General features: G+C 41.2%; 1 protein-coding gene across 12 annotated transcripts; it reads left to right on the forward strand.

Annotated features, from left to right (window-relative positions):
- The first annotated feature begins 24,631 nt into the window (after nucleotides 1–24,631).
- On the forward strand, nucleotides 24,632–100,163 carry IL1R1 (interleukin 1 receptor type 1). Of its 12 annotated transcripts, XM_030921108.1 has the most exons (14): nucleotides 63,613–63,849; nucleotides 71,356–71,720; nucleotides 74,408–74,484; nucleotides 76,590–76,697; nucleotides 78,174–78,240; nucleotides 85,241–85,475; nucleotides 85,582–85,771; nucleotides 86,591–86,759; nucleotides 88,776–88,841; nucleotides 91,969–92,086; nucleotides 92,848–92,999; nucleotides 94,765–94,908; nucleotides 95,648–95,815; nucleotides 96,533–100,163. In XM_030921108.1, the coding sequence occupies exons 5-14, from the start codon at nucleotides 78,180–78,182 to the stop codon at nucleotides 96,937–96,939; spliced, it is 1,710 nt and encodes a 569-aa protein (XP_030776968.1). In that variant the 5' UTR covers nucleotides 63,613–63,849; nucleotides 71,356–71,720; nucleotides 74,408–74,484; nucleotides 76,590–76,697; nucleotides 78,174–78,179; the 3' UTR covers nucleotides 96,940–100,163. The 12 variants fall into 12 exon arrangements, with proteins under 12 accessions (XP_010384525.2, XP_030776969.1, XP_030776972.1 ...); XM_010386223.2 differs by lacking the exons at nucleotides 63,613–63,849; nucleotides 71,356–71,720 and adding an exon at nucleotides 24,632–24,898; XM_030921109.1 differs by lacking the exons at nucleotides 63,613–63,849; nucleotides 71,356–71,720 and adding an exon at nucleotides 62,442–62,463.
- The last annotated feature ends 2,977 nt before the right edge of the window (nucleotides 100,164–103,140 follow it).

Genomic DNA, 103,140 nt, shown 5'->3' on the forward strand with positions numbered 1-103,140 from the left:
GTATATTACAAAAAAAGATCTTAAATGACTTAGCATTCCACTCTAATAAACTAAAAAAGAAGAGAATACTAAATGCCAGATATCAGAAGGAAGTACATAATTAAGATCAGAGTAGAAATAGATAAAATAGGGAACAGAAAAAAATAGAGAAAATCAACAAACCAAATGTAGGTTCTCTTCTCTCAAAAGATAAGCAAAACTGGCAAAGCAGTCACTAGACTGATCAAAAATTGAAAGATGACTCAAGTAACTAAAATCAGGAATTAAAGAGGGGATCTTACAGAAATAAGAAGGATTCTAAGGGTACACTATGAAAAAATTGTATGCTAACTAATTAAATAGCCTAGTTGAAAGGGACAGATTCCTAGAAAGACAACCAAAACTGGATCAAGAAGAAGTAGATAATCTGAATGGGATTGTAATGAAGAAAGACACTGAAATAGTAGTCGAAAAACTTCCCACAAAACAGCAACAACAACAACAACAACAACAACAACAACAACAACAACAAAAAAGCCCATGCCCAGATGGTTTTGCTGGTGAATTCCACCAAACATTTAAAAAAGATGAGCAGCAATCCTTCAAAAAACTATTTCAAAAAGTAGAAAAGGAAGGGACAGTTGCCAATTCATCCTAGGAAGCCAGTATTACCCTGGTACCAACACCAGATGAAAACATCATGTGAAAAGTAAAATAAAGACCAATATCCCTGATGAATATAGATATACAAATCCTCAGCAAAACACTGGACATGAAACAGAGCAGCTTTAAAATAATTATACACCATGACCAAGTTGGAATTATCCTAAGAATGCAACATTGTATCAACATCCAAAAATCAATCAATGTAATGCAACATATTAATAAAGGATCGAATCTGCATCATCTCGATAGATGCAGACAAAATGTCTGATAAAATCTGACACCCTTTCAAGATAAAAAAAAAACAAAACCCAACAACAATCAACAGAGTAGGAATAGAAGAGAACTTTCTTAACCTGATAATGGGCATCCAAAAAACCCCACAGTTAACATTAATGATCAAAGACCAATAGCTTTCCCTCTATGATCAGGAAGAAAGAAGGATGTTTACTCCCACCACTTCTATTCAACATTGTACTGGGAATGCAAGCTAGGGAAATTCAGCCAAAAGAAATGAAAGGGATTCATATTGGAAAAAACTAGCTCTTTTCTTAAATGACCTGGTCTTGTATATGGAAAATTCTAAGGAATTCACTTAAAACTTAGACTACTAAACAAGTTTAGTAAGTTTGCATGATACAAGATCCATACATGAAAATTAATTGTATTTTTGTACATTAGCAATGAAAAATTTGAAAAAAAATTAAGAAAACAATTCTACTTACAATAGCTTCAAAAAGAATAAAATAGTATAAACTTAGGAAGCGCAAGACTTGTACACTAAAAGTATGAAATGTTATTGAAAATAATTTTAAAATCGCTAAGTTAATTGAAAGACATCCCATGTTCATGAATCAGAGGACTTAATATTTTTAAAGATGGCAGTACTCCCCAAATGTATGCCAGATCTATCACAATCCTTATGAATTTCCAAATTGTCTTTATTGCAGAAATTGAAAAGCTACTCATAAAATCCACAAGGAAATGCCGAGGATGGAGAATATCTAAAACAATCTTGAAAAAAAACAAAGTTCAATGACTTACACTCCCACTTTAAAACTTACTACAAAGCAACAGTATTCAAGACAGTAGGATGTTCTCAGAGTATAAATATAAAAATCAATAAAAATAGAATTACGAGTTCAGAAACATCCCCTTACATTTATGGTCAATTGATTTCAGCAAGGATGTCAGCAATTCAGTGGGGGAAAGAATAGTCTTCTTAGCGAAAGGTGCTGGGACATCTGGATATCCACATGTGAAGAAAAAATTTGCATCTCTATCTTGTACTATACACAAAAAATAACTCAAAAAAGCCATCATAGAACTAAATGTATGATCTAGAACTGCAAAACTCCTAGAAGGAAACATAAACATAAATCTTTGTGACCTTGAATTGGACAATGATTCCTTAACTATACAGCACCAGAGCACAAGCAACAACAAAATAGATAATTGCACTTCACCAAAATTTAATCCTTTCACGTTTTAAAGTACTCTCTTAGGAAAGTGAAAATATAGCTCATGGAATGGGATAAAATATTCGCAAATTATCTGATAATGAACTTCTATCCGTAATATACACACAGCTCTGATAAATGAACAGTAAAAAGGCAACACAATTAAAAAGTGGGCAAAAGATTTGAATGGACAGTTCTCCAAAGAAGACAGGTAAGTGGCTGCTAAGCACATTAAAAGATGCTTGACATTACTGGTCATTAGGAAACGCAAAGCAAAACACACTAAGATACCTTCCCCTAGAATGATGGGATGAAAGAGGCCAGAAATAATGTTAGTGAGGACACAGAGAAATTGGTACACTCATTTATTACTGGAAGGAATGTAAGATGGTGCAGCTACTTTTAAAATAGTTTGTGGTTCTCTGAAATGTTCAACATAGAGTTGCCGTATGACTCAGCAATTCCACTCCTAGGTGTCTATGTGACATAATTAACACAAAAATTTGTACACCAATTTTCATAGCAACATTATTCAAAATAACCAAAACATAGAAACAACCCAAATGTCCATTAATGAATGAATGGACGAACAATATGTGGTATATCCACACAACGGAATATTATTCAGCCACAGAAAGGAGTGAAGTACTACCTATACGTAGTATGACACAGATGAACCTTGAAATCATTATGCTAAGTGAGAGGAGCCAGTTACAGAAGCCCACACATTGTATAATTCCATTTATATGGAATGTTTAGAATAAGCAAATTTATAGAATCAGAAAGTAGTATAGAGATTGCCAGGGGCTGGAAGAAAGGGGAATTAAGAGTGATTGCTAATGGGTGTGAAGTTTCTTTTGGGGGTGATGAAAATGCTCTGAAATAGGATAGTGGTGATGGGTGCACAACTCTACGAATACACAGAAACCCTTTGAATTGTACACTTTTAAAAGGGTAATTTTATGGTGTGTGAATGACATCTCAATAAAATTCTCATTAAAATAAGAATATATGAGAATATCTCAGAATATCTCTGAGTGTAGAGATTTTTGAAAATCCTGCAGAAATATGCTGAATTAGTTGAAACCAGCCAAGGGAGCCTGGGATGGGAGAGTTTGAATCACACCCAATGGCCTGCATCTGGTGCTCTCCCAAGATCTGTGGAAATAATCTTCCAGCCTGCAATGTACCAGGGCATCTACTGGCCTGGCTCCACAGTGGTTTCAGGCATTGCTCTACAGATGATCAAGTTTTCATCCTAGAGTAGGAATGAGGATTGAGTTACACTAACTGTAAAAGGGACAGGAAATAACAGCTCCTTCCCTGTCCTGGGGTCAGGGGTTTGAAAAGCACCTCATCTATCAGTGAATATCCAGCTTCCTGACAAAGGAAAGGGCTAGGGGATTTGCTCACCGCCACTCCCTGCTCCCCCCTCCCCGCCCCGCCCCGTTTAGAAGCCCAAGGCGAATTAGGCCTGAATGGCAACTTGATTCTCATGTGAATATCAGAGAAACACAAATGTTGCAGGCTACACTGGAAGTCATGATGACTTCAGTCTGATAGTGGATTTGGGCTTAATGGTTGAGCAGCTCCAGTGGCTTCCTCTCTTGATTACATTGGTGGCTGTGAGCTGAACTACTCAGTGTCATCAGTCATCAGTATCAATGGCCCTTTTGCCTGGGATACTTTGGAAGAATGAAAAAGAGTAAAGGCAGTTCTACTTTTAAAGAAGTTAAAACATGGGTTACAGAGCATTTTCATGTATTGTTTATCAAATGTTATCCTGCCTCAGAATACCTGGAGGGCACAGATTCCTAGGTCCCACCTCTGGAGCTACTAAGTCAGTCTATGTGGTCTAATAACCTAACACCTTGGCATTCACTTCCAGCTTTTCTTCATTTTCTCCTCTTGCCTTTCCTTCTTCAAATGTTCTCCTGTTTCTTCTTGGCTTTATAACTATCTTTGTTGCTGCTTCCTGTTTGGACGAACGGAGGCAAGATGGTGCACTTCCAGGTTCTTCATCACCATCTTTTCCGCGCGTGCGAAAATGCAGCCGGCGCCTGGGAAGGTGCAGACCAACCGGGCATGCGCCAGGTGACGTCAATCCGAAGAGACCAAGATTTACCTGGTCGCACCTGCAGAACGCCCCCGACACGCCCGTGCCCCGCCTATTGCCCTCCCACTCCCAGAAAAGCCGCTCCCGGCCTGCGTCCAGCGCGGACTTCCCAGCCCCCAGTCGGGACTGTATCAGGAACTCCGCCCGAGAGCTCACCGGGGGACTCTCTTGGCCTCCTTTGCCGGAGGCCGACAGACCTCTCCCTACCCAACTCCTTCCCTGAAGCTAGGTGACCAAAAATAAATTTGCACTTTTGCTCCTACCCTTGCCTACTTGCTGGTTCTTTTGTGCCCTCTCTGGTGGTCTTAGGAAAACAAATCACTTCCCTTCCTATACATTGCCTTAACTACATTTTAAAATCTAATCCTTTAATTTAAACATTATTTCTGGAGACATGTTTGCCATGTGGTCCATTTTGTTAGAAAAACACAAGAGAAAAAAATTGCTGATAATCTTCTCAAAAGGGATTATCTTGTTTGTTCTAAAGCCAAGGATGTATAGTGCATCTTGGAATGTTTTGGATTGAGGTGGGACATTTGCTTTCTTTTTGTTTTCAAACATCTTTAATTTACTTGGTATAAGAACTTCAGAATCAGCATAAAGTAAACGTAGTTTCTTAGGAATAGTGTCATGATAATTCCATGCACTCAACATGAGGTAGGTGATAACAAAAGTGGTGGTTTTCCTGATTTTTCTTATTCAGCCTCCATTACACAAAACAAAACAAAACAAACACCCTGGAGACAGAGATTCCTATTATGCCATAGTATTTCTCTTTCTCTCTCTTTTTTAAATACTTCAAGTGAGCATGCCATCAGCAGGGCTGTCCTCACTGAGCTATTTGGTGCTGGGAGAGGTTGTAGACAGTTGTTTGGTCAGTGCGAATGAGAGCTGATAGCCTCGCTGTAAGGCTGTCTGGCTGGGTACTCTCAGAGATTGTTAACAGTTTTAAAAAGTTTTCTAATCACTAACCATGTTAGGAAACCGGGGCTTTGTGTATGAAGAACAACTTCCTCTCAGGGACTGTACTCAAGCCTGAGGTTTGGACCTCAGCCAGTTCTATGAGCGAACAGGAGCAATGTCAAAAACATCAGGATTCCTGGTCATGAGGACCAGAGGGGGCCACTCCCAGGGATGGTAAGCGTCTGTAGGGCCGTCACGTGACTTTGCACCCCTGATGCTCCACAGAAAGGGATTTTCTGCACCCAGCAAGTGCTGACTGATTTCCTGAGGACACCTAGTTCTACTCTAAACTCTAAGAAGTTCTAGGGCCACATCAGGAAAGTGAGATTCATGCCCTGACTCATTTCCACACTTCAGAGGACACTTTCTTTGAGTGGGTGTTTGGGAAAAAAATGCAAGGTAGATGTAATTCTCCTACCCATCAGCTGATGACTTCTACCGACAGTGTCTAGAATAGAACATTTTTTTTCCTTTTGGGTAGCTACCTTCTCCCCAGATGGATGGTGTGTTCCGTAAAGCATGGAGGCATTTCTGGGTGAAATCATAATATTCCCTTGTGTGTAATCCTACTAGCTCCCTTTCATAAAGTAGCTGGAAGGTCTGAGTGGTCAAGAGTAATCCCTGAGCTGGTCTTGACACAAGCAGATACGGGCTCTTCCATCCTTGGGTCCCTCTGGTCTGACACCTGATGACACACTTAGGCGTTTTCCTCAAGTACCTAAAACTATAGTCAGTAGGTACTTAGAAGCAATTACAAGCTGTGCTAATGCTTTTTAAAGGTGGAAATATTGGCCAGGCATGGTGGCTCACACCTGTAATCCCAGCACTTTTGGAGGCCAAGGCAGGCAGATCACGAGGTCAGGAGTTCAAGACCAGCCTGACCAACATGGTGAAACACTGTCTCTACTAAAGATACAAGAAATTTGCCAGGCGTGGTGGCGGGTGCCTGTAGTCCCAGCTACTCAGGAGGCTGAGGCAGGAGAATGGCATGAACCTGGGAGGCGAAGCTTGCAGTGAGCCGAGATCACACCACTGCACTCCAGCCTGGGCGACAGAGCAAGACTCCATCTCAAAAAAGAAAAAAAAAAAAAGTTAGCTGGGTGTGGTGGCACGCACCTGTAATCCCAGCTACTCGGGAGGCTGAGGCAGGAGAATTGCTAGAACCTGGGAGGCAGAGGTTGCAGTGAGCCGAAGTCATGCTGCTGTACTCCAGGTTAAGTGACAGAGTGAGACTCCATCTAAAAAAAAAAAAAAAAAAAAAAAAAAGGTGTAAATAGCAATATGTGCTTTAGCTGAATATTAATTTTGTTGTTTTTGCCCTACCATTTAGCTCTGTGGTCTTGATCAAGGTCTCATCGCGAATCTGAATCTCTCACAACTCTGAATCTCAATTTTCTGGTTTGCAGAACTAAGACATAGCAGTTACAATGTGACGAGGAAATGGGAAAGGTCATACAAAAACCCTAACTGAAAAATCAATTAATATGAAGCTCAGTTAAACTAAAGACAGCCTATTGACATCGTTCGCGCATTTCCTCCTTGGTTCCCAGGAACTCTGGAAAAAGAGGCATTTGTTCTAAACATGGAAATGCAGCAAAATGATGATTCTCTTGGTACCATGCTAGAGCATTTTCTAATAAGCTGGCCTGGTGGTCTGGTTTGACACAATCAATAACTTAAATAAATACACACAGGGTACAGCCCTGCAATATTAGAAGTTACTCAGAATCAACTGATAGTAGTAAAAATTCTAGTTGAGAAATTATCCCCAAAGATGATATGATTTTATCACCCTGTACAAAGTTAACCAGTCTTACACATAATATGGATCCTTTCAAACTTTTAAATGAAGTATAATGTACATACAGAACAGTGAACGCATCATGGGCAACTAAATTAATTTTCACAAAGTCACATTTTGTGAATATGCTATGATTTATTAATACATTGTACTGCTGATGAACATTTGGGTAGTTTCTAGTTTTTGGCTAATAAATATAGGGCTGCTATGAGTATTATTGCATACATACTTTGGTTGACATTTTGACTATTTTCTGTTGGTCTTGTACTTGTGAGTGAAATTACTGAGTCATAAGATATGTATTTGTTCCTCAGCAGTAGTTACTGCCACACAGCATGGTTCTACTCATATATACTTCCAGTGGGATTGTTTGACAGTTCCAGCTGATGGAAATCTTTACCAACATTGAATATTTTCTCTTTTTCATTTTCACCATTCTGGTAAGAGTGTCCTGAAATTTCATTCTGGCTTTAATTGAATTTCCCCAATGGCTAATGAAGTTGAACACTTTTTCAAAACTTTTTTGGCCATTTAAATATTTTCTTTCATTAAGGATTGGTTCAGTCTTTTGTTTACATTTCTATTGGATGACCTAGATTTTTCTTACTGATTTGCAGCGGTTTTTAATGCATTCTGGGTAAGAACACTTTGTCAGCAATATCTATTGCAAATACCTACTTCAACTCTGTGGACTGCATTTCATTTCCTTAATGGTGTCTTTGGATGAACACACCTTGAGTTATCAATAGTCTTTCTCTGATTATTAGAATATTTTGTGTCTGTTTTACAACTATTTGCCTACTCCAAAGTCACAAAAATTTTCTCCTGTGCGTTTCTTTAAAGGCTTTATTGTTTTACTTTTCACATTCAGATCTGCAGACCAACAATTAAGATTTGGATATGGTATTAAGTAGTGGCTCAAGGTTCAATTTTCATTTCTCCATTTGACTATCCAGATGATTCAGTGCCATTTAGAGAAATGAATACTCTTTTCTCTCTTCACGTCAGTGTTGTGTTGGGCATAAATCAGGTAACTATGTATGTGTGTGTGAGTCCTTTTCTGGACTGTTTACTCTATTGTATCGGTCAGTTTGTATAAATTTTCACTGAAATGCTGTCCTAATTACTATAGCCCTAATATAAGATGATATCTGGTAGGATAAGTCTTTACTATTCCTCAAGATTACCATAGCAATTCTTTGCATTTAATATTTTCATATGAATTTTAAAATCACCTGTCAATTCCCACCAAATACCAACAGCAATTTTGATTGGGATTACAATTAATTTGCAAATCAATTTGGGAAGAACTGACATCTTTGCAACATCAAATCTTTCAATTATTGAACATGCTACAGTATATATCTCCGTGTATGTATTTTTAAACTTCTCTTGGCCATTTTTATAATTTTTCAGTGTAGAAAACTTACTTTTTCATATTTTCAGAAGAATCACTGTTTGTGGCAGCAATAGCTTTATTTTTAGGTGGTTACTATTTTTAGTGAGATTGTACACGATGTAATTTTTGAAACATTTCATTTATGATTTGTTTGTTGATAGAAATAAAGGTGATTTTCATATTGACCTTTTATCCACAGACACTGCTAAACTCGTTTATTGATTTTAATAATCTGTACATGCTTGTGAATATTCCAGAAAAACAATCATGCCATCTGCAAATAATGGCATTAATTTTTGAAGGGTGGTTTCACTGGGTAAGATTTCTTAATTGACAGGTTAGTTTTCTTTAGGTGCTCAGAGTGTGTCATTCCAATGCCTTTTGGCCTCCATACTTTCTCATGAGAATTCAGTTGCTAATCACATCTTTGTATTTCCTGTATGTGATGGGTCATTTTTCTTTAGTTGCTGTCAGGATATTTTCTTTATCATTGGCTTTTAACACTTTGATTATTATGTGCTTTCTTTGTGATTATTCTTTGTTAGGTTGTGTTGAGCTTGTTGAATATGTAAATTAATATTTTTCACTGTTTGAAAAGTTGTCAGTCATTATTCCTTTAAATATTTTCTACCCCCTTCTCCCCCTCCTTTCTGGGATTTTAATTACATATATTTTGGTAGCTTAATATTATTTCACAAGTCTCCAGGGGCTCTGTTTATTTTTCTACAGTCTTTTTGTCTTTGTGATCTTTTAACTGTGTAAAAAACTCACTAGTTCTTTTTCTATCACTAATCTGCTCTGGGAACTACCTCATAAATTTAAAAATTCCAGCAACTGTTCTTTCCAGCTGTTTTTAAACGTTATAGAGCTTCCCTTTCTCTGTCAAAGATTTTATATTTGTTCACTCATCAATATTTTATTTAAAAAATTATTTGAACGTGTTTCTCTTTACTTTTTGAGCATATTGATGTACAACATCTGGACCTACTCAGAGTCACCTACATTTTTGAAGCCCATATTTTTTAAGACGTAGAATTCTAGTTTTGCAATTATTTTCCACTCACACATTAAATATATTATAGGTGTATCTCAGAGATATTGTGGATTTGCTTCCAAACCACAGAAAAGTGAATATTGCAACAAAGCAAGTCACAATTTTTTTTTTGGTTACACATTGCATGTAAAAGTTACGTTTACACTATATTGTAGTCTATTAAATGTATGGTAGCTTTATGTCTAAAAAACAATGTACATATCTTAATTAAAAATACTTTTTCACTTAAAAATGCTAACAATTATCTGGGCTTCAGTAAGTTGTCATCTTTTTGCTAGTGGGAGATCTGCCCTTGATGCTGATGGCTGCTGACTGACCAGAGTGGTGGTTGCAGAAGGTTGGGGTAGCTGTGGAAATTTCTTAAAATAAGACAACAATTAATCATGCTACAGTGATAAACTCTTCTCTTGTTGAAAGATTTCTCTGTAGCATGTGATGCTGTTTGATAGCATTTTGCCCAAATTAGAACTTCTTTCAAGATTGGAGTCAGTCCTCTCAAACACTGACATTACTTTGTCAGTTCAGTTGAGGTAATATTCAGAATCCTTCTGATATGGTTTGGCTCTGTGCCCCCACCCAAATCTAATGTCAGATTGTAATTCTCATACATCAGGGGAGGGACCGGGTGGGAGGTATTCGGATCATGGGAGCTGTTCTTATGATAGTGAGTGTGAGTTCTCATGAGTTTTGGTGGTTTAAAAGTGTGGCATGTTCCCCCTTGCTCTCTCTCTTTCTCTCCTGCCACCATGTAAGATGTGCCTTGCTTCCTCTTCACCTTCTGCCATGATTGCAAGCTTCCTGAGGCTGCTCCAGCCATGCAGAACTGTGGGTCAATTAAACCTCTTTTCTTCATAAATTACTCAGTTATTTATAGCAGAGTGAAAATGAACTAATGTACCTGTGTTGTCATTTCAACAATGTTCACAGCATCTTCACCAGGAGTGGATTCCGTGTCAAGAAATCACTTTCTTTGCTCAATCATAAGAAACAACTCCTCATTCATCCAAATTTAGTCGTGAGACTGCAGCAATTGATTCCACCTTCAAGCTCCACTTTAAATTCTAGTTCTCTTGCTATTTTCACCACATCTGCAGTGACTTCCTCTACTGAAGTCTTGAACCCCTTAAAGTCATCCATGAGGGTTGGAGTCAACTTCTCTCAAACTCCTGTTAATGTTGATATGTTGACCTCCTCTCATTAACCATGAATGTCCTTAATGACATCTAGAATGGTGAATCCTTTCCAGAAAGTTTTCCATTTACTTTGCCAGTTCCATCAGATAAATCACTATCCATGGCAGCTATAGCCTTACAAAATGTATTTCCTAAATAATAAGAATTGAAAGTCAGAATTACCTCTGGATCCAATGGAAATTGTGTTAGCAAGCATGAAAAAACATTAATCTTTTTTTTTTACATCTTCATCAGAGCCCTTGGATGACGAGTTCCATTGCCAATGAATAGTAATATTTTTACAGGATTTTTTTTTTTTTTTCCTGAGCACTAGCTCTCAACAGTGGGCTTAAAATATTCAGTAAAGCATGCCGCAAACAGATGTGCTGTCATTCAGGCTGTGTTGTTAAGTTTGTAGTGCATAGGTAGAGTAGATTTAGCATAAGTTTTGAAATGAGAAATGGACATTGGCTTCCACTTAAAGTCACCAGCCGTATTAGCTCCTAATAAGAAAGTCAGCTTGTCCTTTGAAGCTTTGAAACCAGACATTGACTTCTTTTCTCCACTATAAAAGTCCTAGATGACATATTCTTCCAACAGAAGACTGTTTTGTCTACATTGCAAATCTGTTGTTTAGTGTAGCCACCTTCGTCAATGACCTTACCTAGATCTGTGTAACTTGCCGAAGCTTCTACATTAGCATTTGCTGCTTCATCTTGCACTTTTATGTTATAGAGATGGCGTCTTTCCTTCATCCTCATGAACTAACCTCTGTTAGCTTCCAACATTTCTTTTGCAGCTTCCTCACCTCTCTTAGCCTTCCTAAAATTGAAGAGAGTTAGGGCCTTGCTCTGTGTTAGACTTTGGTTTAAGAGAATGTTGGGTCTGTTTTGATCTATTATTGACACTACTGAAACTTTCTCCATATCAACAATAAGTCTATTTTGCTTTCTGATCATTTGTGTGTTGACTGGAGTAGCACTTTTAATGTCCTTCAAATATTTTTACTTTGCAGTCACAACTTTTCTAACCATTTGGTGCAAGAGGCCTAGCTTTCATCCCATGTTGGCTTTCAACATGCCTAACTAAGCTTCATCATTTCTTGTTTTTTATGTAAAGTGAGAGAATTGTGACTCTTCTTTGAACACTTAGAGGTCATTTTAGGGCTATTAATTGACCTAATTTCAATACTGTTGCAGCTGAGAGAATAGAACGGAGAAGAGAGATGGGGGAGTAGCTGGTCCGTGGGACAGTCAGAACACATACAACATTTATTAAGTTTGTTGTCTTATGAGTGTGGTTTGTGTCACCTCAAAACAATTACAATAGTAACATCAGAGATTGCTGATTGCAGATCCCCATAACATATAATAATAATAATAAAGTTTGAAATAGTTTGGGAATTACCAAAGTGTGACACAGAGATATAAAGTTAGCACATGCTGTTGGAAAAATGGAGGTGATAGACCTGCCAGGTGCAGTGTTGCCACAAACCTTCAATTTGTAAAACAAAACCAAACTCCCACAATATCTGTGAGGCACAATAAAACAAAATGAAATAAAATGAGGTCTGTTTGTACCTTGTTGTGTTCTAGTGTTTACTGTTTCTATCAAGGAGACAGCTGTAAGTCTTCCGCTGAATGACATATGCCTTTGTTTCCCTGACTGTTCTTAAATTGTTATGTTGTCTTTGGTTTTCAAGTGTTTTATTAAGATGGGTCAAGGTATAGTTATCTTTGGTTTATCTTTTTTTTTTTTTTGAGACGGAGTCTCGCTCTGCCCCCCAGGCTGGAGTGCAGTGGCGTGATCTCGGCTCCCTGCAAGCTCTGCCTCCCAGGTTCTTACCATTCTCCTGCCTCACCCTCCCGAGTAGCTGGGACTACAGGCGCCCACCATCATGCCTGGCTAATTTTTTTTTATTTCTAGTAGAGACAGGGTTTCACCGTGTTAGCCAGGATGGTCTCGATCTCCTGACTTCGTGACCCGCCCACCTCGGCCTGCCAAAGTGCTGGGATTACAGGTGTGAACCACTGCGTCCAGCCTATACCTTTTTTTTTTTTTTTTTTTTGTAATTTGGCCTTCTAGTCCTTTGTTCCCTCCTTCATCACCACCACCACCTACCATGGGGAGTTTTGAGTACAGGAACCTAAATCCCCACAAAGGTTCTATGTTGGGGGTATGTAATAACACATAAGTCCATCAGATCAAATATTATTTTCCAACCAAGTTGGAATTTGCTAAGTCCCATGAAAATGTGGTTCACCAGTTTTGAAAAATGTTTGGCCACTATCTCTTCAACTGTTGCTTCTGATTTGCTCTTTCTATCTTCTTCTAAGATTAATTATACATATATTAGACATCTTGAGTATATCACACACATCTCTTACGCTCTTTTTATTATTTTTTCTCTCTATGCATTGGTTTAGATATTGTCTGTTAATCTACTTCCACATTCACTAACCCTGTGGTCTGCTGTGTTTAATCAGCTCTTAACCCGTCAGCTGAATTTTCACTTCAGCTATTATATTTTTCAGTTCTAGATTGTCTATTAGATTCTTTTTTGTAGATTTCAATTCATTGCTGGTATTTTTTGTCCTTTTACCTATTTAGTTCATGTTTTTCCCCATCTTCTTGAGGGTATTAATCACAGTTATTTTACAGTCTTAATTTGCTAACTATAATTTCTTAATTATATGTGAGTTGTTTCCATATTCTGCTTTTTTCCCACTAATTATTAGCCATATTCTGTTGTCTCTTTGGTAAGTTTTTAATTTTGCCAGACAATGTGTATGAGAGGACAATAGAGGCTTCAGCTAATGTTATTATTGAGCAGGGAGTCTCTTCTTTTCTGTTCAGCAGATGGAATGAGGTATTGGTAAACTCAATCTGACCAGAATTTTCCATTTTACAAAAACAGACTAGATCTTGGTTTACTTGTGTTTCTCAGTCGAGGCTTTTCTGGGCTTTTCATAGAGAGAATGAAAATTCTCTCTTGTGAATCTCTCTTGCCTTAGTTCCAAGAAATTTGTGGGAGAACCAGATATGCCCTCCAGAGATTCACAGTCCAGATCTCAAGTGATCAGTCTCATAGAGATGAAAAATCTGGCAAATGTTTTGATGGAAAACAGGTTATGTGCTTGAGGCAGGGCTTCTTCTTCTAGTAGATTTTTTGTTTTTTAATTATCAATCTTTAACAGCATCTTGGATAGCCTATGAGTGTATGAACTTGACAAGCATTGCCTCTATGGTTCACAGTAATTTCTAAAATACATTCACTTTTTTGGCCATTATCCTCTGAAAGCTGATTTTGTAATCTCAATAAAGTGGAAGTGGATTTTATAATCTTGATAAAGTGGAAATTAACAAGGCAGTTTCATGAATAATGTATCCTTTTTTCTCTTTTTGAAAATTATACATACTATTTTGCATATTTATGGAGTACCTGTGATACTTTGTTGCATTCATAGAATATATAATAATCAAGTCAGAGTATGTGGAGTATCTATCACCTTGAGTATTTACCATTTTTATGTGTTTGGAACATTTCAATTTCTCTCTTGTAACTACTTTGAAATAGACAATATACTGTTGCTAACTATAGTCACCCTACCTTGCTATCGAATAGAATTTATGCTATCTAACTGTAGGTTTGTACCCATTGACCAAGCTCTCTTTATCCCCGCCTTTTACCCACACAGCCTTCCCAGCCTCTAGTATCTATTATTCTACTCTCTACCTTCATGGGATTAACTTTTTAAGCTCCTATATATGAAGAAGAACATGCAAAATTTGTCTTTCTGTGTCTGCCTTATTCCACTAAATGTAATGACTTCCAGTTCCACTCATGTTGCTGCAAATGACATAAAATCATTACTTTTTAATGGCCGAATAGAAGGTTTTTGATTTGTAATAGCTTAAAGCTTCATGAGATTTTACTCTGCCGTTTCCAGAGCTTCCACGTCCTTCTCCAGCTACCTACACTACCCCAGAGCTCAGGAAATCCCTATTTCGCAAACTCATCATTTGTTTGAGATCCCTCGATCGAGTTTTTGATTGTCAGCGTTGCCCCACATAACCATTAAAAACTTTCCTGGTTTCTCTTTTTCCAGCAGAGGTCCTCTGTCTGGGTTAAGCCAAGTCTTCAGCTTGCAGCCAAAATTGGTAATGTTGGCAGGGGGGCGGGAGGCTGGCAATCATCAGTTCTTATCTTAATCAGTGTCATTGCCTCTTCTCTGAAAAAATTTTTTCCCACTCCTAGTAGTTTCTTAGCTCTTTGATTCTTAAAAAAATACAGCTTCTTCAATGTATCCATGTACTTATCAATGAAATCCTCCCAAGAAGCAGAAGCTCTTGAAAATCTTATTTTGATATTCATTTCCTGACTATATAATCTATGTTTCTTAAGTGCTCTTTAAACTAACTCTTTTTGGGATGTTTCCCTATTCATTTCCTCATTAATGAGCTAAATAACACTTTGGCCTGTTCTAAACATAACATTGAAAATTCTATTTTGCACACCTCATATAAACTCCGAGAACAGGGCAAAGGGAATCACGTTTATGACACTAATTCTTCTAGCAGTGAACTCTTGCTGAAGAGGTTTGGAATTTACTGGCAAAACAGGGGTGGTAGGAGGGCAGCAAGAGAAGAAAGGATGGGGCTGGAGCCATGTCCAAAGGAAGATGCTTTTCCACTATCTAGTTTCATGACTATGATTTTTTTTTTTTTTTTCCCAGCCAGAGGAAGTGCATCTTGTCTATAGAGGTTTACTCAGGATTAAGTGAAATTTTACCACTCACACAGTGTCCTTTCTCATTGCCACATCATAAACCAGTCTTTCCCCTGAGTCACACACATACAATCCTTGCCCAGCAAGTCATGATGGTGCCGTGTGTGTATGTGATAGTGATGGGAAAAGGATAAAACATAACACTCAACTGTGTTATGGCAAAAAGAGATTGCAGTGATGGTAAAGAATGCAGGAAAGGAAGCCAATTTATCTGTTAGGAAAAAACTTCCACTTGCTTATAAATTCTGTTTCCTCTGATGAAGTTTCACTATAAAATGTTTTCTTTTTCTTTAAATACAAGAAGATGAGAGGACATTGATGAATGAAAAATCTTTACGTTAAAGGATACTGGAAACTTACGAAGAATAAATGTAATGTATAAGACCCCTATAAGGCCTTAGGTTGAAAACAACATGCACCCATGAGCTTGCTAAGTAATTTGAGAAACAGAACATAATCGGCATCTTTGAAGTTTTCTCTATACTTCTCAGTCTATCTCCCTGCTTCCCCCCAGAGATAGCTACTCCCCTGAACGTTAGTGTTTTTATAGTGTTAGCATTTATGTTTGCATGCAAAAAACATATTATTTTGTTTCATTTAAAAATTTTTATAAAAATAATGCACTGTTCTTCCTTTTTTCATTTTGTGTTTTGTTTTTAAGCTACATTCATGTTGATGTATGTAGCACAACTTAGTTTTCACACCGTGTCCTATTCAGTGGTGTGATATGTACTGTAATTGACGCATTCATTTTCCAGTCAATGGATTTGGGCGCTTTCACTGGATTTTTGCTTTTATGAAAAATGTTTCTCTGAGGGTTCTTGTACTGGCCTTATAGGGTGTGTACTCATGGTATTCTTTAGACAAAGTATAAGCTGAATCTTGAGACAGGCTCATGTTCATATTGTTTTCCAAAGTGGTTGCAACGGTTTCTATCACATCAAACAGTTTCTACTTGTTGCCAACATCTAGTTTGTTAGACTTGAAAGTTTTTTGCCTACCTGGGAAATGTAAAATAGTTTCTCATTTGTGTTTCTAATTTCCTTGGGTTTTTAAGTTAAGTATCTTTCCATTTAGTTATTGGCTTTTCAAGTTTTCTCTTCTGTGAAATGCCTGTTTTTGTCTTTTTTGTCTATTTAATAGTTATTTTTTCTCTTCTTAACTGATTCTAGGCATTCTACATTTTTGTGTTACTAATTCTCTGTAAGTTATTTGTGTTACAAATATTTTCCTCTTCTGGCTTGTCTTTTATTTTTTTAAATGATGTCTTTTGGTGAGTAGAAGTTTTTAATAATAATGTGGGCAAATTTATTAATCTTTATATATTTTTAAAACCTTTGAGTCTTTTAAAAGCTTTCAATTTTTACCATCCTGATATTCCCTTATTTTAGATAAATATATTCTTTTGTATTTTATTCTTAAAGATGGGAAGTTTTGCCTTAGTATATGATTCATCTGAAGTGGATCTTTTTGTTTTTTCTTTTCTGCAAGGGATGAAATAAGGAACTAATTCTGTTTCCTCAGCGTGTGCTTTGCCAGTTGTCCCCAAAATTGTTATTGAACAATGTGCATTGCCACCTCTGTCATGTGCTAACTTTCCATACGTATTTGTCAGGAGAGGAAGCTTTACAATGGAGTAGCAAAGCTTGAAATCTCAGTGACTTTGCACAACACAAGTTTATTTCTCACACTTGTTAAGTCTGAAGTTGGTCATTGGCTCTTTTTGGTGGTTCTCTTAGAATGGTGACTTTATCGGGGATCTGGGCTGTTTCCTTCCTGCAACCCTATAAGCTGGGAATTATTTCCTTCCATAGCTTCACATATAAGAGAAAGATAGGGATGATGGAAAGTCACATGAGCTCTTAACTCTCCTGGAGCTTGTGGCTGGCCCCAACCATAAGCAAGGGAGGCTGTCAAATTTGGGGAGCATGTATACATATTTAATGACCATTTATTGTCTCTGCCATATAAGTGTGGGCCTCTTTCTGGTTTCTTTATTCTGTTCCTGGTCTATTTGTATATCCTTGCAACAATTCCTTAATTGCTAAAGCTTTGTAATAAGTTTTGATATCTGCTTGTACAAGTCCCTCATCTAGAAATATTGGTGAAAGAAAAAAGACTATAAAATATTAGGAATGAACAGGGATATATAACTATGGACATGGCAACATTTAAAGATAAGAGAATACCAAGAGTGACTATAAGCCAAAACATTTGAAATTTTAGATCAAAGAACAAATTCCAAGGAAGACATAATGTATCAAAATTGACTAAAGAAAAAATAAAAAATCTGAATAGTCTCATATAATATTAAACATTTGATTCATATTATAACTATCCTACAAAGAATAGTTTGTATAAAGAAAATAGAATAGATTCTACAAAGAAAGTATTTTACCTAAATGATATTTGAGTGAGTTCTACCAAATATTCAAGCAACAGGTAATGTCAATCTTATACAAAATTTTTAGAGGATAAAAATTTCAAAGAAACACATTCTAATATATTATATGAAGCTGGAATATCATTAACACCAAAACTAGAAAATCCCAGTATAAGAAAATAATATTGTATTTCAACCTAGAGGTACAAATCTTAAAATAAAATACAATTATCAGTGTATAACCTGTGGTGATTTTAGAAAGATGAGAATCCATGACCATGTTATGATTATCCTAGAAATATAAGGATGGTTTAATCTCAGGCCATTTATTAATATTGTATAACATATATAGAGTAAGGGAAAAACTGATATTAATAGATGCAAAAATAGTTTTTTCATAGTATCCAATATCTATTCTTGATACTCTCTTGGGAAACCAGAAAGAGAGGATGTCATTCTTAATCCGATAAATGATGTCTACTGAAAACCTAGAAGTAAATCTCATACTCTATAAAACACTGGTTCTCTTTAAATCAGGAGCAATATAAGAATTACTATTATCAATTATTTTATTTAATGTTTTGCTGGAGTTGCTGGCCAATGCAGCAAGATAAGAAAATAACAAAAGTAAAAAACACTGTAATAAAATGAACAGAGCTATTATTATTTGAAGATAATATGACCTATCTACATGGTAAACCCACCAAAAAATGCTTGTTTTTTACTGTTGAGAAGCTGGGTCATATTCGACAGTCAAGAATTCTGGAATAAGTTTTCATCAAATCCCTATTGAACTGCATAGTATACACTGCACTGAAAAGTATGATTATGAGAGCCAGGTAATAGCGTAAAAACTATTTGTTAAGTCAAAAGAGATTACAAAGATATATGTGCATAGAAAAAAAGAGTAGATGGGAATATTGCTTAGTGCTAAAGGGGGTTAGGTGGCAAGATCATGAATTAATTTTCCATATATTCTTTATGTCCCATATCTTCTGTGTTGTGGCTATATTTTTTATAACAAAAGTATTTTTAAAATTTGTGCTAATGAGAACCTTTGGACTCTTCCTGCAGATTTAGTGATGCTTGTTGACTTGTGTCAGAGAGTCGTTGAAGACAATACAGTTCCAACCTGACCTTTAACTGCACAGTAAGTCAGCCACATTTATTGGGTTGTGACTCATATTTGGAACCTGACATATAATGAATACCGATAAGACATCATTTTACCTTATGAAACACAATAACTTCCTTATTCACTAAAATAACTGAAAATGGCACTGCACCCAAACTTCACAGAAATGTACATTGAGGCATTGTGATAGAGTAAAACAGAAGAAAAAGGAGTTAAACACAGTCTGTAGATCCAAATCCTAGTCTTGGCTTTCCCATACTAGGCTTGGTTTCCTATTTCAAAATGTGAATAGTGAGAAAGTGCCCTGTTTATAACATTGATTTGTCATGAGGGCAAAACAAAGAACCCCAACACTGAACCCCAAATTAGAGGGCCTAGAAGAGATGGTAGAAGCAGTTTCCACTGGATGTTCATACTCGTCCAAGTGGCCTTTGTTTGAGTTCTTCCAGGGATGGGGCAAACACTGTCTCTGCATTGCTGAGTGCTCAATGTATTGTTACGAAGACCTTTTTCACATTGGCCTCCTGGACGTCTACCCCATTGCCTTCGTTCTGTCTCTGGGTTAGGGTACCGTGATTCCTGGCATGGCCTGGTGGCTTCCAGGTGTACGGATATCAATCTTCTTAGCCTAAGGGCCCGTGGGAGAGCCTAGCTGGTCTTCTTTGGCCATGAACAGCCTTTGTTATTGTTTTCTCTGCATGCCATGACAGGAGCGTGTCTGAGGGCTTTCTCCAGTGTGACCCTCCTTCGTATCAGAAGGTACACTCCCACTGGGGCAGCTAAGCACACAGCCTCCTACCACACATGATTCACTGTGGACGTCTTGGTCAGTCAAGACTCTGGCATTTGTTTGGTTTTGTTTTCCACCAGTGCTTTGCTTTTTCATGTGCCTTGTCCTGTACTTAACAATATGAGGTTAGGGAAATAGGAATGGGATTTTAGATTTGTCTGTGATAAATCTCACGATGTTAGATTTAGCCTATGGTTCTATCTTAATGGCATCTTTTGGGATCCTGGTTTGCTCTCTCAGTGAATTCGCAGTCCATTTTAACTCCAGGATTCCCAGGATGTGGTAAGCTGCCTGCTCTGCCCTTCAGCTGTAGAAACCTGTTCTGCGCTTCCTAGCTCCCTCCCCAGCCCCTGGCTTGGCCTCGAGGCATTCTCCTTTCCTGCATTCATGGCCTCCAGGAATATTACCACACACCATCTGCACATCATCTGGTTCTTTTGGCCAATGCTCACTTGATCATGTTTTTTTGGCTTCAGTTTCCAGTTCTGCTTTCTAAATTTGTATTTGCTTTCTTTGGAAAGTGTATTCCTTCTTCCCTACCCTCCCTCCTTTCCTGCATTCCTCTGCTCTGTACTCTCCACAACTGAAGAGTGCCATGACCATGTCCATGCCCAACCTGGCTGCCTCTTTTCTGGGAGGAGAGGTCAGCTCCACACCTGAGAGCTAGGATGGAACCGAATACCTGGAACTGAGCCTGAGGCTTTCCAGTAGAGCACACTTTTCAGATTGACTCATTTACCATTGAGTATGGGTGTTTATACATGTATCCAACTCTACTAACCATATTCTTCATTTTGCTCACAAGACAGTTGTTTGCAGATACTTACATGAAATTCTGATTCACTAAGTTTACAGCATTTAACTGTGGTAATCTCACCATCTAACAACACCATCAAACAAAAGATTGCGTGAGCTTCACCAGACCTGGCTTGTTTTTAGTCAGTTCATGCTTTTCCCTTGGCGATCGTGGCTTCATTAAGTGCTGAAAGACTATCCCTGTAATCATTCATCTAGAATATTTCCCATTCCCTCATCTGTGCTTGCAAAATCCCTTAAACTTGGTAATGGATGTGGAAGCTGTCTGTCTGGAGGTATGAAGAATTAAGGGATGGCATTCTCCCCAGAGGTTTGATAGAAAGCTGAAGACACTGTGCGGTCTGGAAGAGTCATAGGGATGATATGAATTGTTCATGTATCATTGCCTGCAACAGGAGTATGATAAGAAGCCAGGCACTCAAGCCAGATCCTTAGGGCCTGACCACAAAGGTTGCCAGTGGCCATCGGGGATGGCATGGTTACTTTTCTAGTGTAAAGAGACAACGGTTAAACTAACAGAATGTGTCACTGGAAAGCATTTTGAAGATCAGGTCAATTAGTGCTCCCCGTGTTAATGTGCACACAGGTCACCCAGGAAGCTTACTCAAATATAGATTTGAATTCAGTAGTTCTGGGGTGGGTCCTAATGTTCTGCATTTCCATTGTGCTCCTTGGTGATGCTCTTGGCTCATGGGCCACACTTTGGGTCCCAAGAGTTTAGACTATACTGTTTTATTTTGTTCTGTTTTATTTAGTTTTTTGTCAGATGTAGAAACTGAGATCCAGTGAGGTGAGGTGACTTTCCCAAAGATAAATAGATGAAGTTAAAGCTAACTCTTTAACCCAGGTCTGCTGGTGTCCAGGTTGGTGTCTCTCTAATTACAGAACTGCTGGACTTAGGAAAGCAGAAGTCTCCTGTGCTCTCTTAATGATCTGTAGCATGTTGAGGGGGAGCCAAGGTTAGATTCTAAGGATGCACGTACTTGCACACACATGCACACACACACACATGCTCATGCACACACGTGCACACATATACTGAACGTGCTTCTTCCTATTCTCCTTTTTCAGTTGGGAGGTATAAGAAACACATAGATTACAGCCACATTGGAGACATTTATAAATACAAATCAATTCTGAATGTGTAAACTTTTCCATAAGAATGTTATGGGAAAATACTGAGTTATTTCTGACCTTTTATGTATAAACACAGACATTCTAGAGTTCGACAAAGACCACGTTACTGATAAAATTGTATTAGAATGACGCCTTCTGATACTTTAAATGTTAAAAGCTCTGGGCTTGGCTCAGGGAATTCTAGACTCTAGCTTTCATAAAGGACCCTAGAGTTTGGGAGATTATCCATTAACTTGTGGTATTGAAATTTTGTTGCCAAATATGACTATTTGTTTTCCCTGAACTCTGTAGGGGAATAATACAGCTGAGAAAACCCAGGCAAAAGTGCGTGTGTGGGTGCATATGTGTGGCGTGTATGTTCACACATGTTAACTAAACAGTGCAGATTCCTCCAATTTTTCTCCTTTTTGAGAAGTGGGAAGGAGGAAGAGAGAAGAAATTGTCTGGAGTGGAAAAGAGGGCCGGAAAAATCCTTGAACTAATAATTTGCCAATTAATCCAGCTGCTTGGTAATAGCCTGGAATTGGAAGGTCTTTGGGGTGCTCTCTGGAAAGGGTGCCAGGAAGTATGAGACAATGGCTGCTAGGGACTTGCACTGTTCCTGAGAAGACCTGTTGTCAAGTAAATTGCGGTGGATCCCTGGTAACACTTGAAGAGTAATGCAAGCCTGGGCTCCACCTGGGCTCCACCCCTGCCTGACTAAGGGAGCTTGGGGAAAGTACTTACGTAATCTCAATCACTTTCCTCACCTGTAAAATGGGCCTAAAGAATTTAAATTTCCATGCAAGTCAAAACCATAACGAGATATCATCTCACACCGGTCAAAATGGCTATCACTAAAAAGTCAAAAAATAAGAGATGCCAACAAGGTTGCAGAGAAGAGGGAAAGCTTATATCCTGCTTGTGGGAATGTAAATTAGTTCAGCCACTGTGAAAAGCAGTTTGGTGATTTCTCAAAGAACTTAAAACACAACTACCATTTGACTCAGCCATCCCATTATTGGGTATATTCCCACAGGAATATAAATCATTCTACCATAAGAACATGATGTTCATTACATCACTATTCTCAATAGCAAAGACATGGAATCAACCTAAATGTTCATCAGTGGTAGACTGGATAAAGAAAATGTGGTACATATACACTATGGAATATTATGCAGCCGTGAAAAAGAACAAGATCATGTATTTTGCAGCAACATGGATACAACTGGAGGTCATTATTCTGAGAACTAACACAGAAACAGAAAATCAAATACTGAATGGTCTCGCTTATAAGTGAGAGGTAAACACTGAGTTCATATGGACACACAGAAAGGAACAACAGACACTAGGACCTAATTGAGGGTGGAGTGTGGGGGGAGGGTGAGGATTGAAACTACCTCTAGGGTACCATCCTTATTGCCTGGGTTACAAAACAATCTGTAGACCAAGCCCCCTGAATACACAATTTCCCTATGTAACAAACCTGCACAAGTACCCCTGAACCTGAAATAAAATTAAAAATAAATAAGTAAATGAATACATAATTTAAATTTCCTTGAAGAATGCCTGGCACCTATAAGTGCTCACTTTTGCTATCTCCGTTATCATCACAGAGAGAAGGCACAGGTTCAGAGTCGGGAAAATCACCCCAGGATGCTTGAGTAGGGGTCTGCTTGAGCAAATGGTGATGAAAACTGGAAAGAAGGGGAAGGAGCAAAGAGGAGGTGGGCTGTGTCGTGCTGGGTGGTGTCACATTGACTAGGGTAAGGAGCGGCAGTGGCAGAATTGAGGCTGCAGAGCATTGACGCAGAGGTTTGAGCAGTGCCTCTCAGGGTCAGCAGGCGGCCCATCCAGGTGAGCACAAAGGGTTCTTGGAAAAGGTAATGGAACAATGACAGGAAAGTGTGTGAGACCAGATGTCTGTGGGCTTTGAATGCTGGAATTGGAGGCGTGACTCTTCCTCCCTACACTGCAGATTTTTGAGTAGCATTGTGATAGGCTGGACTCGGTATCATGTTGAGAATGTTCATCTGAATGCAGGGGACAGGAGGGGGTATGAGAGAAATAAAAGAAGAGTCAGGCCAGGCGCAGTGGCTCATGCCTGTAACCCCAGCACTTTGGGAGGCCAAGGGGAGTGGATCATCTGAGGTCAGGAGTTTGAGACCAGCCTGATCAACATGGTGAAACCCCATCTCTACTAAAAATACAAAAATTAGCCAGACGTGGTGGCGGGCGTCTGTATTCCCAGCTACTCGGGAGGCTGAGGCAGGAGAATCGCTTGAACCTGGGAGGCAGAGGTTGCAGTGAGCCAAGATTGTGACATTGCACTCCATCCTGGGAGACAGAGCAAGACTCAGTCTCAGAAAAAAAAAAAAAAAAGAGGAGGCTTGGCAGCACCAGCTCTCCTAGGTGGATCTGGTTGCGTTTGTGGAAGCCGGAGGCTCCGGCTTTCATCTCCATGAGCTGAGGGGTGATCAGTGGTCACCTTCCCTTCAGGGTGTGGTGAAGGGAGACTTCCAGAGTTCTCAGCGCACATGGCAGGGGCGGTGGGCACCATGAGAAGTGGCCGGGATCTAGGACACGAGCCGACCTGAATCAAGAGTCCTGCAGCATGGCCTGGGCTGCCTCTAGGGCGACTGCTCTCAGGATTGGGAGGTAGGCAGAAGGGGAAAGCTTATGCCACTACAGGCCTGGGACTGACTGGTCAATACTCTGATGATGGGAACATGATAACGAGCTGGATTCAGCCAGCAGAACTTGTCCAGGTTCAACACAAAGTCATGAGAGGAAAGCACCAGCTTCGGGAAGCGTGAGAGGTTACTGTGCAGTAGTGGGTGTTTGTGCAGTAGTGGGTGTTAGTGTTTCTTAAGGATCTGGCACGTTTGCTGAGTGATTCTGGCTGTCTGCCTGGCTCTGAGCTTCCTGTTCATCATTCCCCAGATGTGTCATGGCCGAGGGATTAAAGGCCTCAGAGGCTGTGACACAGCCATCTCCAAAACCCCACTTTCTCCTTCCTTTGAGCCTCCGCACCAGCTGGGGCGTCTGGCAAGATGTGAGCTGTCACTCTGCTGCAGCACAGACCTGAATTAACAACTCTAGCCAGGGCTGACTTCAAAACGCACTTTCGTTTTTAATAACCAACATCAGCTCGGCAGGCTTCAGTTGGGAAAAGAGACCTTGTCAGATTACCCCGACATTCTCCACCTCCTGGGAGGCCAGCCATTCCCAAATGCCCCAAGGATGAAGAACGGAGACGGTAAGATGATTAATTGCACTGCAGGTTTTTTGTTTCTGCATTTTTTTCCCTCTTTTTTTGGGGTTTACTTACACGTTAATGAGGTATTTAGGAAAGACAAACGGAATCTGATAAAAGGTAATGTTATGTTGTGTTATGTTATGTTGTTTGTTGAAACAACATTTTAAGGATTTCTTGAAGTTATATGTGTATGTTATACAGAGCGTATGTGTTATCTGTATGTGTTATACAGAGCGTAGACGTGTTTAAGATGTGTTTATGAGCCACATTAAGAGATCAACTGTGATTACCTATGGAAGACTAACTATGAAATATATGGGAAATATGCTTTATAACTGTATATTACTTATAAACCACAAATAGTTACCTGACTTTTGGTATGTGGTGAGAGATGTGAAGTGAAAGGCGTTGTAAGTGAAGTCGTTTTATAAGACTGTTATTACTGTAAGAATTGAGACTTGTTTTATCACTTTCCATTAAGCTTCTACAATGTTAGAGAGGCATAATCTCACCCAATGTTTGGCTGAAGGTGCTATTTTTTATTTATTTATTTATTTATTTATTTATTTATTTATTTATTTATTTTTGAGATGGAGTCTCACTCTGTCACCCAGGCTGGAGTACAATGGCACGATCTTGGCTCACTGCAACCTCCGCCTCCCAGGTTCAGGCGATTCTCCTGCCTCAGCCTCCAGAGTAGGTGGGACTACAGGTGCGTGCCACCATGCCAAGCTAACTTCTTGTATTTTTAGTAGAGACGGGGTTTCACCATGCTAGCCAGGATGGTCTCAGTCTCCTGACCTTGTGATCCACCTGCCTCGGCCTGCCAAGTGCTGGGATTACAGGCGTGAGCCATCGCGCCCGGCCTGAAGGTGTTATATTATTAACAGCAGCCTCTATTTGTTTCATTTAAAGGTATAATGCATTGTATTGGCAAAACTTGTATACGCTTTCTTCCATAAGGACTTCAAAGGTAATCTTAAAAGCCTGATCATGTTTTATTCCCCCCTCAGAAGCTTTGCCAATGTTGCACCTACAGCTGTAGAGAAGACCGTGCACTCTCAGAGGGGATTATAAACATTGTCTTGCATTTTTATCCTTGATCTCCATAATTTATCCTTGATCTCCATTTATCTTTGATCCCCATAATTCCTACTGATAGTGTTGTTGTGCATAAGAATGAGAAAATGGGACTGAACCTGAAGGATTAAGGAAAGAAAATAACAAAACAAAAAGGAGAACCAAATGAAGCTTATTCAATTCAATTTATAACTCCTTATTGCTTATGTAAAATGTGAATTTTTTGTTGTGTTGGTGAGGGTGTGAGGAGTGGATGGTGGGGAAGGATGCTTCAAAAAATACAGCTAAGGACCAACTGGTTTGGTGAGTCATGGCATTCACCTGTGAGACAGCTGGAGAACAGTGACGTCTGTGTGTGTGTCTGTGAGTGTGTCTGTGTGTGTGCATTCGATGCAGGAGATTGGTGTTTACTGTAAATGTGTTGATCCGTTAGTTTAGTTTGGGTGAGTCTCAGTTTCTACTGAGTAAATCTTTAAAGCTCTGAAATGATATTAAACAAATGAATGCAAGCCAAGGATAGGACCAGGAAAATGGAGAACACTGTCTTTATAGGTACAAGTGTCATGGACTTGGCATGAATATCAAAAGTTGTCCAGAAAGAACCAAGAAAACTGCTTGAGATGAATTTGATCTGCCTAGTGGTAGTGATGAGTTTAAAAAGATTCTTATGACCTTTACTAATGCTACATGCTGTTGTTAATCATTGAACTGATAAACCCAGTTGGGCACAAGACTGTTAGTTTACTTAGGAGGAGAACTTGACACGAGTGCTCAAAGAATAGTGAAGGTATACTTCTAAAATACGTCCTTGAAACATTTGCACAAACAGCACAAGCTCATTGTCAAGAATAAAATTTTAAAAAATACATAGAGATAATAGTAAAAGACGAGAAGTAAAAACACACCACTGTGAGATAAACACTGTTCACATTTTGGTAGGTACATTTGTCTCTGAGTCCATTTACAGTTTGAAGAAATATACTTGTACTCTACATGCTATTCGGTTGTCTGCTTTTACCTCACAGCAATGTATTACGAGCATCTTGTCATGAGAATGAATTTTCGTTTACAAAAGCTTTTCCATTTCATTGCATAGATAGTTTATTAAACCCTGTTGGCAGGTGGTTGATTGTTTTTCTCTTATTAACAGTACTAACACCCTTGCAGCTAAATCTTTGCATCTCCTCATGAGTTTTCCTTGAGATAAATCCTCAGAGGCAGAATTGTAGGGGTCAAAGAGCATGGGCATTTTAGAAACTCTAGATCCCTGCCGCTAAATTAATCCTAGGAAAGTTTTATTAATTTACATGCCCACCAGCACTGTGTGAACATTTTCTAACACTCTCATCGGCATCGGGTTTTATAATTTGTTGAAAAGTGTACTACTCTGATAATAGGCAAAGGTATATTTTGTTGTCTTAATCTGCCTTAAGGAAACCCTTTGCAAAATCTGCTGGCTTCCAATTCTGCCCCTTTGGGTTCAGCCTCTCGTCTTTTTTGGTTACTCATTGCCAAGGCAGTCACCTCTTACAATAACTTCTGCCAACCTAATTTCTGAGGACTTTGACTTCATTTGATGTCTCTCAGAAAGTCTGCTGAGAGAGCGAGAGAACAGGATGCTTCTGCTCTGAATTTTTACTGATTGAGTAACCTGGGGCAAACCTCAGTCTTTGTGATTTTGTCTCCTTTTTAGCTATAAAATGTAGAGAGAAGGCCTGTGCTAGGCACCTCACAAGATTGTACTGGGATTATAAAGAGGCAAGATAGAGGCAAGCTTTTTGAATAGTAGAAAAGTAAAAATGCAAAATGGCATTATTATTATTGTTGTTACTGTAAAGTTTAGTGATAAGTCTTGCCTTCTAAAATATATAGTTTCTGGAGAGCTGCATGCCGAAATTTTGACGTCTTCTAATTCTAAACTTGGGAAGTGTGTGTGTGTGTATGTGGTGTGAATAACATATTTCTATGTTTCTTGGTTCTTAGATTCAGTAGCAGTGTTTGGTGGGTTCCAGCAGTGCATGGATACATTTTAGATTAAAAAGGTTTCTATTTTGTTGCTTATCTATTCCATTCGCTTGCAGGAAAACCAGCCATCCCCCTCCTGTAAGATTCTCATCATCCATGGGCTTTGCTCAACTCCCCAGTGGACTGAGAGCTCCTGAAAGACAGGGGCCGGTTTCATGTGTATACCTCTCTCCAGGGTCTGCTTTGGGGTCTGACACCCACAGGGGGGATCAATCAATGTTTCTCAAATGAGTCAATGTAAGGGAGGTAGAAACATATTAACCCAGTTCTGTGGAGAAAGGAATATTCCAAAAAAGAATCCCAGAAGATTAAAAAACACAACCTAAATAGAGCTTTTCTAGGGGCAACTGGTTATTTATTTAGTTTAGTATGGGTGAGTCTCAGTTTCTACTGAGTAAATCTTTAAAGCTCTGAAATGATATTAAACAAATGAATGCAAGCCAAGGATAGGACCAGGAAAATGGAGAACACTGTCTTTATAGGTACAAGTGTCATGGACTTGGCATGAATATCAAAAACTTTAAGGAGGCGTCGATTTTCACTCTGACTTCCCAGCTCAGTGCTGGGCTGCAAAAATCAGGACCACACTGACATTTAGTCATGGTTTGAACTCGGCACTGAATAATAACAATAAAAACTAATATGTAATACAGCACTTAGTAGGTAGGAGACCTGGTTTTAAGTACTTCTCGTATGAAATAATCAGTACTATTATTTTATTTTACAGATTAAGAAACAGAGACACAGAGAAGTGATTTGCTAGGGTTATACCAGTAGTTAGTGCAGAGTTGGAATTACGATGCAGACAGGCTCACTCTGGAGCCCATGGGTCAGTGAGGGTAGATTGGACCGAACTTTAGAGACAATGTCACATGGGTTGAGGCCACTGGTGATGTTTGTGCTGTTTATTTGCACATGACTACCGTTTATTGAGTCACCTACTAAAGGAACATGCACTCTTCTGGGTTCTTTAAGTATATTATCTTGAATCTTTCTCACAACCTTGAAACATTATTCCAACTCTAGGTCCAGACAAGCTAAGACCCTGAGAAGTTCAGTGAGTTTCCCAAAGCCGCGGGCTAGTGAGGAGAGATCCATCAGCTTGCACCAAGTCTCTCTGCCTTCTGAGCCCCTGAGCCACGCTGGCCTGGACAACGGAGTGCTGGTTTACTCGGTTCTTCCATCCCAAGGTGCTGAGAGTCCAGTTCTACTGCATTTGGATGTGTTGAACCTGAAAACTCAGCCACAACAACCCCTCAACTTGGGGATCAGGCAGGGCTCAGCCTCAGCTTCTCTGAACCCACATGGGCCAATGTGAAATGGATTTGATTTTTCAGAGCAGATCCTCCCTGGCAGGACCATCCAATTTATCACACCAAACCAGACATGATGGACGTTTAGAATATTGAGAGATATTTCTTTATATTTCCTGTCTATTGACCCTCCATATCTGCAGCAAGGAACTCCAGAGAATGTCTCCAAGGAGGCTGGGATGGAGTATGGTGAGTGCTAGCTTGGGAGCCAAGGACAGCTTCATTTCTCCTGGGTAACTTATCTCCCTTTTCTTTGCTTAGTGTTTCCAGTTATAAAACGGGGAAAGGACTATAATATAAAATGGAATTTTACTTTTTTTGGTTCAACTTTTCCATATGATTTTGAAACTCTTTAATGTTTTTGAGCAGATGACATGTGGTTTATTTGCTTTTGAAGGGGTAACACAGTTTAAAAGGTTCTTCAGGGACGTGTCCTTCTCTTCCCTTTCTGCAGACGCTTCTTTCCCTCTTCCTCACCAATAGGTGAGTCTGGTTAATAGTTTCTAGTTTTTTCTTCCACCTCTTTCATACTCATAGTGTGCACCTTCTGTACCTTGATCCATGACTGTATCAAAGGAGGTGCATTTTCAGCCTCTCAGTGGACATTTAGGTTGTTTGTAATCTTTTGTTATTTCAGCCAATGTCGCAACCAGTAACAGCCTGCCCTTGTAATTTTGCAGAAGTGTTTACAAGTTGTTGGTTAAATTCCTGGAAGCAGAATTGTGGGGTCAGAGGCTGTGTACACTTGTGATTTCGATACATATTTCAGAATTACCCACCCCCACCCTACCAGGTTACACCAATTAACATTCCCACCAGGAATGTTTGAAAGAATGCTTCTCCATGTTAGCAGGCTTCTCAACAGTGCCTGCTAACAAAATGGTTTTTATTAGACTTTGGCAGTCTCAAAGGAAAAAGCTGCAAACTTAGTAAGTTTTCTGAATTTTCCTATCTCATATCATGACCCACGCAGTGTCAGCCCCATTGTGATCTCTTGTGGCAAATACAACCACGTTTGACATGTACTTTGTTGACTCAGGTTGGGCATCTATTCAATTAGTTTAAAACCATTTGCAATCACAACTTTTTTCATTTGATGATTGTGTTTTGAGACTTTGCTGTGGGTCCAGTCATGGGATGGCACACGGGTGAGTGGACCCCACCAGGGTTGCACGAAACAGCTAGGCAGCCGCAGGAGTTGGCACCCGTGTGCTGAGCACTGTGAAACACAGAGATGACAGGCTGCAGAGACAACGACTAGGGAGCCGTGATCCACATTAGCCCGGTGATTGGGACTGTTCGAGGTGAAGCGATAAGGTCTGAGGCATGAGAAGGAACCAGCCAGACAGAGGGCAGAAGAAGCAGATCATAGAAGCCCAGCATGAGGAGCAGAAAGCAGCTCTATGTATGGCCAGTGAAGAGAGTGGAAGGGAGACCAAGGTGAGCCGGAGACACAGGCAGAGGCCAGAGGATGGGGGGCATTTAGGGCCATAGTAAGGAGTTTGGCTTTTATTGTGAGTTTCAGGTTGACTTTAGTCATGGGCTGGGAAGATGGTGCCAAGGTCTGTAAACTCTTACCTTATAGATGTAAATGCCCACCTGAATGACACCAGGGAGGTGTGGTTCTATACACAAGCACCTGTCAGACTATGTTGTATTTGCCACAAGAGGTCACGATGCGGCTGACATTGCATATAGGGCTGGCGACCAGAACACTGTATCTCTTGGCCAGCCTTGTCCTCCGTGTGAGACAAGTGGAGACATTTTACGAAAATACATTCTACGTCTCTCCGAAATAAAACTCAGTTTATAAAGGCCTTTCTCATTCATTATCTCATGCATTAATAAACTGACTGATAATTTTGACAGATTATTATTGCATGTCCAACCTGTGCTAAGCCCTGTGCTAAGTGCTGGGGATGGTGAGAGGAAGAAGGAGTGGAAGGGGAAATAGAAAGATGAAGAAAATTCAGAGCAGCTTATAGGCCATTTGCGAGATAGAATCAAATGTCAGCAATGAGAAGGAAAGCAGGAAGGGGATGGTGAAGAGCACCTAGCCACCTCTAGGTTCTGGACCAGAGCACGGGTAAATCTGCCCCAGGGGCCTGCTTGGTGCCAGGGAGTCCTTCAGGGATGGGGTCTCAGGAGAGAGCTGCAAGTAGGGCTTCTCTGACATCCTTTTCTCCAGGTGTACGTGGGGTTATCTTTCTAACTTGAGAGGTAACCAACTAAGAGCTTTCCTCAGGACCACTGAGTGGGCAAAGAGTAGAACTGGAACTTTTCCTCCCAACCCTGAAATCTGAGGCCGTGGCTCTCTGTGCTCAGAATAGAACAAAATTCCTGAAGCCCCACCACCCGGGGAAGGCATTGAGGAGAGTGTCTCTACTATGCATCATCTTTCATGCTGGCCACCCTGGTTCCATGATGATGAGGCTGCTTTGCTTATGAGTCTGGAGTGTTGTCACGGCTCTGGGGAAGGGGTGTGTATCTACCAGTCTTAGGGTCTTGGAGACTCTAAGCCCAGAGGTGCTTCCATTGTGTGAAGAAACACAGGAGACTGAGACAAAATATTGTTGATAAGACACTCAGGCCCGTTTTGGAGGCAAAACTGTCATAAACAGTCATTTGTGGCCAGCACAGGGTGGGGATTAATGTGTGTGTGTGTGTGTGTGTGTGTGCAAGTGTGAGTGTGTGTGTTGTGGGAGGTGTTTGAGGGAGGTCTCAGGAACTGCTGGCCCTGAGGAGGTACTGATGGATCAGGTTTCCACGGACACAGGAACATCTGGGCAGGAAGTGGGAAGACTGCAAAGTCAGCTCACCCTCTTCAGTGAGCTTCACCTCCCAGTCCAGGGAAAGGAGGGCAGGGCTTGCTTCTGAGAAGGGACTTCTGGTGAATTCCAGGTGCTCAACGCAGACAGAGTTGCCCCAATCAGATGTAACATGGGATGGGGGTTGTCAAGTGCTCATGCCAGGTAAAAGAGGCAGCAAAAAGTGTGTTTACCATAGAAAAGTCTAGAAATGTAGTTATAAAACTTGAAATGTGTCTGTGTTAATTGTAATGGAAATAAATACTTTAAGATTAATAGATTTTCTTTTTAGGCTTTGGGTTTTCCTTTATCTGTGTACAATAGATTGAATATCTGTGTGTCCCCCAAGCCACCACTAAATTCCTATGTCGAAACCCTAATCCCAGTGATGGAGTTAGGAGGTGGGATGCTTGGGAGATGATTAGGTCATAAGGGTGGAGCCCTCATAAATGGGATTAGTGCCCCTATAAGAAGAGGTCAGAGAACTAGCTAGCTCTATTTCTACCATGTGTGGATACAATGAGAAGTCAGCTGTCTGCAAACCAGAAAGTGGGCCCTCACCAGACACTGGATCTGTCAGAACCTTGATCTTACACTTCCAGAACAGTAAGACACAAATATTTGTTGCTTAAGTCATCCAATCTGTGATCATTTGTTACAGCAGCCCAGGCTAAGACACTGTGTTCAAGCAGCCGGTGACAATGGTATGACTAAGGTTTTTACTAAGTTTCAGGCCTGTTTCCTGAATCAATGAACAAGGGAATGAGCCATGGCTATAGAATAGGCTCAAAGCACATTTGTGTCTTTTGTGGAAGTTTGCCTTCTTTTATCCTTTGGGGAGAAATTGTTAGCGGTGAATGTGCTTATAAATTACCCATCTTTTCTCCAAAAATGCTGAACGTCTTAACCATGAGTCTCTTCTTGTCTGAGGGAGGCGGTGTTGCTTTTGGTGACCAGAGCCGTTCGGTCATGTACACCAATAACATATTCCAACATGGGCCACAAAACCAAAACATTCCAAAGCCATGATTATGCTCCCTGAATATTGATGTGGCTTCCCTCATTCTATTCCTGGAGTTAGTGAGAAGGTAGAACTTGACTGGAAATCCTGGAACATTTTTTCTAGACTTTTCATTGCCTGCGATTTTATTTGCTGTCTCCTTGGTCTCGCTTGCCCTGCTCTAGGCTGATTGGCAGCCAGTCTTGGAGGGTGCACCAATGACGCTCAGCCTCCTCGTCCTGGAGCCCAGGTACCCACCTCATCTGCTATTTTAGAACCAGCCAGGATCAGCAGCCATCCGTCTCCTCCCCACGATGTCTGGGAGCTTTACACATTGCCTGTGTTCCTTACACAGGCTTTATGATTTTTGATTTGTCTCTAAGGAAATTGAGGCTTAAAAATAGCAGGTGAGTTTCTTCAGGTCACGGCAGATCAAAAACAGAGTCAGAATTTGAACATGGATCTGTTGGACTCTCTCAGCTCTGTACACATCATTGTGCTGAAATAGTAAGGAACATGAGGAAGGGAAACACCAGTTTATGGAGGAGCTCTTTCTCAGATGTCCTTCAAGCAGTCATATTTGTTCGGGCACTGGCTTTTGAGTTCATTCATATCAAGCATGCCATTCAGGCTCTCTTCTGCCACTTCTATGAGTTATCCAAATTGGTGCATGGTACCCATAAACTAGTTTTTAAAAGAGATATGATTACTGAAATGATCAGTATATAATATTGAAGCCCAAATTAATACAAATGAAATGCATATCACAACTTCAAATAAACTAGGGACTTTGTAGGTGGTTCTCTGGAATGGTTAAACACACCGCGTGCAGTGCGTGGGGAAACTTGGTTTCACAAATAGTGTCAGCTGTCTGCTAAAGAATCTGGAAAACCACACGCGAGGTTCACAGGGGTTCTTTCCTGGAGGGAAAATATGTGATGATTGTCAACAGTGAGGGAATGTGTACTGGAACTTACTTGATTTAAAAAGTCTCATGTGAACCTGCCATGACAACCTCTTTGAATAAGTTTCCCTCAAGGTTTAAGCATTTCTCGAGATTAACACAGTGGGTTTCTGGACTGACTCACAGGGAGAAGGGGGGGGTTACATTTTTGCTATTTTGATAATGTGGGAAATTACACTTGGTATCACTCACTGTGCTTGAATCTTTATCATCAACCTCAAACTCTGGGATTTATGTAACTGCAAGATCAGAACTCTAAGCTGCTTTTTTTCTCCAGCTGAAATTTATTTTAAGTTGGTAAGGAAATGTGATATATATATATTTTTATATATAATATATATGTATATATATAAAATAAATATATGTGTGTGTATATATATATATAATATATATGTGTGTGTGTGTGTATATACATATATAGAACCTAGGCTCATAGGAAGGTAAAAAATGCTTTGGATTGGAGGTAGAGGCAGACATTTATTTCAGTCTGGAACTGATGTCCAGATTGTAAACTATTGTTCTAGGGAAACCTAGTGTGTGTGAACATAAGCCTCTGGAGTTGAACTCTCTTTCTTGGCTGGGCCCCAATCCACCATGTCAGTGTTGAAAGTGGACATTGCTGCTGCCTCAGTGACATACAAATAGGGGAAATGTCTGCTGAATGGAATTACTCTTTGTCATCTAGGCCAGTAGTTGTCAACCTGGCTGCATATTGGAATCACCTGGGAGCCTTTTAAACACTGGTGCCTGGATCCTAACCCCAGAGGTTCTAATGTGATGGGACTGCATGTGGCCTGGCTTTTTAAACTCCTTAGGTAATCATACTGTGCAGTTAGTGTAATGTGGGTTGAGAACCACTGACCCGAGAAGTAGACAGTCACCGAGTCAGTAAATTACCCAAGTAAACAAGAAGCTGGTTAGACCAAACCTGTCCATAGTGATTGCCAAATCTGCCTGGTGGGGGAATTTAGGACTATTTCCCCAGAAACCTTTGTACTGGAAGTTATCAAGGGCTCTCTACCTAGTAAGTGTGCTTTCGATTTTTTAAGGCACTGTGAATATAAGTTGTATAAACATGGCCACTTTCATTTATTTGGCAAATATTTAAACATCTTCTCTGTTCAAGCTGTACTCAATCTCAGCCTACTTTTAAGCATATTAACCAAGCAGCATGGGAGAGAACTCAAGCAATAGAGAGTAGGGGCTGCAGAGTGCCATCGGAGACGGGGAGATGAAAAACCTCAAGGTTTCAGAGCAGGGAGAGATAGTTGCCTGTTTCTCCTTGTTGGAGGGGTGGGAAAACCGTAAAGAAGTGGTGCAGTATTTAGGATAGGTGTTGGAGGGGAAGAAGGAGGAAGAAGAGGGCTTGAGCTGGAGGAGAAAGAAGGATTGTATTCTGGGCAGAGGAAACTGCATGAGCAAGAAAAGAGGTAGAGATTAGGGAAACTTGCAAGGAAACTGATACATAGTAAACATGGGCCCATCAAAGGCAAGGAGAGGGACATGTTCCAAAAGGTAGGATCAAGGGAGATTGAGGAGCATCTGGAATGCTAAACTGAGTGGTCTGGGCTTTGTTTGGGAGGCAGTGGAGTCCTGCATGGCAGGTTTTGACATCCAAGCTTGCAGCAAACAGCAAGTAGGAGCTTGCTCAGGAGTATTTATATGGCGAATCTGGATTATTTCGAAGGAAATTGTGTTTTTATCTCACTGTGTGGCCCATGTAGGTTGCATAGTTGCAGTATCCTCAGCTTTGCATTGACGAGGTGGGTGAGTTGCCCTGAGTTGGGATGGTTCAGATGTCCCCCAATGCATTGCTGCCTTCGACATCTCTCTGTTTCTCTAGCTTCCAACACTTTCTTTGTCTCTCTTCAACCACCATGCTGAGAAAAAAGTTTAAGAGCTTTTCTTGTTCCCCCGCATAATCTTGGCAAGTAATAACAGTGAACCCTGAAGACAGAAAGAAGTGTGGATGTTCGGAGACTGGATTGCTTAGCATGGCATTAAAAATTTTTGGCTGTGTTGACTCTCAAGTAAATATGGTAACTGCTTTTGCTTTTCCTTTTCAAAATACGAAGACAAAATTTAAAGGAAGCCAGATTTTGGCATAAATGGCTGACTCTTCTGCAAATAGCATTTCTGGATTAATTTTATTACATCTAATTGCTCTTGCATGTATTCTGATAATTTTATTTGTAATAAAGTTCAGAAGTGCTGTTAGTGATTAGCCAAAAAGAAGAGTAGAGGGAGGTCAGCTTTCGCATAGTTGAGATCACTTTTTCCAAGTCTGATTTTAAACTGGGTGGTTTGTACTGTGTTAGCAACGTTAGAGGATACAAACAACCATAACAACAAAACAACAACAGCAGCAGAAAGGTCATCCACCCGTGCTGAAAACCTCCTTCCTCTTGGGTTCATTTTTCCTTCTAGTGGGGGAAATGGTGAAATTACATTAGCACTTTCTACTCTTGGTCCTACTGTCTTCTTTATGACCTGGTAACATTTTCCTAGATAAAATTTGCATGTCTCTAACTTCTCAGTTCCACTTCTTACCGTTCTCATGTTTATTCATAATTCCATTGTGACGTGTTTGGCTGAGTTTGAAAGACTCTCATGATAAGTGGGGAAGGAAAAGATGACTTTTGTAATAAAAGGTAATGCTTAATGACATGAATCTGAGACACATGACTAAGTAAGAAAATAAAATATTGACGTCTTTGTTTTAAATATTGGGTAACACCATCTCATGTTTATCCCTTTTCTCATCAAACCGCATGTCCAGTTTTGGATTAGGAAGACATTCTTACTGTACTTAATGGTACGCCTGCAATCATGGTGCCTCCTCTGTCTGTTTTTGGCTTGACCAAACAACAACGCAAAGCCCTGAGTGCCAACCACCACAACAAGGACTTGGTTTGTATTCATCCATATGCTTGCACTTCCCCCAAGGTGGACAATGTCATCCCCATGAACAGATGAGGGAAGAGAAGCTGATGAAACACAGCTGGAAAGAGCAGGGTAGGGGGTCACTGTGGGCCTCTCCCGTCAGTGATTTGTTGCTGTTTGTGGCCTCTGCAGGCATGGACGTGTCCTGTTGACATTACAAAATAAAATGGATGCAAATATTATTGTTTAGTGTCTTCCAACTTCTTGGATCCTTAAATAGCTGCCAACCTTTCCCTTCAGTTATTTCTGTACACAAAGAGCTATTTCTGAATATCCGTCCTAACTTTCTTCTGGCCTGTTCCCTGCATATTTATTTATTCCAGTGAATCTCACCCGTTCCAAAGAGAACTGGAGCAGGCTTGTGGCTTGTTTAGATGTGGTCTGAGTCTGTGCGGTCCCCTCGGGGAGGTGTACTAAGGATTTCTCAGAAATGGTGTTTGCGTGTGAGGGAACCCTGCCGAGCAGAGAGCGTTTACATTGCCCAGTGTTCCAAGTGCTTGAGTTTCCATAGTTACCTTCGTTTATTAGGACCTTGGAAGAGTACCAACACTGTGACTTCCTGGGAGTTTTCCGTCAAAATCAGCCCTCTGGCATGGTGAAGAATATGTTTGTAAAGGAATAAGAAAAAATATATATGATTTTTCTAAATATATATATATAGGAAATATATATAGGAAATATACATCTATATACATGTTATATATAGATACATAATCAAAATATATATTTGATTTCTGGCCCTGGTTCCCAGCACAGAGCTCCTAACTTCTCGGAATTTCCTGGGTGATGGGAGTCTTTTGTTCTAATGAGGCTCCTGGGTGGAGACTGGTTACTAGAAAGAACAGATTAGAAGCTTGGGAATTTCAGGCCTACTCCCATCCTCTGGGAAGGCCTGGAGGCTGGAGATTGAGTTAATGATCAGTGATGCTCAAGTAACAAAGTCTTGTAAGAATCCTTGGACTCTGGGGTTTGGGGAGCTCCAGGGCTGCTGAACACGTGAAGGGTAGCCCACCCGGAGAGGGCAAGGAAGCGCACATCCCCTCCCGTACACCCCACCCTGCGTAGCTTTTCATCTGGCTGTCTTCTGTATCCTTGATCATATTCTTTAGCACATAATAAGCTGGGAAATGTGTTTCCCTGAGGTCTGTGAGCCATCCCAGCAAATTATCAAACCCAAGGAGGGCATTGTAGGAACCCTGGTTTGCAGCCAGTCAATCAGACGTTTAGGTGACAACCTGGCTCTTGTATTTGGTGTCTGAAATGGGGGGCAGTCTTGGGGGGACTGAACCCTCAACCTGAGGTCTGTGCTAACTCCAGTTAGTATCAGAATTGAATTGAATTGTAGGACACTCAGCTGGTGTCATTCAGCTGGTGTCAGAGTATTCGTTGACATCCCTTCAATCCCTGGTCACAGAAGTGTGTGGAGTGCAGGTATAGAAAAGGAAAAATAGTTGGTTTTTATTCATCTCACATTTATTTTAGATTACTCAAAATAAGCATATCTGAGGTTATATCTGCTGTGTAGAGCAATGAAAACATTTATGGGAGGGTAATGGTGGTAAACACTGTAACTTCATGCTGACGTTGGGTGGTAACTTCTCTTCGATAATTCAAGCATATCTAGTGATACTGTAAGTTCTTTATTGCACTTCAGAAATACTCCTCTGTCCGTGGAGGGCATTTCTTCTCAAAACGCTTTGTACTCCCTCATGAAATTGGAATATTTGCTATGGAAACCAAATTGTATTTCCTTTGGTCTGCTGAAAATTAGAAAAGAAATTTTGTATGGTCAGTAGGTTATTGTTTTAAACTTAACTACATGAGATTAAGTTCTGGAACTGCGATGCCATTGATGCAATTTCAGAATGCAATTGTTGCACTCATTAAACACCACAGCTTGGGAAGGATCCCTGATCCACTTGGGGCTCAGTGGCTTTCTCAGCCTAATAGGGACATAGTTTGAAGAGTCTTAAACAAAAGTTACATAAGAACCCCAGACTATTAGCTGTGTTTCCATAGGTGGATTTTCTTTTATTATCTTAGTTTTCAGCTTTATTGAGGTACAACTGACCAACAATAATTGTGTATATTTAAGGTATACAACATGAGGAGTTGTTGTATGTATACATTATGGAATGATCACCACAATCAGGCTAACACATTCATCACCTTACATAGTTACCTGTTTTGTGTGTGCATGGTGAGAACAGCTAAAATGAACTCTCTTAGCAAACTTCAAGTGTACGATACAGTATTACTCACTATAGTCACCACGTTGTCCGTTAGGCCCTCAGAAGTTATTCATCTCATGATGAAAAATGTATACTTTTTGATACCATTTCCCCCTTCCCTCCTTGGCAGCCACCACTCTACTCTCTGTAAATCATTCTTGTGGTCATTAGTCCCCTCTCGGAACTCTGTCATGGCCCCTTTGGGAACTCAGGTGGACAAGTGGTGATCTCCTGAAATGGCTCAGTCTGCAAACTTCCCCCTGAGGTATCAAAGCTTTCATTTACTGCCTCAGTATAATTAACTTTCAGTGCTTCTTTGGCTAGATTGACCTACAGCCCTCAGTGGTCTTTAAAGTGAAAAAAGTGAAAAGTCTTTAGCGTGAAACCTTTGATGTGTGCGTTGTGTAAGTGTACGTGTTTGAGTGTGTGGGTGTTCATGTGTAGTTTTATGAATGTGCGTGTGGGTTTTCATGTGTATTGAGTCAGTGTATATCATATGTTGTATATGAGTGTTGTATGTATGGAGTGAATGTACATGTTTGTTGTGTGTGTTTTGTGTGTGTTTCATGTGCTATGTGGGTGTGGGTTGCATGAATGTGTGTCATGTGTGCATTGTGTGCATGTGCCAAGTACCTGGCATGTATTTTAGTAGGTGCTTAGTAAACATTTGTGACGTGCAGGAAAGGCAGAATTCCTGCCTCCATGAAGCTCATTGTGTAAACTCACTGGTGAATTGTCAATTCCTTAGGCACAGGGCCTGTGTTGTGTTCATTTTTCATCCTTCAGTGTCACACAGACGCAGGCAACTCCAGCATAAAATGTGGGGCTTAGATGGGAAACGTGTATTGTATAACTAAACACAAATTTGCTCTCAATTCAGGTTTCCTGAAGCAGAAGCTTGTTTTCTTCAATTCACCTTTGCACACACTACACAATCCCCTTTGCTGTTATGTTTGCCATGTATTATCCCTCCACGGTCTGCAGGTGGGTAGGGATCTGTTGGATTTGTTCCCAGGTACACCTCAAGTACCTGGAACACTGCCTGGTACATGGTGTGCACACAATAAAATTGGTTTAATGATCAAATGCAAGAGTAAATGAGCTCCAGCACATTTGGTCCACATCCAGGTTTTTAGTGGAACATAGGAACATATGACATCTGTCACAACTCACTTTAAATCTCAGCAGGTCTTGGCAAGCAGCTTCCTGGGGGCTCTTCCTCTTGCTCTGTCAGGCCCTAGTGTCAATCTGCGTCCTGCAGGGTTTGCCTCTTAGGCTGTCGTCGTGGACCTGGCCCCAGGGAGATGACTCATTCTGCTTGGTCAATAGCCATGCTGTGCCCTTGGGTCCTTGCTGCAGGCTGTGCCCTCTATGTCATTGACCCAGGGGTCTGGGACATCCAGCCACCCGGTGCTGACCACCATGGACTTTGCTGTTGCCTGCAGATGTGCCTCCGCCAACCCCTTGGTTTCTTTCCAGGCCTCTTCTGTTCCTCTGGTTTCTCTAGCAACTTCTGTTCCCCTCCTCGGCACCTAGGAATTCTTGTCAGCTTCCTCCACTTTGCCAGAGGCAGCCCCTGCAGCCATGGAGCCAGGTGTCACTGAGCACTGCTTTCTGGAAGGGGACTGCCGTTTCCAGGCTGCTCCTCTGCCAGCCCGGTGACTCAGCTTCTACTCCTTCTTCCAGAGTTGACCATCAGAGCTGAACTCTTGCCTTCCTTCTTTCTCCTTCTGCAGATCTTCCCTCTAGCTCTACAAGAAGGGCCTCCCTGGCTGTGTGGTCAAAAGGTCTCCACTATCCAAGTCCAGCCTGGCTCACGCTAGTATTTATGGGTCCAGTCTTCCTCCATGACTCTTGAGATGTCAAGCCTAGTTTGGGGAGTTCAAAAAAATACCCTTTTCTCTCTCTCAACAAAGCCTAGCACATTTTTTCAAACCACATTTTAATATTTCTGAAATTAGAATGCATCTTGCAGTGGATAGTAGGTCCTAGTTATTTGGCAGCATTTTTTTTTCTTATTGTACATATTACAGCTAATGATATTTTTGCTTAGGCTATTATCTTGCTATGGACTTAAACTCTATCCTGGAGTTTAAAGCCATGTAACACCTTTTTTGTTCTCAGCCTTCATCTTCTTCACCTCAAGGTAATAGATGCCCCTCCTTTAAAGTTGTCAAGCTGCCAGGCAACCAGAATCAAGAAAAGGGCAGCCCTGGAAGATATATGTTTGTTTCATACATTCAAAAATAGGATTCCCGGTACCTAAGATCACCCTTTGAATCAATACACATGGGGTTGGGCCACCTTAAGGCCATGGACTGGTTTCCATGCTATACTTTGAAATAAGGCCAAAGAAAAGATGTGTCCATCTCATAGGGACCTGGCCTTCCTGGAAGAAGAAAACATATTGGTCAGTAAATAAGAATAGCTTGGCCCTTTGGCAGTTATAGATGTAATTTTCCACGAATAAGGCAGAATTCCATTCCATGCCTCTGTCTCATGAGAACATATGAGTGTGAGACATGGAGGGCCTGCATTTCTGGGTCAGGCCTGCTGAGATCCAGGCCTAAAACTTTTATAGTGAAGTCAGAGTTTTCTGTGTCAGTTCTCTCTCTCTCCCTCTCTCTTGTGCACGCATGTGCACAGACAATCATGAATGAGTGGACATGAAATAGAGAAGTGCTGTACCTGGCAATAGCAACTGAATCTAAAAAAACAATTTACTAACAGGCATGAGTGAGGGGCGCTCAGTTATGAGTTGGTGATTTTAAGCACCAGGATCAGGTATGGGCCAGGTTTGTTCAAGTGAAAAATCATAGTTAATATTCAGAAGGGCCTCGTGAAACCCAAGAGCAAAGACATAGCCACATTTCTGGAAGAACTGGGACCAGCCCGGGAGGTTGTCTGCCAGGGTCTGAAGGAATCATTCTTCATTTCTTGTCTGCATTCCTTGCCTTTTTCTCTCTCTCTCTGAAAACCAGCTTTCCTTGTTTTCAGAAAACAGCCACTCTGCGTCTCCCAAGTGATGTTCAGTGCTAAACACTTTGTTTTGACTCCATCTATAACACATAGGCATTAACTCCATGTATTTCAGTTTCAATGTAAAATTCTTGGGGAGAGCATGTGAATTCTGTAGCTTTGGGTCTAGCGAATACTCCTGGCCCCATCCGTCATGGCCAAGGTGTCTTTTAGGCCTATGCCTGTAGACTGAAGGCAGGGATCAGGGAAATTGCTTTACTTTACTACGAAATACAGGCATGCTGAGCAGATATCAACTGAGTAAACATCAACCCAAAGACATGGAAATCGTGAAAGATTGAATGCAGGATACTCACTCTATTTCCTTAAGGTACTTCTGCATTCCGAGGCAATGTTTATTGCATTATATTACATCAGATGATGTAGTATAATGCCAAAGTTTTATCAATCAGAGACATATTACTGCACATGTAATAATACCATGCTATCTTTATTATCTGTGAAATTGTGTTTGTATCTTATGGGAAAAGTGTCATGAAACTCATTTTGAGAAGCAAGCTGAGATTTTTTAATAAATACATTCAGCTTTTTTATGGAATGAGGTATACCCAGAGGTCTGTAATTAAAACAAATTAGAGTAAATCAAAGCAGAATTTAGCATAAATATTAATGATAAATGAAAAGGCTAGGGGAAATCTTTTTAAATTGTATCAAAATAATACTTCGTATATACATTGGCCAGTCAGTGGCTCACGCTTGTAATTCCAGCACTTTGGGAGACCAAGGCAGGCAGATCACCTGAGGTCAGGAGTTCCAGACCAGCCTGGCCAACATGGCGAAACCCCATCTCTACTAAAAATACAAAAAAATTAGCTGGGCGTGGTGGTGTGCACCTATAATCCCAGCTACTTGGGAGCCTGAGGCAGGAGAATCACTTGAGCCCTAGAGGTGGAGTTTACAGTTAGCTGAGATCACACCACTGCACTCCAGCCTGGGTGACAGAGTGAGACTCTGTCTCAACAAAAAAATAAAATAAAATAAAATAATATAATAAATAAATAATTAAATAAATAAACAAAATAAATTAAAAAAAGTAACATGAATTCAATTGTAAAAAAATATAGAAATATGCCTACAGCGCCTCATATGAGTCTTTCTTGGTTGATAGAAAGGAATGAGGCTTGGCAGAGATTAGGAAGGAGATGATGAACAAGAGAAAGAAGGAGAGAGGTGAAAGGGATGGAAAGGGGAAGAGGGAAAGAAAAAGGGGTTTATCTTTTTGAGATCACCTAAGTAAAGTACTCACATACTACCTCCTCTGTTCTTGAGGCAGGGAAAAGTTAGACATGCGTAGTGTGGGAGCTGGCAAGGTAGCCACCTGTATTCGTCTGTTTTTGCACTGCTGTAAAGAAATACCCGAGACTGGGCGAGGTGGCTCATGCCTGTGGCCCCAGCATTTTGGGAGGCTGAGGTGGGCAGATTGCCTGAGGTCAGGAGTTCAAGACCAGCCTGGGCAACATGGTGAAACTCCAGCTCTACTAAAAATAGAAAAATTAGCCGGGCATGGTGGCACACCTGTAATTCCAGCTACTCAGGAGGCTGAGGCAGGAGAGTTGCTTGAACCCAGGAGGTGGAGGATGCAGTGAGCTGAGATTGCACCACTGCACTCCAGCCTGGGTGACAGAGCAAGACTCCATCTCAAAAAAAAAAAAAAAAAAAAAAAAAAAAAAGAAGAAGAAGGAGGGGGAGGAGGAGGAGGAAGAAGAAGAAGAAGAAATAATATCCGAGACTGGGTAATTTATAAGGAAAAGAGGTATAATTGGCTCACAGTTCCACATGGCTGGGGAAGACTCAGGAAACTTATAATCATTTTGGAAGGGGAAGCAAGTGCATCTAACATGGTGGCAGGTGGGAGAAGTGAAGTGAGAGCACAGGAAAAACTGCCACTTTTAAAACCATCAGATCTGGCCGGGCGCGGTAGCTCATGCCTGTAATCCCAGCACTTTGAGGGCCAAGGCAGGTGGATCACTTAAGGTCAGGAGTTCGAGACCAGCCTGGCCAACATGGCGAAACCCCGTCTCTACTAAATACAAAAATTAACTGGGTGTGGTGGCGGGCGCCTGTAATCCCAGCTACTTAGGAGGCTGAGGCGGGAGAATCGCTTGAACCCGGGAGGCGGAGGTTGCAGTGAGCCAAGATTGTGCCGTTGTACTCCAGCCTGGGTGACAGAGCAAGACCCTATCTCAAAAAAAAAAAAAAAAAAAAAAAAAAGATCTCCTGAGACTCACCCACTATCACGAGAACAGCATGGGGAAACCACCCCCATAATTCAATCACCTCCCATCAGGTTCCTCCCTTGACACATGGAGATTACAATCCAAGATGAGATTTGGGTGGGGACACAGAGCCAAACCATATCTTCACCCTTGTGGCTTGCTAGGCTGACTGCTGGGAGCCTCTCATGGTGGCTCTTCCTCAGTTACCACACAACTGTCTAGAACTCATTGATTGTTTAACACGTGCTGCCTTTACTCTGTAGAGTGTCTGGCTAGGAAAACCACAAGAGAGAGCATATTCTTGCAACTCCCTTCATCATCTTTGCATCAAGAATAATTCTTGTCTCAACAACAAACACACAAACAAAAGAAACCAACAAAGAAAATTCTTCATCATATTTGCATCAAGAATAATTCTAGCTTGGATTTAGACTGGCACAAACAATGTCTCCTGTTCTTCTTGGTCTTCTGTTCTTCTTGATAAACTTCTTATTGTTTCATGGACTGGGAGCTTCCTGAGGAAGTGAAGGGGAGAGTTTCTGGCATGGGTTGAGGACAATCATGAAGGTATGTTCAGAATGAAGTCATATGTAGCAGTCAGGATAGACAGGGTGGCACCCAGACAAGATACAAGGAAGAAGTGGGGAATCTAAAAGGGAGAAAGAAATACAGAATGTTAGGCCTTGTTAGGCCCTTCCAGCCCCATTGTGGCACTCACTGCTGGGGTGTCAGCTGACATGGTCAGGTGCAGTCCTCCTGGTGGTCTTGGGGGTAATATTTCAAAGCAGGGCTCACATGAATAAAAACAAGGTCTAATTAGTCATCTGTGCTTCTAAAGGAAAACTGAGGAATGTGAAGAGGGTCTGTAATGCACAGTTTCCCAGGGATCCATCCATGAACAAAACTCTTTTGTGATGCCTGGGATGCAATAAGGCACAGAATTGGAAATGGTTCTCCCCAGAAGACTTATTGCTGAGTAGGTCACAAACCGTGGATGAGGAGTGGAATACAGTCAAGAGTGAATGAGTAGACAGTCAGGAAAAATCAAAGAAAATATGTCTTCAGCTCCAACCATTAGCTTTTTTGAGGGACCGATTAGAAGGTTTAGATCAGTGGTTCTTAACTTCAACAGACTTACAATGTTCTTTTTCTTAACAACTATTTCATAATATCCTCTAAGTGAAATTCATTGACAACATAACCTACTTATACATGATATTAAAAATTTAAATATATTACCTTAGCTATAATGTAAGGAAGATATAAAAGCTAGTCCGTATTCAGTTTCGTACATACACGTGTAGACACGACTGAGCTAGAAGACAGAAAGAAGTTGTCAGATGCTTGAGCTATACACAGAGAAGTCTTTAATGCAAGCAGCTGCAAATGTAGACTGAAACAGCCTGTGCCTCGCTGGAGAGCCAAATAGAACGAGTGGCATTCCTGTTGGGGATGTGATTTTTTCCCCCTCATGGTGAAAGATCTTTTATAAACTTTCAGAAGAAAATCAAGTTCAGCCTGTCCTCAATTGACACAGTAGATGCTTTTCTGGAAAATTTAATACATATTAAAACTGTGCAAAAAATACTTTGTGTTTATATGACAAACAGAGCTAGGCTTCAGACTCAGATTTTACCTCCATTGAGGTCTGGTGAGATGTTTGAAAGGTTTTATTTTTTTTAGGATAGAGGACAATTTGTTGTGCTGCGCTGTCCTAGGTATTGCAAAATGTCTGGTAGCCCCAACTTCTGCCTGGTAGATGCACACCCAACCAAAAATGCTCCTGCTTGTATTTAAAACTCCCTTAGGTTATAGCTAATTCCCAGGCACTGTCTGTAGAGAGTCTGCTCAGGTAGGGCTCTAGAATGTCCAAGAGGCTTCACAGCTAGGCATGGGAACCACTGATTCAAGCCATGCCTCTCTCTGACTCACCGGATCCCTCTGACATATCTTGGGCCAATGGCTGTCCAGTCAGGGTTTGAAGGAGCTGGGTTTCAGTGAAGAATGTTAGTAGGTTCAGTTCTCTTCCCAGCCCTTTTAATGCAGAGGCCCCCTTGTCAGCCTAGAAGGTTGTTCTAAGCTCCTGTGCAAACCCCTCTTGTGAGCCCTTGGGTGTGACCGTCCTGGAGGTGGTTGACTGGTGATCCAGATTTCAGCCTCTTCCTTCTCTGCTTTGCCCAGTGTCATGTTCAGGCCCCCTGCTTTGTCAAAAGTGAGGAACAGTTTGCCTTGGGTCTCAACACTTTGAAGTCCCATTGGGTGAGTCAGCTCCCCACTTAGCTTCAGAAGGATCCAGGACAGGTTGTCCTAAAATTAATACCTGCATATTCATGGACAGTGCATGGTGAGAGGAGGCAAAGATGGCAGAGACAGCTATAATGGGTTATGGAAAAGAGTTGGGGAAGAGAAGAAAAAACATTATTAAATGGAAGAGATTGAAAAATATTGAAATCAAGTGCAAGAACCTTTAATGGGCAGAGTTAAATGACACATTTATCCATCCAATGGGACTTGGATATATAAAATGCATCTACCACCTACTAGGCTTCATTCAAGACAATGATAATACAACAGTGTATAAAACAGACCAAAACCTACCCTCATGGAGCTTACATTCTAGAGGGGATAGACAGTTAATTAACAAGATCAAGAAGTAATATATACAGTAAGTCAGATGGTGACACATGATAGGAAGCCCCAGTAGGGACTTCAGGTAAGACAGAGATGTGTGTGTGTATGTGTGTGTGTGTGTGTGTGTGTGTGTGTGTGTGTCCATGCAACATCCAATGATCTGGGATACCTATTTGGCAACAAGAGAGGAAAATCTCTTTGGCAATAGTGATTTGGATATTAGTCGTGTAGGAGGAATGAGAAAGCCCTACTGCAATTATCAGGACAGGAAATGATTCAAGTTTGGATAGAACTTTTTAACAATGAAAATGAAGAGAAACAAAACCACTTTGACATGGCAATAATTAGATTTCTGAGTTCACGTAAAGAATGTTGTGAAACTTCTCATTGCAAGCCAACTTTTTGTTTCCTTTAAGTTCTTCATTATCTTTGAGTGTTTAGATTTCAATTCTCCATAGTTCTTCACATATTGACGGAGTTTGCTGTCCTATCACGCAGAGATCAAGTTATTTATGCATTTTACACTTGGTTACTTTAGACTTGAGTATTTGTGTCGAAATACCCTCCTTTTTAAATGTGGTTTCGGTTGGTGCTTTTGGAATGAGGAATTTATCGGCGGTGACTCGTATATACTCTGTTAGCCAGAAATATTAGCTTGCTCTTTACCCGAAAACTCCCTATTCCAAAATGACATCACACTATGAGTTTATGCCCTAGTGAAGCTCCAGTAACATTTGCTTATTTGCATAGTAGAAATACTATCAGATACATGAATTTTCTGTAATTTTCTCAATACCTCTATGGTATTACTGAATGGGTATATTACGCTCATTGTAAAGTTTCAAAGAGGCTGAGTATATAAGTACCCAAATATAATGAATGTTTGGCAGGTAATGATCATCTCTATCATTGACTATGTTTAAATACTTTTTTTTGTGTGTTAACTTATTTGGTTCTCCCAACAACCCAATAAGGTGGGGACTATTGATAACATTATTTTGCCATCAAGGGAATTGAGGCATAAGAGAAGTTAAGTGACTTGCTTAGTGCCACACAGACAGTATATAGTAGAGCTAGGATACATTTGGGGCAGTTGGGCTCCATTGCCTATGCTAGTAACCATCATTCTGCACTTCCTCTAGTTCTAGAGAGCAAATCTCAAACTCCTACGTGTTTTAGGGTCATTTTTAACTTTAAAAACAATGGCAGTGGTCAATGGTAGAACAGTAAAAGGCGGCAATGTGAAGGGGGAAAACCGTCAGTTTTGGAGGGTGTGTTGGATCCTAGTTCAGTTATTTTACTCACTGGGTAATCTTGGACAAGTTCTTTCACTTCTCTCTAGGATGTCTGTTGCTGTCTACAAAACAAGAGTAGTAGCCGGTGTGGTGGCTCACTCTTGTAATCCCAGAGTTTTGGGAGGCTGATACAGGAAGATCACTGGAGGCTGGGAGTTTGTTACCAGCTTGGGCGACATAGCAAGACACTGTCTCTACAAAAATAAAAAAGTAAACAATAAATAAGCTGGGTGTGGTGGTCCAGGCCTGTAGTCCCAGCTACTTGGGAGGCTGAGATGGGAGGAACACCTGAGCCCAGGAGATTGAGGCTGCAGTGAGCCAAGATGGTGCCATTGCACTCCAGCCTGGGTGACAGAGTGAGACCTTGTCTCAAAAACAAACAAACAAACGAACAAACAAACAAATAAACTAACAATGAAACCCCCAAAAACCTACAAAAAAACCTCCCTCCCAAACAAAAGTAGTAATACCATTCATACTTATGAGCATTAAATATGATGCCCTATTGAAGTGTCTAAATCATGGTCAGGAACCCGATAGGTGCTTGAAATCTAGATATTTCATTCCTACATAAGGGCCAATTATTGAGCATAGGTCAGATAAACAGTTAAGAAAGCTGTGGTGCAGCACATTGGAAAGAGAATTGGTGATTTTGGGGAATTCAGGGCAGGATTTGGGCCCCCTAAAGAGCAGTTCATATCTCAATGATGACTTAGGATGTAGGTCCTTATGGTGAACCTGACAGGGGCTGCTGTGCTGTGAAGTATTGCTTTGAAATAAGGGTCAGGGGTGAAGCAGCTGTTCACGAGGGTGCCCCTCTCTTCTGACCTCTTGGCCCCTCTCTTCTGACCTCTTAGGTCTGTCCTTCTTCTTGCTCCTAGGTAGACACTTTCATGAACTACACAGTGGTCTCAGAGGGCTGCAGAAGCTTTATGTACAGCAGACGTTCTCAAACTTTCGGTCTAAAGACCCCTTCATACTCTTAAAACTCTCCAGAACTTTAAAGAGCTTCTGTCTACCTGGTTAATTCTGTTGGTATTAACCACATTCGATATTAAAACTGAGAAATTAAAAAAATAAGTTTTTTTAATTTATAAAAATACATTTATTATTCATTAAGTGGAAGTGGATTATCATAAAGATCTTCATCCTTGTTGCCTTCGCATCGAGTAAGCTGAGGAGGAGGAAGACAAGGCGTTGGTCTTGTTGTCTCAGGGGTGATAGAGGTAGAAGATAGGGAGGAGGTGGAAGAGTAGTCAGAAGAAGCAGGCACACTTGGTGTAACTTTACAGAAATACACCATAATTTCTATCTGAATTCCTGTCTTCTCATTTCTCTAAAAATGTTTTTATACAGTATGAATATTTCTTTATCATTTGCTTTAATCTTATTGCCTGTATCATAGAAGGGCCCATGTCATAAAAGAAGTCAAAAGCATTCTTGAATAACTGGAACCCTCCTCCTAGAGTGTCTAACGTCAACTTGTTTCCTGGCCCTGCATCTTCTATGACTTCTTCCTCATCATCTGGCACTGGTTCAAAAGCACTCATCTCCATCAAGTCACCTACTGTGAATTTCTCTGGTGTAGCATTTATTAGGTCCTGAATTAATCCAAGACCCATATCTTGAAACCTTTTACCCCTATTTTTTTTTTTTTTTTTTTTGCCATATGCACAACCTCTTTTACGATTTCATTGATTGGCTCAGTCATAAATCCTGTGAAGCCAGTGCACTTCTAGACACAGTATTCTCCAGCAGGATTTTGTTGTTTCAGGCTTGATGGCTTTCATGGCTTTCCTATAACAATGACGGCATTGCCAATAATGTAGTCATTCCAAGCTCTCATGATGTTCTCTCCATCGGGGTTGTTTTCCATAGCATTGACACTTCCTTCCATAGAGTACCACGTGTAATGAGCTTTAAATATCTTTATAGACCTTGCCTCCTGGTCACCTGGTGGTCCTGAGGTTCACTGGCGTTTCACTTTGAATCCTCACTTTTAACACCAGATCTGGGTGGTGCAGGCCACAGATGCCCATGGACAGTGCGCCCTCCCATTCCACACATGCACCCACGCCCAAAGTAAAAAAAATAATTTTTTAGCAATTATTTAAAAACGCTGATACACTCATTGCCTGTTAACATAAATCTCTTTTATAAAAACAATTATTTTTAAAAAACAAAAGTATCAAAAAGAATTACTTTTTTTTTTTTTTAACTTTGTTTACATTGTTCTGTGAATCTCTTTAATGCTTAGCTCAATAGAATACAGATAAGTTCTCATATCTGCTTCTGCATTCAATGTTGGAGAAGTTATACATTATGCAGTCTCTGGAAAAGTCCACTGTACATGTGTATGAAAAAGACACATACCATGTTTGAATTGTTATGAAATTAGTTTTGACCTTGAGGACTCTGAAAGGATCTCAGGAACCTTTGAGAACCGATAATATAACATCATTTTCTTTGTAATAATGTTTTTGAACATTCTCAATATTCCCTCTCAGCTTCCTCGTGGTGCCTTGTGTTCAAGCAGTCACAATTGTTAATGATTCTTCTTTCAAAATTCTTAGGTTTGGCAACCCTGGAGACAGTAGCTTTGACCTTTAGATGTCTTCCTCAGTCTCACCTTTCCTCTTTCCTTGACAGCTGTTCTTTCCTTTTCATTCTTGGTGGCGCAACCTTGGGGGATTTTCCATCCGGGCCGGTGCCTCTTCTCTCTCTGCCTCTGGGGCCTGACAGCTGCCAGGCTGTTCTTTATGTGACATCGTTCACAGTTTACTTCCTTCCCCAAAAGTCTTGGTTTTGACTAAAATGTATTAATTCTTGGTTATGTTTTATAAAGATATCAAAAATCTTTTCAACCAAAGTTTGAAAAAGAATTTGCAGGGTGGGGATGGGCATGTGTAAAGAATCTCAGGCATCTTTACTGATGAACTTCAGAAACTATGTCAGTAGATTTCTGATGCCAGCCAGGATTGAGTAATAGGCCCTAGATTTACTTTCTCCTAAGAAACAACTACATTACTGGACAAAATATATAAAACCAGGGTTTTTAAGAACCGCACATCAGCTAAGGAAGGACAGTGATCCCTGAGAGGCAGAAAACAAAGCCCTATGACTTCTCTGGCTTACTGATGTGAGAGAGTTTCCAGGCCATGGCACAGGGAAGGGTGACCCAGGCAGAGTCCAGTGAACTTCCTGACTTGATGAGACAGAGCTGAGAACCAAGGGAGATCAAGGAAGCTACAGTTCACAGGAAAGGAGAAAGCTACAGAGAGGAAGAGCTTCAAAGCTCTTCAGTTCAGAGGGTCCCACTCAAGAATTCAGCACACCAGTGCATGTGAGAAGACTACCCAAAGTCAGAAAAAGCACCTCCCTAAAACATTCGATAAAATAGTGGACAAGAGGAGGAATAATTCCTACTCTCACCAGCCAGACTGGAAAGTCTCATAAGTCACAGGCATTTGTTAGAGGACTCATAAGGGTCAAGCTTCAGAAGTGGGATAAAATGAGTCCTAGAGTGAATGGTGCTGTGGTCCTGTCTGCCGAGTCTTAAAAGTAAGTCCAAAAGAATCAAACTATTCTCAATAACTCAAATGCATCCCAAGACACAAAAATATTCAGCAGCTAACAAGTTAAAATCCACAATGTTTGGCATTCAACCGAAAAATTACCAGGTCTGCAAGTAAGGGTGATAATAATGAAGAGGAAAATGAGTCAAAACCAACCTAGAGATGTTAGAATTAGCAGACAAGGACATGGAAACAGTTGTTATAACTGTATTCCATAAACACAAAGAGGTAAGTAGAGAAATAAAAGATGTGAAAATGCCTGTGTCTAACTTCTAGAGATAACAACTACAAATTCTGAGGTAAAAAAAATGACTGGATGAGATTAATAGCAGAATAGATATTGCAGAAGAATAGATTAGTGAATCTAAAGACATAACAATAGAAACTATATATATATAAAAAAAAACACAGAGGAGGAAAAACTAACAAGTAGAGAACAGAGGATCACGAAACAGTGGGAAAATTTCAAGTCACCAAAACACACATGTAATTGAAGTCACTCAAGGGAAAAAGGGAGTGAGAAAAAAAATATTTGAAGAAATAATGGCGAGGGCTTTTCCAAGCTGAACTGAAAATTACAAACCCACATACCCAAGAAGTTCAGTGAACCTTAAGAAACTTGAGGACAAACACATCATTTCACCATAATTAAATTTCTTAAAATCAGCAATGAAGAAAAAATCTTAGAAGCCTGAGGAAAAAAATATGCCTACCAAGAAACAGCAGTGACACAGGTGATAGCAGATTCCTCACAGAAACAATGCAAGTTAGAAGAGTTTGGAGCATGATCTCTAACACACTAAAGGAAAAAAAACTGTCAACGAAGAATTTATTCACAGTGAAAATACCTTTCAAAAACAACGACACAATAAAACCATTTCAGATATATAAAAGCTGAATTCATCACCAACAGACCTGCATTACAAAAATGTTAGAGGAAATCCTTCAGACAGAAGGAAAAGGATACTAGATGGAGATCTGGATCTATCCAAAGGATAGAGCACCAGAAATGCCAAATTATTATTTAAATGTCTTTAAATGAAAATTATTTAAACAGAAGTAATAATGATGTAGTGTGAGGTTTATAGGATACGTAAAAGTAAAATGAACGACAAAATAGCACAAAGGTCAGGCAAGGGAAAATGAAACTATACTACTGTAGGGTTCTTATATGTAGGGTGATACAGTATCATTTATAGGAACATTTTTAGCACTAAATACCTATTTAAAAAAGAAGAAAATTTGTGAAATTGGTGACCATAGCCTCCACGTTAAGCAACTAGAAAAAGGAATAAATTACACACCAAACAAGCAAAAGACAAGACATAATAAAGATCAAAGCAGAAAGCAACTAAATAGAAAACAGAAATACAATCAAGAATATCAGTGACACCAAAGGGATGACACCTTTGAGAAAATAAAATTGATAAACCTTTAGCTGGATTGATTGTGGATTAAAAAGAGAAGACAGAACCATCAATGGTAGGAACTAGGTGATATCACTACACTATACTACAAATAGTAAAAGAATAATAAGAGAATACTAGGAACAAAATTAGGCATAAAACATATGCACTTAGATGAAATAGATAAATTATTTGAAGGACCCAAGCTACCAGCTTCATTCAAAAAGAAATAGATGACTTGACTAGCCCTCTATCTATTAAAGAAATTGAATTTGTAGTTAAAAGTCTTCCCACAAGGCGCGGTGGCTCACACCTGTAATCCTAGCACTTTGGAAGGCCAAGGTGGGCGGATCTCAAGGAGATCGAGACCATCCTGGCTAACATGGTGAAACCCCATCTCTACTAAAAATACAAAAAATTAGCTGGGCATGGTGGTGGGCACCTGTAGTCCCAGCTACTCAGGAGGCTGAGGCAGGAGAATCGTGTGAACCTGGGAGGCAGAGCTTGCAGTGAGCCGAGATCACGCCACTGCACTCCAGCCTGGGTGAGAGAGCAAGACTCCGTCTCAGAAAAAAAAAAAAAAATCTTCCTGCAAGGCAAATTCCAGACCCAGATAATACATCTTGTGAATTCTACCAAACATTTAAGAACAATATAATAGTAATTCTACTCGAACTCTTCCAGAAAATTGAATAGGAATAAATGCTTTTCAACTCATGAGTTCTCCCCAACTCTGTGAGGCTAATATTACCCAGATATCAAAACCAAACAGGACATTACAAGAAAAATACAGACCAGTATTCCTCATGAGCATAGATATAAAATTCTAAACAAAATACTAGTAAATCAAATCCAACAGTATATAAAAGAGCTAATGCATCATGACCAAGTAGGTATTATTGCAAGAATGTAAGGTTGGCTTAGTATTGGAAAAATCCATAAATGTAATTCACTATAGTAATGAAACTAAAAAAAGAAAAACAATCATATAATTGTCTCAACAGATGCAGAAAAAGCACTTGACAAAATCCAAAATCTGTTCCTGGTGAAAACTCTCAGCAAACTAGTCATAGAAGGAAACTTCTTCAACCCAACAAGGGATGTGTACAAAAGGTCTACAGCTAACATCATACTTAATGAAAGCTATCCTCCCAGGATCAGGAACAAGGCAAGAACGTCCACTTTCCCCACTTCTATTTAACATTGTGTTAAGGGATCTAGCTGGTGAAAAAAAAAAAAAAAAAAAAAAAAAGTCAATCTATGAAATAAAAGGTATCCAGATTGGAAAAGAAAAGAAATTCTATTTGTAGACAACATGGTAGTCTATGTAGGAAACCCTATGGAATCTACTAAAAATCTACTAGAACTAATAAGTGAGTTTTGTAGGTTATAAGATCAATATACAAAAATCAGTTGTGTACTTATATGCTAGCAATGAGCATTCAGGAATTGAAATTTAAAAACAATAGCCTTCACAATAGCATCCAGTACTATGAGAAACAGGAATACATCTGGCCAAAGATAGGCAAGATCTGTACGTGAAGTGGTGGTGATGGTGGAGACTATTCTGTCCCGGAGCCCACGATGTGCCTGACACTGTTCTTGTTGGCGTTCTCTGCACCCTACCCTTCCTGGCTTAGGCTGCTCTCTCTGCAGTCTGTTTCAGGGTCTTTCCAAATTACCAGCTTTTTCTGGGTCCTTCAAATACCTTTCTTTCATCACTACTTTCTTTCTTTCTTTTTTTTTTTTTTTTTGAGACAGAATTTCGCTCTTGTCGCCCAGGCTGGAGTACAATGGCACAGATTTTGGCTCACTGCAACCTCCGCCTCCTGGGTTCAAGCGATTCTTCTGCCTCAGCCTCCCGAGTAGCTGGGATTACAGGCATGAGCCACCATGCCCGGCTGGCATCACTACTTTCAAGAAGATAGCAAAGAACACAGAAAAAGCAATCAATACTTTCTCAATCACCATGTTCTTCCTGAGGGTCTCTCCTTCTCTTGAGACTGCAGAAGGAAGAAACTCTCATTCTAGTAAACTTGTGACTTTCTTCTTCATTTAAACTTTTACATGCTGGGACTCATTCTTCGTGCTCTTAGGAAAACCTGGGTTCTGGGTGCATACCTACACCTCTTTTTCATGGGCATCTTCTAATTTAGAGACTGTTTCCCTGTGTCATTATTTTCATGCCCGGATTTAGCTAGATATTGCTAGGTTATTTACAAGCACACAGTTAATATGTTAAAGGAACAGGGCAGAGGACCGTAACTCATTATTTTTCCTTGTAGAATAAACAAAAAGGAATGACAAAAATGTAGAACGTGGTAAGATTTTACAATTTTATTGGCTAATGTAATGCTATTTAAAATCTGTTTTGTTTTAAATCAAAACGTAATAAACACTCTGTTGCTGATTTTATGACCCCATGCCTGGGAACCACAGTGTTGCCTCTGCTGGATATCACTGTGGGGGCAGCACACAGTTAATATGTCAAAGGAACAGGGCAGAGGACCAGAACTCATTTGTTTTTCTTGGAGAATAAACAAAAAGGAATGACAAAATGAGGAACATGGTAAGATTTTACAATTTTATTGGCTAATGTAATGCTATTTAAAATCTATTTTTTTTAATCAAAAGGTAATAAACACTTGTTGATTTGGAACAATACCTACAATAAAAAATGCTTTACACTCTTCTTTTTAGCTGACTGCCTCTGACATTCTGAGCATTGATCGAGTTGCCCATGAGTGTTTTGGGATAGGGGATGAAGGCATTCCTCACCCCTACAAAGTACATGCATTCCTGTCTCTGAAGATCTTACGTTTATTTTTACTAGAAAAATTAGAATATTGGCACGAATCCTTGTATTTACAAAGTATTATGTTAATGAATATAACGATTATAATATTATTCAAACAGAGGACACGTGAGAGCAGGTAGGATTTGATCAAGCAATGGAATACAAAATGAATGATCACCCGGTTGATCAAAAGGAAAGAGGAAGAGTATGAAGAAGATTCTTGCTCGAGTATGGATTTAAAACGACCAGATTGTCCATTTTGGATGAAGACTGGCCTTCCAGAGAAGGACCTTTGTTCTAGAGTCCCTGAATTATCTAAACCTTAAGCAGTTATGTCCAATGAACATTTTGCAGTGAAGTAATGTCCTGTATCTGTTCTGTCTAATATGATAGCCTTTAGCAATGTGTGGGTATTGAGCCCTTGAAATGTGGCTAGTGCAACTGAGGGATTACATTTTTAAATTTCATTTAATTTAAAATAATTTAAATAGTCACATGTTTCCAGAGGCTACATGCATTGCATAGCACAGATCTAGAGGAATAAAAGGGAATCCTGTAGCCACCTTCTGAGACCCCATGCCTAAGTCACACTCAGGGAACCTCTGCCCAAAATCTTTTCCAGTTCTGGGTCCTAAGACTTTCATGCCATTACTGGGGAATTCAGATGATAGGCTTCTATTATTCTCTCTCTCAGGAGGACTCAAGATCCAGTGGCTTTGGCCTCTGAGGACAAACAAGCTTATATTCTAGATGGTATGCTGAGCTCATCAGCAGGTCTAACCATCCCAGAGTAGGAACAACTCAGCACTGCCATCCAGGCTCTTAACATAGTAATTTATTCATGATAGTGCAAGAAGCAAAGAAGGAATCAGTGGTCCTGTCGCCTCTTTTCCCAACCCCTGGGGCCAAGGCAGGGAACTTTTCTAGCTCCCATTCTCCCTCAGGGCAGTCATGGATAACAGTATTTTTTTTTGTTTTTTGAGATGGCGTCTCACTCTGTCGCCCAGGCAAGAGTGCCGTGGCGCGATCTTGGCTCACTGCAACCTTTGCCTCCCGGGTTCAAGCGATTCGCCTGCTCCAGCCTCCCAAGTAGGTGGGATTACAGGCGTGCGCCACCATGCCCAGCTAATTTTTTGTATCTTTAGTAGAGATGGGGTTTCACCATGTTGGCCAGGCTGGTTTCGAACTGACCTCGTGATTCAGTCCCCTCGGCCTCCCAAAGTGCTGGGATTACATGTGTGAGCCACTGTGCCCAGCTGGATAACAGTAATTCTTGATGGAAAGTCATTCACCTATTGCTGAGCTGTTGCCAAGTTGTTTGTTCTGAAGAAATATAAGAGGAATGGTTGGATGTGAATGTAATATTTGGACATTAGGGAAATGATTAAATAAATATGGCACTCCTGCATCTGACCAGATTTTTATTCTTCCTTTGTTGATAGTGGCCTGCTGTTCACTCTTCCAAGTGTCTTTACTAGTGGAGACTTACTTCTCATGGGCTGTGTTAGTTCTTAGAAAATCATTGAATAACAACACTAGAAACAAAATCATTCTAGTTAGCATTTCCTTGAAAGTACATAGTTATAGCTAATTCTTTTACTCAAAATAGTATATTCAAAACTAAACCTATTTGACCATCTCATAGTTCTCAGTTTTTATTTGTTTGCTGGTCATAATAATAATAATCTTAAGGAAGCCCTTCGTAATTGGACATTGCTCAGAGGTGATGCTGGAGAAGGGAGGATAGGTGTTATTTTAATTCTGAGACACCTTGCACACTAGACTGAAGTTATACAGTACAAGATAAGCTATGGAGAGCTATGACAGTTATTGTTTTGATTATCTATTATTGTGCTACAATCTACCCTGAAACTCGATGACTCAAAACAACAGTGTATTATTATCTCGCATGATTTTGTGGGTTGATAAGGCTCAGCTAGGTGGTTCTCATTTGGGGCCTGTCATGCAGATGTAGCCAGACAGCCACTAACTAGAGTTGACTGGCCTAACATCCAAGATGGTGCACCCCATGGCTGGAATGTACTTTGGCTGACTGTTGGGACTGTGGATCGGAGCACCTGTACATGGTCTACATGTGGCTCAAGCTTCCTAACACTATGGTGGTCTCGGGACAGTCATGGTCTTTACCTGGCAGCTCCGGGCGTCAAGACTGAGTGTTCTAAGAGGCCCAGGAAGAACCTGAAAGGCTTTTTATGATTGAGATCAGAAATCCCAGAAAGTCAATTCCACCACATTCTATTGGTTGAAATTGTTTGAACAAGTCACTAAGCCAGTCCAGGTTCAAGAGGAGGAAAATTACACTTTATCTCTAAATTAGATGAAGAGCAAAGAATTTGCAGTTATCTCTAGTTTACTACATTGATCTTATTAAAAGGAAGCCACCTAGAGAAAATACATTGACAGTTATATTCAGAAAGATTAAAAGGTTGAAAGACTCCAACATGAAAATCTAGATTTTGGAAATTGATTGTGTAAAAGGAAAAGTGACAAAACTTAGAGATCAGTTACAAAACATTGCAGAAAACCAAAGATTGGTGGGACTGTGTGGAATTACAAGGGAAAGAGTATTAAATTTAAGAATAAGTTTAAAAAGGGTTGTATTCTTGTCACATGTCTGGCATATGATGAAGCACAGAGGTTAGAATAGGCACTTCTTAGATGATGGGAAGGGCTACCTCTTGGGTGGCCATGGACAATTCATTTCCTGGTGCTTCAAATTTTATGTGTTAAAGCAATCAGAAGCCAGTGGCATGAGAGACAGAGGCCACCAATCTGGTTCTGTTAGGTGCAAGAGTACTTGCATGTCGCCAAGTCTATTGGCCTCTGGAACTTACTGTGCTATATCTGTTAACATGGGAAAAACCAGGTGCAAGAAGCCTCTTTTAGTCATTTGCCTTCATTGAGCAAGATTCAAGCTGCAATTAGAACAAACAGTTGGCTGGTCTGCCTGTCACTTATGTCTTATCTTCCTTCTCTTATTAAAGAGGTTAAGAAATGGTTTATCGCCTGTGACCGCCTTATGAAATATGTCACACTTTCTCATCAGCTCTTATTTCCTGTTCACATGTGGCTTTCTGGTTGGTAAAGGTCTTATTAAATCAGAGGAATTTGAATGGAAAGATGATCATAGTAGCCCACCACCAATCGCCTAGGGAAAGGGAGAGTGTTCAGTAGATTGAAACTGAGAAGTTGTAGTGAGAAAGAGTAAGGCGAAATGTAGATAAGAAAAGAGTTACTTGAAAGTCAGCAGATGGAAAATGTATGAGAGGTGGGAAAACAAACCTAGGCTGTAGAAGGAAGTCCATCTAGGACAGTGGTTTCCAATCTGTGTTGTGGTTCTGTGAGAGATTACCGGCAGTGCCATAAATAACAAAAATATGTGTAGCAAATTAAGAATCACAGAGGCCCTCTGTGCAAAAATGTAATTTTCTTTATCTCTTTACAACTGAAGTCAACTTGACTTAGGAATTCTCATTTCCACCTGATGGTAGAAAAAGATCTCGCTAATTTAGAGTTGTTTTGTCTCCACTGGTTCAAGACTCAGTCTCTCTGGGAGTAGTAACACAATCTCTTCAGAATTCTTTCCTTCCAAACCCTGCATTTGTGTTTTCTGAAGGCTCAATGGAGTTCTTTGTGGGTGGTGGGGCTGAAGTGGACAGAGCTGAAGAATGGTTGCCCTGGTGTCCCAGGAGGAGTTCTGGTCCATGAGTTATCCTCTGTTCTTGAAAACTTCAGCTAGGACCATGCTTGTCCCATCAGACTAAGTCCAAGGGCTCTTTGGTCTTCTTAGCTTCTTCACTGCCCCCTTTGAGTGTCTGGGGACTCTCAGCTGCTTTACCTGAATACTCTGGGATGCACTGGACTTTTCTCGAGGCAGCCTGTCCTGAGGCCCAGGCATATCTGCTGCCAGGTCTGCTCTTTGGCTCAGGCCATGTTGGACACAGGGCTTTGCTATGACCCTGGTGAAGTCCAGAACTAGGCCAGGAAACCAAGTGGCATTCCTCTCTTCCAGTCTTCTCCATCAACCTCCTCACTCAGGAGGGAGGAGTCCAGGTGATGCAGTCTGGATATTTGTCCCTGGCCAAATCTCATGTTAAAATGTAATCCCGAATGTTGGAGGTGGGGGCTGGTGGGAGTTGGTTGGATCATGGGGGTAGATCCCTCACGAATGGCTTGGGCCATCCCCTTGGTGATAAGTGAGCTTTTGCTTTGAGTTCACATGAGATCTGCTCATTTAGAAGTGAGTGGCACCTCCTGCACCTCTCTCTTACCTCTCTCTTACTTCCTCCTGCTCTGGCCATGTGACGTACCTGCACCTCCTTCACCTTCTGCCATGATTGTTAGTTTCCTGAGGCCTCCTCAGAAGCCCAGCAGATGCCAGTGCCATGCTTCCTGTATAGCCTGCAGAACCATGAGAAAATTAAACCTCTTTTCTTATAAATTACTCGGTTTCAGGTTGGTTTGTTTGTTTGTTTGTTTGTTTGTTTGTTTTTAATAGCAACGTAGGAATGGCCTAATACACCAGGATTTCTCTTGTTAGGTGGTGCTGAAGAGTGGAAGCTCTGAGTCATCCCTCAGAGACCTTTAGGGTCTAGTAAACAGCAGCCTCCTCCCTCTGCTTTTCCCCTTTCCACCTGCTGGTCAACTCTGTTCCTTGGAGTGGGAACAAAAACAAATAGCTTTACATTACCAAACATTCTTCTGTACTCCATGGTTTATGATATAAACGTTATGGTCTAAGTTGTCCAATACTTTGGCTTTGGAGGTTCAATGAAGAAAAGCATAAAATACTTCTTCTTTCAAGCCTAGCCTTAATGTTTATAATGGACAGTCTTTCAAAATGTCCTGCCACATGTGCCATAGGAGATGTTTTATTTTTCAGGCATTGGATTATGTTGTGTCGGTCAATATGATTTTGTTTCATGTGCATTATCAAGAGACTCTTCCAAAAGAGGGTCGGGATCTGATCAGCTAGACCAGTGGAGGAGAAACTGAAAACCATCAGGGGACAGGGTCTCAGTCAAGTCTCCTGAATGATAAGCATTTCAGAGGTGGGAGAGAGACACCCCGGAAGGTGTCCAGAGGCTAAGAATGCTATTTCTGTTTCTTGGAAGTTTTTGTCCAAGAGGTGGACCATTGGATTGCATCACTAGTATACAATGCCAGTGTAAGCGGTAGGCTTTGCAGTGAAGCATGTTGATGTGCTCTCAGAGCATTTTTGTGGTGCTGAGATAGGGATACAGGGATTACAGTCTCCACCTTATGGGAACCTCCTATCCAGGGGATGGAGTGAGGCAGGCAGGCACACCAGTTATCCAAGGAAAGGAAATAAAGAGAAGGAGAGAGTCAGTGAAAGTGGTCAGGACAACTGAGTAAGGGAGAAGGTGACTTCAAGTCCCAGAGAGAACAGTGGTTATAAGGTGAGAAAGAGGAGGTCTTCCAATTCCATTTCTGTGTTGGGCGGGTGTTTGAGAGTCCCACCAGGGTCTAGAGGCCTGCATGTCTAGCAGGACACTGGGCAGGAGTGGCTGAAAGGGGACAACACTTACAAAAGAGAAAAATTATAGATTTTATTTCTACATGGTTGCACAAATCAATTTCACTTGCTACTTGTAAACTGCTTAAACACCTTTATTATGTAAATGGAAAGACGAATTTGTGTTCACCATCATAGTGCTTCTGGGCTGGTTCCACAGCATCCAGCCAGGCCCACCTGCTGTAGCTTTCAGAACTGCCATTTGAACATGTGGTTAAAGCAGCCTTCAGTTGGAGGATCCACAGTAATGGCATCACTGTGGGAGCTTAGAGGAACAACTGCTTGCAACCCCAGCTGCGCACTGGAATCACCTGGGAGCTTTACCAACACTGCCTTTTGGACCTCAGCCCCAGAGACTCTGATGTGACTGATCTGAATACAGGAGTGTCATGTTCTTCCGTGATTCTGAGTGGAGTCAAGGCTGTGAGACCGTCTGCTGTATAAAGGAATATTGAGAGCCGGGATTGTTAAGGAATTCTCATCATGCTATGTCACTGGCCTCTGATGAAAGCCTGCTTTCTTCAGAAAGAGGAACCATAAAAGCTTCTGGAACCAGATTGTTTAAGAATGAGAAATTGACATCATGCCAGGTTGTAAGACAGTTTTTAGGGCAGATGAGCTTCTGCTGCTCATTCCTTCATCATTTTCCTCCAGCCTGGAATTGTTCGCGGACAGCTGAGGCTCAGGTTACCTCAATTCTTGAGTTTTTTAAGGGGCATATCCAGGGGTGGGTTAGGCGAGCAAGAGCCTGCCCAGTCTGAAAGGGATGCAGGAAGGGGCGGTGTGTACTAGAAGGAAGGAAGCTATCATCATTTATTAAAAGTCTTCTTGGAGGATGGCCCATGAAGACCTCTAAACAAGCTGGAGGGGCCAGTCACTTGCTGAAGACTAGCGAAGTGGAGGGGAAAAGCCTGAGGGAGCTGCAGACTTGACCACAGCGCCCTCCCCTCCCCTCCCTGCAAGGAACCCAAGGTGTGATCCTGCCAGGCGTTCGCTGCATGACCTTGGCCATCCTTCCATTCCCCTGGGTGTGAATTCTCATTGACAAAGTGAGCTGGTGGGCATAAATGGGTTTTCAGTTTAAAAATTTAAAAACCCTGTCTGCCCCCAAGTGTGGTATCAAGATTTTATGGTATGACACTTAAAGTGCTTTTTTCATCCGGGCGCGTTAACAGCAACAATGAAACCAGCAGATAACGCGTGAGTAGTATCAGCTCTGGGCCTGGCACTATTTTACATGTATTAGCTCATTTTTCTTTTACTGTTCTCAACTACTCCGGAGATGAGATGAGTGCTGTTGTGATCCCTTTTCACAGAAGAGGAAACGGAGGTATAAAGAAATTAGTGCACAAAGGCAGTCGGAGAGAGCCCGGGGCCAGGCACCAAGCTCCAGAGGTCGCTCTGGCGAGCGTTTGCTTCGGGATCTGATGCCCTGCAGTCGCCAACTCAGTTCGCGGGTCGCCGCCAGGCTCCATGGGGGTAGTAGAGCCAGGTCGTGGTGGCTAGGTGAGTTGTCTCAACTAACGCTAGTGGAGCCGCCGCAGCCCTGGAGGAGCCGGGCCGCGACTCGGGAGCGCGCGGCAGCTCTCCAAAGTTTTGGAACCGGCGGGACCCCTGCGGGCTGCCTGAGGCAGGGCGGCGTCCGGAGATGTCTGTCCAGCTGCCCCTGTTCCTCCGGGTGGAGAGCTGGGGACACCCGGCCAGCTCGCTCGCCGCCAGCGGACTGGCCCAGCCGAGCCGTCTCCGCCCGCTCCCCGCCCCCGCAGCGGCGGGGCTGCAGCCAGAGCCGCGCCCGGCAGTTCCCGGCCGCGAGGGAGGGCGCAGCTAGTGCCCGCCGCCCGGAGCCGACTCGGACCGCGCGGCGCCGGCCGGGAGGAGCCGGAGCGCGGCCGGGCCGGGCAGTGGGGGCGCCGGCCTGCCCCGCGAGCCCCAGGGAGCGGCAGGAATGTGACAGTCGCGCGCCCGCGCTGCGAAGCACTCCTCGCTCGGCTCCTAAGGCTCTTGCCCCTCCGAGCTGAGCCGGGTTCCACCGCTGGCTGGGTTCCCATCACCCTCCAAGGCCGCCCGTCCAGGTACGAGGAAGCTGGAGCTTCCGGGGACTAGGTAGGGGTGAGACGGACCCGGCCTTGACACCTTGGAGTGCCCCGCTCTGCAGGGCGCGGTGAGCGTCCTCCGTGAGTTGTACTTGGCTGTCAGAGTGTGTTGTGTAAGAAGGGATGGCAGTGAGGTCTGCTTGTGTTTCCTGTGTGGAGCAGGAGTTAACGTTGTTCAGGTCGTTTGAAGGAACTTGCCGATTGTTCTGGAGGTGGGTTCTAGGTAGGTGTGTGACTCCCCGTGTGAATGGCTGTCAGGTTTTCTATCTGGCTACGTTCTACAGGTTCGGGAGGGTCCCTCTTAGAGGTTAGGCTCAGGACCGTCAGTCTCCTTAACAAGGTAAGGGCTGAGGCCTTAACCGTACTGGAGAGGGTAACTTGTTGCCCCTCCAGATAAAGAATGGTGCTAGGGAATGTAGCTACAAGCAAGTAGGCACTGAGAAGACACTCATTATTTACAACAGGCATGCCCAGCACTTTACAGTTTATAAGACTCTTTACAGCGACTGGTCTTTTATCCTCCCTACAGTCTTGTGAGGAGGGTGCTGTCATCACCCCTGTTTTTCAGAGGAGGAAGCAGAAGCTTAGGTGACTAACTTGTTGGAGGATGATGTCTTGAAGGAGCGTAAGACCTCTGCATCCAAGCTCCTCTGTCTTCCCTTCCACTCGTCCCTGCCTGCCAGGGCTTTCTCCTCTGCACTGCCAGGAGGAAGGAAGGCCGCTGGGAAGGCATGCAGATGCTGGCTCCAGGGTGGGGTGGCTGTCCACTGCGTTATCTTTGGGGCAGGGTATCCCCTCAGATGGGCACATTCCTGTGATTTAGCTCTACATTCTAGGAACTGAAGCAAGGGACACCATGAACTTGGGCTCCTGATGCCAAGGAGCAAGGGTCCATTTGTCACAGGAATGTGATGGATGTCTCAGTCACTGCGGTTTGGTGCCAGGTTTCTGGCAATTGAATGTGTGAAACAGAATTCCATGACTATTGATGATCTGAGGAAAGCCAGAGGTGGCATGGGGACGTTCACTGTCCTTTTCGCCATTCAGTTTACCAAGCGGCTATTGACGTTGTTTTCTCTCTCAATCCCTTCTAATTTATTGTGTGGTATCTCACTTGATATTTCATTTAATATTCTGTATTCATATCCGACGTTAACTTTTATGCTAGACAGAAAGGTAGAGCCTTTGGGAATGTGGTTTGCTGGGGCGGGGATGTGGAACCATGATTTATTTTCAGTCTCTGGCTAGCTGCCAAGCTGCTGTGTGTGACGCTTCTCCTGCACCCGTCCGCCCTCATGTGGCCTCCATTGCTGTTCAGGAAAGGGTATTTGATCTGAGTTCTTACATGACCTTGGCAGGCCCAGAGCAGCACCCCCGCCCCCTTATTTCTAATAGTCCCTGCTTGTATGTCATAATGTGACATCAAGTTTTTTTTTTTTTATGGTTCTGAAACCTGTGACATGTTTTGAGTCAACCTTTCACCACTGGTGAAACACTGCTTAATATTAGATTCACGAATGTATTAAAGATTTGTTGACTATCTACTATGTGCGAGGCACTGTGGTGAGTGGTGGGGAGACAGCAGTGAATACAACAAATGAAAACCTCTGTCCCCTCATGGATGTGAGTCTTCTTGGTAAGACATAGGATGTCAGCAGTCTCTCTTCAAAAGGGGGTTCTTTGAAATTTGCCCCTTTGTACAAGGGTGTGGATGCACTGGCTACCTAGAGGACACCACTCAGCAGCTCCAGTGGAGAGGACCAGGAGATGATGGGCACAGATGCAGTCCTGCAGAACTTAGAGAATTGCAGGCTGCTATTCTCCAAGTTCATGGTGTCCCTTGCCTCAGTTCCTAGGATGTGGAGCTACACTCTGTGGTTTGGCCAGGCACAGGGACCAGGGCAGATGGAAACCTTGTGGCCGGGATGCATCAGAGCGAGTTGAGTGTCCACCTGCCAGCTGGGACATTATGGAAAAGACATCTCAGTAATAAGAGAGGCAAAGCTGGACAATTGCAGTGAAACTACCACAGCGTAGGGGTGGAGAAGCACAGAGATCCTCATATTCTTATGCTACATAATGGATATATGAGGTACTTGCCATTTTAAAAGTTGTCAGGGGCACCTGTGGCTCACCTGCCATGACACAGCTCCAGGATGCTGCCCATCTGTTGCTGTGAGTGGGTGCTTGGTTTGCATTTTCCTCTCCTTGAGGTTGTGAGGTGGGCTGGTGGCACAAGACGAGGATCAGAACTGTCAGCAGCCTTTTTTTCCTCTGCTGTGTTTCCAGGAAATGCTGCTGGAGCCTCCTGGCCATGTCTAGCGCAGGGAGCACATGGAAAGCCCTGGTACCGAGTTATCTTACCAAGTACTGAAAGGGGCTGGAGCTCTTTGAGGCCCCAGTCACCTCCATATTGGATTGTTTGCTGTCTCCTCTTCATGCACATCCAGGAGCTCACACATGGTGGTGGTCTGATGGAGACACCTATCACTTCCCAAGAGGACTCACGCCCACGAGAGGACGGGGGGTCCCATAAATTAAAAGTACGGGAAAAGGAAAACAAGCGTGGAGATGGAGTGGAGCCTGAAATGAGGCTTGACGTGCGCAGTGTAAACCTGGATGACCTAGATGCTGGTATAGTTACCCAAGTAGGGCCATGAATGTGGAGGGAAGCCTGGGTCTTAGCTCTGCCTGCACCTTAGCACTGCCTGAAGCACTCAGGGAAATGCCAGGACTGGATGCAGAGCAAACAAACTAGCATCTCTGGGGGCGTGCTGGGCACGGGTGTTTTCAAAGCCCCCCAGGCGGTTCTAACGCATAGCCAAGGTTGACAACATAAATGCTCTTTCCTGTAGGCAATGGGAGAGAGGAAACCCTGCAGGGCACAGCCAGCGGTGTCTTCAAGATGAAAGCAAAGTGCTCAGGAGAAAAAGCGTTCTTGGCACAAAGAGAAGCAGGAACTTTCTTTTAGAGATCCCTGAAAAAGAGGTGAGAATAGTGAGTTTTCGGTGGTCTCTTGAAATGACCCTCCCTGTAAGTGCAGTTCGGTAATCATGGTTTAGCGAGCTGTGAACAGGGAGAGTCTAGCCATGCCGATCTCTGCACATTTGGCATCCCAAACATGAGAACTCATAGATCCCTGAAAATACAGCCAATGACTAATGACCAAGAGTTAAATGAAAAGTTAGATGGTGTCACTTCCCATCAGTGGGTCTCACCTCATTAAAACCCAGCACCCCCCTTAATGCAAATATTTTAAAACACCCCTTTTATAATTTTGAAACGATATAATGAAACTTATCTACAACATAACTTTAAAAAATCAATGTAATACTTAGATGTTAAGGAGAAATAAAAGCAATTTGTATTAAAATGATGCATTTCAGTGTGCAGACGCTTGAGCTAAGCTGAACTACAACCTAGTGAGGTGAGCCGGTGCTTTCTATAGACTGCAGGACAGCTGGCATGGGGTGGGTACAGGTGAGTCTCGGTGGCCATCCAAATGCCACTGAAGGATGAGTGACTCTTGGTCAAGCTCTCGATGGTAGCCAAAGGCAATTCTTCTTTCCATTTTCACAGTGATTGCATTCCTGAAAAATTTAGTGTGTATAAACTTGTGCCAACAATATGTGTATTTTATATAAATGTGGAAGGGAATTGGGGGGCCAGGTTTCAAACACTGTAAATAGGTTTCCATCATTAGGAACGTCTGTGAGACCCCTGGAGGTCATGCAGGACAAGTCTTTACTGAGCAGAACTGCCTGTGTTGTTCCGGATGTCAAGCTTCGATGGCCTCCAATGCTAAATGCATCCTGATCACCCAGGGTCCCCTTCCCCACAGGTTCCGAAATGCTCCCTCAAGGGTCATACCCACCCCAGTGAGAACCATTGCTTTCCCTGCGTTGCTGGGTAGTGAGTGATTAAAGTGCCATTGCAGGCGTGGGTGCTGAGATAGCAGGGCACCAGACATGCCTAAGCCAGCCATCAGGAATGCACTTCCGTTACTTGCTATAGGATCGTAGAGGTCGAATTAGAAATCAGAAAAGTTGGTGCTTTGTACGTGGGGGCGAACGGCCACAAGAGAACTTTGAGGGGTGGCAGGTCTACATCCTGATGAAGTGTTCCTGGTGCACTCAGTTGTGGCAATTTATGGAACTGTCCACTTAAGTTTTGTGTGTTTCACCGTGTGCAATATGGTGAAAAATATTTATCCCAATTAAAAAAATTACAGAAGTGAAAACAACATAACAATTCTTGTAGAGAAGGCTTAGTCCTCTAAAACTGCCTGTGGATCCCAATCTGAGAAACAGCTGTTCTTGCCTGACTGGGAGGCAGTGCTCCAGGGAGAAAGGTCTCTGGCTCTCAGTCAACTTTTTGACAAGTCCAGTGCAACAGTGGCCTTGGCATCGTAGCCCCTGGTGCCTGGAGAGGAGGTATGTTGGAGGTACAGGGGAGGCTGAGAAACCCAAGGCAGGGCATTTAGAAAGGGGAAAAGGGACAGGAGACGAAGCCCACCCCTGTCTCTGGATTCTGGTTCTGTTGTCCAGGAGCCCTAGGAGGTCTGTAGGGGTGAGGTGGAAAAGTCAGACTTCAACCTAGAACCTAGTGGTCAAGAGGCTTGGGGTAGGTCCATCCCCGTCTGTGGCATCTGGTGACAGTGATCCTGTCTCACTGTGTCTCATTGCCCCTTTTGCCCTTAAAATCCACATGCCTTAGTTGAAACCAGCAATCTTGTGGCTTTTCGCCTTGTATTAGCTGAATAATTGAGATTTCAGAGCAACACCTGAAACCTCTTGGGAAATTTTTACTTTATCTTCATATCCTTGTGCATCCTCGATGATAAAAATAAAACTTTCCTTCTCCCATTTATATGGGTAAATAAGCCATTGCTAACTATGAGCGAAGCTTTAGGATTCCTCTAGTGATAGGAACGTTGCCAGGCTTGTTGTTTCCTGGGCTTTCTGAGATGGTGAGTGAGCTTCTGTTTCCCTGTCGTGGGAGTGGTTGCTCATAGTTTGGTAGAGCTGTTTCTCTGGGGGAAAATCAGAGATGACCACATTGAACACACAGTTGGGTTTTTGGGTTGTGTGCATGTGATAGAGTGTGGGTGACTAATCTCCACAGTGTGGAAAGCATTGTGTCACGTTTGGAACATAACACAGTGGTCCCCAGAACGCTCTGTGGTTACTTCCACACTTTCCTGCTCTAGCTTGGGTATGGAAGTTCCTGGGTGGGCTTTGTGATCCCCTATTGGTTACTCTAATTAGAGGTAAATTAGAGGTATGAGTGTACGGGGCCCTGATGCTTCCATTTCTCATCAGAATTGCATAGAGATTATTATGGACATTTACTTAGGACAGTCAGTGCCTCTCGGATTTTACCTGCCAGGGATTCCTTCTGGGAAATAAAAAGCAAAGGCTCAACCTAGCCCTCCAAAGCATGCCTCTTTGAAGCCTCATGTTTTATCTTAGATCGTGGAGATTTTTCTTTCTGCTTCATAACATAGCCATGTTTGCTCTAATAGAAAAATAACTCCCCCGAGAAAATCTGTGGGTAAAATTAGTAACCTAGGGAGATAGACTTCAGGCTCTCCGGCTGTCTGTAGCTTCTCCCTGGGAATTTGTGGATTCTAAACCAGGGCTTGGGTAAGTATGGATGTCGAAATGAACAATGAACATATTGGCCCCCAACAGAAGCCCCCCTTCCAGGAAATACTGTCTTTTCCATAAGTGTGTGGTTCTATGGCTTTGTAAGTTCCTTTTATCTTCTCTTTCAAACTGACATTTTTGTTTTTAACAATGATGGGGACTTTTTCATGACTGTCTGAATTCTTATAACAAAGGAATGACACAGGAAGTCAAAGCTGCAGTGAGCTGTAATCACACCACTGCACTCCAGCCTGGGCAACACAGCAAGACCCTGTCTCAAAAAACAAACAAACAAAGGGTAACAGGAGAACATCATAATTATGAGCTTGGTTTCAGTACTGTAACACATTCCCCGTACAAATTTCCACCGATTTTCAGTAGAACACATGGGCGGTAACATTTCATGAGCTAAAGAACCTGCTTTAGCTCTTGTTTTTTCAGGATTCATCCACGGCCACTTCTCAGTTATGGTAAATAAATTGGAGCCAATTTTCTGAGTATTTCTCCATTACATCAGATCTACACGTATGCACATATTGGTTAATATTAGGGATGAGAGACTGTATTAAATGATGCTGTAAATGCATTTACTTATCACTCCATGAGAAGGTAGAAGAGTGTGTTGCTATCAGGTGGAAATGTAGAAAGTGCAGTGAGGATTTTCTTGTAAATTTCAGATTTGGGGCTTGGCTATGTCAGGTCCCTGGAAGAGGGAGGAGTCACCTACTGCTGTCTCTTCTCTCCTCTTGGGCCTCTGTAGAGGTCTGGCCCTGTGCCTTGGAGGGCTCTGCTCTTGCAGCTTGGACAGACACATCCCTCAGCATGGCAAGAAGTGTGGAAGGTCAAGAGGATGTGCCCACTTGGCCTAATCCTAATCCACCAGCACTCCTGTTCTTAATCATGTCCCTCATGTACCTGGGACCCCTGAATTCTCTCCCCAAGCACCCTGGGCCCTAATTCCAGGGCCTGTGTAGTCAATCCCATGGACTCTACTGCCTGCTTCATACACTGGCCAGGGCTGTACAGAGTGGGATAGACACAGGTAGACTTTGACGTCTACCTGTGTACATGCTCAGGGCCCCTCCCAGTATGAAAGGCTGGAGACAGAGGAATGGAGATTAACGTAGCTAGACACAGCAGGAGCCACGCGGTGGGACTGCTGTGTGCAGGTCTCATGGTGAGGACAGCGCAGCCTGTGTTTGGACAGACATGGAATACCAGGTGCCAATATGAGCTTCCCCCAGCTCTGGGCACCTCTGCTGCCACTGTTCCCAGAAGTGGACCTCCAGGAGATTCTGATACTATCGGGGGTGCCTCTGCTGTGTGCCATCTTGCCTGTGCCTAGCTTCTATCCTAGAAGGCAGGGCTCACAATGTGGGGGAATTCCTCAGAATAAGAGTGGAATTCCTCAACATTGTGGGAAATTCCTCAAGAAAAAGAAGCTGTTTAATAAATGCACTGTGGCTACAGAGCAGGAAAAATGCCTCCTTCCCCTGCACTAGGCCTAGGCCTTGAGGAAGAAACCTGGGTTCCTGTGACAGCCCCTCTCTCCCCAGCTGCCACTTTTCCCGTGCGTGCACTGGGTATGAAATTCCTTGCAGAGGGACAGGAAGGCGTTGTTGGATGAAGTCAGTATTTCCTGGAAGGGGGGCTTCTGTTGGGGGCCAATATGTTCGTTGTTAATTCTTGTACTTAATTTCTACTTTTGTAATTTGTTTCACATTACAGTTTCCCCTTCAGAGACTAGTGGGAAATTACTTTATGCCACAAATATGCATTTTGATTTTATCTTTAATCAACAAATAACTTTTTGTGTCTGTTGCACGTGCTACTGTAGTCATGTTGTGATACGCCAGTGTTTCCAAATACGTCATGATCACCAAACAGCCATGGGGGCCGTATTCGGGAAGATCTTCACAATCGCAAGCTTTTGGATGTGATTGTCACATAAAGCCGTGGTGTGCTGCAGTGAATGGACAGGACCTCCGGAAGTGGGGATGACCAGCCTAGGCCTCGGGTCCCCTTAGGATCTGGCTGACTCTCTGGGTCTGGACATCAGCATCTGAGCACTCCCTGCTGTCTTTCTTGGAAGCTGCTACGGAGAGGACGTTAGCCAGTCTGGGGGTTTCACACATAACACAGGCATCCTTGCTTGAAGGCTAAACAGGGGGAACCGTATGCTGTGGCTTATTCATGTATTCAGTAAGTTAATCCTTTTCTCTTTCTTGTTTTATTTTATGTGGAAAATTCAATCTGAAAAATAACACAGTGGCATACACACATCTGTGACTTTTTATTGTTACTGGTATTTTCTAAAGGTACGTTTTGAATCTTACTATAAGTCATTCAAAAAAAATTACACTGGACTTTGATTAACTAGTTCTGAATAAGGGAGGTTTCTTTACCTAGTAGGCCTTCTGGCAGTAACATTTCTTAGTCTCTAGTCCTATTCCTGTAGTTCCCTCTCCTTGGGGTCATCCCCACCCCTCAACTCTTTCAACAACCATCTGGGTGTGAACTCTTTATCTAACTCCTGATGTAGGATTCTACCCTCTCTTATATGATTCCGGCCATCTCCAGACCCCAGTGACGGTTCCCCTTGCAATCCTATTCTCTGACCCACACCCAGTACCCTTATTCCATCCTTTCTCTTCTTTGATTCTAGGCTTGGTTTTCATCTCCGTGTGTCTCATGCAAAAATGGTGGGTAGGTAGGTAGGTAAGTGGATTCCTTCCCTCCTTCCCTCTGTCCCTCCTTCCTTTCTTCTACAAGTATTTATTGAGCTCTTACAACAGACGTGCAAGATGTGTAGGATGGGCCTCCTCATGGGTGTGGGAGACGGGAGGGTCTGCTCTGCACTGCTTTCTTCCCTGGCCCAGGTAGGGAAGGCCAACAACTAGGGGAGCTACCCAATGTTGCCAGAGCCAGGGGGCCCAGAGCCAGCAGTTGGAGGTACCTTGGTGCATTGCACCATGGAGAGCCTGTGTCACTTGTCATGCCTGGCTTTGGAGGAGCAGATGTCTACAAGGACCCTGGGAGAAGCTTCTGATCAGAATCAACTCTGAGATGGTCAGAAATCCCAGAAGCTTCCAGGCTAGGACTGGAAGATTTGTCTTGCAGACCCAGGAAGTGCCATAGAGGTGCATGGAGGTGGAATGGCACAGTGCTTGTAAATGGCAAGGCTGGGAGCAGCGCTGGACACAGAGCCAGCTGGACAGTGAAGGCAGAAGAGTAGGGGATGCTGACCCTCATCTCAGGGGTCAGGCAGAAGGGGGCGGTGGGATGGGTTAGGTGCTGCAGAGATGTCCAGTGGGCTGGAGACGGAGTGCTCTTGGCATGGAGAACCTAGGGTGGGTAGTGGCCTGGGCAGTGCATCTCAGAGGAACAGCGAGCTTAGAGGGCACATGGTGGTCGCTTCAGCAATGGATGAGTGGTGGAGACAGTGAGTATATACATTCTTAAGTGAAGTTTCTGGGGCAAGAAAGGAGGGAAAATGAGGCCATTAGAAGAGTGTGGGTAGTCACCTCTTCTGCAAGAAGCTTCCTGGGCCTCCGAAATAAATCCATCCCCTCCCCTCCTCCGCCCCCTCTCCCATTCCATCCATTTTGGTGTCATTCACTATATAATTCCCAACAGCTGCTGTCATATCTGGGGCACACTCACAGGGACCAGTCAGGAGGGCATTGACCTAGGACTGGGAGTGGGAGGATGTGGGGGTCTCCCCTTTGAGTTTCTGCTATGATATGATTCCAATTTATGGGCCAGCGCACTTCTGATACCTTGTGTTGTGCTGTGTACAGCCTCAAAGTGAATAATAGCTTGGGATTTAGTTTGTGTAGTTTAAGGAAAATACTTTGTGTTGAATTAGTCAGGCTGTTTTATTGATGACCATTAAAAGGCCTTGTGCTTAGGTTTTACAAGCTTTTCAACGGCTCAAAGAGATGATTCAGACAAGAAAAAAATTAGACTCCAAAATACTAAAAGAAAACTGCAAAAACAGGTGAATTCATGGTGAAAGATCTGTAGGATAGAGCAGTAAGGACCACGCAGCTTTTTGAGGCTGTCTTAATGTGATATGGATGCAGGTGTGTTAATATGCTTGGTAATGGAAGAGTGAGGATACCTGCTTCTTAAACACGGCCTGCTCATTTTTTTCTGGCCTCTGGTGCATTTCTCTCCGGCAAAGCTCAAGTTCTGTTTTCACTGAGATGATGCACTGAGACATGACATCCCTAGAGGTGGTTTGATTCATTTCTGCACCCTGGTGTCTGGCAAAATGCCATGTGCATGTGTTTAATCAACATAGCTTGTGGTTGTCAAGCTCTTGGTATTCTTTTCTCCCTGTGATTTGATTTCCTGAAAGTATCTTGTCCCCAAGGATTATGGAACATACACTTGTTAAACACTGGACTCATTTTCATGATCATTTAAATGTCATGACCTTTCTGACACCTTAATATGGTTTGGCTCTGTATCTCCACCCAAATCTCATCTCAAATTATAATCCCCACATGTCCAGGAGGGACCTGGTGGGAGGTGATTAGATCATGGGGGCTGTTTCCCCTATGCTGTTCTCATGATAGTGAGTGAATTCTCATGAGATCTGATGGTTTAAAAGTGTTTGGCACTTCCCCCGTTGCTCTCTCTCCTGCTGCCATGTAAGATGTGCCTGCTTCCACTTCCACCATGATTGTAAGTTTCCTGAGGCTTCCCCAGCCATGTGGAACTGTGAGTCAATTAAATCCTCTTTCCTTTATAAATTACCCAGTCTCAGGTTTCTTTATAGCAGCGTGAAAACGGACTAATACACACCTCTTGAGATCCTCACAGCAATTGGTGCCTTTGGATCTCTTCATTCACACTTCACTCATGTGTTCTTCCTTCCCCAGGTAGATGTACCCTCTGAAGATGGTGACTCCCTCCTGAAAAGCTGGACCCCTTGGTAAAAGACAAGGCCTTCTGCAAGGTAACAGGGCTGAGTCACCCCAGGGTCCCATGGATGGCGTTTTCTCACAAATAGCGGAACTCCACGCTCAGATCCAGGGGCCCTGGACTATCTCCCATTGTATGCAAAAATATTTTATTTCTCTTGACACATTACTCTTTGGGACAGCTTGATGGTTTTATTAAATTTTGGAAAGAGGCTTCAGCCCCAGTAAGAGTCAATGCCTGTCCGCTTTCCCAGGTCACCTTGGCTGTGCTACAGTAAAATGGTGGGTTCCAATGCTGTGTCCAAGCTCTCCCAATTTCAACCCCTTCCAGGCCTTGCTGTCCATTTTCACTCCACTGTCACTGCATGTTCAAATTCTTGCTTTCTGCTTGAGTCAGTACTGCTCACCTCGTCCCAGAAGACCTGGGTCTATGATGCTGTGGGTGACACCCTCTGAGCATCTTTTCTGAGCTGTCTGTGGGTACCTAAACCTGTCCCCCAACCTGGCCCTTGCCCTCCCTGCCCCGACCTCAGTGAGTCTGGCCCAGTCCATCCCTGATTCTCCCCTCTGGCCCCGAGCATTCTCAAATATGCCCCCGCCTGCCTGTCTGTCACTGCAGCTGGTCCAGCCCTCATCCTCTCTCCCATGAACCTCTGTGGTGGCCTGCTCTCCCTGGCTCCCCTGTCTCCACACAGGTGCCAAAATGTCTGCAAAAAATGGAGATCTAACATACATTAGCCCATGGCTTAAAACCTGTACATGCTTCTCTGCCACCTGCAAATGACAGTCCCAGTTCCTCATCAAACCTTTGCATGTTGTGGGAACCTGGGGCTTCTCAGCCTCCCCCTCAGAACCCACCTCTGGTTTATGCTCCAGAACATGATGTTGTTGGACCCTCCCCTCTGCCTCCTCCAGGCTGAGGTAGCCTCTGTCTCCCCTCCTGCTCTGGGCGTGGCTTTTCCGGTAGACACCCCCACATCACAGTGTGAAACTGTGTGTCCACGTTTCCTGTGACTGCTGAGCTCCTGGAGCCAGGCCGTGGGACCTTGGTTCCTATTTTTGTTCCCAGAGCCAAATAGATATTTGATGTATAATTGTTGAATGCAGCAGTAAGTGAATAAAGACATGAATGGTTAACTGAAAACATTCTATCAAAACTGTTATTTGTCATCAGAGCATGGGCCGATTTCCAATAGCTAAGATTTGGGAGTGACCATTTGCCAGGCACTGTTCTAAGCTCTTTGCATGTGGCCATTGATTTCACGCACATAGTGCCATCAGTGACATGCTGTCACTACATTGCTTGTCAAAAGGGGGAACTGAGGCATGGAGGCTGAGCTTTTACTCAATGTGCCATCTATGTTGAGGGACTTCTGACTTGTATAGCCATTCAACTGTGAGCACTGTGGAGGCCAGTCAGCCTGGCCCTGCCTTGGAATTTCTGTTATTCAGGGGCATAATGGGGTTTGTGTTGATTTTTGTTGGGAGTGTGTGGGCTAATCTAGGTACAACCCTCATCTCCTTCCCTTCTGATGTCCTCGCTCCCTTTGGTCATGTGACCCTTAACGCCCATTCCCAAGCTCAGTGCTGACTCCTTGCCTCAGGGTCCTGGGGATCAACATGGATCCCACAAGCCCGCTCCTGAGAGGACAGGGCCACTCCCATCCCCACTAACTGTTTCCCAGAGCAGCTCTGGGGCAGAAGTAAACTTGGACCCAGGGGTCATGGCCCATTGTTCTTTTATAGTCTATTAGAGGAGGATGAGGTCCAACTTCAGCTGGTTCATTACTCCTTGTGAAAATGAGCACACTGGGGGCCAGGGAGAGTCGCGTCCAATATCACCCTGCCTTGTGGTACAGGTCACCAACCTCGGACCTGTGATTAAACATTGTCCACAATTAATTTGGAATTATTATCTCATGATACACTCCATAAAGTTCAGTCACACATCTTCTTTTTCTTCTCCCTTGCCTAATGATCAGACAAGCCAGATTCTTGTGACTAAATGAACCGACAGCTGGCAGTGTTCAGCTGATTTTGCAACGCCCGTATTTTGTTGTTGATAAACTAATGCAAATAGCTGGTTGGCCTGGAACTGGTGATTGGGAAACATTTGAACCCTTCTTTCCTTCCTCTCTAGCATAAAGACTTAAAACACACTTCATGCAGTCAAAGAAAGAGCTCATAGACCTGGCTGCTGGGCTTCAAAGGCTTCTATCTTATTTAATCATCTGAAAATAGTTTAAAGGTAAATATGGTAATAATACTAGTATTCTAGACTATTTTGGGAAGCCAGTAATGTAAATAAAGGGTCAGAGGTAAAAGATATTGAAGGAATGCAGTTTTACTGCTCTGAGGTAGGTTTCAAGGCTTGAGCCAGGCTTCGGGATCATCATCCTGATACTGGGGGTAAAGTGAAGAGAATATGAATGGGTATGTCTCGTATGGTTAGATAATCTTTATTTTTTCCCCGGTATTTGTTTTAAAAAGCATGTTGTAACTTTAAAAAATACCTACACACCTTCTTTTTTTTTTGAGATGGAATCTCGCTCTGGTACCCAGGCTGGAGTGCAGTGGCACGATCTTGGCTCACTGCAACCCCCGCCTCCTGGGTTCAAGCAATTCTCCTACCTCAGCCTCCCAAGTGGCTGGGATTACAGGCATGCACCACCACACCGAGCTAATTTTTGTACTTTTGGTAGAGATGGAGTTTCACCATGCTGGCCAGGCTTGTCTTGAAGTCCTGGCCTCAAGTGATCTACCTGCCTTGGGCTCCCAAAGTACTGGGATTACAGAGGTGAGCCACCACGCCTGGCCACAATACATCTTCTTAAATAGAAAATTTTCCAGCCAATATTTAAATGACTGCATGTCATTAGAATCTGAATGAGTGTTGTGTTAAAATATTTTGTGTTTTCATATTTATTTACTTATAGCTACAGATAAGAATATAGGCAAATTTCATCTCCCGTAAAAATTAAGAGGCAGATGTTTTCAAAGCACAGAATTACATGGCCTACTCTATACATTGCTCCTAAGGTTGAGCAGAGGGGATAAGAGTTTTTTCTCTTTTGTCCTTTCCTCTTTTTTTCATACAAAGTTCATTGTAGATATTTTAGAAAGTATAGAAAGCCCCGACAAGGGGAAACACACCCAACCCAATTTTAATATGTTATTATCATTTCTTTTAGGTTTTTTGGGTGCATTTCTATGTAGCTATATTCTATTGTACAAGCAATTCAGTATCTTGCAATATAAAATGAAGGCATGACCTTTGAGCTGGCCAAAAGTGTGGGGTGATTTTTGCAAATGGGTCCTGACAGCAGGGGACATAAGTGGGGAACAAATCCTCAGACAAACGGAGGCAAACTGGCTTAGGGGCGAGTGCGTAGCTGACTTTAGATGTAAACTAGATTTGGGGAAATGTAAATGGGATGCAAGACTGGAAATGTATAATGGGACAGAAGGTAGAAATGTTTAAAATCTTAAGTTGTTGAGTTTGTTCTCAATTTTGTGAAAACTTTTTATCTCTTTTCGTTCCCCACCCCATTTTTTAACCAAAAGTCAAACATGATAACATTCATGATGTAGAAAAACCAATTCATCAGTTTGTCTTGGCGGTGAGGGTGGGGACAGGGATAGTGTCGGTATATTTAGTTTTAGAGATTTGCTGGAAAAGTAACATTTTTGCTTTTGTCTTTCTTCCATTCCTCCGTTTCTCCAGGAGAATATGAAAGTGTTACTCAGACTTATTTGTTTCATAGTTCTACTTATTTCTTTTCTGGAGGCTGGTAAGTTAAGTATTTCTTTGTGTTCTTGTCTGCTAAGAAAATCTGTTATTTAGAATACATGAAGTGCCTTCCCTAACAGTCATGTCTCATACTCATTTCTGTTGAATCCCTGGGCACAGAGCCTCCTGGTCATAGACCTGTATCACCGGAAGTTCCTTTCAGCATCTTCCTCTCATTCTCTCACATAGAGAGTGGGAAACTGAGGCCCAGTGAGGTTAAGAGCCCAAGGTCATGTGGCTAGTTTTGGAACAAAAGCTAAAATCTAGGTCTCCCATCTAGGTCCAGGCCTCTTTCCACTGGACTGTTGATTGAAAGTGTGATACAGGAAATTCTGACTTTCATTTGGAGGAGATATTATGTATAGTCTTTATGAACCCACAGCTGGAAATCATCAAGATACAGTTCTTTTTCTTTTTCTTTCCATTTCTTCATTTTCTCTAATCTGTTCTCTGTGTGCCAGGTGCTAGCTACTGGGGATACAGCAGGGAATAGTGCAGACAGAAATACCTGCCTGCATAGGGTTTATATTCTTGTAGAAGAGAGAGATAACAGATAAGTAGATATATATTGTGTCATATGATGGCAAGTATAGGGAGGAAAAAAGCAGGAAAAAAGAGTATAAGGTTTTGTCATTAGAGTGGGCAAAAGGTTAATTTTTTGAATGTGGCCAGAAAAAACCTCCCTGGGAAGTTGACTTTTGAGTTGACCTTAAGGAAGGGGAAAAGAGAGCTATTTGGATATCAGATTGGGGTGTGGAAATATTCCAGGCAGCATGTGCAAAGGCCCAGAAGCCAAGAGTATTTGGCGTGCTTTCAGAATAAAAATATCGGTGAGGCTGGAGCATAGTGAGAGATGAGGGAAGTCATAAGGGGCCAGGCTATCTGGGTAATGGCAAGATGGCGCAGGGTTGATTATATAGAATGTTGCACCCTTTTTTAGGGTCTTGGCTTGTAGTCTGGCTGAGATGCGAAAAGTGCAGGGTTCTTTGTTCAAAACCAGAGAGGTGATCTGACTTATGTTTTGATTTCTGTTTTGAGAATAGAACCGAGGGAGCCAAAGAGAGAAATAGAGAAGCCAGTTAACAGACAAGCCATGATGATGGCTTTATCTAGGCAAGAAATGTTGATGGCTTGTCAAAGTGTAGCAAGGAGAAGTGTGAAGCAGACAAATTTTGAAATATTTTGGGAACAGAATCAAGAGGGATTTGGAGTTGGGTCAGATATGAGGTGTGAGGGAAAGAGAAGAATCAAGAATTATCTTAGGAAATTTTGGCCTTAGCAAACACAAGGTGAAATTGCCATTGATGGGATGGGGAAGATCAGGTTTTCAGACTGGACGTGTTAAGTTTAGCTGTCCATTAGATGTTTAAATGGTGACTTTGAGTAGGCAGTCTACAGCCTGAGGGAAAGGTCTGGGTTGCATATTTAAAATTGGAAACCTCAGCAAGCGGCTGGTATAAGAACCATGAGACTGAATGGGATCATGGAGTGTAGTTAGGAAAGGTAAGAACTTTAAGGACTGAGCCAGAGATTGACTTAAATTCCTTGGTCCAGTAAGTTTTCTCCCTGTTGCTGAGGGGCTCCATGTGAGATGGAGCATACCTTCAACATTAAGGCTGTTTACAACTCTGCCTTAGCCTTCACTTCCTGCTTGTGTATGACCTCAGAGTCATGCAGAAATGGGAGTCTGGTGCCTTCTATGCAAATTCCGGGGCATGCACACAGCCCTGCATACATGGGCACCCTTCTAGGTTCCCCAGGAATGTGTCAGAGCTTTTCAAGGCCCTCTGGAGGTATGGCTCTGGTATTGCAGCTTTTGGCAGTTGTAAAAAGCAATTAACACTGAGTTTTTCCAGCAAACACCTTGGGGCTAGTGCTTTTCCTGTGGAGCTCTTGGTGAGGTCGATAACAACACCACCCTATGAATGTGACTTTGAGGACCTACTGGTCAAGTCAAAGAGTGGCAATGCTCTGGAAATGGGACTTTTTGAGGTGCTTCAAACCCTCTCTGTTCTTGCGAGCCTGCTGGTTTTCAAAGCCTTTGTGTCTGCAAAGCTCCCGCTATTCATGGCTGTTGTAGAGCTGGGAAGAGTAGGATGGAAGTCATTTAAGTTATAAAGCTACAAACCCTGCTGATCTGCGATTTGGCATGTTTCTGTTTGTTTCCTTAGTTTCTAATAAATGCTCTTCTGGTTATTGCAAGCCTTTGATTTTTGAAATTTTTTGCCAGTCTTTTTGTTGCCTTTATGGAGAAATGATTTATGAGACCCCCAACTCCACCATATTGGAAATCCTGCAAATTCAATTTCTTTGAATAGAAGATAGTATTAATAGATATAGGGCAATTCAGGCTATGTACTTCTTCTCGAGGGAGCTTTAGTAGTCTGGAAAATTTGCTCATTTCATTTATGTTATTAAATTTATTGGCATAACATTGTTTATAATATTCCCTCATGACCCTTTACAAATTATTTAAAAAAGAGATGTCATCTCTTTTTTTTCCTGATTAGTCTGGCTAAAGATTTATCAATTTTATTGTTTTTGTGAAAGAACTGGCTTTTGGTATCTTTGATTTTTCTTCATTGTTCTTCTGTTTTCTATTTCATTGATTTCCTCTCTGATCTATATTACTGTTTTCTTCTTACTTCTTCTGCTATATTAATTATGTTTTTTATTTTCTGTATCTTACCATATTTTGACATTCTGGAGGGTGTTTCATATCTAGGGAGAGACTGCCCCACCAAGGGCTAAGCAGTTCCTAGGTGTGTTGTGGACAGCTTACAGCTTGCCCTTCATGTGACACTGACTGACCCAAGACTGTACCCCACTCACCTCCTTATCCAACTCTCACACACCCAAACCAATATTACCCCAGCCTCAATCAACACAGGGGCAGGTACCAGAGAACTAGGGACAGCCTGTATGCCCAAAGCCTGCAAAAATGGTTCAAACGGCCCAATCTGAGGCTGTTTATGCTGCCCTGCCTTGCCTTTCCCATGGGAACCCCAGTAAAGACTCTGGCCTAGGCTTTCTTTTTGTTTCTGCTTCTGCCTCCTAACCCAATCTGGTGATTCTCTCTGTGGTTTTGCGTGGTATAGCATACCCCTTCTGTCCAAACCACTAAGTAATACAAATCTTTCAATGGCATTAGTCTCTGTTTTGTCACTCAGGCAGCTCTGTTAATGAAGACCCAGGCATAGAATCTCTGCTTGCTGCTTACTTTGGAATTACTTGGTTGTTTTTCTAGTTTCTTAAGGTAGAAGCTCAAGTCATCAATTTGAGATTTTTAAAAAATATATGGGATTTAATGCTAGCAATTTTCCTCTAAGTACTACTTTCATTGAATGCCACAAGTTTTGATATGTTATGTTTTCCTTATCATTCAGATAAAAATACTTTATATTCTTTTTGATTTCTTTGACTCATGAGTTATTTAGGAGTATGCTAGTTTTCAAATATATGGGGATTCCTTAGATATCTTTCTGTTATTGATTTCTAATCTAATTCCATTGTCACCAGAGAATAAGTTTTTTCTAATTTGAATCCTTTTAAATTTACTGAGTCTTGGGTTATGGGGAAGAATATGGAAAATTTGCTTAAGTTTTATGTGTGCACTTAAAAAAGAATGTAATGTTCTACTGTTGTTGGTTGGAATTTTCTGCAAATATCAATTATGTCAAATTGGTTGATAGTGTTGTTCAAATCTTCTGTGTTGTTACTGATTGTCTGTTTAATTTTACTGCTTGTTCTATCAGTCCTTGTGAGTGGGGTTTCTCTAGTTTCTTGCAGAACTAATTTCTCTAGTTCTTGCAGTTCTATCAGTTTTGGCTTCATGTATTTTGAAGCACTGTTAGCAGCTACATAAACAATTGGTATTATTGTGTTCCTGTTGATTAATGACTTCTTTACTTTTTAAAAATTTATTTATTTATTTATTTATTCATTTTTGAGACAAAGTCTTGCTGTGTCGCCCAGGCTGGAGTGCAGTGGCACGATCTCAGCTCACAGCAACCTCCATCTCCTGGGTTCAAGTGATTCTTGTGCCTCAGCCTCCCAAGCAGCTAGGATTACAGGTGCCCACCAGCACGTCTGGCTAATTTTTTTGTATTTTAGTAGAGACAGAGTTTCACCATGTTGGCCAGGCTGGTCTCAAACTCCTGACCCCAGATGATTCACCTGCCTCAGCCTCCCAAAGTGCTGGGATTACAGACGTAAGCCACCACGCCCGGCCGACTTCTTTATTTTTATGAAATGCCCCTTTTTTTCTTGTAATTTTTTTACTATAAAATCTACTTTGATAATAATAGTCACTCAAGCTTTAATTAATTTTTATTAAGGTATAGTTGACAAAATCGTATATATTTACAATGTACAATGTGATGTTTTGGTATATATATACATTGTGAAATGGTTAATCCTAGCTAATTAATCAAACTTTCTTTTCATGAGTGTTAGCATGGCAAATATTTTTCTTTTCTTTTTAATCTATTTTTACCTTTATTTATAAAATCTGTGTATGTAGGTGTATGTGTTCATGTTAGGCACCACATAGCTGGGCCTTTCTTTAGCCCATCTGATCATTTCTGCCTTTCAATGAGAGTGTTTAGACTATTTGAAATTTTAGTGTGATTATTCATATATTAGGGCTTAGTTCTGAGATCTTGCTATTTGTTTTTCCATTAGTCCCATCAATTCTGTTATTTTTTTCTCTTTTTTTGCTGCCTTTTAGATTAATTAGCATTTTTAGGATTCATTTTATTTCCCTTTTTGGCTTTTTAGTCATAACTGTTTGTTGTGTATGTGTTTTTTAATGACTGCTCTGGGGCTTAAATAGCCATCTCTAAGTTATCTCTGTCTGCCTTCAAGTGACACTATACAGTTTCACATATAGTATACAAAGTTAAGACAGTATATACCCATTTCTCCTTTCTTGAACTTTGCCCTATTCTTTCCATACGTGTTACTTCTTTATTTGTTGTAAACTTTATAGCATTTTCTTATTTTTTATTTAAACACTCAGTTTTCTTTAAAGAGATTTAAATAATAAGAAAGATGATCTTATAATTACCCATTTTTGTTGCTATTCCTTCTTTTGTGTAGATTCATTTTCATCTTAGAATATTGTCTTTTTTGAAGGATTTAACATATTTCTTGTAAAGCAGGTCTACTGGTGATGACATTTTACAGCTTTGGCAAATCTGAAAAAGTCCATATTTTTTCCTAAATTTTAAATATATTTTCACTGGATATGGAATTCTAGGTAGACTTTTTCTTTCAGTACTTTAACAATATTGTTTTACTCTCTTCTGGCTTGTATTGTTTTTTGAAAGAAGGCTGCATCATTTTTTGCCTTTGTCCTCTGCAATAATTGTGTCATTTCTCCCTGGCTACATAGAAGATTTTATCTTTGTCACTGGTTTTAAACAATTTGATTATTATGTGTTTGTAGTTCGCTTTATGTTTCTTTTGCTTGGGGTTCATTGTGATTTGGGAGCCTATGTATACATCAGTTTTGTCACATCTTGAAAAACTTCAAGTATGTTTTCTGTTTTCCACAGTGATTCATATTACATGTATTGAAGTTGTCCTAAGTCAAATAATTCCCTGCCCATTTTATTCTGTTATTTTCTTCTCTGTGCTTAACTCTGGATAATTTCTAATGCTGTGTCTTCAAGTTCACTCATCTTTTTTTTCCCTGCAGTATCAAATCTGCCTTTAATCCCATCCATTGTTTTTTGTAACTCAACATTATTGTTTTCATCTCTCAAAGTTTTTAAAAATCTCTTTCATGTCTTCACTAATCATGTTTGATCTTTCCTGTAGCATCTTGAATAATACAATAGTAGTAAACTATTTTAATTTTTAAATTTATTAAGCCTATTGTCTGTGTCATTTCTGGGTCAGTTTTGACTGATCGATTTTTTCCCTCCTTATCATTGGTGGTATGTTACTGCTTCTTTGCATGCCTAATGATTTTTTTGAATGTTAGACATTGTGGATTTTACCATGTTGGGTGCTGGATATTTTCATATTCCCCAAAATGTTCTTGAGCTTTGTTCTGCCACATGATTGTTACTTGGAAATGGATTAATCCTTTCGGGTCTTGCTTTTAAGCTTTATTAGGATCAGGAAAAAGTTTATTCTAGGCCTAATTTTCCCTAATGACTGAGTCAGAACCCTTCTGGGTACTGTGCCTAATGCCTTATCATTAATGAGGCTTTCCACTCTGGCTGTTGGGAACAGCAACTGTTTCCAGCATTGGGTGTGCTCCACGTGTTACTCCCTCCAGTTCTTTTGGCAATACTCCCTCTAGCCTTGGGTAATTTTCTTATATGCTTACGCTGACTGATAGACACTCAGCTGAAAGCTTGGGGGAGACTCTCAGTTATCATGAGACTCTTTCTCCCTGTCATCATGCAGCTCTAAGTACTTGGGGACTCTGCCCTGCAAACTTTTCTACCCAGGTTCTCAGCTCCATCTCTTCAACTCACTGGGCTTTGCCTGTGTTTCTTCTCGGCAATGTCATGGCCTGGCTGTGATTTTGGACAACAGTAGAGCTCACCTCCTTTCTTCCCCATCTTTCTGGGATTTCTGTCCTTTGTTTTCTGATGTTCAATGTCTTGAATACCATTGTTTCATATATTTTGTCCATTTTTTAGTTGTTCATGTGAGAAGGTAAATCCAGTTTCTATTACTCCATCTTGTACTGAAAGGCATGACTCTCCTCCTACATTATCCCCACTTTTTAGATGAGTGAAAAGTGGATGAAGGAGGTTAAATAACTTGCCAAGGGCACAGCACACAGGCAGTAAGTGACACAACTGGACTTGAATATGCTTCTCAGACTCCCAGGATAATGTCCTTATCACAAGGTTGTGAAGCTTTTATATGTAATGTGAATTGATATATTTAATAATCGGCGTATTTCTTCGTAGATATTAAATCAAGAGACACTGGCAGATTTTTTATATAAATTGCTTCCCCCCTTCTCCCTTTTAAAGATAAATGCAAGGAACGTGAAGAAAAAATAATTTTAGTGTCATCTGCAAATGAAATTGATGTTCGTCCCTGTCCTCTTAACCCAAATGAACACAAAGGCACTATAACTTGGTATAAAAATGACAGCGAGACACCTATATCTACAGAACAAGCCTCCAGGATTCATCAGCACAAAGAGAAACTTTGGTTTGTTCCTGCTAAGGTAGAAGATTCAGGACATTACTATTGTGTGGTAAGGTGAGAGAGGAATTAGTATGTTACAAACGTGTTCTAGTTTCCTGCAGTTGTTAAGGACAGAAATACTTTTAATAATGCTTAACTTACCTATTTTATTTTATTTTAGAAATTCATCTTACTGCCTCAGAATTAAAATAACTGCAAAATTTGTGGAGAATGAGCCTAACTTGTGTTATAATGCACAAGCCATATTTAAGCAGAGACTACCCGTTGCAGGAGATGGAGGACTTGTGTGCCCTTATATGGAGTTTTTTAAAGACGAAAATAATGAGTTACCTAAATTACAGTGGTATAAGGTAATTTTATTTTAAATATGACATTTCACTTTTCCAGAAAATAAAATAGTTCCCTGGACAGTAGAATGAATCTGCAAAGTACCTTTTTATTTTGCATATTGTTTTCTCTTTAATGGTGACACTTGATAGGGAACCTAAAAAGAATCGTAAGACTGCATTCACTTAATTTGAAGCTTAACTAGAAACTTACTTGCTATTGTTTTTATTTAATTTAATAAGATGTAATTGAGAAAAGTACTAGAAATAGATATTTAAAGAGAAGGCTGATTATAAGCTTAAGGTATTTAAGATATAAGTATTTATTATAAAATATACTATGTGTGTTTTATTAACGATATGGTCTTCAAATAACCTGCTAGTTTCCATAACTGTCTTAAAAGTGAATCGACTAGCTTTCCATGTAACACCCCATGTTGTGGTATCTTTAATTTGACTAGTCTGGTGGAACTCAAATGGGGAATCATCTCGTAGAGCATAAGACATACTAAATAAATAATATCAATGAAGAAATGAAGTGCAGTATTGTTAAGAAACTATATAGTGTTAACTTCTTTTCAAACATGTTTTTCCTGCAAAATAAATTGGCATTCACTTCTTGTACTATGAAGTCTCATAGACTTGAAAACTTAATGTCATAGGAATATGGTTAACTGTTTCCAAAACACCAATATTAAAACTTACTCTATGTAAGGAAGTTTTCCAGTCTCTTTCTAAAAATATAACATTTGCTAAGGTGAAAAAAATGGAGTTCCTTTGACTGGTAGATTGGGGAAAGTTATTGGTTATTGGTTTTCAATGCTTCTCTCTCCCTTTATCTAGGATTGCAAACCTCTGCTTCTTGACAATATACACTTTAGTGGAGTCAAAGATAGGCTCATCGTGATGAATGTGGCTGAAAAGCATAGAGGGAACTATACTTGTCATGCATCCTACACATACTTGGGCAAGCAATATCCTATTACTCGGGTAATAGAATTTATTACTCTAGGTGAGTCATAGCTCCAGCCTTAGAAGGTTTAGATCTGGGAAGGCCCAGAGACTATGATTGTAATATTACTTTCATTGTCCATGAAGAAACAAAATCCAAGACAACCTCAGTGATACCACAAAAGTCACATGGCTTTAGTTTTGGTTTTGTTTTTGTACTAAACACTATGTAATGTTTTTCATTCCTGCTTCAGATGTAGTTTTAATTAAATAGAGACATTATGAGCTGTGTTTTCCAACTGATCTAAGAGGGTTGTTCTTTGGCATGGCTAAAAATGGTTCTTACCGAAAGCTCTGGGGCTCCCTCTGGCTGGAATATGGGAATGTTCTGAGAGCTTGCACTTGGGGAATCTCAGTGAGTCTCAGTGTCTAGCAGTAAGCATGGGTGTGGACACTAACAAGCTTTGGAATAAGTCACATTTCCAGCATCTACCTCCTGTTCGTTCTGTATTAGGTGTTAACCTCTCTAAGCCTGTTTCCTCTTCTGTAACAAGATGATGCAATCTCCCAAGATTATTGGGAAGATGAGAGATATGGGGTCCACTAAACTCGTGTGCCTGGTGCAAAGAAATGCTTGGTGCAAAACAGCTATGCAATTAATAGGTGTACGGTGATTGTTCTTGTTCATTTTCTTGTGTCTTTCAATTCTGTGTTAACCATGTTTCATATTGAAAACTGTATCACAACAAAATGAAACAAAATGCACAAATTACCAGGGGATAGTCAGAATGCTCAAACTTTTTGTAAATAATGAGGTGTTGTAAGCTTTATGTAACATAAGAAGAGTTATTCCAACCAGAACTTTTTTGTAGGTTAGAGGGGTATCTATTAGTAGTTATGCTGGGACAACAGGTATAAATTGGGACTATCCCAAGCAATCTCAGAATGTGATCACCCTATAAATAGCTTCACTTTTCCAGTTATATAATTCTTTATTTTCCTAAAAATATTTTTATGAAATAAAAGTTAATTCCTTGCCATGGTCCTTGCCATTCACAAGCATCAGTGAATCCTAATTTTCAGTGGTCTTTGTATCAAACCACGTTCTTGAGTCTTTAGCAGCCTGTCATTGGGTAGGTCTGGTCTGTCTTTCCTGAAACACAGCAACCAAACCAGCAAGTAGAACCTGAGAAAGAACTGGGCACTGGGGAATACTTAAGCTAGGTTAAGTGTGTTTTAGATACTCTCTGTTCCCTTTTCTGATCCCATTTGTAGAAACAATATACTCTACTCAGGGTGGGGTAATATTTTGTTTTCTTCCCAAGGCCCACCCAAATGATGCTTAGTGCTTTTTGTTCACTCAAGGATTCAAAAATATTTATTAAGTATTTACTGTGTTTCAGGAACTGTTATAGGTACACGTTAGGGAACAAAAGAGAGAATATCCTACCTTCATGGTGTTCACTTTTTTTTTTTTTGACTGGGGGAATACCGAGTACTCAATTTTATAGTTTCTCATAGTTTCTTCATGGCCACAGGTCAACCCCTGAAGCCAACTTTTCATAAATAAGTCAGATTAATTTCTGGGGCCCCTTGATACTTCTTTTTGCCTGTTTTAATAAATTACAGCATTATTCCATAACCCTGTAGTTCTCACTACTGGGTCATTATCGCAGTCATTAAATGCAAGCGGGTCTAGTACTGATTAGCCCTGCTGGCCAATAACACCCAATTCAAGGAACTAACTTCCCACTACTCTTGCCTTTCCTGATGTGCTTTCACTTATGAGAGGCACTTGTCTGGGGACCCAGGGACCTGGTGATGTGTTTGTTTTTCAGTTGCACCCCACTCTATGGGTTCACAAGGTCTAGCTCTGCCCCAGGGTTCACAGGGTGCTGTGACCTCTGCCTCAGCTTTCTTCCTTCACTTTCTGCCTCCTGTCTCCTGGCATATGTGCTTTGAACACTTGATGGGGTATCTGGCCAGAAGTAATTGAGTATATTTTGCTAAGTGTTGTTGTCACTTGAGATTCTGATCTATAGGAGACTGACAAACCTTATGGATGTGTTTCTTTCAGAGGAAAACAAACCCACAAGGCCTGTGATTGTGAGCCCAGCGAATGAGACAATAGAAGTAGACTTGGGTAAGTGGGCTCCACTCAGGATATGTTGGAATCAGTTTTTTTTTTTTTTAAACGTGAGAGTAAGATAAATTGTATCTTTACTATATATAATCCAAGCCATTTACTGAATATATCTATAATTAGAGGGAAGGTGACACAAATTATATCTTAATTTTTTTCTATTTCTTGCCTGTATGGCAAACATCTTGCCATGTCTGATATCTCCAGCCCTACTTTTCTGTGGACACTTACTACCATGAAAACACCAACCAGACACCAAGGTCAAAAGGCCTAGGAACCAGCAATGCTGTTGACTGGTACAGAGTTAAAATATTTAATGACAAAATTAGGGTTTGCTGTAATAGTGAATCAATAGAGCAGATGTTACTTATCTCTGAATTAAACAAAAATTATATTTGACATCTTAGAGAACTTCTGAAGAATTAATTATTGTACGACAGGCATCAGCAGTGTTACAATTTCAGGACTGGATTTCTTATGAGCAGATCCAAGCTTTGAGTCAGAAGAGTAAGACTACAGGCCCCAAAGATGGTAGTCATTCTAGAAAAGTACTTTTCCAAGTTAGTGAACATTTTTTATTCAAGAATAAAGAAAGAACCCCACAAGCATCTAGTTCTGCACTGTTGAGTGTAGTAGTTACTAGCCACATAGGGTTATGGACGTGTAAAATTAAATTAAGTCAGTTGATTCATTTAGTTAAATTAAAAATTAGTTCGTCTGTCACATTAGCCATATCTCAAGGGCTTAACAGCCACATGTGACAAGTGACTACTGTAGAGACAAGCACGAATATAGAACATTTCCGTCATCACTGAAAGTTCTACTGGAAACCACTGATCCAGAGAGAAAAAGTGATTCTTTGTAGCAGAGGACCAAAATAGGCTGGCCTTGGAATTGCCTTCTGTAATAGTAACTGCATGACAGTAGTCAAGAACCATACAGAGGTTAGAAGGTACATGTTTGTGATCTGCGAATTCTGTACTTGGCCAGTTCTGTACTTGTTATTTATGGTGGAAGGTGGTAGAAAGACATTCTTAGATAGAAACAAAAATGTCAAAACTCAAAATTAAATATGGGCCAATAGGCTCTAGAATAATGTTTCTCAACCATCTTTTTTGTTTTAGATTGTTCCCCTTTAGAGTCTAAAAAGTCTTCCTCCACCTAATTCTCTTTCCTGTCTTCAAATTTCAATACCACAGTTATTTTTATATCTGCTGATATGCTGTGGCGCTTTGGAGTACCACAAACCATGTAATATCTAAGGTTTTCTTGCCTCTTCCCCAAGAACCAGGTTTTGCCCTGCTGGCCACAGCCCCTGTTGAAAGTGCCTGCCCCAGAAGTGTGTAATTGAGAGCTCTGATGCCTAGGCTGCATTGATCTCTCAATCTAAAAAAAAAAAGCTTCAAATTAGGAAATAATTATTTTAATGTATTGTATTGACAGTGGATCAGAAGCATATAGTACCCTGTCATAAGATTATCCTGAAGGGTGTTAAACAGGCAATAAGATCCCATACCATTACTCCTTAGATGACTTAGAAAAATAGGAATTGAGAGATACTTCCTTAACTTAATAAATAACATCAGTGCAAGCCAATAGTCACTAACATTCTTAATGGTGAAATACTGTAGACCTTCTCACTAAAGCCAAGAGCAAGACAAAGATGCCCATGTAACCACTATTACTGAACACAGTCTAGAAGTGCCTACTAATGCAATTGAAGGAAGAAAACAAGGAATGCTTACCACAAGGGAAAAAAGACATTTTTATTATTGTTTTCAGATCATACAAATCCCAAGAAAATTGCTGGGAAATACTAGAATTAATTCTATATAAATTAGTCAGATAACAAATTAACATTTAGAATTAATGTTCTAAAATATAAGACTTTTTTTTAGCAATAACCAGCTAGAAAGCATAATCGGAAAACAAATGCCATTTGCACCAGTAAATGTCTTAGAAGTGTCCATAAAATATCTTAGAAAAACTAAGAGAATTTATAAAAAATAAATAAGAAAATATAAGAGAATTTATAAGAGAGGAAAAAAACTAAAAAACCCCAAAACCCTGAATATTAATCTCAGGAAAACTGAAATTTAAAGCATGCATCCAGCTGGGTGTAGTGGCTCAGGCCTGTAATCCCAGCACTTTGGGAGGCCAGGGTGGACAGATCAGTTGAGGCCAGGTGTTTGAGACCAGCCTGGCCAAGATGTTGAAACACCGTCTCTACTAAAAATACAAAAATCAGCTGGGTGTGGGGGTGCACACCTGTAGTTCCAGCGGCTCAAGAGGCTGAGGCATGAGAGTTGCTTGAACTCAGGAGGAGGTTACAGTGAGCCGAGATTGCGCCGCTGCACTTCCAGCCTGGGTGACAGCGAGACTCTGTCTCATTTAAAAAAATGCAATTAAATAATCAATAGAGGGTTAACAGTTTTTAAAAGCAAGGTCGATGAGCACCAAGCTAACAAAAAGCATGTTGACTCACCGTGAATTCAAGAAATGTAGATGAAAACTTAAGTGACATTTTCTTCTCTCAAAAGGCAATGTCTAACCAAAAACACTTGTTATCTGGTGGTTTTGGGGAAAATCGTGCTCACATACTCTCCTGTAGAGAGTGTAGACTGATACAGCCTCACTAAAGAGAGGGGGTTAGCTTTTAAAATATGTTTCTTTAATTCAATCCTACTTCCAGATTTTAATACTTCAGGATGTGTACAAACAAGGATATTCATTAAAACATTAATCTTAATAATGAAAAATTAGGAAATTGTGTTCATCAGTAGGAAACAGTTAATCATAGTGTATACGTATTATAGAGTGCTAAGCAGCCATGACACAGTCCATTTTGGAAGACAAATCATGTGGGCCCAAATTCCCAATCCACAGTAATTTCAAAATAGTAGGCAATAAGACCCCATTTCAAAAATCGCACGTGTTCACAGAGAAGATAAGGAATGAGATACATAAGGTTACTAATGGTGTTTTTCTCTGGGTGGTGGGTTTAGGGTAATTTTTCTTTTTCTTTGTGCATTTCTATATTTAAAATTTTAATTCAATAGCCATTTATTAATCTAGCTAGATCAGAAAAGATCAATTAATGTTACGATTAAAAATACATTCTTTGCAGGATCCCAGATACAATTGATCTGTAATGTCACTGGCCAGTTGAGTGACACTGCCTACTGGAAGTGGAACGGGTCCTTCATTGACGAAGATGACCCAGTGCTAGGGGAGGACTATTACAGGTATGTATGCTCAGAGTCATTCACAGTTTGATATTAAATCCCACATGGTATTTTCTATAACCTTGTTGGTTTAGTTTAAAAGCAAGTGTTAGTTGTTCCTCACCCTTTGCTGCCCTTTTTATTTTGCTAAGTAGAATTTACAAGATCTTGTACATTTAAGATAAAAAAATACATGCCACTGTGGTGCAAATTACAGGCCACTAGAAGCCTTTCTCTTAAGTTATACATGTTGCAACATTTCAACGAAGCAATTATCTTTCATTATTCTTCATATTCCTCAAGTAGCTTAGAAGAGACTCATTAATGAGCTCAAGAATCAGGCAATCCACACTGCTCTCAAAAGCCTCTACTGGTTTCCTACTGCTCATTTATGGGACAAGGATCTCCTGGCTTCCTATGACTTCTCCTTCACATCACCTGCGAAGCACTTTGTCATCTGCCCCAATCTCCTCTGTTTAGTATATTGTATATTATTCTCTGTGCCCCATGGAGACCACAATGCATTTGTCTACATTTTTCTTCTTGGAAGTGGTAATTTTTTTGCTTTCTCTGCTCCTGAGCCTGTTACTGATAGTGGTCTTGGGGTTGTAAAATCTCAGATTAGTGTTGCCAGCAGTCTGAATGTTTTGACTGTGATTGCGCAGGGTGATTATTTCAGCTGCAGTTTTGTCACCAATAAGGAAATACACAGGGTATACATGTCTTATTTGTAACTGAGGCAATTTACTTACACAAGTTTATTTGCTCTCTCTCTTGAATAGTGTGGAAAATCCTGCAAACAAAAGAAGGAGTACCCTCATCACAGTGCTTAATATATCAGAAACTGAAAGTAGATTTTATGAACATCCATTTACCTGTTTAGCCAGGAATACACATGGTATGGATGCAGCATATATCCAGTTAATATATCCAGGTAAACAACAAGCTAATTGAAACACAATTTTGTTTTACCGTAGTAAGATTCCATGACCTTGGAGTTTGAAATGCCATTTCCTCTGCTTAGAACACTCTTCACTTCCGCATTATCTATGTAACTTCTATTTCTCTTTTACTCTCTCTTCTTGGAAGCTTTTCTGTCCTGCTGCCTGCCCTTAACCCAGCTCTCGGCCCAAAGAGAGGCGGTTAGGGCCTCTGTATCTACTTCTGTAGCACCATATGTCACAGGATCTATGGTACTTAGTTTTCTATACTTAACTGTAAATTCTGTGATGGTGGCAACCATTTATCTTAGTAATCATTCTATTTCCACAGCTAATGGCAAGTTAGGTCTGGTACATTGTAGGTACCTAATGAATATTTTGAAGTAAGTGACTACATTGATGGATACATAGAGTAAGATTAAATAAATATCCACTTTCAAAGAGGACATCAGAAGTCACTGGGTTTCATGAATTGGTATAATAAAACATAATATTGAAAGTATTTGTGAAACATTTTAAGGTAATTTGTGGTTTAATTAAAAATAGGATATTGTAATTGTGTGCATGGAAGAATATCTGAAAGACCCTAAAAATTAACTTCTGTCTCTGTTTAAATACTAGCAGCATACAAATAGAAATTACATTTAAAAGATAACATTTACAGTAGCATCAAAAATCATCAAATACTTAAGAATAAATCTAGCAGAAGCTGTTCAAGACCTCTGTAATACAAACTAAAAAATATTGAGATAAATTAGAGAAGAACTAAATGGAGGGATATACAATGTTCATAGATTGAAAGACTCAATATTATGAAGATGTCAGTTCTCCCCCACATGAATGTATGGATTCCAAACAATTTTAATCCAAATCTCAGCAGCATTTGTGCAAGTGAGAGTCGGTGTTTGTATGGGTGTGTTTTTGTGGACACCTGTAAAAGTCACAGGGAACTGTAAAGGACCAAGTATAGTCCTGGTGGTCTTAAATAGGAAAAATAAATCTGGAGGATTATTACTACAGGCATCATGATCTTGTATGAAGCGACAGTACTTAAGATTGTAAATGTGAACTATCATTTGGGCCAGCTGGTTATTTGTCTGGAAAATGGTATAACTTGATTTCTATTTTGTATCCAAATCATCTAAATTGGAAAAGTAAATAAAGCTTTTAGATTCCCTTTTCTGGATGCTTACATGGTTCCTGATATTTAGAAGGTACTTTCTTTTTCTTTCCTCTTTCTTCTTCTCTAGCTCCCTCCTCATCACCTACTCCATCTGCTCCCCGACTTCCTCTGTAATTACTGGATAACTAAGTAGAGAAGGAGGCCAGGAGAATGTGGAAATGTGAAACTTCCCTAAGCCTCTACCTTTTTCCCTTTCCACCAGTCTTTGGCTTTACCCAATGGACTCTCTGACCTCAGGGAACTTTTGTAGGCTTTTGAGTGATTTTAACTTTTCCCTGTTTTACTGTGGAATGCTGTATCCTGTGGTCTTTGGTATTTTTGTTCCGTGTTATTGTATATTATGCTATTTAGGTAGAAACTTCATAGAATGCACCTTAGTTTTATATAATCCATGCTAGATTGCTTTGTACATTAGTATCCATTACAAAGTGATAATAATGAATAAGTTAATACTGTCTGAATGCAGGCCAGTCCCAAATATGGTCTTTCTGAGATGAAGATCCTTAATTTGCTGTGCTCAAAGTTTTAATTCTTTTTGGTTCTAATATTTTTTTCTCCTCTTTTTTTTGCTATAGTCACTAAATTCCAGAAGCACATGATTGGTATATGTGTCACGTTGACAGTCATACTTATGTGTTCTATTTTCATCTATAAAATCTTCAAGATTGACATTGTGCTTTGGTACAGGGATTCCTGCTATGATTTTCTCCCAATAAAAGGTATAATTGTGCATTCCATGCAGTTTTTCTTGTTGGAGATAGGGGATAGTTAGGAGATGTAGAAGATGACTAAGAGGGTTTTTATTTAAGTTCTAAAATGAAAAGTGGCATACACAAGAATATTAGTTATTCTTACACAGAATTATAGTTTTATAACTCATTAGGCTGAATATCATTGTTTTCTAAGTTCCTGCCTCAACATTCATATTGGTAGAATAAACAGGTATTTAGAGCATCTGTTTATAAATTCAGTTATGCATAAGCCATTGGGAGGCCTTGCTCTGTGATGAGTAGGACAGACGTAGATCTTACCTTAATGAAAGAAATGAAATGACTAGATCTTTGTGCATCAGGGAGGTCCTCTCTCTTTTGTTTGTTTAAACTTTGCAAAAAAAAGGAATACCACAATGTCTAAAAAAAATGAATGGATAGAATTCAGGGCTGAGACCTTTGGGGAAGAAGATGAGAACAGTGAGACTTTAAGGATGGCTCTATACTAAGAGTATACGAGGCAGCCTCCCAATACAAGAGCAAATTTGCTGTAAAACACAAGAAATAGAAACCTTGTAAGAGATGAACACTTTTTAAAGGGATTATATTTTTGGTATTGCTGCTTCAGTCATGCCATTGTACAAAAAAAGATGAATAGTTCATTACGAAATGAATGTTTGTGATATTAACTTTATCAAATCTCTTATTTTTGCCTTGTGGTTCTAAATACATTATATTTTTCCTTTAGCTTCAGATGGAAAGACCTATGACGCATATATACTGTATCCAAAGACCATTGGGGAAGGGTCTACCTCTGACTGTGATATTTTTGTGTTTAAAGTCTTGCCTGAGGTCTTGGAAAAACAGTGTGGATATAAGCTGTTCATTTTTGGAAGGGATGACTACGCTGGGGAAGGTATGTGTGTCATGGAACAAAGTAAAGGCTTATTGTTATAAAACTACTTAGTAAAATGTGGATTCCATCTTTCCAGAAGATTGTGGCATAGGGGTATATATTTCACAATTTTAAGAACCTCTTCAGAAGTGTATGATGATTTTTACATTTATTAAATGCAAAGTATTTACTTCTTGCATATTTTGTCAGAGCAATAATTAAGTGATTTTCACTTTGTTTTGAAAAACTTAATGACTAGTTAAACCCAACAGTTGCTTTACAACTGATACAATAAAACAGGAGTGGTAGAGATCAAATGATTGAATAGTAAGTTTTTAAAATTCCAACAAAGTTTTCTGAGTTCTAAATGACATATTTGTCTTTTGAGGGCCAATTTTTGAATTTGTCTATAAAACGGGAGGTTTGCAGTGGCTCATGCCTGTTATCTCAGCACTCTGGGAGGCAAGGGTGAGAGGGTCGCTTGAGCTGAGGAGTTTGAGGCTGCAGTGATCCAAGATCATGACACTGCACTCCAGTGTGAGCAACAGAACAAGAGCCTGTCTCTTAAAATTAATTAATTAATTAATTTAAAAAATGGGAAACTCCTTTAATTTTAAGTAAGGCAAGAAAGAGGCGTTAGGAGCCATAGGGTTGGGAAAAGTCATGCGTGGCTTTGGTTCAGGAGAGAATGATGATAAATAGAAATTTACTTACTATATTTTGCTTCCTGTTTTTCAGACATTGTTGAGGTCATTAATGAAAACGTAAAGAAAAGCAGAAGACTGATTATCATTTTAGTCAGAGAAATATCAGGCTTCAGCTGGCTGGGTGGTTCATCTGAAGAGCAAATAGCCATGTATAATGCTCTTGTTCAGGATGGAATTAAAGTGGTCCTGCTTGAGCTGGAGAAAATCCAAGACTATGAGAAAATGCCAGAATCGATTAAATTCATTAAGCAGAAACATGGGGCTATCCGCTGGTCAGGGGACTTTACACAGGGGCCACAGTCTGCAAAGACAAGGTTCTGGAAGAATGTCAGGTACCACATGCCAGTCCAGCGACGGTCACCTTCATCTAAACACCAGTTACTGTCACCGGCCACTAAGGAAAAACTGCAAAGAGAGGCTCATGTGCCTCTCGGGTAGCATGGAGAAATTTCCAAGAGTTCTTTGGGTGCCTCCTATCTTATGGCGTTGCAGGCCAGGCTGTGCCTCATGCTGACTTGTAGAGTTCATGGAATGTAACTGTATCATCCTTTATCCCTGAGGTCACCTGGAATCAGATTGTTAAGGGAATAAGCCATGATGTCAATAGCAAGCCAGGGCACTTCGGAGTAGAGGGCTTGGGAAGATCTTTTAGAAAGACAATAGGCTGGGTGTGGTGGCTCACGCCTATAATCCCAGCACTTTGGGAGGCTGAAGTGGGTGGATCACCAAAGGTCAGGAGTTCGAGACTAGCCTGGCCAACATGGCAAAACCTCATCTCTACTAAAAATACAAAAATTAGCTGGGCATGGTGGTGCACGCCTGTATAATCCCAGCCACATGGGAGGCTAAGGCAGGGGCATTGCTTGAACCCGGGAGACGGAGGTTGCAGTGAGCTGAGTTCGGGCCACTGCTCTCTAGCCTGGCAACAGAGTGAGACTCCATCTCAAAAAAAAAAAAAAAAAAAAAGGCAATAAATGCCCTCTCTGAATGTTTGAACTGCCAAGAAAAGGCATGGAGACAGCAAACTAGAGGAAAGGGCATGCAGGAAATGGCCACCGTCTATAGATGGCTTTGTTAAGTCATCCACAGCCCAAGGGCGGGGCTGTGCCTTGTCTGGGGACCCCGTGGAGTCACTGGCCCTGGAGCGGCTCTCCTGAGAGGTGCTGCAGGCGAAGTGAGACTGGCACCTCACTGAGGAAGGGAGATGTATTCTTGGAGAACTTTCCATCTGCTTGCATTTTCCATACACATCTCCAGGCAGAAGTTAGTTTCCAAAGACCGAATTTTATTTTACATATGTTGAAAGCTCACTTCAGTGAACAAAGGGATTCTTCGGTATTCCAAGGTTTTGAAGTCATCTTAGCTTTCCGTAGGAGAGACAGAACTTAAAAAAGCAACAGTAGCAGGGAATTGATCCACTTCTTAGTGCTTTCCTCCCTGGCACGACCATCCTGTCCTTTGTTATTATTCTGCATTTTACATCTTCGGAGGGACAGCTCCCTAATGGCTTCGTCCCTCCGCAATGTCCCTTGCATAGCCCACACATGAACCGTCCTTCCTGTGATGCTGCTCTTCTGTCATCCCGCTCCTGCTCAAACACCTCCCGCGGGCTCCACCTGTTGGAGCTGAAGCCCATGCTCTCCCACCAGCACGTCACTCCCAGCCCGCCTCCCTGCCCGGTCCTCCAGCCTCCCCTTGCTGTCCTGCTGTCTGAATTCCCAGGTTGGCCTGGTGGCCATGGCACCTGCCCCCAGCACTCCTCTGTCTCTGCTCTTGCCTGTCCCCCTTCCTCCTCCTTTGCCTAAAAGGCTTTCTCTTATTTTCTCCAGCTGATCAGAATTTTACCGAAATTCAGAACATACTCCAATTCCACAGTCTCCAGGAGACTTTCCCTAAGAGGCGACTCCCTCTCCAGCCCTCTCTCTCTGGTCAGGCCCACGGCAGAGACAGCAGTGAGCACGTCAGGGAGGCTGGTCTCCCTCCAGCTGGAATCGCTGCTCTCTGAGGAAGAGGCTGTGGGTGGCTGTCTCTGTCCCTTACTGCCTTTCAGGAGCAATTTGCACATGTAACATAAATTTATATAGTGCTTTATGTTTAAAAACATTCCCCAATTATCTTATTTAATTTCTGCAATTATTTTAATTTTATATATAGAGAAAGTGACCTATTTTTTTAAAAAATCACACTCTAAGTTCTATTGAACCCAGGACTTGAGCCTCCATTTCTGGCTTCTAGTCTGGGTTTCTGAGTATTTGATTTCAGGTCAATAATGGTCCCCCCTCACTCCACACTGGCGCATTTGTGAGAAGAAATGACATTTTGCTAGAAAGCGACCGGGTCTGGGAATGCTTTTATTCAAGATACCAAATTCCAAACTTCTGAATGTTGGAATTTTCAAAAATTATGTTTAGATTTTATGAAAAACTCTTCTACTTTCATATATTCTTTCCCCAGAGGCAAACATTTCTTAAAATGTTTCATTTTCATTAAAAATGAAAGCATGTTTTTTTTTTTTTTTGTATAGAAAAAATATTTTTAAAAATGGGATGACAGGCCTCAGAATAACTGGAGAAACCCTGCAAAACCACAAAGCCAAATTTATATGCCACCAATTGCAGGACACAAGCACAGGTTTAAGAGTTGTATGAACATGGGCAGGACTTCTGGTTTTTATATTTCTCGTATTTAATATGGGTGAACACAAATTTTTCTTTGGAATAATAATATTCCTCCTAAACAAAAACATATTGAGTTGAAGTCTCTGACTCTTGCCTTTCCACTTGCTTTCTCCTGGGTCCACTTTGCCTGTTTTAAGGAACAGTGCTGTTCTGGAGCTGCTGTTCCAACAGACAGGGCCTAGCTTTCATTGGGCACACAGACTGCAGCCAGAAGCCCATGGATCAGGGATGTCACGTCCCGAAAAGCCTATTAGAAGTTTTACAAATTTAATTTTGTGGATTATTTTAGTCTGTCATCTAGAAAATGTGTGAGCACGCATAGTGCCAAGCAAGCAAGCCAATTCGGAAACTTAGGTTAGTGACAAAATTGGCCAGGGAGTGGGGGTGACGAGGACCAAGAATTACAAGTAGCATGGCAGCTGGAATGTAAGGAAGGACAAGAATCAGTGGATAAGCCTGGGTGGAGGAGGATCCGAACAGAAAAGTGCAGAGCCATTCCCCATCGTCCAAGGGTTGGATTCTGGAGGAAGAAGACACATTCCTAGCTCCCCGTGAACTTCCTTTGACTTATTGTCCCCCACTAAAACAAAACAAAAAACGTTTCATACCTTCCACTTTAATTAGATTTTCTTGCAGTTTTTAATGGCATTTTTAAAAAGATGCCCTAAGTGGTGAAGAAGAGTTTGCAAATGCAACAAAATATTTAATTACCGGTTGTTAAAACTGGTTTAGCACAATTTATATTTTCCCTCTCTTGCCTTTCTTATTTGCAATAAAAGAAAAGGTATTGAGCCATTTTTTAACTGACATTTTTGATAAATTATGTTTGTACTAGCTTATGATGGAGTTTAAAAAAATCTGTTTATATAATTTTGCAGCAGAAGCCAAATTTTTGTATGTTAAAACACCAAATTTGTGTACAGCATGCATCACGGATCAATAGACTGTACTTATTTTCCAATAAAAGTTTCGAACTTTGTACTGAGTGTTATCCTTGAGAATCTGTTCTTTGTCTGGTCCACAGCTTACCTGCGCATCTGCACATTCCCAGGCCTGAACAAGGTGAGGAGACCTGCTGCAGAGTTCTTCCTGTTGCGTGGAGGGGGTGGGGAGGCGCTGGAGGAGGGGAGGGGGGTAGAGGTCAGAGGCTATTGACCTAACAGTGAGCCCTAACTCCCTTCTTCTAGCTCAACTCTACTCCCTCTGCTCACCTGCTTCTAAAATGGATTAAAATGTGAGCCTTATCATTAACTGTTTATTGGCTTCTTACCAATTTACTATTAACTTACCACTTTACCTGTCCAAAAATGATGAAAGGGATATTTGTATAGACTTTTACATTTTACAAAGGGCTTTTATTTATTTTTTTCCTTTGACCCAGAAGGTGGGTAAAATTGGTGAACTTGCTGTCCAAAATGCATGCTCTAAAGCTTGTTAACTCTGATGGTCAGAGATGACACCCAGTCAGTGCCTCCTTACCTCACGGCAATGCTAAAGGGCAGGTGACTCTGTCAGTACCTGGGGAGAAGGGGCAGGTTGACTTAGAGTCTGAGTCCACTATGAATGAACACTGCCTCCACCATCTACCTGGGGTGAAACTTTAGGCAAAGTATTTGAGCCTCAATTTACTCATTACATAGGTATAATATCTAACTCATAGAATTAGGATTAAAAAGATTAAACATATTATGAAAAGTCTAGTGCTTAGCCTAAAGCTGGTTCTCAGAAAATGGTTGCTTTGTTAGTAGCAATTCTATGAATTGCTTATCTGAAGTCCTATTAGAATCTGCAAATGGAAGGGATAGAGAGGAGTTATAAATTAGAAACGACAATTGACAACTAGGGACAAAGTACACAATGTCAAATTGAAGTTGTATAACCACAGAGGCCAGGAGCCCTGTCCAGCCCACAGCCCCTCCACCAGCCCCCAGCCTGAAAGAGTGTTTCTCACTGGAGGAGTTCAGGGAGCTTTGCACCACATTTTGGTTATGATACCAGATAATGTGCAAACCATTAGGAAAATCAGTGCTAACCACCATTTAAAAGTCATCCTTTTTCCTCTCTTCATCAGGTAACTTTTCCCCAGTAAATGCAAAATAGATTTTTAGGGAGTCTCTGGAATTATTTTACAGCAGGAATGCCATCTGGTGGAAAAAGACCCGGGACTAAATTCCTGCACTGTCACAGCTTTGAAACCAGAACACAGCACCTGGTTGTATGGAACCTCCATTTTCTCATGTGTAAAACAGGACTTCCTATGTTACAAGATGTTTCTATGTAGAAAGCCTCTGTCCAGTATATGGGATAGAATCTCAAAATATATTTTCTTAGTTTTATCACTTGATGAGTACAGATAAAACAAAAAACTTATTCATCCAAAATATATATTTTTCAAATGCTAGGGTTTTAGGTGTGTGTGTGGGTTGAGGGGCGATCTAATGTTGGTGTTAACTTTTAAGTAACAGCTGCTACTTAATCCCAGTTTTAGCAAGTCAGGATCTGGTTTAGCATTTTTCATATAGTACATTCCCCAAATAGTAATTGAAGGACTTCTAAGCATAAATACCATGCAATTATGAAATCAGAGATTTCCTCCAGCTTATTTGTCAAAAGAAAATCTTTTCGCCTTTGACGTCAGACTCTGGGAGTGTGGTGAGGTTGGCTTAGCGTTCAGGGCATAGGGAGCATAGCAGTTGGAGAAGAAAGCAGGTTGGGCTGGAAGGGAAAAATTGTTCCTCTTTTACTAAAATAAAATACATAAATGAATCACCACAGTGGCAATAATTCATAAAATGGAGTACACATGGAAAAATGTGTGTGGGAAGACAGAGGAAAGGGATAATTTTTGATGTGATAACATTCATTTTACAACCAAAGAGTGTGTGTGTGGGGGGTGGGGTGCGGTGGGGGAGGGGGCAGGGTGTTTAAGTTTTAAGGAGAGGGAGAGTTACAGGAATAGGTGATACTATTTAAAATGAGTATTAATCATTCAAAACAAAAACATGCTCATCTTACCACACACTGCTCAGGTTTCTTCTGAAGAAGGTGTGGCTATTAAAATACATAAATCCTACCTGTGCCTTAAATCTGAGCCCCAAACATTAGCATGGCAGTCTCTCAAAATTTGCAGCTGTTAGACCAGTTAAACCTGTACCACCTGACTCTAGACTCATAGGAGGCTGTTGACTTCTCTAAAGCTGTGCTCAACCAGTTGAGAGATTAATTTACCTATAGGGTGAAGTCGATGAAGCTTGTTTTTCTTAAAACCTTTGACCTGGCAGTGATCGCAAGTGTCATTTGGCTTCTGCTTCTGGAAGGGAAGGGCTACAATGATACCATTCTACAGTGTTCATTGGTTTTCCTGTCAATCTACACGTCCTCAGAATGAGATTCCTTAGGCTTCTGTAGTGAAAGGGTATTGCATGTTTCACAGCCTGTGTGGGGACCCACTCCTGCTTTGGTTCATGTAGTTAATCCTTCCCTGGCTAACACTGCATTTTCCCTATTCAGCCATGTTATGTCACTTACCCTGCTTAGCCAGGGACAGACTGCAGCTTCTCAGTTGCTTTGAAGGCTGTGGACAGCGGCCACCTGTCTCAACACTTTTTATCATCAGATGCTATTCTGTAGTCTCGCCTTCTACACTATACTTGATTGCTTCTGAGTTCTTGTCTTTCCTAAAACTGGACCCATGTCCTCTCTCAAATGCAAAAACACAGGGGAAATATTTGTGTTCTGAAGCCTACTTTTAGATTTTTAAAAGGTGCTAATCATGTGGATAACATTATGCTAGACACGGAGAAAATCACAAAGTAAGAAAAAACAGAAATCTAGCCAGAGAAGAAGAGTGTGAAGAGAAAGTTGTTCAGGAAACAATCTCATATGATAGAGGGTCTGAAATCCATGACTGAAATATTTGGACTTTACCACTGGGAGTAGGTATATGGGAGATACTGGAGGC

The sequence above is a fragment of the Rhinopithecus roxellana genome, chromosome 17 (assembly GCF_007565055.1).
Source record: "Rhinopithecus roxellana isolate Shanxi Qingling chromosome 17, ASM756505v1, whole genome shotgun sequence".
Classification (NCBI taxonomy): Eukaryota; Metazoa; Chordata; class Mammalia; order Primates; family Cercopithecidae; genus Rhinopithecus; species Rhinopithecus roxellana.

What these genes read in the sequence shown, in the direction of transcription:
- IL1R1 (XM_010386223.2), top strand. Translation starts at nt 78,180, where the DNA reads ATGAAAGTGTTACTCAGACTTATTTGTTTCATAGTTCTACTTATTTCT. An exon ending in TGATTTTCTCCCAATAAAAG is followed by an intron (nt 94,909 to 95,647) that starts GTATAATTGTGC and finishes TTTTTCCTTTAG; the next exon opens with CTTCAGATGGAAAGACCTAT. An exon ending in GGATGACTACGCTGGGGAAG is followed by an intron (nt 95,816 to 96,532) that starts GTATGTGTGTCA and finishes CCTGTTTTTCAG; the next exon opens with ACATTGTTGAGGTCATTAAT.